This window comes from Cygnus olor, chromosome 2 (genome assembly GCF_009769625.2).
Source record: "Cygnus olor isolate bCygOlo1 chromosome 2, bCygOlo1.pri.v2, whole genome shotgun sequence".
Classification (NCBI taxonomy): domain Eukaryota; kingdom Metazoa; phylum Chordata; class Aves; order Anseriformes; family Anatidae; genus Cygnus; species Cygnus olor.
Genome location: NC_049170.1, coordinates 159874647 through 160011323, shown reverse-complemented (window position 1 = coordinate 160011323; position 136677 = coordinate 159874647). Strand labels below are relative to the sequence as shown.

The window sequence follows — 136677 nt, the reverse complement described above, 5'->3', positions numbered from 1 at the left end:
TGGCTTCGGCTTTGGAGGAAAGGCGAGGAAGCCTATGGTGTCAGGAAACATGGCCAGTGTAGGACCTGCTCATCTCTCATTCCTTCTTTTCATAGCACCCTCTTCTATGCCCGATACGCTCCACTGCAATGATTTCCTCACAGCCACAAAGCCCAGTGTGGCTGGGCCACACCACATAAATGCCATGCAAAGACCTCACTCATGACACCACACCTCAGCCAGCCTTTGGCCACATCATCTACCTGCCCTGCCATGCACCTTTCACAGAAATGCTCCAGCCTCTAATACTCTCACTTTGAAGGTGCCACCAGGACCCAACACCATGTCCTCAACAGGAGGAAATGAACAGGTAGAGTTGTGGGAAGGACAACACACCTCACCTCATTACTTGCCAGGCTTTAGCATGTAAGAGCAGCTCTTGCAAATGCTGTCACGCGCAAAGGCTCTCTCGCCCCGCGGGCACTCAAGGACCAGCATAAAAGCCGGCCCTGCGCCTCTCACACTCACACACTCCTCCCGACGCCTTCTCCCCTGCGCCCAACAAGGTGAGCCTGAACCCCACCCCCTTCCTTCACCCGCCCCAACAGGCCTATCTCTCCATACGCCCTCTGCCCCAGCCTCAGCAGCCCTTCCGCCTCCCCACTGCCATGCTCCGCAAAACCCCAGGCCTCCCCACCCCCTTGGCTTCCCCCAGCACTGCTTCTCACGCCCCCAACACCCTCCGCCTTCCCAACATCCTCTCTTCCAGGGACCCTCCGCACCACAGACATGTCCTGCTACGACATCTGCCGCCCCTGCGGACCCACCCCGCTGGCTAACAGCTGCAACGAGCCCTGTGTCAGGCAGTGCGAGGACTCCCACGTCGCCATCCAGCCTTCCACCGTGGTGGTCACCCTGCCAGGACCCATCCTCAGCTCCTTCCCCCAGAACACTGCCGTTGGATCCTCCGCATCAGCTGCCGTGGGCAGCAACCTCAGCTCCCAGGGAGTGCCCATCTCCTCTGGAGGCTTTGGAGGCTTTGGCCTTGGAGGCCTGGGCTGCTTCTCTGGCAGAAGAGCCTGCTACCCCTGCTAAGGACCCATGCCAACACCCCTGACAGCAGCTAACAGTGCCCTGCAAGCCACTTCATGGACTGAGGATGCTCTCATCTCCGTGCTCTGGGAATATCTTCCGCACAAAATGCATAGCTGCTGATGGTCACTCTGCTTGCACCTCTGACCACGGCCCTTCTGTTTGTGCTCCTTCCTTTTCATGAGTCTTCCTCAATAAAGTTCTAATGCATGCCAGCCTGACACTCCTCCTTTCTTCACTCAACGCTCTTCAGCCAAAGGGACGTGGACAGGCTGCAGAAGCGGGCTCATGTGAACCACATGAGGTTCAACAAGTCCAAGTTCAAGGTGTTGCACCTGGGTCGGGGCAATCCCAGTCAGGAGTACAGACTGGGAGAAGAACTCATTGAGAGCAGCCCTGCAGAGAAGGACTTGGGTTGTTCTGGTGGACCAAAGGCTCGACGGGACCCAGCAGTGCACGCCTGCAGCCCAGAAGGCCAACTGCATCCTGGGCTGCTTCAACAGAGGTGTGACCAGCAGGTCGAGGGACGTGATTGTCCCCCTCTGTTCTGTCCTCGTGAGGCACCACCTTGAGCACCTCCCCTATGAAAGAAGGCTCAGAGAGCTCGGGATGTTCAGCCTGGAGAAGTGCAGGCTCTGCGGAGACTTCCTTGAGACCTTTCAGTACTTAAAGGGGTCTTCTAAAAAAGATGGAGAACGTCTCTTTCCTTGGGTAGATAATGATAGGACAAGGGGGAATGGTCTTCAGCTAAAAGAGGATAGATTTAGACTAGACATTAAAAGGAAATTCTTCACTGTGAGAGGATGAGGCACTGGAACAGGTTGCCAAGAGAAGTTGTGGTTACCCCAGCCCTGGAGGTGTTCAAGGCCAGCCTGGATGAGGCCTTGGCCAACGTGATCTGGTGGGTGGCATCCCTGCCTCTGGCAGGGGGCTGGAGTTAGATGATCCTTAAAGTCCCTTCCAAGGTGAGCCATTCTGTGATTCTATGACGATTCCCACTTCACCCTGTGTAAATACACGGTTCAAGATCAGGTCGAAAAGTGCCACAAGACCTCCCCTAGTGTACTGTTTTTACGTGGCAAGGTTTTGGTAGTGGGGGCTGCAGGGATGGCCTCTGTGAGAAGAATCCAGCAGTTGCCTCATGTTTGATAAGGGCCTCTTTCAGCCATCTACAAAGGGACCTGCCGCTGCCCAGTGCTGAGCCAATAAGCGATGTTTTTTGTGCCTCTGTGATCCTACACCGTCACAACAAACACTATCACAGAGTCATATATGTAGGACGTCAGTCACTTCTCCGTAGAAGATGCTATGTAGGCACACACGGGATATGCTCTCTATAAATCCGTGCTGACTACTCTCCATCCCTTTTCCGTACTTGAGAATACATTCTGGGAGGATTTCCTTCAGAACCTTCCCAGACTCTGATATCAGGCTGCAGTTTCCCAGACATTCCTCCTTCGTCTTTTGAACGTAAGAGTGGGATGAGTCTCTTCCAGTTCTCAGGAACCTCTCCCAGTCGCCATGACTTTTCAAAGATAACTGAGAGTGCTATTTATTGAAACCATATCAGCCAGGACACTCAGCATTTGCAGGTGCAGCCTGTCAGCTCCCAAGGACTCCTGCATAGCCAGCTACACAGCCTCCCCATCATCCTCGTCAACAAGCTCCAGTGGGACAGCCTACAAAACACTCACCTCGGCAGATCAGGGGCTGCACTTGCCATTCCCCAATCCTTGCAATGCAACCATCACCACTGGGGCCTCATGGCCACAGCTACAAGCAGCATGCACACCTCCAGCTCCCCTCTAAAACGTCCATATCGTCTGTCTCTACATTGAACACCACGCACAGAAGTAGGATTCCCCCTTGACACCCACCACAAAGAACAGCCTAAGGGACTCCCACCAAACTGCAGGAGGCCAAAGCCCCGGCTGTCAACATGCTGGCCCCAGAAAAGGGAGCGCTATGGAGTTGCCAACGCAACCCTTTGGGAAGCATGGCAGGACTCCCAACGCACTTAGTCCTGTCAGCCCTAAGACAGGCCTGCGACTACAACATCCTGCGTTGCAAACTCCCCTCCTCTGCCTCTTGACTGCGGCCCCAAGGACAAGACACGGAGCCCACTTGCTCCCACATACAGCCTCTACGTACAAGATGACCACCAAGCCACCAATGTAGCACACCAAACAGGAAAGACAAGGGCTAAAAGAAGGCTCGTGAGTTGGGATGAAGGCATGGAGGGAGTGAATGTGATGCAAGTGGTAGCGCATCACGCCCAGCATACCTGAGAAACCCTGACCAGCCTGCTGGGGATGCCAACAAGGGGGGCCCCCTCCTCGCAACAGAGCCACCGACCACACCTCATGAGTGCCAAACCATGACCTCACTGACAACAATGCACTTCTCCCATGTCATGCATGCATCTTCTACCAGCCCTTTAACGAACCTTCAGGAACTATACCTTTAATACTCTCACTTGAAATGTTCCGCCACTTCCAACATCCTCAACAGGAGGAAATGAAGATGGAGCATTGTGGGGACAACACACCCCACCTCATTACTTGATGGGTTTTGGCATATAAGAGCAGCTCACGCCAAATGCTGTCATGCGCAAAGGCTCTCTCGCCCCGCGGGCACTCGTGGACCAGCATAAAACCGGCCCTGCGCCTCGCACCCTCACACACTCCTCCCGACGCCTTCTCCTCTGCGCCCAACAAGGTGAGCCTGAGCCCCGCTCCCCTCCTTCACCCGCCCCACTGGACCCATCTCTCCATACGCCCTCTGCCCCCAGCCTCAACAGCCCTTCTGCCTCCCCACCGCCATACTCCCCAAAGTCCCACCCTAGGCCTCCCCACTCCCTTGGCCTCCCCCAGCACCGCTCCTCACGCCCCCAACACCCTCCGCCTTCCCAGCACCCTCTCTTCCAGGGACCCTCCACACCACAGACATGTCCTGCTACGACATCTGCCGCCCCTGCGGACCCACCCCGCTGGCTAACAGCTGCAACGAGCCCTGTATCAGGCAGTGCGAGGACTCCCACGTCGCCATCCAGCCTCCCACCGTGGTGGTCACACTGCCAGGACCCATCCTCAGCTCCTTCCCCCAGAACACCGCCGTTGGATCCTCCGCATCAGCTGCCGTGGGCAGCAACCTCAGCTCCCAGGGAGTGCCCATCTCCTCCGGTGGCTTTGGAGGCTTTGGCCTTGGAGGCCTGGGCTGCTTCTCTGGCGGAAGAGCCTGCTACCCCTGCTAAGGACCCACACCAACACCCCTGACTGAAGCCTCCAACTCCATGCAAGCCAGCTCTTCGACTGAGGACGCACCTCCGCGCTCTTCATAGCGCACAGGCTCACCAGCCTCGGCTCTTCTTCTCAGGGCACTCCGCACTCTAGCAGGGAAGGGGGCCAGTCCATGCTGCCTGGAAACATGGCTGATGGATGGCCTACTCCTCTCTCACTTCCTTGTTCTCCTTCCACCGTCTTCCATGTCCAGTACTCTCCACTGCAATGGCTTACTCGCAGCCACAAACCCACCCGGCACCTCCCATGTGCTGATTCTATTGCAGTGCAGGAAGACCTTGGGGCTCTGGGAAAATCTGCTGTACCATGGGACACAGGCTGATGATTGCACTACTTGCACCACAGAACAGGTCCCTTCTACTCTGCACGCCTTTGCACTCTTCTTTTCCACAATAAAGTTCTCGTGCATGTCAGCCTGTGAAGTCTCCTCTTCCTTTCTGCTCCCAACACTCCTTCAACTTCACTCAACATTAAGCAGGGCTCAGCAGGCCGGCAGGGCCCAAGCCTGTTGCTGTTCAAGAAGCAGCTACACAGCACTCTTACATATATCCTGGTTTTTAAACAAGAAGAGTCATAGATTTGACGGACAGACCGCTTAGCAGACAACTAATTGGCTGGATGAGCACATTCAAGGAGTAGCGGCCAACAGTTCGATGCCCAGGTAGATAAAATGGAGGAGTGCTTTCTCTCAGGGGTCTGTCCTGGGACCTGTGTTATTTCACCTCCTTGTCCCTGACATACACAGTGGGATTGAGCGGGCCCTCAGCAAGTTTGCACATGGCACCAAGCTCTGTGGGGGGGGCCGACACCTTAGAGGAAAGGGATGCCATCTGGAAGGACCTTGACAGGCTTGACAGGTGGGCCCAAGCAAACCTCAAGGAGTTCAACAAGGCCGAATGCAAAGTCCTGCATTTGGGTCGAGACAATCCCCAACATGAATACAGCCTGAGGAACAAGTGGATTGAGAGCAGCCCCGCAGAGAATGACTTGGGGGTATTGGTGGAGAAACATCTCAATGTGAGCCAGCGATGTACACTCGCGGCCTAGAAAGCCAGCCGTCTCCTGGGCTGCACCAATAGAAGTCAGCACGCACTGAACTACTCTCTTTCCCATTGGGATTTTCTGGCCACCACCCCTGACAGATACCATCAAGACACTTCAATCAACGTCATAGAATGACGGTTGCGCCTCTGAGATGAGGCTGGATCTTGGGCTCACCAAATCCTCAACCATGGCTCTTTCTCAAAGAGACCCGTACTTCCTCAGCTTCTGAATGGCCATGTCATTGGAGCAATCATCAAAGTCTTTACTAAAGGCAAGGTAAGCAACAATTCCTGCCCTCCCCTTGTCCACCCAGCAGGTCACTTCAACGTAGAAGACACTGAGAAGGCTCATTTGTAGATCTGCTCTTTGTAGATCGATGCTGACTATTCCCCATCTCTTTCTTACCGTTCATGGGCTTGTCAATGCTTTCCAGGAGGATTTCTTTCAAAACGTTCCCAGCGACGGATGACAGAGTGACCAGCCTGCAGTTTCCCAGACCTTCCTTCTCCACCTTGTTGAACATCAGAGTGGGATGAGTCTATTCCAGTCTTCAGGAACCCGGTCACCAAGAACTTTCAAAGAAAGCTGAACGTAGCCTTGTGAAGAAATCAGCCAGGACTCTCAGCATGTGTGGGTGCAACCTGATAGGTCCTGTGCACTTAAGCACATCCAGGGGCACAGCCTCCCCACCTTCCTCAGCAACACGCACTACTCACCTGTTGGACAGCCTGCAAAACACTCACCTTGGCTAATCAGTGGAAGGCCTTGACATTCGCCCACACTTTGGAGTTGCAGACCACATGCCTCCAGTTCCGTCTGAAATGTCCAAATCGTCTTTCAGAAAATCAAACACTGGGCAGAGAAATAGGTTTCTCCCTTGACACAAATGCCAAATATCACCCCCAATAACACAATGGCTCCCAGCTGGCCCTTTCTGACAGTACCTCTTGTCCTCTGCCTTTCGTGAATCTCAGGGCCACTCACGGACCTCACCACCCAGCCCAAAAACTCCCATCAAGCAGAGCGTCAAGCCTTGTGTTTTCTGGTGGCTTCGGCTTTGGAGGAAAGGCGAGGAAGCCTATGGTGTCAGGAAACATGGCCAGTGTAGGACCTACTCATCTCTCATTCCTTCTTTTCATAGCACCCTCTTCTATGCCCGATACGCTCCACTGCAATGATTTCCTCACAGCCACAAAGCCCAGTGTGGCTGGGCCACACCACATAAATGCCATGCAAAGACCTCACTCATGACACCACACCTCAGCCAGCCTTTGGCCACATCATCTACCTGCCCTGCCATGCACCTTTCACAGAAATGCTCCAGCCTCTAATACTCTCACTTTGAAGGTGCCACCAGGACCCAACACCATGTCCTCAACAGCAGGAAATGAAAAGGTCGAGTTCTGGGAAGGACACCACACCCCACTTCATTACTTGCCAGGCTTTGACATGCAAGAGCAGCTCACGCCAAATGCTGTCACGCGCAAAGGCTCTCTCGCCCCGCGGGCACTCAAGGACCAGCATAAAAGCCGGCCCTGCGCCTCTCACACTCACACACTCCTCCCGACGCCTTCTCCCCTGCGCCCAACAAGGTGAGCCTGAACCCCACCCCCTTCCTTCACCCGCCCCAACAGGCCTATCTCTCCATACGCCCTCTGCCCCAGCCTCAGCAGCCCTTCCGCCTCCCCACTGCCATGTTCCGCAAAACCCCAGGCCTCCCCACCCCCTTGGCTTCCCCCAGCACTGCTTCTCATGCCCCCAACACCCTCCGCCTTCCCAACATCCTCTCTTCCAGGGACCCTCCGCACCACAGACATGTCCTGCTACGACATCTGCCGCCCCTGCGGACCCACCCCGCTGGCTAACAGCTGCAACGAGCCCTGTGTCAGGCAGTGCGAGGACTCCCACGTCGCCATCCAGCCTTCCACCGTGGTGGTCACCCTGCCAGGACCCATCCTCAGCTCCTTCCCCCAGAACACTGCCGTTGGATCCTCCGCATCAGCTGCCGTGGGCAGCAACCTCAGCTCCCAGGGAGTGCCCATCTCCTCTGGAGGTTTTGGAGGCTTTGGCCTTGGAGGCCTGGGCTGCTTCTCTGGCAGAAGAGCCTGCTACCCCTGCTAAGGACCCATGCCAACACCCCTGACAGCAGCTAACAGTGCCCTGCAAGCCACTTCATGGACTGAGGATGCTCTCATCTCCGTGCTCTGGGAATATCTTCCGCACAAAATGCATAGCTGCTGATGGTCACTCTGCTTGCACCTCTGACCACGGCCCTTCTGTTTGTGCTCCTTCCTTTTCATGAGTCTTCCTCAATAAAGTTCTAATGCATGCCAGCCTGACACTCCTCCTTTCTTCACTCAACGCTCTTCAGCCAAAGGGACGTGGACAGGCTGCAGAAGCGGGCTCATGTGAACCACATGAGGTTCAACAAGTCCAAGTTCAAGGTGTTGCACCTGGGTCGGGGCAATCCCAGTCAGGAGTACAGACTGGGAGAAGAACTCATTGAGAGCAGCCCTGCAGAGAAGGACTTGGGTTGTTCTGGTGGACCAAAGGCTCGACGGGACCCAGCAGTGCACGCCTGCAGCCCAGAAGGCCAACTGCATCCTGGGCTGCTTCAACAGAGGTGTGACCAGCAGGTCGAGGGACGTGATTGTCCCCCTCTGTTCTGTCCTCGTGAGGCACCACCTTGAGCACCTCCCCTATGAAAGAAGGCTCAGAGAGCTCGGGATGTTCAGCCTGGAGAAGTGCAGGCTCTGCGGAGACTTCCTTGAGACCTTTCAGTACTTAAAGGGGTCTTCTAAAAAAGACGGAGAACGTCTCTTTCCTTGGGTAGATAATGATAGGACAAGGGGGAATGGTCTTCAGCTAAAAGAGGATAGATTTAGACTAGACATTAAAAGGAAATTCTTCACTGTGAGAGGATGAGGCACTGGAACAGGTTGCCAAGAGAAGTTGTGGTTACCCCAGCCCTGGAGGTGTTCAAGGCCAGCCTGGATGAGGCCTTGGCCAACGTGATCTGGTGGGTGGCATCCCTGCCTCTGGCAGGGGGCTGGAGTTAGATGATCCTTAAAGTCCCTTCCAAGGTGAGCCATTCTATGATTCTATGACGATTCCCACTTCACCCTGTGTAAATACACGGTTCAAGATCAGGTCGAAAAGTGCCACAAGACCTCCCCTAGTGTACTGTTTTTACGTGGCAAGGTTTTGGTAGTGGGGGCTGCAGGGATGGCCTCTGTGAGAAGAATCCAGCAGTTGCCTCATGTTTGATAAGGGCCTCTTTCAGCCATCTACAAAGGGACCTGCCGCTGCCCAGTGCTGAGCCAATAAGCGATGCTTTTTGTGCCTCTGTGATCCTACACCGTCACAACAAACACTATCACAGAGTCATATATGTAGGACGTCAGTCACTTCTCCGTAGAAGATGCTATGTAGGCACACACGGGATATGCTCTCTATAAATCCGTGCTGACTACTCTCCATCCCTTTTCCGAACTTGAGAATACATTCTGGGAGGATTTCCTTCAGAACCTTCCCAGACTCTGATATCAGGCTGCAGTTTCCCAGACATTCCTCCTTCGTCTTTTGAACATAAGAGTGGGATGAGTCTCTTCCAGTTCTCAGGAACCTCTCCCAGTCGCCATGACTTTTCAAAGATAACTGAGAGTGCTATTTATTGAAACCATATCAGCCAGGACACTCAGCATTTGCAGGTGCAGCCTGTCAGCTCCCAAGGACTCCTGCATAGCCAGCTACACAGCCTCCCCATCATCCTCGTCAACAAGCTCCAGTGGGACAGCCTACAAAACACTCACCTCGGCAGATCAGGGGCTGCACTTGCCATTCCCCAATCCTTGCAATGCAACCATCACCACTGGGGCCTCATGGCCACAGCTACAAGCAGCATGCACACCTCCAGCTCCCCTCTAAAACGTCCATATCGTCTGTATCTACATTGAACACCACGCACAGAAGTAGGATTCCCCTTGACACCCACCACAAAGAACAGCCTAAGGGACTCCCACCAAACTGCAGGAGGCCAAAGCCCCGGCTGTCAACATGCTGGCCCCAGAAAAGGGAGCGCTATGGAGTTGCCAACGCAACCCTTTGGGAAGCATGGCAGGACTCCCAACGCACTTAGTCCTGTCAGCCCTAAGACAGGCCTGCGACTACAACATCCTGCGTTGCAAACTCCCCTCCTCTGCCTCTTGACTGCGGCCCCAAGGACAAGACACGGAGCCCACTTGCTCCCACATACAGCCTCTACGTACAAGATGACCACCAAGCCACCAATGTAGCACACCAAACAGGAAAGACAAGGGCTAAAAGCAGGCTCGTGAGTTGGGATGAAGGCACGGAGGGAGTGAATGTGATGCAAGTGGTAGCGCATCACGCCCAGCATACCTGAGAAGCCCTGACCAGCCTGCTGGGGATGCCAACAAGGGGGGCCCCCTCCTCGCAACAGAGCCACCGACCACACCTCATGAGTGCCAAACCATGACCTCACTGACAACAATGCACTTCTCCCATGTCATGCATGCATCTTCTACCAGCCCTTTAACGAACCTTCAGGAACTATACCTTTAATGCTCTCACTTGAAATGTTCCGCCACTTCCAACATCCTCAACAGGAGGAAATGAAGATGGAGCATTGTGGGGACAACACACCCCACCTCATTACTTGATGGGTTTTGGCATATAAGAGCAGCTCACGCCAAATGCTGTCATGCGCAAAGGCTCTCTCGCCCCGCGGGCACTCGTGGACCAGCATAAAACCGGCCCTGCGCCTCTCACCCTCACACACTCCTCCCGACGCCTTCTCCTCTGCGCCCAACAAGGTGAGCCTGAGCCCCGCTCCCCTCCTTCACCCGCCCCACTGGACCCATCTCTCCATACGCCCTCTGCCCCCAGCCTCAACAGCCCTTCTGCCTCCCCACCGCCATACTCCCCAAAGTCCCACCCTAGGCCTCCCCACTCCCTTGGCCTCCCCCAGCACCGCTCCTCACGCCCCCAACACCCTCCGCCTTCCCAGCACCCTCTCTTCCAGGGACCCTCCACACCACAGACATGTCCTGCTACGACATCTGCCGCCCCTGCGGACCCACCCCGCTGGCTAACAGCTGCAACGAGCCCTGTGTCAGGCAGTGCGAGGACTCCCACGTCGCCATCCAGCCTCCCACCGTGGTGGTCACACTGCCAGGACCCATCCTCAGCTCCTTCCCCGAGAACACCGCCGTTGGATCCTCTGCATCAGCTGCCGTGGGCAGCAACCTCAGCTCCCAGGGAGTGCCCATCTCCTTCGGTGGCTTTGGAGGCTTTGGCCTTGGAGGCCTGGGCTGCTTCTCTGGCGGAAGAGCCTGCTACCCCTGCTAAGGACCCACACCAACACCCCTGACTGAAGCCTCCAACTCCATGCAAGCCAGCTCTTCGACTGAGGACGCACCTCCGCGCTCTTCATAGCGCACAGGCTCACCAGCCTCGGCTCTTCTTCTCAGGGCACTCCGCACTCTAGCAGGGAAGGGGGCCAGTCCATGCTGCCTGGAAACATGGCTGATGGACGGCCTACTCCTCTCTCACTTCCTTGTTCTCCTTCCACCGTCTTCCATGTCCAGTACTCTCCACTGCAATGGCTTACTCGCAGCCACAAACCCACCCGGCACCTCCCATGTGCTGATTCTATTGCAGTGCAGGAAGACCTTGGGGCTCTGGGAAAATCTGCTGTACCATGGGATGGTACATTGGCTTCGGAGGCCTGGGCTGCTTCAATGGCGGGAAGAGCCTGCTACCCCTGCTAAGGACCCATGCCAACACCCCTGACAGAAGCCTCCAACACCGTGCAAGACAGCTCTCAGACTGAGGACACAAGGACGCACCTCTGCGCTGTTCGTGGCACGCAGGCTCACCAGCCGCGATTTCTCATTCCATGGCACAACAAAGCAAGCCAGCAAGGAAGGGGCCAGCCCATGCTGTCAGGGACACGTGGCCAACATACCTCCTTCTTTCTTCCTCTTTCTCCTTCCATAGCACCACCTTCTACGGCCGCTACTCTCTGCTGCAATGCCTTGCTCACTAGCACAATCCCTCACAAACCTACTAGGGCTGCTCCCACCACAGGGTAGGGAGACCTTGGGGCTCTGGGAAAATCTGCTCTACGCAAGGGACATAGGCTGGTGGTCGCCCTCCAGGCACCTCAGAATGTGCACCTTCCACTTGACGCTCCCTCTTTTTCATGTTTTCCTCAATAAAATCCGCCTGCATCCCATATCCTCAGATGCCTCCTCTTCCTTTCTTCCCCCAGCACTCTTCCAACTTCACCGGACAAAAAGAACAAAAAGCAGGGCGGAACTTGTGATCAGGGCCTAAGCCTGTTGGTGTTCAAGAAGCATTTGGACAACGCTCTTACGTAGCTTCTTGTTACTAAAATGGAAAGACGTGATGGGCCACTCAGCAGATAATGAATTGCCTGCATGGTCACATACCAAGAGTTGTGGTCAACAGCTCGGTGCCCAGGTGGGGACCAGGGAGGAGTGGTGTCCCTCTGGGGTCTCTAGTGAGGCCTGTATTTTTTAGAATCATAGAATATCCTGAATTCGAAGGGACCAACAAGGATCATGACGTCCAACTCCTGGCACCACACAGGTTTATCCAAAGATTTAGATCATATGACTAAGAGCACAGTCCAAACCCTCCTTAAACTCCGACAGGCTTGGTGCTGTGACTACATCCCTGGGGAGCCTGTTCCAGTGCTCAACCTCTCGGTGAAGAACCTTTTCCTGATATCCAGCCCTGAACCTCCCCTGCCTCAGCTTGACACCATTCCTGTGGGTCCTATCGCCGGTCACTAAAGAGAATAGATCGGCACCTGCCCCTCCACTCTCCCTCGTGAGGAAGCTGTAGACTGCGATGAGCTCTCCCCTCAGCCTCCTCTTTTCCAGGCTGAACAGGCCAAGTGACCTCAGCCACTCCTCATACGTCTTCCCCTCTAGGCCCTTCACCATCTTAGTAGCCCTTCTCTGGACACTCTCCACAGTTTCATGTCCTTTTTGTACTGTGGTGCCCAGAACTGCACACAGTACTCGAGGTGAGGCCGCACCAGTGCAGAGTAGAGAGGGACAATCCCTTCCCTTGACCGACTAGAAATGTTGTGCTTGATGCATCCCAGGGTACGGTTGGCCCTCCTGGCTGCCAGGGCACACTGCTGGCTCATATTCAACTTTCTGTCAACCACAACCCCCAGATCCCTCTCTGCGGGGCTGCTCTCCACCGTCTCGTCACCCAGTCTGTACATATAGCTAGGGTTGCCCCTTCCCAGGTGCAGGACCCGGCACTTGCTCTTAAAATCCTTTAGACACGGGTTTGAAGACATATCTGCTGAGTACCCCACCTCGGTTTCATCAGTCCGTTGCAGTCCCTCTCTCTCAAACACAATGCAGAGGTAGCGCTGCTCTTCAGCCCGGGCACCACTTGCTGTAACTTGTGTGCCAGTTCCAGGGACCGCAACCGTGGGCAGCAACAGTGATTGGGCATTGGGCGTTGTGCTGTTTTCCTCCACAGCCTGTTACCCTCCTGGCATGATGCGAGGGGCACATCTGTGATATCAGTGTGGTGTTTTGAAGCTCCTGGGTGGACCATGTGAATGGCAGGACACCCTGGACCTCACACAGCCTCTCCTCCCTCATCCCTCCATGGGCAGAGTTAGCATCCCTCCCTGATACGAGGTTGGTGTTAGCAAGCCAGGGCCAGAAGAGGTGAAGCCCACAAGATGAAGCCAGGAGATGTATAAAGGGACCACACAGACGTGAACAGACCCCACTGGGCTGCATTAGCTCGACAGGTTGGTGGGCACCATTTGGGCTCCTTCTGAACCCCCTCAGCTGGAAGCAGCCATCCCATGGGAGGGTTTTAGACAATGGAGAAAAACGTGTCCCTGTGCTTGCCTCAACAACATGCCCCATCTGCATGTCCCTGCAGCCTCTGGCTGATCCAGAGCCTCCCCTTTCCCAGTGCCTGCAGAACATTTTGACCACCACATGTGACAAATGTGGATAAATTAAACTGGGGTGGAGGCGGGGGAGGGCTGGAGCTGGTAAGAGGGAGTTGACGCTGCGTGGCTTTTGGAAATGTATCTGATGGAAGGGTTGCATTTATTTTTTCATTGCTTTCTCTTGTTCAATCATTTGGGGTTTGAGAGATGTTTCAAGTCTTATACTAGCTTAAAAATATTAAAACATAATAGTCTTCTGTTTCCATGGCAACAGGGACAGCAGGTATTCATGGGTCTGGGATGCTGGCATCCTGCATTCATCAACAAGGTTTAAAAGACAGAACAATTTTCTTCAAGGTTTTCCCAGGAAAGCACCGCGCAGAGAGAAGGGAACCCCCAGCCAAATGCCCAGCCCCAGGGCTGGAGCAGCGAGCCTGGGAGTGCTGCAGCTTACAGGGAGCTGGGGCTCCGGCACTCATTTCCATGCCTCCTGCCCATGTCAGTGACCGTGACTGATGGCCTGGGCACTGGTGGGAGGCAGGGTTCTCTGGGACATCATTCGGGTGCCCCCGTTGCATCCTGCATGCAGCCCTGTTGTGCAAAGCAAGCAAACCTCTGCAAAGCAAGCCTGGCATTCGTCATGGCACGTGGCCTGCACGGCTCCCAGCCAGCTGCTGGCATTGTCACGGGCAGCTGGGCACATCTGAGCCTTCCCAGCCCTGCTCCTCCAGGTGCTGTCTCCCTGCTCTCTCAGGAGGAAAAACAGAAGAGAAGGCAAAGCCTTTCCCTGCTCAGGTATGTTCTCCTTGGAAATTCAAAGGAGCATCCCAGGACTGAGGACTACCCTTCTCCCCAGCAAGGGGGTGGTGCAGGGCATTGCAGCTCCATGGGGGCAGCCACCTCCCTGGGTCCATGCTTGGTGCCAGGACCGTGCAGCATGGATACCATGAGCTGGCAGGTGCCCACTGCCTGAGCTTGGCCACCCTTTACTATGGTTTGTGCAAGCTGCTTGCCAGTGGGATCCAGCGAGCCACATACCTGTGGGACCTGGTCAACCACACACCGCAGGGATCGGGCAAGCCACATTCAATCCCTTCTTCATTAAAGATTCAGAGTTTCCCCTGTGAAGGCATCTTAAGCAAAGAACAAAGCATTGATCATCTATAACACATGCCAGCCACTCTTCACAAAGCTAGGGCACATTTGTGTGATTTACAAGGGCACCTCAGGGCTGTCGGCATCCTTGTGAGCTATCCTCAAATTAAAAGCATGAGCTTGCAAGTTATTCTCTGCTGTTTGCTCTGGAAACGCCGCGGGAATGGGGTCTTAGCTCAAGAGTGGGTGGAAAGGCAGCATCAGAGCTGCCTCTGGACTCTGATCTTCTAAACCCATCGCCAGTGCTCTGTGCAGTGGGCATGGCTAAAAAGTGTAGACATTTCCCTCACATTACAAGGGGCCCCAGGGGGTACAGAGGCATGGTGGGGGTCTGCCTCAAAGGAGCCCGTGAAAAACTCCTTTGGGTCTCCAAGCCTCCTGGAGCAGGACATCGCTGGAGGATCTGCAGGCACCCACCAGGTAGATTGGTGCCTGTCCCACAGAACCCACTGCTTTGGCCACCCCAAGTGATGCTTCAGTTCCAGATGTTCCTCCAGAGGTCCCTCTGCACGAAGCCCGTTGCCTGAGCACAGCACTGGGGCATCAGCAGGACTCCAAGCCCCATCTTCTCTCCTCATGTGGCCCAATCGCTCAGATACAGTACATGCCTGCAGCCTTCCCCTCCCTCCCACCCCTCCTGGGCACATCCTGGGCCGTGTCTCCATGCCACCAGCATGCTGGGTGCTTTACCCGACAGCTCCACGCTCCCCTTCTCCATCACGTAGGATTTCGGTATCCTCAGCCAGGCTGCTTGCCTGCTGTGCCTCGTGCTGTTCAGAGCTCTACCTGCAAGCCCCAGGGATGCACAGATGCATCTGTTCTTGCTCTGTGATACAACTTTTTTATGGAAAAATGAACAAGGTTTTTTTGTAAGTAGAATTCTAAGAACTGTCATTCCCTGGGCACCTGAAGTGTGTTTGATCGTGCTTAAGTGACACTGCAGGGACTGAAAGCACGTTATTTAAGTAATTACAGGAAAGCTTTAAAATTCAGCACAGATTTCACTATTCAAACTGTGTCCAGATATTCACATTTCCGTTGGGTTAAAACGTGCAAGTGACACATGTCTCTCACTGTGACCATGTCCCCAGGCACTTGCTGTTTGCTGCAAAGCTCCAGCATCCGGAGCCACTAAATGTCCTGGTTTCAGTTTGCAAAATACAGATGGATAAAAAGTTGTAAGCATGGATGAATGACTCTGCTATGATCAAAACCCAGAAGGTTACAAGATAGGACCCGAATCTTACTTTTTAGAGAAAAATCCCACTATGTGAGCAGACCCAGAGAGGTATGGCACAGGGCTTTGATTCTGCTCCAGCACTGCAGATCTGGCTTTCTGGAGGCACAGCAGTGCTGGTGGGCAGGGTGCAGAAAACCTCAGCCGCTGGCTGGCCCAAGTCAACATCTTCTTTAATGATCCGGATGACGGGGCAGAGCGTACCCTCAGCAAGGTTGCAGGTGACCCCAAACTGTGCGGAATGGCTGATACACCATGGGGCTGTGCTGCCATCCAGAGGGACCTGGACAGGCTGGAGAAATGGGCTGATGGGAATGTCGTGGGGTTCAGCCAGGAAAAATGGAGGAACAACCCCAGGCACCAGGACATGGCAGGCACCGTGGCATCCTGGAGCTGAGGTCACCCCTGGATGCGGACACGTCCCCTGTCCCCTGCAGAGCGCAGTGGCACAGACTAGCCTGCACTGGGACGAGCGGCTGGGTTAACTGGGGACATGTGCCTTCATGTCACTGGGTCCCCGATCAATGCGGTTCTCCTGGGGGCTGTTCACATGCTGCAGTTAATGCATGGCCGCAGCAGCGAGGGAAGGAAGGGGGCATCCCTGCCCCTGCCGGGTTCTGCTCTGCCATCCCCGGGTTTGGGGGTGGTGTCAGGGGGCTGCTTTCCACCCTCATCTCCAGAAGGTTGGAGACAAAGGTCCTGGTCGACTTTGTGGCCCAAGAATGGGAGAAATGACCCTAAGTGGGAGGAATGACCCTAAATGGGAGGAATGACCCTAAGTGGGAGGAATGACCCTAAATCCTTCTGGCCTTCAATTTTCTTCTCTTTGCGTGGGCGCTTTGGTGCCTGGACCCCTCCGTGTTGCCCAAATGCTGGTGGTGGAGCTACAAGCCAGGGGTGATACCTTCAGGAAGGAGTAGTGGGGGGAACAGGGGGCACCCCTGGGTGCTAAATCCCACGCAGACATCCTGAATGTTCCCACGATGGGCAGGACGTGCAGGAGATGACGTGGGGAGGACTTGTTGGGGACCAGCGTGCTGCTGGGGTGATCCTCCCCCTCTACTCTGCCCTGGAAAGGCCTCACCTGGAGTACTGTGTCCAGTTCTGGGCTCCCTGATACAAAAAAGACAGGGAACTCCTGGAAAGAGTCCAGCGGAGGGCCACAAAGATCATACGGGGCCTAGAGCATCTTCCCTATATGGAAAGGCTGCGAAACCTGGGTCTGTTCAGCCTGGAGAAAGAAGACCGAGAGGGGATCTTATCAATGTGCATAAATACCTGAGGTGTGGGAGACAGAGGGATTGGCCAACCTCTTCTCAGTGGTTTGTGGGGACGGGACAAGGGGCAATGGCCACAAAATGGAGCCCAGGAAGTTCCTCACCAACATGCGAAAGAACTTCTTCACGGTGAGGGTGACGGAGCACTGGGACAGGCTGCCCAGGGAGGTTGTGGAGTCTCCTTCTCTGGAGATATTCAAGGCCCGTCTGGACGCCTACCTGGGCAACCTGTTCTAGGGAACCTGCTTTGGCAGGGGGGTTGGACCCGATGATCTCTGGAGGTCCCTTCCAACCCCTACAATTCTGTAATAAGCTTCTGTAAAGCAACCTGGTAAGCTTCTGTCATGAAATCCCCAGCCTGACAGAGTGGAGAGTGGTGGTATTGTCTTCGTGGACTTCAGCAAGGCTTTGGACACTGTGCCCAAAACATCCTCATGGATGAGGACGAGCAGGCCATGAGGTGGACTGAAAACTGGCTGAAGGGCTGGGCCCAGGGGGGAGGCCAGTGGCACAAAATCTGGTTGGAGTCCCCTGGGGTCAATACTAGGCCCGGTCCTATTTGACATCTTCATGTTGCCCGTCCCTCACCAGCACAGGGGACGCCCCAGGACAGGGAAACATCCCTCACAGGGAAAGAGCTCCCATCACGCCCGCGTTCACAGCAGAAAACCTCCAAAAAGTTGCTGTTCCCTTGGACGGTGTAGCTGTGACTTGCACCACTCACACCTCCAAGGAGGAGAAATCTGGGTTGGGGCCAAACGCGGTGTTCTTGGGTCTTTCCAGAAAGCTTGAGTGACATCGAGCAGTCACGGCCACGGCAGGGAGCGGTAGGTGAGGCACTGGTTCGTTGGGGCACCCCTATGCTGGGGACACCAACATGGACACCAACCTCCAGAGACTCCTGGCGGTGACTTTTGGCCAAATTCCTTCAAATTCGCAAGTCAGGATTTAGATTCAGGCTGGAAACGTCATTTTTGTGGGTGGTTTGGTACCATCCGCTGCTGAAAAACTGAAAGAAACGAGCTGCTTCTCCAAATTCAGCATTTCTTTTATTAATCCTGGAGTGTTTTGGCATGGGGCAAAAGCTGCCCCAAGCTGCCCCCCACCACAGAGGTGGGTGTAGGTCGGGAGGGGCTGTGGGGTTAGGGGGGCACTGGCCCTGTGGGAGGCTATGGGGCACGGGGGGGCCCTGTGATGCACAAATCCCAGGGGACATGGGGCACAGGGTGCTGTGGGGCCTCGGCTTTGTGCTTTTGTGTGCACAACGGCACATGTGCATGTGTGCATGTGGCTTGTGTGTGCACTGGGCAGTGCATATATGTGCAACGGTGCACACTGTGCTTGTGCACGGGTATATATACAGGTATATGTGGTGTGCAAACTCTGCACATATGTGCAACACATATATAGTCCTATGGGTGTGCACATGAACACGCATGTGCAATGTGCACATAGGTGCAATGTGCACATAGGTGCAGTGTGCACACGGTGTGAGATGTGTATATAGTCCTATGGGTGTAATGTGCACACATATGTGCACTGTGCATGTGTGTGCAACAAGTGTATAGACCTATTGGTGTGTACGTGCACACTTACATGTGGTGTGCGCACAGATGCGTGTGTGTGCACCATATACAGTGTCCTATGGGTATGTATGTGCAATGTGCACATATGTGCGTGTGCGCGCACTGCCTGCAATGTGTATATAGCCCTACAGGTGTGTATAAGCACACTTATATGCGGCATGCACGCATGTGTGTGTGTGTACATGTGCTGCGTGCAGTGTGTGTCCGTGCAGTGTGTATGTGTGTGTAAGCGCACATGTGTAAGTGCACATGCGTGTTGTATGTGCACAGTGTGTAAGCCAAGTGTACGTATGTGCTCACGTATGTGCACTGTACAGCGTGTGTGCACCTGTGCGCAGTGTGCTTGCATGTACACACACACATGCACTGTGCCTGTGTGCGTGCGGGCAGTTTTTGAGCTAAAAGAGGGCAGATTTGGGTCAGACGTAAGGAATTTGTTGTTCAGAGGCCGCCCAGGGGAGCTGGGGGTGCCCAAGGCCAGGCTGAGGGGGCTGGGAGCAGGATGGGGGCAGGGCCCCCGGTGCGGGGTCAGAATTGGGCGACTCCCCCCCCAAAAACCCGCTTCCACGTGACTCTCCCTGCACCCCAATCCCGCCCACCCCGCGCGCGGACTACAACTCCCAGCAACCCCCCCGGCCCCCTCCGTTAAAGGGGGGGGGGAGGAGGAAGGCGCGGCTGGAGGCGGAGCCTGGCGAGAAGAGGGGGCGTGGCTTTAGCGCCAGGCCCCGCCCCCCTCGCCGCTCCCTATTGGCTGCGCCGCCGTTGTCGCTGGTGACGGGGGGACGCGGCGGGGCCGCGGCGCGAGCGCCGGCCTCAGTCGGGCGGCGGCGGCGGCGGCGGCGGGGGGAGCGGGGTCCGCGCGCGCGCGCTCCCGCGCGTGGGGGGGGGGTGGGCCGGGATTTTGGGGGGGGTGGGAGGGGGAGGAGGGGGTGCGGGGGCAAGGCCCGGCCATGGGAGCCTGCACCGGGAGCGGGGCCGGGGCCGCCGCCGGGCGGTAGGGCCGCCGGGAACATGGCGGAGAGGTGAGAGCCGGCATCGCGATGGGGGGGGGGGGTGCTTTGGAAATGGTGGGGGGGGGATGGGGGCGTGGGGGGGGGGCGTTTGGGGTCTGGGGGGGGCTGATAAAAGGGGTCCAGACCCCCCCCCCACATGTCCCCGAGGAGGGTCTGAACCCCCCTTTATTCCACCCCCCCCATATATCCACCATAGGGATATTGGGGGGGGCGCCCTTTTGAGGGGCTTTTTGTCCCCCCCCATTTGGGGGGAGGATTGTTGAACCCTCTTTTTTTTTTGGGGGTGGGGGGGGGGTCTGGATGCATGCAGGGGGTACCATTTTATTGGGGGGGGGGGTCCCTGTTCTTGGGGGGGGGGTACAGTGAGAGTTTGGTTGGTAGCCCCCCCCCTTTTGGGTGCATTGGGGGAGAATCCCAGCCCTGCCCCCCATCCTTTTTGGGTCCATGGGGGGGTGGATTCCAGCCCTGCCCCCCCCAAGCCCCCCCTTTTTGGGTCCATGGGGTTGGGAGGGGGGCTCCCAACCCCACCCTGATTTCCGGGGGGGGGGCGTTGGCAAAATGGGGGGGGGCGGATCTTGACCCCACCCTGCTGCTTGGAAGGGTGATGTGGGGCTGGATCCCCCCCCCCCTATTTCTATGCCCTATATGAGGGCTATGTCCCCCCCCCTCCCCCCCGACCTGTGGGGGGTTGGATCCCCCTCCCTGCTCCATATAGGTGTTTTTTTGGTGGGAGGTGGGTGAATTCACCTCCCCTCCATATGGGGTTAAGGGGGGGGGGGGGGTCTGCATCTCACCTCCCCATAGAGGTCATGGGGGGGGGAGCTGGATCCCCCCCCCACCCTGCTCCTAATCTGGGGGGCTGGATCCTTACCCCCCCACACCTTTATTCCCTATGGGGGGGGGGGGGCTGGATCCCCCCCCCCCTTGCTGTTTTTTGGGGGGGAGGATGTTATGGGGGGGGCCACATCCCCACCCCGCTCCCCGCGGGCTGCAGCTGGAGGAGGATTTTTGCAGCGGTGCAAGGTGTGGCACGGCGAGGGGGTGCCTGCACGGGGGGCCGGGGGGGGGCCACGAATACGGGGCTGAGCTGAGGGGGCTGCGTCAGGGCAGGGGGGGGGATCGGGGCGGGGGGGGGGGGGGGGCTCAGAAATGGCCGAGCCAGGGCGTTTGCGCCGGGGCGGGAGGTATTTATTTTCTCGTGCGCGGCGGATCGTGGGTTTTTTATTTATTTTTTTTAATTCCCCCCTCCCCTCCCTTCTCTGCGCTGCTCTGCTGCTTCCCCAGCCCTGCGTTTCCTGGGCTGCGAAAGCTGCAGGATTTTTTTTTTTAATTACTCTTTTTTTATATTTATATATATATATACTATTATATTTTTTTTCTATTTCCTTTGCGATAGCAGCTTAATCAACCCTTGGGTGACCTCTACAGAGAAACCCGCAGCTGCTGCGCGCCGGCACTTCACCTGGCACATGCAGCTGGGTGGGCTTAAAAGGGTGGGGGGAATGACATTAAAATAATAAATATATATAGAATAATGAAATCAGGGAGCTTTTTGTGAGCCCGGAGGCCCCCGAAAGCAGCAGGTGGCTTGGGCAGGGTGCGCCTGGGCCAGTAGCGAGCGAGGTGTGGCCGTGCCGATCCCCGATCCCTCTGCGGCCGCACGGCGATGCGCAGCCTGATCCTTGGACCGGCGCGCTTGCACCTCGCTGGAAACCTTCATGCGGTGCTCGGGGGGGGATTTGGTGCTCGGGGGGATCCAGCAGCCTCGCAGCTCCGTCGCGGTGCCGGGGACGTGGGGTGTTGTCTCCGGCCGCGCCGTGCTGCCTGGCGGATGCCTCTCGCCGCCGCCGCTGCTGCTGCCTCTTCTTCCACGCCGCCGCTGCTTTCTGTGCTCGTTTCGTAATTCAGGAGCCGCGCATCTCCTCGCCATCACCCGGTGGTGTTACCTTCCTCCGCTCAAAGGGGAGCCCGGCCGCCTTGTGTGCCCTCGGGGTGTCCTGGACCCTAAAATCCGTATCTGTCTGCGGTACATGGAGCAGCTTTCGGGTCTAAATTCCTCCTTAGTGCTAACCCCAGCGACTTGAGGTATGCCCACGGGACTCGAGTGGCCCTTGATCTCTCGTGCAGTCCCTTTCCTCCGGTGCCGATGGGGTACGTCCCTCCGAAATCTCTGCCTGCTGCCTTTCCCTCGCCGCCGATCGGGAGGAGCCGAGGGCTCGGCTGTCTGCGACCCAGATGTCTGCCCGTCGCGCTCTTCCAAAGGAGCCAGGGATGGGTTCAAAGGGGTTGTTCAAAGGAGGCTGCGAGCAAGACAGCAAGCCTGGCGGCTTGGGAAGAGGGGGGGGGAGCGAACTCGCCGTCCTGGTGACATTAATATTGCGATATCGAGACGCTCGAGGGGCTCTCGCAGCCGAATTCCCATAATTTATTACTAACTGGGTTTGAGGAGCTTGCAACTAATTCCTGGGAACGCGGTACCTGCCTTAAATTAGGTCATTAACTCCTAATAAGAGAAGCAGAAGTGTCCCGGTCTCTTGGAAGCAGCAGCTCGGAGCAGTGGAGGCTGCCAAAACCATGCCCCGTTTCGCCCAGGGTCTTCCCGATGCCTGCGGCGGTCGGCATGGGGTCGGTGGCTGGTTTGGGGTTGGTTTGGGGGTTTTTGTGTCTGCTTCTCGTGCCGTTGTTGGGGCAGGAGCTGCTTTTCTGTGCTGGTTGCAGCCGTGAAGTGGTTTTTATGGCGAGCCCTGGGCAGCTGCCGAACATAACAGCGGTGCTGGGTGCGATTTCGGCCAGCGTTAACGAATCAAGATGTGTTTGTGCGCGCTAACGAACCTGGCACCGTAAAAGCAGTGAGTGATACGGGTTGTGTTGATTTAAAAAAAAAAAAAAAAAAAAAAAAGGCTGGCTTTTTATTCTGATTTAGAAGTATATCCCTGCTGCCTTGTTCTTCCCAGGCTGTGTCAGGCGTTTCAGAGCTGTCACTGCAGGTTATGACTGAGTGGTGAGGGGAGGCGTCACCGTGGGGCAGGGATACGTGCCATCAAAGGCCAGGCTGGACGGGGCTTTGGGCAGGTGGGTGGCATCCCTGCCCATGGCAAGGGGTGGCACTGGTTGGCCTTCAAGGTCCCCTCCAACCCAAATCACCCTGAAACAGCCCTGCACGCACCTGGGCGGCGCGGTGCAGCTCGTGGTAGGATGGCTTGCTTGTCTGCAGAGCTGCTCTTCTCCCTCTAATATTAAAGGGTGGCGAAATCTGGGACAGTCCCAGCAACCTGTCTGCACGACGCTATCTTTAGAGCTGTGGCTTTCATCAGATGAAAGCTGCGTTATTGCCGGCGGTTGCCGTATCTACAACGCAGCCCTCGACGGGGACTCCGAGTCTCCAAAATCCTCAAGCCGATCCCAGCAGGATAAGGGAGATCCAGGCTGTGCAGGGCACTCCTGATGGACTGAACTTTGCTGAGAAACCCATCTGCCTAGAGGAATGGCATGGCCTTGTTTGCTAACGTAGTTCAGCTTGGACTGTCCGCCGGGTGGAGGAGGCCTGGTGCATCGTGTAGCTCCTCTAACTATGACCCTGGTCTTCTAAAACACTTCTGTGAGCCACGTGGAGCTCCTGGAAGGAGTCGTCTCAACTCGTGTTTACTAGGAACTATCCTGGAGGCTTTGGTGAAGCCACAGTTCGGGACCTGGATCTGAAGGTGACCACTTTGGTCTTGGCCAAGTCCCAGTCCAGCACACCACCAGTTCCTGCCACCACGCGGGGGCTGTTGGCTGCCCAGTGTTCATGGAGTCGGAGTCTTGAGCTATAGCAGCGTGTTGATGTGGGCAACCTCCCCACGAAGTAATTCCTTTAGGTAGTGCTCCAGGAGCAGCTTCCTAAATCCCTGCCCCAGCGGCGTCCTGCGGTGGCTTCGCCTGGTCCTGTTGAGTTGGGTTGGCCGTTGTCTATCGTGGGTCAGTCCGCTCTGACTTGTCCGTCCGCGTGTAGGCTGGTCAAGGTGAAGATCCAGGGCAGGTTGTCGATAGCAGACATCGTGTCTCAGGGGTGGGTATCTCGGTTTCTTGTGCAAGACCGGTCAGGGCAAGGCTCCACGCTCAAACCGTTCTGGCGTTCTGCCTGCTCGTGGTATGAAGACCAAAGACTTGCGGTGTGTTGTTCCTCTTCTGGAAGATGAAAGTTTCAGAAGTTCACCTCTAGTAACTTGTGAATATACATGATTTTTAAAAAGCAGAAGAAAACCACCCGACAACCTCTGACTGAGAACCCACAAACCGAGGCGAAACCACTAAGTACAACAGAGGGCTCCAGCGACTGGGCTGCTTCCAGGAGTAAAATTTCCCCATGAAACAGGGCTGTGAATTCCCTGGGAGCACGGCAGAGGGGCCTGGCTCCAGAGGTGGAGGAGAAATCATCGGGTGCAGGGGTTTTAGGCTTGACCGTAGCCACCGTCGCTGTACAGCAGCGCCCAACCCACGCATTTTTATGGCAGGCTCATGTGAAGGGGTTTGTCCCAGACAATAAATACCAGCGAGAGCTTCGTTTTGGCTGCTGATTGAGATCATTACGATGCCCCCTTCCCTGCAGTGTGTTTTTTAAAAGTAATTTCTTGTTCCCGTCTCCAGCAGCCATGCTCTTCCCTCCTGCATTTTTGCTTCAGTGATTATTTCCTTACATGCTCTAGATAACGCATTGAGCCTAGACCTTTCCTCTTCTTCCTCTGCCTCTCCTCAGAAACATTTCTGCTGTAATACTTTTTCTTCTTCCCCTTTGCAACTAATCCAGGCTGGCTATTTTTAATTCCAGTTGCCAAGAAGCAAGCGAGGGATAAATGTGCTCCAGGTGCCGAGGGGAAGAAGCGGAGCGTTTGCAAGATAGCATCAGCGCCGTGCCCTTTGAGTTGGTTGTCATTCCTCCAAGCGCTCCCAAACCCCCAAAGCTGGTTTTCTCACTTTACCAGTTCCTGGCTAGCAGTGAAGGAACCGCATTGTGCTGGTAAATGGGAGGTGCCGTGCTGCTCAGGTTGCCTACAGCCGTGCCACTCTGGCTATGCCCGGTCTCGTCTGATCTCGGAAGCTGAGCGGGGTCGGGGCTCCTTTGGGAGACCTCCCGGGAGCACCGGGTGCTGTAGGCTAGAATTTATTTGGCAGCTGTCTTGGTCATAATGACCATGAAGCGGTTGAGTTTAAAATTTTCAGTGACAGGAGGAAAACCTGGATATGGGGAGAGCAGGCTTCAGGCTGCTCAGGGAATCAGTAGTAGGGTCCCCTGGGAAACCACTTTTGTAGGCATTCATTGGTGCTGGTCAGTCTTTGAGCACTGCCTCCTAAAAGCACAGGATCAGGCAATTCCCAAATATCAGAAGTCAAGGTGGGGCAGAAGGCTGGCTGGGCTGTCCAGGGATCTTTTTCTGGAGTTTAGGCATAAAAAGAAAGCGTGTGGCTGCTGGAAGCAGGGTCAGGCAGTGTGGAAGGACTACAGGGATGCTGTTCACTTTTGTAGGGAGAAAATTCGTGTGGCCAAAGCCCAATTAAGAATTGAAGCTGGCCAGGTCTGTGGGAGACAATCAGAAGGGCTTTTTGAAATATGTGAACAGAAAAAGGAGGACCAGAGGAAACATAGGTCTGCTACTTGATGGGATGATCACCTCACAGACAAGGACATGGGCAAAGCAGAGACACATAGTCATACGGTCTGAATTTTTGGGTAGATCTGTGTGGGCCAGGAGTTGGACCCGATGATCCTTGCGGGTCCCTTCCAGCTCAGGATATTCTGTGATTGTGCATCCCTCGCTGCTTCCCTGGCCTTATAGGGTCTGGTGATGGTGCTTGTTTTCCTCCTTTGACTGCTCCTGCCCTTTAAGCGTTCCCACAAGCAGCCCTATAAGAGGCACTCTTCTTGGACACCCGGTTCTTAGGGAGCCAAGTACGTCGCTCCGATTTGGTCTGGTTGGCAGGCAACGGGATAACCTCGTCTCTGCTCTTGCAAATGGGGGGAGGAAAAAAAGAAGTTAAAGTATTTTAAAATACTAAACGTGAAGGAGATGCAAACGGGCAGAGCGGGCTCATTAATGTGCCGCGTAGTAACCCAGCAGCGTGATTTAGAGAGCAGAAACCACTGTTCCTGCAGTGAAAGATGTGGAATTTTCTGATTGTTGATTAACATCTCATAAAACTTGCAGCAAATGAGGCCTGAAATGGACTGTCAGAGGGAGAAGGCTTTGCTTATTGTATTTTACAGACGCTGCGATCCTGGAAGGTTTTGTTCCTGGATCGAGCGTTGATTGGGAGTTATGCTGCTGGTAGGGAGCTGAGCTGTTTGACTTCTGGTTAATGTTCGAGTCTGCTCGCCAGTGCCGGCTTTCCAAGGCAGTTGGCTGGGAAGAAAGCCCTTACGGAGGGTGAGAGCAGGGAATCGGGGCGTCATCGGCATCAGGACAGTGGTGTGGAAGGAAGGGTGCTGGGGGCTCGCTGATGTTTGGGCAGCCTCGCATCACTTGGTGCCTACCTTCAAGGTGGCTCGCAGGTGGCTCTGGTCTTCTGTCAGCGCTGTCAATTAATAGTAAAAACCTCATCAAGCGTGGGATAAAAGTGGAGTATTGCATACCACAGCTCAGTGTTTCTGACCTTGTCGTAGTGCTGAGGGTGGGTATGTTCTGCACCAAAGTACGTGTAGTAAGCGTACAAATACTTACACGCTGCGCCCATTCTACGGATGGGAAGGGAGGAGACCAGGATGTGTCCGAGGTGGTGCAGAGCAGCGATGCTGGGGTCTGGGACCTCGGCTCAGGGCTGTGACGGGTCCTGGCTGTGCAGTCATCGTCCTCTTCACCACCAGGGCGTGCAGCACGGTGCTGAGGGGCAGAGCGGTGCGATCCGCGTGGCGCTGCCCCCGTGGAAAGCGAGCCCGGCTGGTCCATTTGTGCTCTTGTCAGCTGCGCGCGGTTCCTGGCCTGCCTCTTCCCGAGGTGATGGCATTTCTCTGTCTGCCTCGTTGCGTTTTTATTGATCTCCCTCTCTGCCCTGCGCTCCGCTTGAATGTAAATGACTTCCACGGGTGACGTGTTTGGAAATCCAAGCTTTTTGCCATCTAGAAATGTTACTTACTCGGCGGATTGGAGCTATAGTATTATGATTTTATTGATCTTCCTGTAGCACTCCTTGCAAGCCTCAGAGCACTTCGCACGAGGCTGGGAGAGATCATTGCATTAGGCAGAGAAGTGCAATCGCTTATTGACTGCAGCGTGGCAGTTTCCATTATGGAGGAGGACGGACAGACAACGCGGTGCGTTCGGGAAGCGGGGGAATTTAGGTTACCGGAGTCAACCCGTGGTTTGTCTGGGATCTTTAGACAAACAGTCTCCCAAAGCCTAAATCCTTCGGAGACTACAAATGGCTTGTGGTCTCTGGATCAGCACCGCGCTGTCCTTGGCAGCGCACTTGGATGCCAACGTGGACTTGAAAGGGAAGATGCTGCTTCTTGAACAGCCCATCTCGCTTCCTCTCAGCGTGCTGGGTTTTTTTTTGGCGTCCATCTGTTAAATTACTCATGGCGAGGAGCGCATCCCAAGCCGGCCGAGCAGCCACCAAGCGCGCGCACACGAGGCTCTGGTGGATGTACGGATGTATCATCAGTTTTATTAGTAATTAAGCTGTCTCTTCAGTGCTTTCTGAGTCCTGTTGCCGCTGTGAAGGTGGATGTCTAGGTGCTGTTGAGTTCTGCTTCGTAAGCTGCTTTGCCCCTAATCTAATGTGAGCATCTGTGAATCCCTGTCCTCTCCCTGGCAGGGACTGGAGGAACCACGGAGCCTTCTCAGTGCGGTTGGTGCACTGCAGTTGCTATGGGCTTAATTAAAAAAAAAAAAAAAAAAGGAAGCAAAACCAAACACAAACGCCTCTGACTCTGGCAGCACTGAGTGTGGTCAGGAACATTTGGGAAGAATTAGAGAAAGCACCAGGCAGAAAATCACTGTTAGTTGAGGGGTGTGCATGCATGCACGCTGGGCGCGTGCGTCTCTGCCCGGAGCAGCAGGCTCTGGGCAACGCGTGCGGTTTTCCTCGGCTTCCCAAAAAGCAGCGGGGTCTGGGTGAAGCTGGAGGAGGCTTTTTGCCCAGGCTGCTGGGCTCTGGTTCCTTGCTTTGCGTCCGCACGACTGAGCACGACCTCTGCTACTCGCTGCTTGGGGTTTGTGAGCTGGGGTTGTGTTTCAGCCCTCACTGGAGGCTGATGCAGGAGATGTGGGCTGCCCGCGGCCCCGGCTGCGCAAAAAAGGAGCGTGCGGGGACAGCGAGAGGGTCCCCAGGCTGCAGGAGCTGCCCTGTGCTGCTGGGAGCCCTCTCCCAGGGGTTCCTGGAAGCTGAAGACCGAAGGAGCGCGCGCTCAGTGTGATTTTCATTTCTGAGGCAGGATGGAGGCCGAGGTCTGAGTGCTTTGAAACCTTTCCCTGGTTCCTGGTGGAACCTGGTTCCTTTTTGCCTTTCTCCTTCACAGCAATGTATCCCGGTGCTTGTTCTGAAGGGCAGCGCTTCCTCTGCCTCTATGCTTCCTAAAATCCCTTCTCTTCAACCATTTGACCCCCCAACCTAGCTCCTGCTCTGGGAAACGAGAGCAGTCACGTCCCAGTGTACCCCCAGCGTGAAAATCGTAGTGCTGGGGTTGAATGAGAGCTGGTGGCAAGGCGCTGAGCCGCTGGATTTGGGAAGCTCCAAGGTCTGGGTCCTTGCTGGGGTGGAGGCTCACACTAATTTGGGGTCTCCTGGGTGGGCGATGTGAGTACCAGTGCTGGGCCTGATCCAGATGTAGCTTGGTGAAATTGAGCCACAGGGTAGCAAAAGTGGAGAGAAAACCAAGAGCTTCCTATGCACCTCGGTTGGAAAAGACTCGCGTTACCCCCCGACACTGCAGAGAGCTTTCAGATCCCCGCTTTCACCTTCTGCACTGCTTTCAAGAGATGCTGTTGAATCTGTCAAAGCTCCCAACAGCACTGCTGTAAAGCTGTAAGGGGAAATTGCAAATGAATACATCAACACCGCTTTCATTTAGAAGCCCTTTCTCTTCCCCTCCTGGTTCTGCATTGCTAACGTCTCCTCAACGTCACCTTGAGCAATCCGCGCTGTTCGGTGCCGTGGGTCAGATGTGGGAAAGGAGGGTGGAGGGGTGTTCAGAAAATACCCACGCCCTCATAGAAAAAAATTTTAAAAACAGCACTTTAGAGAACGACTTTGTATGTTTTCTGTTTTAGACTTTTTTTTTTTAGCAGGAAGCTCTCTAGGTTTTTGTTCAAGGTAAGAAATGTGCCGAGAACTTCAAACCCTGACAAGTGCCTCTGCAGTAATTATTTTTCTGTCAAACTCGAGCTCGCCTAAACAATGCACTTTTCTCCTTCAGCAGGGAGGGAGGCGTGTGGACAGGGGGGTTGTCGCAAGCAGAAGCAGGAATAGGTCCTGTAGGAGCGTGCTCCGAGGGTAGCGAGCAGGGTTTCAAAGCCTCCTGGGTTGAGGAGGTGCAGTGCCTGCCCTCGTCAAAATCTGTTCATTCTAGAGATTCAACAACTTGATTGCTGTAGCTCCTTAAAAACGAAGGGCTTCGTGGCAAGTCCCTGAACCTCAGCATCGCTTCTGCTTCCAGAGCAGACATGCCGTGCTGCTCCTTGTCACCACCGTGGGCTGGGCTCCAAGCTGAGGTTCCGAGCAAGAGCAGCTCCACTTGAGTTGTCTCAATGTCCCAAAGGACGTTCCTGTAGTGGAGGGTGAAAAATCAGTCCCAGGAACAGGGCTGACTGTTCGTTACCTCCAGCAGAGTGCAAATTGGGAGAGGTCTGATGGGGATAAGACCATAGGAGGAACCCAGGGAAACCAGGGCTTGTTTCATCATCTCCACCCCCACCAGGTTGTCTCCTGGGAAGACAATGCCCCAACCAGAGACTAATACAAACCCCGGGCAGAAACCGAGCTCGGTGTGCAGGAGGAACAGGTTGGGCAGCAAAGCCCTCTCTTGTCTGCTGCTCCTCAACGTCGGCAGCCTCTGCTCCAGATCTGTGAGCCGCGGGTTGTATCAGCCTCACCGTGGCTGCCCCGTTTCATGCAGCTGGTGCTGGTAGGCATGCTTCCGAGCATCCCTGCCTGCTAACCGGGATCTGGCGCGAGCTGCTCCAGGAGTGAGTCAAGGGTGGTCGGAAGCAGCTCCAGAGCACGACGGGAAGCGTGGCTGGCGTTTGTGGGCAGTGGCTCTCCGGTTGGGGCTTGGTGCTCTCGTAAACAGGCTTGTTTCTTGCCTGCATATGGATGAGCTTTCCACCAGCTCATGCAGCGCTCCAGGCGCTTTTGTTCCTCAAGCGCGTTTCTTTGGCGAATCAAAGTGCCTTGGAAGCAAGCGGAGGGGCTCTGTGGCCACTGGGATCAAGGTGCCTGTTCTTTTAGCAACAGGGAAAATAGAAAAATTCTGAACGTATACTTCTGGATACTCCTGGCATATGTCTCTCCATCTGCACTTAGAGCACATGGATAATGTAGCTAAAAACACGCTTGCAGATAACACTGTATAAATTTTCTCCCTGTGGTGTGCAAATATCTATAAGGCTTTTAACTAGGGAGCAAGCAATCTCTTTGGGGTGTGGTTTTGCAGAATGCCTCCATCTAAAGCAAGTCTGTTCAGCCACTACAGATAAGTCTTATGTCTCACCGTATAACCGCGTGCTTCAAAGCACACCTACTAGTCAGTGTTGATAAGGCAAACCTGCAGAATGGAGCCATGCTTACTTTGCACTGGTGGATAGCACTGCAAACATGATGCTTAGCTCCCTGTGCAGTCAAACCTTGAAACAAAACCGTCTCATTTTGGCACCCTGGAGTTAGAAGCTACCGGCTAGCTTCAGAGCTGAATGGGTTTCGTTTAAGAGCACTCCCTCCCTGCTTCAGACCCGCTGCTGAAACTTGAATTCCCTCCTTTGTTCCCTTTCAGAGAAATGAAAGATGGAACGTACCCAAATGAGGAAAATTGAGGCTAGAGCAGTGAATTGAATATGCAAGCACTGTGAACAGATGTCCTGGAGCTGGCTTCGTTCTAGAGGACTTGTGAGCTGGCAAAAGGGGCAAGCAGAGGCTAGCGGGGAAGGCTGCAAGCCTTACATCTGCATCTTGATGTAAATAAAGTGTAAATCAGTGACTTGTGTGTCCCTCTCCACTCACGTAACTGTGATATGAAGGCTGGCTTTCTCTTTTCATAGTGCGTTTTGGGCTATTGTAGAAAACGTATAAACCTCAGGTTTATATGCATGTTTTCAGATCCCACCCAAGGCTGGACACTGAGGTGACCATGAGCCAACACTGGGGCCCTGCCCCTAGGAAGGCCGGGGGTGGTCTTGGCTGTGTGGAGCAAAGCATCGCCAGTGGGACTATGGAGGCATCCTGCCCCTGTGCTCGGTGCTGGGGAGCACTGGGCCCCCAGTACCGGTGGGACCTGGGTGTACTGGGGAGAGCCCAGTGCAGGGCCCCGAGGGGAGGCAGGGCCTGGAGCCCCCCTGCCCTGAGGAGAGGCTGCGAGAGCTGGGGCTGCTCGGCCTGGAGAGGAGGAAGCTCCGCGGGAGCTCCCCCATGTCCCTACGGCCCTGCAGGGAGGTGCGAGAGGCCGGGGCCGGGCTCTGCTCGGGGGGCCTGGGCCTGCAGCGGAGGCTGCAGGCCCAGCCTGGAGCCCGGGAGGCTCCCCCTGGCTCTCCAGGCAGCACTGCTGGTTCGGGCGGGTGCCGGAGCCCTGGCACGGGGACCAGGGGCTGGGGGCTTCTCTTTGGGGGCTGCGCACCCTGCTGTAGGTGGCCCTGATGGGGTGGGGGGGACCTGGAGGAGCCCCCAGCCTTGGCCACTCCGAGATTCTGAAGGCCTTCAGCTATAGCATCCACATGGCAGGAAAGCATTTGTCATGTAACTGCTTTCATCTCATCACCAGTCATTCAACTCAGTTTTGCTCGGCTATTGGGATCTTGCCTAGCAGCAGCAGCTTTTTTTAACAAAATGCTGTCTTAGCTCTAGAATATTTTTTTTTTCTGTGATTCTTCAGTGTATTGACAACTGAAGTCAACTCCAAGCTCGGCTTTGAGTGCTGACCTGCGACTCTCGCTGCAGGAGCGGGATTTCTCCTGAAGGCTCCTTGGCTGCCTTCATCTCAAAGATTTGGCCCTGACATTTAGAATAATTGGAGTGTGTTCTAGCTCAGTCTGTGCAGATTGTTTTACAAATAGGGATCAAATGACTTTTAGCCAGAGACCGGTAAGGCTAGAAGCTGTCTGGTAATCTGTTGATTGAAATTGCTGAGAGAGGTATTAATACCACGTTGAGATACCTGGACTGAAATGAATCTCTCCCAGGTGCTTTAGCATGCTCCTCCAGTGTGTTTTTATGGCTATGGCATACAGCTTGCTCCAGTTCCAGTGTGTTGTGGCTAAAACCCTAAAAACTAGCCCTAAAAACCATCCCCTAACCAGGCCTAAACCCTGAAAACCAGCCCCCCCCCGGGTGGGATTTGTGCTGTTGCAAAATTGCATCGTGGAGGCCTTAAAACAGCACCTGCTCTTCGGTGCTCTTCGGTGCTCTTTGGTACCGTCAAGGCCATCCACCAGCCCTGGAGGAAGGAACTCATTCCCTATCCCCTAAAATGGGGGAATAAAGTGGTTTCTGGATAGTGTCAGCTGCCATGTGTGCTAGGTGTGGATTCTCACACCTCTTGCTGGGTCGGTAGGTATGAGGGACCGCTGTGGAATGGCTTCATCGGGGAACCCGGACTGGCATGGAACTGCATCGTCCTGGCGTGAATTCAGGAGGGAGAAGAGCTGAAGTAGGGTCACTTGTGCAGGGTTGGAGCACAAGGTTACTGGCCTAGTACCCCATCTCCTGACTTGTCTTCATCTTCTGTGGTTCTGGGAGTTGATTGTGTAGCACCACGGCTCTGGGTCCACGACTTTACGTAGCTGCAAAGGGTGTGGTGGGTGGTGGCAGAGCTTGGTGGGGACAGGACTCTGGCAGGATGGTGTAAAGGACGGGCTGGCATTTCTGGAGATCCTAGTGTCCCCTTAGAAAACCTCTAGTGCACATCTCAACTCTGCTGGGAGCACATGAACTTAAATGCCTTTGAGGTGACTATCTCCTAATGGTTTAAGTATCTGGGTCTTAAATATCGCTAAGTATCCTTTATTTTCCCATTCCCTAAATGATATCTTAATCCTACAGTTTGCTGAAATATAATTGCCATGCTCTTCTGCGACTACAGGCTCTTGGAAGATCTTTGTCCTGGAGCTATGCAAAGGCTGGCCGTCACTGCTTTCAAGGGGTTGCCTTTGTGGGAGGCAGAGGCATGGCTCCCTGCAGGAGGCAGGAAGCTTCCCCTTCCCTTTCCCCGTCCTCTCCCCCGTCCCTGTCCCCCTCCCCATCCCCTGGACACCAGCTAGCGGCTGCAATGAAGTTACAGACGAGGTGACTTGGCCCATAACACTCAAAGCATCTATTTGCACAGTGGTTGGTGCTCAGAAGTATCCCAGCCATGTCATGAAGCAAGCCCTCTCGCCAGGAAGGCGAAGAGTTGGCTGCTGTCCGACAGGATCCAATTAACTGCAGTGATCAATGGCAATCATTTAAAATCCGCACTCCCTGGATTACAGAACAGTAAGGACATCTGTCCGGAGTAAACTTTAAGGCAAGCCACTTTGTTGGAGCTAGCTTTCTGATGTCACCTTTTAACTTAGTGGGTGTTAGCTTAAAGAACATAGGGCTACGTGAAACTTTAAGCCTGTTTTGACTCAATCCACATCCTTGCTGAGTGACCTATCGACTTCAGGGTCATGTAGTCGTGTTTTCTTTCTAATATATCCCTAGGAGGCACTTAGGCTGGGAATAGAAAGGCACAAATGTCCAAGGGGGCTACAAAACTGCAGAGGTCTGTGAAAGAACAGGGGTCAGCTATTAGAAGATAAAGGGATGAGCAATAAGTGGCTGAAGCCATCGCATGCGCATGGGCAGTAAGGTGTAGGGACAAGGTGGTGCGTCAGGAAGATGTGGGGATGTGGGGGGAGAACCAGCAAGGCTGCGGTGTTAATGCAGAGGGACATAAACTAGCAAGAAGAAAAATGGATGTGAAGGAGGGCGAGGATGCTCCAGGCTACGCATCAGCCTGGTGTGCAGTGAGGGGAACGCGGAGGCTTTTTGATAGTGATAAGGAGCGAAGTGGAGTGCAGGCTCAGGAAGCACGGCGAAGTTCAGAGGGGTTGCAACGAGGACGTGGACAGCACGTCGGTTCCTACATGACTGCTGGGTTCCGAAATGGCGTTTGGGTTTAACCTCTTTGCCTTTACCTCTTCAGTGACTCTCTGCGAGAAGTCATTTGGGTACAATGGTGGAAAGAGAGAACGCGAAGGTATTTCAGCAAAACTTAATTCAGGGAGCATACAGAGAGAATTAACATCTCTTTCTTTTTTTAGCCATTCTTGTCCTGGAAAGTCATGCGATTAGGAATGCCTCCAAGATATTTACTTAGTGCAGAAATGCATGAGTTGAAGAATTGCTGCCCTGGAGATTTGCTGCAAGTGGCAGGATCTAGACTGGACTGGAGAAACTGTGTAAGCAAGAGTCTCTCGGAGTAGTGGCAAATATTGGGGGCAGTAGCAGAAATGTAGGTGTGTAATCCCCCGTCTTGCATCAGCAGGATATACAGCAGGATATACAGCAGAAATGACTGGAGCAAGAATGGCGTATACCTCAGTGGAAGTGCTGTTAAAATTAGAAGGGTGAACAGGAGTGGTGCAGGGGAAAAATATTGAAAAACAAAGTATTCCACGTGTTGCCTTCTGCATCTGGTGTATGCAGACATCTAAGGATGGAGCAGCTTCAGTGAGTAGCTGAAGCTTGAACTCCAACTCCAGTGGCCAGCTCCATTTCCCAAGCGTGCAATACCCAGGGTTCCTCCTCTCTGCTTTGCCTTGCAGAGGGTATTTTGCTAAAGCTGGCTGTATCCCTGGCCCTTTGCTGGCTCTTTCCTCAGAGCTGCTCTTAATGATACAGTTGGTGTTTGAGGATCTCATAGCTCTTGCTGTTCAGTCTACTTCATCGAACCAAAAAATCAAAGGGAGAACTTTGTGCTGGGAGGCAGTGGTGTGGTTCCTCCTAAACAGCTCAGGGAGAAGTAAGCTGTGCGTTAGTGGAAGATGCCAAACAGAAAGGCTTGCCATGCTGGAGAACAGAAAGAGTCTGAGGATGCCACCGAACAGATACAGATGTTCCCAATCTTTCTTGATGAATGGGAGTTTGTATTGTAGGTAAACGCTTGCCTGGAAACATTTTATATGCATTCAAAGCTGAAAGTGAGATTTTTAGAAAGCAAAAAATCCAGCACTAGCGTTCAGTGATCGATGCAGGCTGAAGTTGGGGGGTAAATTTTGAGGGCAGTGTTGAGCAACGTGTGTGTGTATTGAACGCTTGGAAGTGGTGCCCAACTCTGTCCAATGGATTGCTTTTTTTTCCAGCCTTGACTAATGGGTTTGCAAGGATGAACGAGGAGGGGAAAAATAAAGGGCAGTAAAGTGAAGGGAATTTTTTGAAGGTTAAATATCTCTGCTGCTTTAGAAAAGCCATCAGACCTAACCGACAGTGACTGCACCGTCGCAAAGGCAAAATGAATAAAACTTGAACGGACAGACAAAGCAGAGCTCGTTACGTGCCGGGCTCTCCTTGCTGCCTTGGTTGTAGATTCCGATCGATATCGGTGGGGGAGGAAGGTTAAAACAAAGCTCCCCTGATGTTGCTTCTAGCCAAAGCTCTGCACTACTTTCTTCCCTTGGAAGTCTGTTCTCATGAAGACTGAATGCTGCCTTTCATAGCCGAGCTGTTGAGACACTTGGAGTATTTTTGGCTGGGGAAGATAATGAAGTCTTAATGCAGCAATCCATTTGATGCAGGAAATCAAAAGATACAAAGAACTTGAGTTAAAGATCCAAGTGTGGCAGGACACAGAAATAGAAATGACCGTACGGAGGCTCTCATCTCCTCACTGCCTTCTTCCCAGCACTCCTTTTGTTCTAGGAGCTGGGTGGGGAGGTGGCAGGGCAGCTCGAAGTGCATCCCTTAAATAAGAGGAGGGGTGGAAAAGCTTCTGAAGAGCCTCTGTTTAAAAAAATAAAATAAAATCCAGTGGCTTGGTACTTTGAAATTGCTCCTTGTTCTTTTCAGAGCCTAAAGCTTAGAAACTCAGCAGTTTTCCAGGGAGAGGAAAGATGTGCTGGGTGTCTGGCTTGCCGAGGTAGTGACTGTGCTAACATGACACGTGGGGTGGATGAATGGGAGGCATTTAGAAGGTGATGTGCTACTCCCTGCTCTGCAGCACCTCATATTGCTTCGCTGGTGGGATCTGACCCTCGTCCCTTGCCCAGTGCCCGTGCGGTTCGCAGGGGTGAGCCCAGCTTTGCCTTGCCCCGGCTGAGCGACTCATCCACATCAAGGAACTCCTCCCAAAGCTCGTATCAGCTCTTAAATTGGAGGAAGGAGCTCCAGGTTTGCTGTGCCATTGTTCTAGCCCTTTATCCCAGTGTAAGGGATGCCTTTTTCCACCCTCCCCGAGATAAACAGAGCACAGGCGTTGTTAAATGCGGGCTCTTCCAACGGGATCTACCAATTTTGTGTGACTCAACAACTGCCCCCACTCTGTGAGATTCACTTTTGTTCACAAATTTTCCTTTGTTTAAAAAGATGAAAAAGCTTCAAGCTGTAGGGTGAAAATGTTTGGAGCAGATTTTTACGTCCAACTCGAGAACTCTCGTGTCAGAGGAGGAGAAAGAAGAATAATTGAAAATATTGAATATTTCATAAGCCATAGTCCAAGAAAAAATTCTAATGCGGTAATACGATTTGTTTTTTAGAGGGCTCTATTGATTTGTCATTAAAAACTGTCATGTCTGTGTCCATTGTACAAGGATGGGGGAAAAAGAGAATGCTTTATAAATAAATTTCCGAGGACATACGGAGTGCACTCAGAATAATGGCTGGACCATAGCAGAGTCACTTATCTCTCACATCGTGCTTTGGCTGTTAATGGTGTGTAAATTTTATTTCTATTTAAAGTCACTGTGGGACTTAATTTTTCATGTTTCAAGTGCAAAGAGGAAAATGGAGAAGAGGCAGGGTCTCTTTTGGGCCCCTGCTTTAGGAGGCATCCCAGTGGCTGCCTGCCTGTCCCCCACTTCAAATCCCAGCCTTGCCTGATTTTGGGGGAACAAGCACCTTTTTTGTATGTCACACGCTTGCCTCCGTTTATGGCACTCGGTGCTAGTGCCATTTATCAGCCTAATCAGCAATAAATTATAAATGTGCTAGAAAAAAAAAAAAAAACTTAGTAAATTTTATTCCCCCTTCTCCGCTCATCTCGCCTCATTTTAGCTACGATTTACACCATATAGGCGTGGTTTTTAAGAGGGTCGTTGGCTTTGGGACCCGCAGGCAGGCTCCTTCCAGCCCACTGAGGCTGCTCCAAGTCCTCGGTGCCTGCACAGGCTGACTTGAGCCAAGTGGGCACATTGGGCAAAGGGGCTGCCGGCACTAAAGGCATCGCTTACAGCCGTCTGGGAAGTGCTCTCGGCCCCTGTTCAACGTGGCGGGCAGTTTGTGTTCCTCATCCCTTTTGTCGCCTCATCCAGCCGTGGTGATCTCTTCTCAGGGCCAGAGACCTCACCCTCGGTTGAGGTAGGGCTGCTGGAGACTGGGTTTTGGTCCCCAACAGGAGCCTTGCCCTTCTTGTTGGGTTTCCACTCTTCAGCACGAGGGTTTGGGTTCATCTCAAACGCGGTGGTGTTGAGGGTTTGTGCTCTGTGACAGCTCTTTGTGGAAGGATGCCCCTCAGAGGGTGACCCGTGCATCCCCCTCCACGCAGGGACTGAGCCATGTCCCACCTCAGCAACTGGAGAAGCCCGAAAGGAAAGTCTCATCACCCAGCGTAGAGCCGATCCCACAGGAGGACTCTTCATTTGGACGAGGTCTTGGAGGTCTTTTCCAACCCAGATGATCCTATTCATTGATTACCATTGACCTGTCTTGGACAGCAGCGCTGTGGCAGGAAGACCAGGTCTTTTGGTTGTGTTGATGCTTCTGTTTCTGGCTCCTCACCAAGTTTTGGGGTCTCTGGGAACGTGAGCCTCCAGTCGAGCTCTCCTGTTTCCGCAGATGTTCGTACCTGGAGAAGTTGTGCTTAGCTCAAGTTGTTGGTGCTGCTGGCCCTTCTGCTGCCTGGTGGAGGGCAGGTAATGAGATTTGCTGCAAAATGAGTACTCAGTTTAACTTGTAGTCCTGTTTGTGGTGATCTGTTCATTTTGGGGTCTTGAAACGAGTCAACAAAAGGGTCTGAGGACCTGGCCTGGAGGCCCAGGTGGTACGGGACTTGAATGAAAACACAGCAGAGCAGTTGGGCCTCCCAGCTGTACCGTGCCTTCGGAGGGAGTTCTGCTGGATTTCTTCCAGAAGAGCCTTTGAGATCTCCAGAGTTATTCCCTTTTCCTTTGATTGTTGGCTGACAGCACCAATTTTTCATTTTATTGTTTTTCTGAGCAGGACGTTCTTTGATCGCCTCTGCGTTAGATAAACTTCCTCCCCGAGGTCTTAGGACCAAAACCCTGGCTTTTGTGCAGCCAGCGCGAGCTGCGAGCTTGTCCAGAGCAGGTCAGCTGTGGAAACCCAGTGTCTCTGATATTAAATGTTCCCTCTTTCTGCTGAACTAAGCGAGGAGCATGCAGACAGCACTGCGGTACCAGGTCATGAGCATCGTCTGAAACCCACGCCGTGCGAGATGGGCGAAGCAGGTTCCTAATGTCCTGGCAGCAACCACATTTCTCCAGCTCCAGCAAGTACCATGAGAAGATCGCTCTTCCTGCAAGGCTGCCGACTTTCCTCCGAGTGCACGAGCAGTGTCTGGGTGCCGATTTGACTAACTTTCCCACTGCAATGCTTTTGCTCAGGGGAATCAGCGATGAAATGGCAGGTCTGGCTGCTCCTGCAGCCTTATCTTGCCGCCTTGCAGCTCAGGCTCAAGGGACTGGCTTGGCTTTGTAATGCAAAAGCAAGCTCCCAGATTTTTTAGGGTGGCATTACCGGATTAACGGCTTCACCATAAGGCTTGGGCACGCGATAGCTGCTGGTTTAAATAGCGTCTCAGTGAAAGCTGCGCGGCAGCAGCGTGCGCACAGGCTTTCTGTCAGCGACTTTGTGTGCCCGCAGGAGGCTCGCTGGGCTCTTTGAATGGTGCGGCAGGCGGGAGCCTCTCCATTGAGAGTTGCTGTGACTCAGCTGCTGTGCAGGAACCTGCTTCTTGAGTCGCTGCTGCGCCCATCGTCAGGCTAAAAATAGGCGTTCCGTCCAAATTCTCCTGTCATTCTTAAAAAATTCCATTACACGCTGTCCTTTTAACCTGGTTACCTGGTTCTCTGTGGCCGTTTAGAGGGATCCTTTCATTTACTCTGCCCCATTTTCCCTGGCTGTCTCCCTTGCAGGGGTGGCATGGATAGAAGAGAAAATCTTGCTCTCCCACAGGGACAGAAGTCTGATTTGCTCGCATAAAGCATCTCTCTATAATCAAGCCTTCCTGGTTCTTTGTTCTAGGCACGTATTAATGGAAGAGGATGCTGCTATGAATTGCTGAGGGCTCTTACAAAGAACTGGGAAGGTTGAATAAAAAGCTAGCAGGCTCAGAAGCAGGGTTTGATAGCTGGTAGTCCTTTCTTTATCACTGCAGGTAATATGTGGGAGTTGAGACGTGGGTCACTTGTCAGTCCTACGTAATAAAAACAGATCCTAATTGCTGGCAGTCGTTGGGCATGCAATACCAAAATTGCTGTAACAGGTAACAATTTTCTATACTTTCATTCCGGAATGACAGTATAGAACGTGAATCATTCTTGTAATGCTAATTTTCCCTGTTTTTCTCGTCCAGAGCTCCAGATCTGCCAACCTGTCAGCCATGGGTGGGCTGGCTGAAACTCTCCCGACGAATGTCAGCTTCTCCCCTGATTTTGTTCTCCTTTAGGGTGGTGGAGCTTGGCCATCTGCATTTGTTTCAGGGCATCAGCGTTTGGGAATGCCAGGGAAGGTGGGACAGGAACGATTCCACCACAGTGTCAACCTGCTGACTTTAGCAGGAATCCATAGCAGGAAGCTGATCGCTGCCTTTGCTGGGGAGTAGCTCATCACTGCCCAAGTTACTAAAAGTTTTATCTAATGGATCTTCTTTCTGAGACCAGAGGCAAATCCGACTTCTTCTGTGTGTCAACCTGTTCTTCCTTCAAAGAACCAAGTGAACCGGCACCATTGGTGCTACCTTGGGTTTCCTATCTGCCAGCCCAACTTAATTTTCTGCTCTGATGAGCTATCTTTAAATAGTTTAGTAGCCCGGCTTAAAAATCTGCTTTGAGTCCTAAAGACTTGAAACCATCTATTTAAATGTGCCCCTTGCGAAAGGAAGTTCCCGACGTGACCGGTACTGCAGGTATTTCAGTGACTCGCCCGGCTTCGCAGCCCAGCCGTCCCACGGCCGTCTCTCTTGCTGTCTAGCTTCCAGTCTGTGTCTCTAACCACAAATCCCAAAGTTTTGAGTCAGCTCCTCACCTCTGCTGCCTCCAAAATATTTCTCCCCCCACACCTCCTCTTCGCTTGGCTTTCCCACTTGCCGGCACAGCGATCGTTACCTGCTCTGGCGCTGAATAAATAACAATCATACCGACAGCTGTGTGACGGCTGCCAGGGCACCTCCTATTAAATGGTTTAAGACCAAATCCGATTTTACCATGTCTGCCTTAACCAGTCAGCTCTTCTTCCTCCTTTTCTTTACTGTTCTTGTACTATATGGTGTTTTTTTTCCTGATGCACTGCTGTTCGTGCCGGTGTGCTGAAGAATTGCTGCATGCTTGCAGGAGCCTTACTAGTGTGGGGGCATCTGCCTCCAGAGGTGAGAGCAGTGTTGCTGTAGTAGGGATTTAACATGCCCACCAGTTCAGATGAGGACTGGATGCTCGGGGAAGGGGTGGGGGTGTTTGTCAACTTAAATTTCTCACTTTGTTCCATGCACTGACGACACAGGGCATCTCTGTGCTACGCCCCGGAGTAGGTTCAGCCCTGGTCTACGTGTGCCCCCACGTCCCACAGCAGCGGGGCTGTGCTTTTAGCTCTTCTCAGACACATCTGGAAGAGTGTACACATCACCTGCTCACTCAGAAGGCTGGAGACTTGCTGGCTCTCTGGCACCTTTTAGCTGCCTGCACGTTGGTGCTGCACTTGCTCCAGCACATGGGGCTGCCCTGCTGGAGCTGCAGACCCAGGCGTGTGTTCTCCACGGGGAGAAGGGTTAAATCCCCTTTGTCCACACGGTCTCTGCTAACCTGAGTTTTAGCTTTTTCATGTTGAGGCGTAGGCTCCTTCACAGCCCGCTTGTGTGCGTACGGCTGTGGTTTGATGCTGGATCCTGTGGGGTGGACCTGCAGGGGCCTGGGATGCCGCTGTGCTTGGGAACAGGGACTCAGAGCTCTGAGAGAAAACTGATGAAATGAAAATCCCACAAAGCATCTGGGACAAGGCAAGCTGGACAGAGGGTCTGGGAGGTCCGTGGTGTGGGCTCATGCAAGTGTGCATGCATAGCAGTGCGTCAGGCCCGTGTCCGGGTCTCGTGCAGGATGAGTTGAACTTGAAGCTCATGGCGTGTCAGCCATTCCTCTGTGACTGCCCTGGTCCCTGTTCTCAACCCCTTAACCTGCCTGCGGCTTTGTTATCGTGCTTTGATAACATGACCAAACGTAGTAAAGAGAGAGATGGGGGTGTTCAGCCTAGAGAAGGGAAGGCTCAGGGGAGACCTCACAGCAGCCTTCCAGTGCCTAAAGGAGGCTGAGGAAAGTTGGGGAGGGACCCTTTGTCATGGGGTGTGGTGATAGGACAAGGGAGAATGGTTTTAAACTAAAAGAGGGCAGGTTTAGGTTAGATATAAGGAAGAAATTCTTCACTCAGAGGGTGGTGAGGCTCTGGCCCAGGCTGCCCAGAGGAGCTGTGGCTGCCCCATCCCTGGCAATGCCCAAGGCCAGGCTGGATGGGGCTGGGGGCAGCCTGGGCTAGTCGAGGTGTCCCTGCCCATGGCAGGGGGGTTGGAACCAGGTGGGCTTTAAAATCCCTTCCCACCCCGACCATTCTGTGACTCTATGAGAGCTGTCAGGGCTTGCTGCAGCTGTGATGGCCTGGGAGGCCTGGGAAATGTGGTTGGCAGCTTCGTGGGATTTGCCAGAAAAAACCCTCCTGATTGCCCTCTTCTGCCTTTATTTCTCACTTGTGTTCCGTTTCTGCTCTCCTGCCTTTTAGCACCTTTTGCTTCTCCCTTCTCAGCTCCAGCGAAAGCCACACAACCGCCTTCTTCCCTGGGAGGAGAGACGTGGCCTGCTGGCAGAAAGCTGCAGAAACAAGAAAAAAAAAAAAAAGCGAAAATCAAACAACAAGAGCAAAACAAAACCAAAAAAGGCAAAAAAATAAAAATAAGAAAAGATAAGAAGAACCCCCACCCCCTGGCTGCTTTTTTGCAGCTGCTGGGGCCCGGTGGCCCTGCAGGAGCTGTGCTGACTTGAGCTGCTGCTGAGGGCCTTCACAAAATCGCTTCTCTTTGCAGTGCTGGGGCCTCCGCCGCGCTGCTCCGGGAGCAGCCGTGTGGGTTTGCTTCTCCTCCCACCACTTCTGGCTGTTCTCTGCGTGTGCTGTCTTGTATCTCGCTGCAGGTGCCCGAATATTGCTTTCTTAGCTCTTCCTGATGCACTTGGCATGGCTTCTTTCCTTGTGTCCAAGCTGCTGTTTCTGCTCTTCTCTTAGCTTGTTTTTTCTTCACCCGTTGAGCTCACACACAGGCACATTTTGTGTTTTTTTTTTCCCTCTTCTCCTGTCCTCCCACCCCCGTTGGTCTCCCTGCTGCCGTTCCTTCAGCATCTTGCAGGGAAACGATGTTCTCACGCTTCAGAATCCAGTGGGGTCTTTGATGCAGGGCACATATGAGCTTATTTACATCGTCTCGGTACTGCTGGTACCCTGGTGCGTCTTCCCGGCGGCATATTGTTGGGGCAGCTCTGCCGTACCCAATGGGAACGAGCCATCATGCTGAGAGGTTGCTGCTGGCAGCTAATCCCCGTAAGAAACGACATTAATTTCTGGCTGTTTTAGTGGGTGGGGTAAGTCGTTTGACTGATGTGAGCTGTAACCACAGCCAAAATGAAGGTCCGGGGTGTGGGTTTTGCGAAAACACGGTGAAAACATAAGCTATGCTAAGAATGTCCTCTGATCTTCGTTCGAGCCGCAGCAAAATGGCTCTCGGTTGTGTCAAATGTGATTAACTGATAAACCTCAGGCTGCTCTCGCCTCGCTTGCTGGAGCAGCGCCGCGGTGCTGAGCCTTCGGGAGGGCAAAGAGCCTTCAAGGTGGGCATTTGAAGGCTCCACGCACCATGGTGGCAGCACCGTCTGTCAGGGTGGAGGTCTGCAGATCTCTTAAAAGGTGAGCTTTGCACTGCTCCTCTGCTGATACATCCACAGGCTATTTTTTTCACTCATGCATTCAGAGGTCGTTGCTGAATATCCATTTTCCTACCCGTTTGAGTGGTGGCCAATGACCCCTGTCCACGGACATCCGTCGTCTTTGCCTCGGGGCAAAATATTGCTGTAGTCCCTCTGCAGAGAAACATGCCATTTGAGAGGTGTTTTGTGTTTTGAGGGATGGAGCAGGTTGGAGTAGACTTCTATAATTCAGCTCCTCCTAATGCTGTAATCTGAATTTAATGTGGGGAAGGGATGGCTCCGTGCAATGGAGACGGGAGTGCTGCGTGTGCATGGCAGCCGATGGTCTGCTGGGAGACCGACATACATAGGATGGAGTAGGAGGAGACAGATTTTGATGTGGTAGGAAACAAGTAGTGGTGTAGGCTGGTGGGGAGTTGCTTGGAGCCTTGAAGATGGGAAGAACTTAAACACAGTGCAAGAGCCCGCTTTAAGATGAATTACCCATTTGCTTCTGGTATGTTGATGGGCAGCATAGTTTTGTCCTGCTGGTGATCCTCCATATAATTTTGGGAGAGTCTCCAGTGCAACTGCAGGTCTGGAGGGAAGGAATCGTTCCAATCCGGTGCGGAAGGTAACTGGGGGCATTGTTTGGGGTGGGCTCACGTGGGCTTGTGTGTGCAGTCCCACGGTCGGCTGTGTTTCGGGGAGCACAGGGATGGGACCGCGTTCAAGGTCCCCGTGATGTCGTAAGGAAGCTGTGAGATGACTTCTGAGCGTGCCCTCAATGACAGCTGCAGCAGGGCTGCCAGCTCTGAGTAAAGCCAGCTTTATGATCCGGAGCACAGGTATGTTAGAAAGTTAATAATGGATGCTAAGGAGTGCCCTGGCTACCGGCAATTAAACACTGCTAACGATGAAATTTCTCATTACTTCCCTTGTCATTGCGGAGGGACGCTCCTGGTGCAGCCTCCTCATGCTGCGGCCATTTTAAGAGTATCTTCAAATACAGTTATGTCTTTTTTTTTTTTTTTTTTAATTGCTGCATATCTTAAGGAGACAGATTGCTGCCTTCATCTGTCTCCCTGATTAGCTGCCAGGGCTGCGCTGCGTTACAGTAACTTCATTCCTTTTCTTTTCAGCATTCACCTTCCGTACATCACTTTCCTTTATTGAAATACTATTCTGCTGGGTGATTTTGACCATCTAGAAAGGCTTGCTGCTGCAGCCAGGTGCCCAGCATTCTGCTCCCAGGCTGAGCTCATGAAAGCCTTGCAGCGCTCGAGCCCAAAGGTGCCCTGCAAAGCAGCAGGCACCAAGGGGAGCAGCAAGGAGAGTGACGACCTCTGCAAAAGCCTGATTTACAGCAAAGCCTCTGCTTGGTGCTCTTCACCAAAACCTGTTTGTTTTTTTTTTTAATGTGGTTTTCGGAGGTTTCTAAGCGACCCCCTGCAATCATATTTGTTTTGACTTGGCCTGAACCCAGCATCCCCTCTCTTTGGGTTGCCGCCAGCCTGAAGCTGCCTGCTGGCTTGGCATGGATGGAGATGGCCACGCGTACCCTCTGCTTCGGAAAGCCAGCGCAGTGGGTCTATAGACCCCGAGGTCTGTATGGCAATGCTGCTGACACGGGTTCAGACCCCTCTGAGATGCCACGAGAAGCACGGTTGTTGGGGCAGAGCTGCCCTCACCTCGCACGTGCGGGGTGGGGAGCTGCCTTCCAGCAAGCTGGATTCACCAACTGTCCCTCATGGCTTCTGAATCGTTTGCTCTGCTCTAGTCTTTTATGTGATGCTATGCTTTTTTCTTGTTTGATGCACATACTGGGTATAAAAAGTAAAACTGCATGGACAACTGTGTCTTCACAGTCCAAGTTTTTGAGTGCTCACAGTTTAATGTGGCCATTTGGCACGCTGCTTTCCTTCGCTCCTTGTAGCCCGCTGCTCCTCAAGGCTTAAAGGATGAAGATGGAGGAGGAAAACTCATGGGCTGGAGGGCATTTCCTCGACTGCTTTGGGGGGGGATTAGTCTTTTGTATAAGTGATGCAGTTTCACAAGCTCTCCTAATGTTACCTGAAACAGAATGCATACAAAACTGCATGTAATAATTCACATTTGCATAGCTTCTTAGAAAGGCGGCCCAGTCAAAGTGTGAAGTTGTGCAATATTGTTGTTTTTCCACCGGTGAGCAGTAACCATAGTTCAGCCACGGTTCAGAAAGTCATCTTGTGTAATACTGAACTTAGGGAAATGAACAGATAATTTATGCCATTGAGACCATATACTTAAGTCCTCCACTGGCTCTCAACTCAGTTTCTTAAGCAATCTGCTTAAGCGTTTACCATGAGAACTTAAAAGGGAAAAAAAAAAAAAAAATCACGCATGGGATCCTACTTTGTACAGTTGGGTAACTGAGGCACAGGGAGGAAACTGGTATGGCACTCTGTAAAGAGTCATTCTGTTAAGATCAACAGGTTATGCCCTTAAATTCTTGTCCTAGTCTTCTTGTTCTGGTGGCTTTTTCCCCCAAAAGGTGTGTTCTCCCGGCCAGAGGTGGGATCTGGTTTAGGCACCCCTTGCCACCGCTTCTGTTGGGGTTCTGCCTGGAGGTTTCCTCCCCTCGTTGCCGGATGCGGCCCCGCAGCAGCTGGGAGCTTCTGGAGGCACAACCTTAGAGCAAAGGAGCACGGCTGGGGTGCTGGCTTTCTGCTTGAGCACTCGCAAAAAAGTTCGATTTGAATAAAAGCTGCTCTTAAGCTGCAGCAGCAGCGTTTAACTGAGGGCTCCTGTTGAACTTAGTATCTTTTCGGATGAGCTGAATCATGGGAGAGGGGGAAAAGCTAGGTGGTCTCTTGTGCTGGGGGATCGAGGTGCCAAGCTGTCCCATAACCAAACTACTGCCGCTCTTCTTGCTGAGTGTCTCCGCGCTCCAGGTGCGAGGTTGGGAGCAGTGCTTCTGTAGTGGCCCTCAGAGGATTATGTGGGGCTGTTGTGACCCACTGAGGATTATGAGGATGGCCTTGTGGACATCTGAACCGTTGTGCCACCTTTCCCATACCTAAAATGATGCCAGTGGCCAAAGCAGCTTGTCAAGCGTTGATGAGCTCGCGTGTGCCGAGCGAAGTGGAAGAACTGCAATAGGCATCTGACATACTGATGATATTAAACTATTTCTAGCAACTGTCCCCGTCCTGGCATATGACCTAACTCTCAATACATAGCTGTCATGGCAACTGTAAAGGTCAGCATACTTACTAGATAATATTTAAGGTGGGCAGATAATAGTTTTCTGCCTTGGGCAAACAAGCGCCTATTTGTTTTGAAGCTTGGGACAAGAAGTCTGGTCTCACTGTCTGAAGCTTTTCTTGAACCGGTAGGACTCCAGGTGGCCCTGAAAGGAAGGGAGGTTGTTCAGCCCTCCTAATGTAATGCTAATAGATTACTAGAGATAATTAAAATTACTCTTCAGCAGCTTGTAATCATCCCTAGTATTTGTTTGCCTCTTGAGACATGGCAGCTGTGTCGCAAGCCGTGGAGGCCTGGTAGAGAAAGGCCTCCCGGCTGTCCGACGGTGGACTGGGTGCTTGGCCCTGCGGACGCTGGGTCTCGTACGGCCAGGCCGTGCGAGCTTGTTGAGCTTTGATGCTTTCATTCTGCTCCAGAGCAGCACAACCCGTCTCTATCGAGGACCCTGGATGGCAGGCGTCAACCAAAGTGGCACCAGATCCCCCAACATCCATGGAGAGCCTGGGTTTTGGTGGTAACTCTTTTGCCTTAGCGATGGCCAATGATACTGGTAGAGCTGGGAGGGACGGCGCAGTTGTGAGCAGGTGGTAATGGATGGGAGGCTGGGAACACTGGAGTTTGGTGATTTTCCTTGTTGTGCACAGGTACTGAACATGTCGAGTCACTTGGAGACACTTCCTCTTGATTGCAGACATCAGAGGCTACCAAACAGTTTGGGTTTTGGTTTGTTTGTTTTTTCTTTCTTTGAAGATCCTAGAATCACAGAATGGCTTGGGTTGGAAGGGACCTTAAAGAACATCAAATTCCAACCCCTCTGCCATGGGCAAGGACACTTTCCACTAGATCAGGTTGCTCAAAGCCCCATCCAACCTGGCTTTGAGCACTGCCAGCGATAGGGCATCCACAGCTTCTCTGGGCAACCTGTGCCAGTGCCTCACCACCCTCTGAGTAAAGAAATTCTTCCTTATATCTAACCTAAATCTACCCTCCTTCAGTTTAAAACCAGCAGATGATAGATACCAGCATGAGTGATGATACAATCTTGGCACGCTGGAAGTTCTGATCTCCTTGACCTGGTTGTCCAAAAGCTGCAGCCTCAAGATATCTGTAGGCCAACCTGCAGAGACTGGCAGGCAAGGAGCAGTCCGTGTGCTTGCGTTACTGTTTGTGTAGGAAGCAGTAAATCTACTGGGACCTGATCCAGAGTCATGGAAGAGTCAGCCGTCAAAACTTGTTAATGTTCCAGCGAGGCAGCGTAAGGAGGGGCTTCTGGGGATGAAGGTAGACAGAAGAGCAGTCGTCTTCCTTCCTCTGTTTGTTGGCTTGATGTGACCCTGGGAAATTCATGTCTCAGAACTGGTAAAGTCTCTCTGTTGTTACTGAAGTAAAGGCTGAGAACGCCTTTGCTGATTCTTCCGGCAGTGGCGGAAGTCTTCATCATGGACTTCTGCATCATGATGGGTTGTCCTTGATTTTAGGGAAAAACCCCAGCACTGAAGCCAATGCCGTGCTCAGAACACCTGAATGGGTTGAGTGCTCTCATCCCTCAAGTCCAGAAATTGTGCCTGTTTCAGTCCTACACAAATGGAAAGAACTTCTCCCGGTGCCCGCCTTATTATGTGCTGAACCAAATATAAAATCTATTTTTATTAAATAGAATTAGCAGACTAATGCCCTAATTAAGAAGGGTTTACAATAATCTCTACTCTCAGAATAAGTGGAGTCGTGGTATCCCTCCTGCCTGTGGACTGGGCTGTTCTCCCCTCCCTGCTTTCGGGAGGTTTTGTAATGCGGCTTTTGTAATACTGTTTTGTGAAGCACTTGTCTCCTTCTGACTAAGAGTTTGCTTGCAAATCCGTCCCTCCCAGAGGATGACAGAGAAAAGGGCTGGTGGAGTGTGGCGGAGTCACTTTTGTTGACTTCTAAGTTAATATATCTTAAGTATTTTGTTTTGGCTTCTCTGATTAGCTTTTTGTTTATTGTAGGTGAAGTGAACTGCACTTTACCAAGCTAAAATTACCACCTTCACCCGGAATAATTCAGTTGCATCTGGGAAGTGGTCAGGGAATTTTCAGAAGCTGCACGACAAGATATTATTGTTGTAGAATGAGCAGGCTCCCCGCACGAAATTCATGAATGTAAACTTTAACATTTTCACTGCTCTCCTACGCCTTCCCGGAACGAAGCACACAAGTGGGTTTCCTGCCCTGTCAACCTTTGGAGATGAATATTCCCTTTATCGTGCTGCCTTTCATCCCCTATGACGTATGTCCCACAGAGTGATGTCCCAGAAGCTTAAACATTGCAGGATAACAAATGAATGTTGTGAGGACTGGAACGAAGGTGGGTGTCCTAATGGGGAGACTCGCAGCGCTGAAAACCTGCCAGCATCCCTCTCGGCAGTGCTGGGGCTTCTCATGGGGGGCTGGCGACTCGGTAGGAGCCCGGCTTTCTGCAAAGAAGGCTGAGAGCAGTTGCTTTGAAGGGGGTCGGGAATATGAGGCTGCTCTTCTAATGTGCTTGAGCTATTCTTCATTAGTGAAGGAGCATCTAGTTTTTCAGAGACCAGTTCTTGCTTTGAGGAACTCATGTCTCCACCAGAAAAAAATAGCCCAACATCTTGGACAGAAGGACAGGTTTTATGACTAGCCCTGCGAGAAGAGTTAAGCAACGAGATCTTCATGAACATGTTGTCCCAGACGTGCGAGGAAGGGAAGGAAACTTAAGCTGCTTTTCTAGAAAGATGAGCATGAATCACTTGGGTCTCTGTCCCCTGTGAGTAATACTGTAAATCTGTGGTACTTGCAATAATGCTTTCACAACCCACCCATGCCATACTGTGTGCACATACACTGCTGTAGAGTAGCATCTCTTAGCTGCGCCTCCAGTTGGGTGAACTGAAGTGTTGATGTCCCCGTGTGCTTTCTAAAAATACATGCACGCTTTCCTATGTGTGGTATTAGCATAGTTAAACTCTTGTCACTGGCGTCACGGTTTTACAAGGAGCCAAGCGGGCACAGCTGAAGGAACATAATTGAAAAAGGATTTGTCATCTACAAGCTGTCATGGTTCCCGTGACCTGCTATGCAGGAAGGAAGCTCTTCAGGTTGGCAATTTGCTTTATGGTCACAAACATAGGTAGGGGTGGGTCACTACCGAGAATTTTGGGGTTTGGTGGTTTCCTTGCATGATGCTCCCCCTGTACAGACAACCCAGTGGAGTAAAGGTATCTGGACCACAGGGAATACTAGTTATAATACTTAATACTACGAGTTCATCTTGCTCATTTTCTGAAGGACCTCTTCAACTGAAAGAATTATTTTGGTTGTTCCTCTCGTACTAGCAGAACATGTAAAGCTGATATCAGGGACTTTGAGAAGCAGCACATTAGGGGAAAAGAAACTGACCTTGTTTGTTACAGAGGAAAGGTGCGGGCAAAGGGTGCATTCCTGTGGAGAAAGGCCACTGATGGCATCCGTCTGGAGCAGCAAAGTCATCTCTGGCTTTTCTGAACAAAGGGAAACCTCCTTTTCACCCCCGCAGGCTCGTGGCGATGCTCAGTACCAACAATCTTGTTGAGTGGGCCTAGGTAAAGCCTGGGTGGTGAAAGCATCGTGCACTTTCCAGAGTGCGCTTTTCCTGCCCCGATCTCAGTCCTCTGGTGGTTGTAAATTCACCTTTGCAAATTATTCTTGAAAGCCAAAATCTGCTCTCTTCACTTGCCAACAGATTTTCTGGCCTTATATGCCCTGAGGTAGAAAGTTTGCTTGCAAACCCTGCTTTTAACATGTGTTGGGCTGTGCATCTGTGAGGCAGTCGTACCATCAGCGTGGAATAGCAGAAAGTGTCCTGCGTCTTTGTGTTGTCCTTCCTTTTCCATGTCAGTCCTCTGAAGCGGTGCTGGAAGGAGACCGGGTGCTTTGCAGTGAAGTGCCAGGATGGCGTACTGGGGCCACACGGCCGATATTTAAGGCCAGCAAGCAGGAAGGATCTTCCAGAGAGGCAGGGGAGACCTCGGGAATGGAGACCAGTCTCAGCCCTGGCATCAGTAACCCCTCCTGCTGCTGGTCCACACCCTGAGCACGAGCAGAGCCGCCTGGCCTTGGTTTTAGTGGCTAAACCCCGCTTTGGGGTATTTGCTGCCAGGAGTTCAGCTCATGCGTTCTCTGGCACTTAGACATAGTAGTATTTGAAAAGAATCTAATAGATTTCTTTACCCAATGATCCATGTATCCTAGACTCCTAGACGCTGGGTGGTACCTCTGCGATTTGCTGGTAGGAACAGCCGGGTGATAATACTCCCTGCTGCTGAGCTCTGTCTGCCCTATCCGTCAGCCTTGCTACCGGCGGCCTCGGCTGGCTGCGAGTCGGTGTGTGCCTGCATCAGATTCAGCCTGAAAACTGATGTGGTCATCTCCTCTTTGTGCAATGGCTGGCATTTTACTGGCTTCTCCTTCCCATGTTCACACATGGCAATGTTGGTCTAAAGGGGTGAAGAGGCTGGTGCAGAACCAAGGGATGTGGCCGTCCTGCTGGGAGAGGTAGAGGCTTTGGGCACATAGCAGTTGGGATCGGTTCCAAGGCCACCCGATATTTCTTGGAGTCACTTTGTTTGAACCCGAGTGAGAACAGGTCATGTACTTGCCCCAGGGTGCTCGGACTCAGTTCGGCAGCTTCAGGAGGCAAAACCAAGAGCAGAGCAGGAGGAATTTGGGAGCATCAACCAACTGGGGGCACCTTCTCGCTGCCGGCGGGCTTGGGTGCAGCAGGAGAGCAGCGTTCCGCTCCAATCCCTCCCCATGCATACTGGTGTTTAAACAGAGGCCTGAATTAGTGTATCACAAAATACAGACATGGTGCCAAGCAGCAGTAAGTCCAGCCCCGCGGTACAGCTTCCTTTCAGATTAGTGGCGTTTCCCAGCTGACGGAGACAGGACCATGCCGACTTCTTAAGTGTTTACTGGTGCCGCGGTGATTAATGGTGGTGGGGCTGGGAGGGAGGAGACAAAAGGCACTCCCTGAGCATTGGATTCCTTGTCCTCTCTCCGTTTCAGTTGTTCCAGCCAAAAGGTTAAGTGGAGATCAAAACAAATAGGAAACTTCAGCTCGGAAGCCGTGTTCCTGGAGTGTCTTTTCAGACACTCTGGGAGCCGCTGTAGAAAGGTTAAAATTTGCAGCTCAAATGTTAGCTGTGATCTCGCTTGAGTGAGCGTCTGAAAATACATCTCGAGTCTTGGTTCGCAAAATGAAAGCTTCGAAGTCTTTCTCCCATTAGAGACCAGAAGGCAGCAGGGCTGAAGGGCACAGAAGCAGAAACTTGTGGACGTCCAAGATATTGCCTCACCCCGTCGGAATGGCTTGTCACGCAGCCTGGACCGCAGAACATGTTGTGGTGGATTAAACAAGAGGGTCATTGAAAGAATGGGTGCTCAGTCAGATGTTTGCAGGCATCTTGACAATAGTCCTTTCATTTCCCGTGCCCAAGATCAAATCAAAAATCGAGGGCAGCTCGGCACCGAGGGAGGCAGGCGGTGGTGGACGTAGTGGCAGCCTCGGGTTGGAGCCTGTCAGTGGAGTCAGTGTCCCAGAAGGAGATGAAAGGTGGTGGCTGGAGGCTGTGTCTGACCTGCAGACCTGCACTGGAAAAGGGAATAAATATCTCAAATCTGTCAGAAGTGTGAGATGGAGACTGGAAGAAAGGAAAGCCAGCTCCAACTTCAGTTACCTTTGCCAGGGTTGGGGAAAAGTGTTATGTGGGTTGGATTTCTGAGACCCTTAAATGCTGTTATTTGTATCAATGTTTGGTTTGTGCCAGGTCCAGTCTTGGATTTTCATAGCCCATTTCACTTCTTGAGTTTGTTCCAGCTTTTGTTTTTCTGTGAAAGGGGTGCCACGTAATCAGCAGCTTGCTCCTTCCCATGAGCCTAGCCATCTCGCCCCAAGGGTCTGTCTGCATGGTGCTTTGGAGCTTAAGGTGTGAAGATGGACTTGAGATGTGAAGTCCAGTAATCCCTGTCTGGTGCTCATCAGCAGAAGGTGCTCTCACACCATTCAGAGAGGCTGTGGAGCCTCCATCCTTGGAGGTGTTCAGAGCCCAGCTGGACACAGTCCTGAGCAGCCTGCTCTGAGCGGGACGAGGCCATCTCCAGAGGGTCCCTGCCAGCCTCAGCTCTTTGGTGATTCCATGAAAAAGCCCTTCTAGGGTGCAGGACTCAACTTGTAGGGTACACAAAGTCTTCAAACTGATCTGGTCCAACTGGGTTGGGCCACCTATAGAGAAGTTGGGTGTTGGAGGGGAATGTGATGTCTGGGGACTTGGGAGGTGGTGGACGGTGAATGCAGAGCTGCTTGAAGCCCCACAGCCCTGGCACGGGGACACCTTGCACGAGTTAGCAGGAGAGGTGCTTGGCAGGGGTGAGAAGAGGTACGGAGCGGATTTCGAAACCATTGTTGCCGCAGGAGGGTGTGGGGATGGATCGCATCAGGGGGCTCTGAGTGGGTTTTTGAGTTTGGTGACAGTGGAGACAGGATATCTGCTCCAACCTCACAGCGACGGGGGCGTACAAGGGGATAGGGGTGGTGGCCAAGCCTTGCTTAAACAGCATCAGAAAAAGTTTGGGGCAGGGGGCGTTTGCATCCCGGAGCTCCGGTTGCTTCTCCTGTCTGGTGGGGTGCTCAGAGGGTCTGTGCTTATGCTAACGTCTCATACCAGGAAATGGAACAGCATTCGGGGAGATTTCTTCGAGGCATTTCATAAATGCATACAATGATGCTCTTTAAGCTCATCTTGTGGCCTTTTCTTCCCGATCTGGCATCAGGTTTTCTTCCAGCGGTCCCCACCAGCGGCCTGATGACCACAGCAGTGATGAGCACGCATACCACCAGGCACGCCGCATTGGGCTGCCTTTCTTCAGGCCCTCGTTACGGGCTTGGTGCTGCCCCTGCATGCGGGAGATGCAGCTGCTGGTTGTCTTCTCCAGGGGAAGCGGGTCGCCAGGCACCTCGCAAAGTCCCTCGTGCCTTTCAGGGGGAAGTAACGCTTTTATCGCGCTCTCCGAGAGCTGCTTGTAATTTCTTATGGCTAGCTGTGAGATAAAGTGGTCTCTAATCTCAGCAGCTAATACCCAACAAAATTGAAAGCTGCCAAGGTAAAATGAAATAATTGCAAAAAGGGCTAGCCATAAAAAATGAAGTTAGCTTTAAAAGAAGAAAATTATTTACGCTGCATTCAGCTGCTGAGCAGGAAGAACAGAGTTAATGGATCTCACCACTTCTGTGGCCGCGTTACGTTTCCATTTTTTGTTGGAGATTTAGCAATAGATTTTTCACAGTTGCTTAATCCTATTGCTCACCTGATTATTCTGTATTCAAACACTATGTGTTCCTCACCTGATTACTCTGTATTTCAGCACTATTCTATATTGCTCACCTGATTATTCTCTATTCAAACACTGTTCTGTGTTGCTCACCTGATTTTTCTATATTCCAACACCGTTGTGTGTTGCTCACCCGATTATTTTATATTCAAACACAATTCTATATTGCTCACCCTATTATTCTCTATTCAAACACTGCTCTGTGTTGCTCACCTGATTATTCTATATTCCAACACCATTGTGTGTTGCTCACCCGATTATTTTATATTCAAACACAATTCTATATTGCTCACCCTATTATTCTCTATTCAAACACTGCTCTGTGTTGCTCAAGTGATTATTCTATATTCAAACACTATTTTACATTCAAACAGTTTAATATTCAAACACTATCCTACATTTCTTACCCAATTCTATATTCAAACATAAAAACTGCCCGAACGAACAAAAAAAAAAGCCTCATTTACAAGATCTAAATTTGGGTCCTGGAGCATTTTGACCCCATCACGTGGCAGCGTTTTTTCCCTTTTTGAGACCTGGCTGCCGTGTCGTTGGCCGTGCCGAGAGACCCAAGGTCCTTGTGCGCTGCCAGGCACATCCATGGCAGGACTGCCAGCGATTCAGCCACCAGCACGTGTGATGCAGGTCGGGGAGAGCACGCACTGGGCTCTTGGGGTGAGGAGCACAGCGCTGCCTCGCTTTCCTCTTGCAGGGGTGAAGATGCTGCAGCGCCGAAGGAGCGATTGCTTAGGAATGCTCGGGGTAATTTTAAGTTCGCAGCGAGTGCTGGTGCATAACTCACAGTTGATTATTTAAGTTGTACTGTTTAATCCAAGCCCCATTTCCTGTTAATTCCTTGGAGCCCTCTTGCCATTCCTGGCATCATGGCAGGGTGGAAAAAATGTTTTTGGGTTCCTCACTGACCACGGAGAGGAGCAGCCGCTCGTCCCGCAGGGCTGCTCAGTGCTCGTGCCAGGCAGCCTGGGCTGCTGATTGTGGCTTGGCCCCAACGGGATCAACATCCCAGGGGCTGCCCGGTCCCTCTCTCCTCATCCCTGGCCCAGACAGCAGATCAAAACATGCCTAAAAGAGGAGCTCTAAGCCTAAATGCAGAGCTGCTGTCCGAAGCACCTTTTTCAACGGCTGATACTGGAGACTCCTGAAATTATCTATAACCAGAACAAAATAGTTCAGTTGGAAAGGACCCACGAGTACCGCAATCTAGGACTTTCGATGTGTTTTTGGTTTTAAAGATGCAACTCTTCTTTAAGACGTGGGGAGGGCTTCTGTGCCCAGAAGCACATGGTCTCGGCCCTGGTATATTTGATCAAAAAGATGCGGCTTTGCAGAGCGAGAGTGGCGAGGCTTATGGGGACTAACAAAACATCAAAGGTGTAGCTACTGGAAAGAAAGATGAATCATTAGTAACTGGAATTGATTTACGACAGGATGGAGCTCTTGTCAAAAACACCTAAAATTCAGATGGAGATCAGTCATTTTAGAAACAGAATGTGGTCCCAGTACGCTCGTGTGTCAGAGAAGGCGATTCTTCTGGCTGCATTTGAATATAAAAGACTCAAAAGGTGTTCAGAAACAATGGCTCTGCTGTGGCTGTTACTCATAACCTTTGCAATTCATAAAAGTCTCTTCTCTTTGTATAGAGAATTCATCCAGTGTCCTTTGCTGTTGTCTCTAGCCCGTATGGATGTCTCAAAGCTCAGCCATGGTGGCCGTGGCCATCCTATACCGCTAACGTCTCTAATCTGGACTGCTATTGTCTTCTAAGCAGAAAAGTGGTTCAAAGTGAATGTTTGTTCCCAAAGTATGGGGCTGTGCGTAATCCCCTCTGGGGTCTGTCAGTGCTTCTGCAAAGCATGGTCTGATGCAGGGGTCACTGCCTTCTGCACAGCTACCTTCTACTGCTGCGGTCAGCCTCCTGGAAATCTTGTCCAATACTGAGTTCCAGAAACCTGAGCAATGGAAGTCCATTTCCAGGCCAGGTTGGTGCACTCAGTATTGACCTTTGAAAGCCTGTGTGGAACTCAAGGGATCCTCAAAAGATTCCAGGTACCAAGGATCGCTTCAGAGGATGACTCGGTTGCCTCATCAGGTCCAGTGTCCTAATCTGAGGTGCTCTAGTCCTAAAAGGGAAAAGAAAATTAGCGCTGAAGAACCCGTTTAAGTGTTTCCTTGAAGCGTGCTCAGCTCATAGTGGGGATATGATGCCAACGTGGGCAACAACGCAAGTGGCTCGGAGGCAGGAGATCTTTGGGGTTACTGGCGAAGTACATTGTGGAGCTGCAGGTGGTAGAGCTGGGATGTTACTGCCTGCCCCAGGAGTGATCTGAATTATTATTCATAATAATCTGAATTATTATTCATAATATTCAGTGGAAGGTAGTTGCTGTCAGCTGTGTCAGCGATGAATGTGTCCAGGGATGGAGCATGTCTAGGAGCAGGGAGCTCCTGCTCGAAAGAACTTACGGCTGAAATAGAGAGGGTCGAGAAAGCAGAGATAAACCAAGCGGAATGATTCACATAACCGTGGCAGCTATTGTGCTCTCTGGGACGCCTGCCGTGGTAAATCTACCTGGAGGGAGAAGAAGTGACAGGGGAGAAGGGGACTCATGTGGCAGAAGCAGCCTAATCAAAGCAGCAGGCAGTTCTCCAAAGCCAAAGGCGAGGTTCTGGGGGCTGCTCCAACTGGCTGCAGTTTCTGGGTGGCTTTTGGCATTTCAGAAAGCTCTGCGATAGCGGGTGAGACAGCTGTGAGGGCACGCGCAGCTGAGCATGTCTGCTGGGAGCAGAGGGATAAAGCTGGGCTTGGGGCTGGGAACGTGCAGGACTATGGCCTGCAAGCTTGTGGCAGCATGTGCTGGCTGGAAAAGCATTGAGGATTTCTCTCTCCACGTCACATCAAAAATCAAGTTTTGGAAGAAAGCTCCCAAGCACTTCATGTGGAAACTCAAATCCAGCTCTGCTTTTCCTTTCCAATGGCCGGCCTACAAGCTCGTGCCTCATCAACCGCATCAAAGATGCTGATTCCCTTTCCTGCTGCTTTTCTGTTTCCTAAATGAGCCTGCCGCAGGGTCCTGACTTTCAGTTGCTGATCTGCATTCTGCCTTTCTCTGGCTTTAATCCGAAAGGCCCCATCAGCTCCGTGCAACCTCAGGGTGCTGGGATTCGGTGCTGTACTTATGAGGAAGCTACCATGAGGTGTGGGCACCTGGAGATCACACAAAGACCATGCTAAAGCCTCGGATGGGGACCCAGAGCTGGGCTTAGCTGCAGAAGATGTCCTGTTCCTAAACCCATTGGTGGCCTCGCCAGCACGGAGGTCACTGTCACCTGAAAGCCACAGCTCAGCCATAAAAATGTGGTTCAAGAGAAGAGGTTCAACATGGAGGTTCGTGAAAGCGCGGGAACTGCATATTTTCCCAAATCTTCACTCGCTGAAATGAGAGCACTGGTGGAGGTTTTCTCTGTGCATGCTTTCAAATGTTGCTTCTGGGCGTTCTCCTATGGATCTCTGGCATGGGTGTCTTGATGTCTTGTATAAATAGACTTGGACGAGTTGTTACTGGAGCTTCCAGTTCCCACACTGATTCTTATCAAGGAAGATTAGTTCCCAGCCAAAGCTGTTTTTTTCTTTCTTTCAAGGGATTTATCGCATCAAAACAAGTCTGTGGCTTGCTGCAGTGCTGAAACCGCCACACTTACGTCCTCGGACTGGTAACGACCTGCTGAGCCACCAGAAAATGGGACGGGGTTGCTGTAGCCTCCTGGTTAGGGCTGGAATCAGGACCAGGTTCCTGTCTGGCAGCTTTGGGAGCAGATAATCACCCGTCTGCACCAGGGCTGAGACCATGCCCCGGCGCTTCCATTTTGTGTCCCTGCCTTCAGAGCTCGTTGGGCAGCCGATGGCCCGGTGGCATCGACTGTTTGCGGGCACGCTGCGATACGGCCAGCTCATCTGCTGGGCAAAGCAGGCGGTGCTGCTTGAGAGGTGCCCACCCTGCTCTGTGGCTGGAATTAAGTTCATTTAAGGATTAGGTGATTGCAGTATGTTTCTAATTGCCCTGCCGGAGCAAAGCCAGAGAAAGAAATCAGGATATCGTGAACCCTCCATGTAGATTTGGCTCCCCGATAGCATCCAGGCTGCTCAAGCAGCTGCCTGCGAGTGGAGGTGTGTTGTCAAAGTGCTGCTGAGATTGTCCAGCAGTAGCAGGGCACCGCCTCAGATGCTGGCTGCTTCCCTTGAACCCCAAGATGAACCCAAAGCACCCAGTGTTGCATTTAGGAAGACTTCTGCTTGCTCAGCTGGTGCAGGGCTCCGAGCTGCTGGCTGGCTTCCTTAATCGAGGGGGGACCAGCTCGTTTCCTCCTCCTTTACGTCATGTCATGAAGCCGTGCCTTGCCTAGTATCCAGAAACAGCAAGTGGTGGGGGAAAAAAATAACTGCATGTGTATTCATGGCCCTGCTGTTGGGAGCCGCCGGCCCTGCCACCAGGGGCTGAGCTGGGCTCGCTCGGTTGCAGGATGGGCAGCTCACCCCAAAAACCTTGGGGTTCCTCAGACCCAAGTTCCCTCTTGGCTTCCTCTCAAACCCAACGTCTTTCAGCTCTTTCTCCTTCAGATTCCTCGTGCTCAGCATAGAGTACGCGTTTAGTTCCTGTTGCTAAATCGGAAATGAAAAGATGGAACTGCTAAAGTCGGCAGTGGGGAAGCTAGCCCCCATGCCATGGGAGCGTGATGTGGTTCTGCATAATGAGACTTGAAAGATGCACTCGCTGACGCTGTTACGGGTGTTAATAAAAGATTGTTTTCCTCGGGGGCTACACCATCTGTGAACACATTTCTGTGCTAAGAACTTTTGCAGAGGAAGATGCTCTACAACCTCCAGAGCCTGGAGTACGTCACGTAAAGGGCATATACAAAATCTTCTCCATTTGGGTGGCCTGGCTCGTTCTGACCTCTCCACTTCTGATTCTGCCTTGTAAATATTAGCTAAGAGGGAAGAAGCTGTTCGGGACAGCTCTCACTTGTCTTTCATGGTTGACACCAAGGATATAAGTGGGTTCGAGAACAAACCATGTATGTGTTGGTTTAGGCATGCTGGATTTATTGGGGGAAAGCCCATGGACTCTGCTAGAGACTAGTCTGAGACTTCTGAAAAAAATGCTGATGTTCTTCACGTGGATTGGATCTGGGCTGAACACTCTTAAGAACCTTTCTTTCCTTCGTTAAAATCACTGTATGAAAGATTTGAGGGCATTTCTGACCCTTTCTTTGATCCAGTGAGTCTGAGCAGCTGGGCTGGATGAGGAAACTCGAGCCATCAGCAAGTCAGGTCTTTGGTAGTGGAGAGCATCTCAACATTGATAACCAGAGTCTCTTGTCAAAAGCTTTGTCTGTTTTTCCTGGGGTTTGCTGATGAGCAAATCAGTGTGTTGCTTTGGTTCCAAGTGGTAAATTCCATTTTTTTTCTTATTAATCTGTGACTTCGGGTGGACTTTTCTAGTAGCAGTCTGTTGTACCTGCGATGGCTGTACCTGGAGAGTGGAGGGAAGTTGGGCGTATCTCTGACCCAAATCTGTGCTCGCTGCTTTGGGTCTGAAGGCATAGGCTACGCAGCCAATATCTTCCCTGGCAATCGAGCAGCTGGATGAAATACTTTTAAGTGATCTAAATGAATGAGTAGACCGGGGGAAGGTCAGGAGGACTCAGGTGCAGACTCAGCTGTGCTTAAATATTTTAGTCTATAACTAAGTGGATTGGCATTGTGACCCCAAACATCTAGTAAGTATTGATAGAAACGAAACACCAGACTTTCGATTTATTGCCGATCTTGGTCTCGTGTCGTTTCTACAAGAGTGCCAAACACTGAGATTTCCAGTGTTGGATTCACCAGGGGTGGACATACCCTGTGGCTGGACAAGAACATTCCTCCCTCTCCTCCACCAGCACTCTCTTGTCTGTTGACACTGATTTTCCTGTGGCAATATGGAAGGCTAAATTGGGGAGAAAATTGCTTCTGCTTTGCGATAGCTCGTTCAGAGACTTGGACCCTTGTGCTCTGTCTTCTGTGAAACCTTGCTGTGTAGGGCTTCTCCATAACGCACCGAGGGTGAGATGTGGGCTGCCAGAGCCGAGGTGAGGGGAGTCCAGAGCTGGCTCCTCTGCCTCGCTTTGTGCAGGTGCTAACTGGAGGGTCTTGGGGAATTTATTGAAGACCACGTAAAGGTGTGAATCTGGGCTCTTTGTTCCTCTGGTGCCGAGGGTGCTGCAATGACTTGAGTTCTTCCTCCTTTTAAAGCAGCCAGAAAACAGAGGGGAAGCACATTTTGTTATCTCCCATTACAGGTGAAGGCGGATCGAGTTTCTGTTAACAAAGGGGAGCACTACAGGTGTTCTCCAGCAAGATTAAATGTGGCTTTGCTTACAAAACTGAAGCAGAGGATGTGTGGACATTGTCAATTATGAACTGCTCTCCACTGGCAGTGTTTTTGCTCCCTACTTTACTTGCTGCTGTCACGATATCTGAACCTGCAGATAGGAAACTGGGTATGCACTCGGATGGAGCAAGTTTCTGATGTGTGAGCTGTAACTGGAACCGTGGCACGCAGGTTTGTGTGCTTGCTGAGTGCGCTGTGGGGCAGCTGAGCCAGCACGTTAACTCCTGGAGCAATTTGTTTTCTCTATTCCTATGCAAAGCACCGAGGTCCACCTGAGCAGGGAAGGACCTGGTACCTTGGGGAGCTCTCTGGAGGTGGCCTTGGCTTATCTAAGGGAGCTGGAAATGGCCTAGGGCTGGTGCTTATGGTTATAGCCAGCTTTGAGAGCCCATCCTGATGTCTGCCACGAGGAGCCCACAGCTGACGTATGCAGACCTTGGTGACTCAATCTCAAAACTCAGTAGTTTGCTCTAAGGACCCTTCTATCAGCTGTGACCTTCACGTGTGTCTTACCATCGCGCAGATTTCATTTAGCATCCGTGCCTTGAAATAACTTCACAACTGCAGCACGTCCCACCTAATCCCTCCTTTTCCTGGCACTGTGATGCTCGCGTGGAGGTGGGGAAGAAGTGACCCCATCCGGGTTATCTGTACAAATGATATCGGGGCCAGTAATAACATGTTACTTTTATTATACCTATATATATTATTTATACTTATATTACTTATATTTGCTAATAGCAATATTGAGATGTGGCTTTGGCATACCGATAGGTCCCATGAGTGATGCAGTGCCCCCCGATTGTGAAGGGGAAGGGAGGAGGCAACCGGTGCAGCACTGCGTGGGAATGGGCTCACGTTGTGCGCGGGTACAAACACCGGGACTTAAACAAGAGCCCGCTGTTCTCCTGGGGGAATCTGGCTTCTTGTAGTCAAATGCCTACTGGGAAACTGGTTTCCTCCAGTAAACTAATCATGCAGTGCAGTCCTTGCCTTGAGAACAGTAAGCGGCTAGGGAGATGTGGGTCCTGTTGTCTCTCACTCTCACATGCCCGGAGAGCTGAAATAAAAGATCAGGAAATTGCAAAGTGCTGACCCCGTCCTGCACAGCGCTGAATGTTTTTGGTGTCTGCATGGCTTGAGCTTCCGGGGTGAAGGATGGCACTTCAAAATGAATAAGACTAAATAGCAAGGCAGAACATGGCCATTCAGTGCAAATTTAGCACTGTTTGTCAAACTGTAAGTCAGCTGTCTGCGGCTAATTACAGAGATGTCAGGGAGTTTTGAATTTGTCAGCTGAATTCAAGATTGTAGAACATTGCTTGTAAAATGTCTCTATTAAAAAGCAACAAATTCCTCAAAGAACAGCATATTTATTTGTGGGTTCTCTGGGGCTCTGGCCCATACTATTGTTCTGGCAGCTGTACAATGAGCTGATGGAAGGAGATGGAAAAGGTAAACGAGGCAGCAGCGGTCCCTGGGCTAGGCAAAAAAATGAGTTGGACTTGATGATCCTTGTGGGTCCCTTCCAACTCTGGGTGTTTGAGAACTGGGAATGGGTCAGCTCTCCAATTCACTGGAGCGTGGCCGCTGTGACTGGTCCCAGTCCCCCTGCAGGTGGGTGGCAGTGTGCTGTGCCTCCTCCTGCGGTGCTGAACTGCTCTTCGGAAGGATAAAAGCACCACGCCGGGTCCGGGTGGTGTGAGGGGCTCTGCTTGGAGCAGATAATCTCCGAGACCTTGCTCTGCCTTGCTTTGAACACTTGTCAGGAGGGAAGGGGTGCCCAGGTCTTAGCTCACAAATGGTTCATTCTCAGTTCTGTGTCTGCCTGAGTCATAGAATAATTAGGGTTGGAAAAGACCTCCAAGATCATCTGGTCCAACCATCACCCCACCACCAATATTACTCATTAAACCACGTCCCTAAGCACCACATCCAACCTTTCCTTGAACATCCCCAGGGACGGTGACGCCACCACCTCCCTGGGCAACCCGTCCCAATGCCTGACTGCTCTTTCTGAGAAGAAATGTCTCCTAAATTCCAACCTAAACCTCCCCTGGCACAACTTGAGGCCATTCCCTCAGGTCCTGTCACTAGTTATCTGCAAGAAGAGGCCGACCCCAAGCTACCCACACCTTCCTTTCAGGTGGTTGTAGAGAGTCCTCGCAGCCCTGGTTGGTTCAAGGCCATCCAGGCTCGGGGTGGCCAAGGTTGAGGTCAGGACACCATGAAGGCTGTAGCCTTTAGCCGAGTGGGACAGGATGGAAATACAAGGGGGGCATTTGACCTTTCCTGGATGGCTGGAGAATCTGGACAACCTGTCCTTGCTTCACTTCATTCATCAGCCAAGGCTGTGTCCCTCAGCTGTGGTGCTCCTCATTTCAGCACGTGGGCACTCTGCAGCACAGAGACTCTGGGCTGTTTTCCGACCTTTGGCTAGAGAGGGTTTTATGACAGTCTCTCCTAGGCTTCTGTGCCACAGAGGGTATTGTTGGTTTACAGATGAATAAACTGTGGCAAACAAACGGAGAGCATCTTTCCATTGCAAAGCTCAGGCGGTAAAGCTATCCCCAAAGCAACTCTCCTGTGTCCGTTACTCCTTAGCAATTAGTAGGTACCGGTAGAGAATTAAATCCGCTGCAGTAGGTGTTGACGAAGCTACGGTGAGAGTCTTTGCCCCAGAGCTTTCCTGTTTTCCAAGGACGAAGGGTGAATGTGAGTCAGAGCTGGATGCCCAAATCCTCTCGTTTGCTCCCCCCGGAACTGTCAGAGCACATCAGGAAGATGTTCAGCACCGTGAACCAATGTAGCCACAAGAGCACGAATCAGAATCACAGAATTGTAGGGGTTGGAAGGGACCTCCAGAGATCATCGGGTCCAACCCCCCTGCCAAAGCAGGTTCCCTAGAGCAGGTTGCCCAGGTAGGCGTCCAGACGGGCCTTGAATATCTCCAGAGAAGGAGACTCCACAACCTCCCTGGGTAGCCTGTCCCAGTGCTCCGTCACCCTCACCGTGAAGAAGTTCTTTCGCATGTTGGTGAGGAACTTCCTGGGCTCCATTTTGTGGCCGTTGCCCCTTGTCCTGTCCCCACAAACCACTGAGAAGAGGTTGGCCATATCCCTCTGTCTCCCACACCTCAGGTTTTTGTAAACATTGATAAGATCCCCCCTCAGTCTTCTCTTCTCAGGGCTGAACAGACCCAGGTCTCTCAGTCTTTCCTCATAGGGAAGATGCTCCAGGCCCCATATGATCTTCGTGGCCCTCCGCTGGACTCTCTCCTGGAGATCCCTGTCCTTTTTGTATCAGGGAGCCCAAAACTGGACACGGTGCTCCAGGTAAACGAACCAGACGCCGTCCTCCAAAGCAAAGCCAGGCTGTGAGATCCTTCTGTGGGCACTGGGCCTTTGGCCACCCAAGGCCCTGTGGCTTTGACCCAGCCCCGAAGCCAAATGCCATAGCGACGTGGGACCAAACAGCCTTTTTTGAAGGGACAGAAGCCCTTTCGTAGGACCGGTGGAGGGCTTAAGCACTTGGTGTGTGGGACAGGGGGGTGGTGGGACTCGCACGCTGCAAGCCTTGGCCAATGCGTCTGGTGGCAGATGAGACAGAGGAGAAGCGGCATCTCTGTGCTGTGAGCTCTGCTTTTGGCCAAAGAGCAGCAGGCCCTCGTGAAGTTCTGCATTGGGGTGAAGCATTGGAAGTGCCCAGTGGGGTCCTGTTGTGGTTTAGCCCGGCTGGCAGCCAAACACCACACAGCCGTTCGCTCACCCTCCCCCCTCCCTCTCCAGGATGGGGGAGAGAAACGGGAAAGTGAAGTCTGTGAGTTGAGATAAAGACAGTTTATTAAGACAGGGAAAAGAATAACAACAACAATAATAATAATAATAATAATAGTATTAATAGTAATAATGTGTACGAAATAAGTGATGCACAATGCAATTGCTCACCACCCGTTGACCGATGCCCAGCCTATCCCCGAGCAGCTGGCCCCCCCCCCTCCACCCCGGCTAGCCACCCCTATATATTGTTCAGCATGATGTCAGATGGTATGGAATACCCCTTTGGCCAGTTTGGGTCAGCTGTCCTGGGTCTGTCCCCTCCCAGCTCCTGCTGCATCCCTAGCCTGCTCGCTAGCAGGACAGAGCGAGAAGCTGAAAAGTCCTTGGCTTGGTGTAAGCACTGCTCTACAACAATTAAAACATCAGCATGTTATCAGCGCTCTTCTCATTCTAATCCAAAACATAGCACCCTGCCAGCTACTAGGAGGAAAATTAACTCTGTCCTACCTGAAACCAGGACAGGTCCCCATCCCCAGGGATATTTAAGAGACATCTGGATATGGCCCTAAGGGATGTGGTTTAGTGATGGAACTCAGTAGGCCATGCTGATGGTTGGACTTGACGATCTTGAAGGCCTTTGCCAGCCTAGATGATTCTGTGACTGTTGTGGTAGGAACAATCAGTCCTTGTTTTGCACAAATTCATCACTTCTCTTAGTTGTGATGCTTCTTTTTCCACCTGTGCTTCCTCTCAGTGTCTGGGGAAGGAGCAGAAAGGAGCAGCCTCCAGGTTTGTCTCCCTTTTCTTACCCTGGGGCACTCCTCTGTGCTCGTGCCCTTTTTGTGGTGGCTGCATAAGGAGGCGATCTGTATTGCACTTGAGGCACCCTTGAAGGCATCTGGACACTTCTGCTAGTTTGGGATGTGGAAGGCTGTGATGAGAGGCCATGAGCATGAGGCTGATGAGCGTGATTAAAGCCTGAGACCTCTAGCTGAACAGACGTCCACTTCCCTCTATGTTTGTGCCACGTTGGCTCGTAGACATCCACCCGCCTTCACTGCTGGTTGCGTTGGCCCTTTTCTACAGGAGCCCTCTCCTTGCCTACAGCCTGGCAACTGTCAGAGCCCAATGCGAAGTTTGTTTGATTAGGCTCTTGGCAAATTGATAGAGGGATCGAGGATTACAGGAACAGCACTGATAACTAGCTCTCAAGCTGTCCCCCTGGTGCTCCATTAATGGCTTTGTGGAATTCCCATCTCTCTAATGCCTCACATTTGGGTTGTCTTAAATCATTAAAAAGAAAAAAGAGTGCCTGCTCTCCGCGCTCCTGCCAAGTAGGTCAGTGTTTTCCCAGTTGTGCCGTTTGGGAAATGGAGACATTATTCAGAGCGACTTTCTCCAAGTTGCTTGGTGAGTTGAAGATAGGGCTGGAAGCACAATAATAGTTTCAAGCATTAGTTCAGCCCTAGTCCTCAAGAGAAAATAAGTCACTTGGCCTAATCAAAGCCAGATTAAAATAAATCTCAGTGAAACCTGGCAAAATAAACGGCGTATTCCTGAATTCTGCCGTGTAGGAGAAGCGATCTGGAAGATGGAAGGGGTGGGCAATTGGTGCTGCATAAAATGTGACAAACTCACCTCCTTGCGATGTCAGTGTTAAAAATGCCACCTGATGCTTCCCGTAGGAAGAAATGAGCCCAAAAAGCGTTCTGGTTGTGCTACTACAGGGTGCTGTTGCTGATTTTTATTTTGTTTTTTATTTTTTTTTCCTGATCATAATAATAATTATTAAAAAAAAAAACAAAACACCAAGGCAGAAGCATCACCATGGTGTCTGTGAATCAAGCCAGGCTCAGAAGAGTTGGCTGCTATTCAGCTGCTCTTTACACAACTCATAGGACAGTGGCATGCAGGTAATGATTAAAATGCATTGAGTTTTGAAAGGAGAAGGTTGGTTCATGTGACAGTGGGTTGGTGTCAGTCCGGCTGTCCTTCAGCCCAGTGGGGACAGAGTAGGGGTAAGGTGAGGTGGAGAGTTGTCCTGGCATGGGAATGGGGAAAACACAGTGGCTTTTTGAGTTGCGATGTGTCCAACCCCTGCCTGCCTCTGGCTCGAAAGAATAAAAGCCACAGAGACCCTGCTTGAGCAGATCCGAAGCCATCAGTAGAAAATAGCTCATTTATGAAATGGGCACTTCTCGCTGGGAGAATCGTTACATTCAGAATCCATCCTCCATTATAATTTTATTTTAATATGGAACTACTCAGGATGAGTTGTTACTCAGGACATTTTTAGGCAGAAGATGACATTAGGGAAAAGAATACGGAGCATGAAAAATGGATTATACAGTGTCATTCTGTGGCTACTTGCCTGAGATATTAATTATGTAGGATTGATTTTAAGCTCAGATCTTGTGTTGATTAATCCATGGCTATCCAGGTCTTCTCCCAACACCGAGTGCTTGGACAGAACAGGATTTTGCCGTGCCCGCAGTTAGGCTCCTGGCTGGCAGGAGGACTTCGCCTAGTGTCAGGTCTCCTGTTCTCTTCCTTTTGCAATCAGAGCCCATTTTTTCATCCTTTGCAAGCCATCTGCTGCAGCTGCGAGCTCAAAACTAATATACAGTAAGGTCAGGCTTGCCTTTTTTTTAATTTCCTTTTTTTTTTTTTTTTTCCCTGAAATAAGGCGGGTCTCAGGCAGGCACTGTTGTCTGAAAGCATCAGGATTAGAGCTTGGTTCGTGTACGGGAAATAACTCACGCGGCTGCTGGCCCGCTCTCCTCCTGTTTATAATTGCTCTGTTGAACGGACTTGGAAGTGGGGAAGCTGCAAACTTTCTGAAAAGAAAAGAATATAACAAAAAAAAAAAAAAAGCAACCCCTTGTTTCCCATCCCAGCATCACGTCTTCAGGAGCCCAGCTAATTAAGCTCCTCCGAACAAGCCGCCTGGCCTCGGCAAGCGGCTCCTCGTTGGTTCCCTCCGCTGCCGAGCGCCGGGGGAGGCCGGGCGAGGAGGGCAGAGCCTTCGCCTTCACCCACCCACGCTGCTCCCCGGGGCAGGGCGCGCTGCCAGCCCCTCTGCCGGCAGCCCGCAAGCTCCGCGGGGAGGCACACAGCGACGCGCCGAGCGCCGGCTCCGCCGAGCGCCCCGCGTTAGACCCTGAAGGCGGATGTGCCGTCGTGGCCCACGAGGAAGAAGAGGCAGCCCCGAAGGCTCGTCTCCCGTGCCGTGCCTTCCGGCCCGGAGGGATGCTGCGGGATGGCAGAGGAGGGGACGACGGGACGGCTCTTTGGAAGGAGGTGGGCATCGGGCTGGTAAACGTGGCTTCGCTTTGCTGGGCAGAGAGTGTTGGGGAAGCTGCTTCGAAGCTGAAGCGTCCCACGAACGTGATTTTTCTTTTGCTTTGCCCGGCCTCGGTTGTGCTTCTGGATGTGAAAGCCCAGAGAATAAAACGCCCCGCTGCAACCTGTCCTCTTGTGTTTGCGCTGCCCAACGGCTGCAGGAGCGACCTGGTGCCAAGTGGGGCCAGGATTCAGGGGCTTCCCCGCTCGGAGCTGGCAGCGGCTGAGCGCCTGGAGCTGCCTGTGCCAAGGCTTTGGGGACGGGGAGGGAGGGGAAGCCCCGGGGTCTTCCCCCTGGGCAGATGGAGACCTGTCAGCCGTTTTGGCAGCGGGCGGCGAGGGGCTTCTGGGCTGAGCCACTTAACTGCTGGAGAGCTGAAGGTGCCTGCTGTCTCTGGTTCTCCATTTTCCATGGGCTTCTTCGGAGTTTCGTAGGTGCTGGGTTTGTTTTCTGCGCTGAAAGCCAAGCAGCAGAATGTCGCACACTCCTCCGTACGCCTTGCTCCCCATAAATGCTCGTGCTCACGTGGCCAGCCCTCGCATACAGCCGCTACCCGGCGGCAAAGGCCAGCTGTAAGCAGTGCTAAAGGACTATTGAGAGCAAGCGCTCGCTGGCAGGGAGGCAGCCTTGCTCTTAATTGCTCTTTTCCACCCTCGCTTGCTGTGACCGCATGGAAGCGCTCAGAGGGCTGCCAGGAACACTGCCGCCTCTGTTCCCCGCGCAGACGGCGGCCGCGGTGCCCCCAGCCCGATGGCGCACGGGACGGTGCCGGAGGCACCGCGCTGCCAGAGCCCAGCACGCGTGATCTGCACGGCCCCGGCCAGCAGCAGCAAGCGCTGCCCCGGGTCCTCGCCGGCATTTGCTAATTTCTTCTAATTGAGCGAGCCTTCGTCTCGTATCCGGGCCCTCACGCCACAGGGCTGCGCGTGCATTGCTGCCTGGGATCCTTTGCTTGGGACCGAGATGTTTTCCCGGTGAGCTGCTGCACTGCAGAGCTCGGGGAATGATCTTTTTGTGCTCTGATTTCGGAGTCGATGCTTTTTTGTACTCTAATCAAGAGGGTTTTGATGCTGTAATTAAAGACATGGGCTTAATGGGCATTCTGTGGGATGTAAATTTGTCGAAAAATACAAGTCAAACTTTTGAGACCAAAGCGCTTTTGTGCTTACTTGGTCTATTGTAATTAGGGGTGTGGTGCTTAAGGAATATTAATTAGTCCCACGGGTGAGGTTGGGGAGCCAGAAAAATGCCGCCTCCGCCCCTGCTCCCCGGTGGGAGTTTGGGGGTGGCAAGAGCAGGAGCTGCGCATGGGAGGCAGTGAGAGGCAGGGAGCGAAATTCCACCTCCTTTAAAATAAACAACAATAATAATATCATAAAAAAACTCCTCTGGGAGCCGGGCGCACCTTCCTTGGGTAGCTGGCTCTGCCAGGCGAGTTCAAACCACCCCCGTCCTTCCCCCGGGGGTAGCAGTTGCCTCTCGAATTGCGACAGATCTGTAGCCGGGGCTGGGAAGGGGGCGGTCAGGTGCCTGGAAAACAGCTTGGGGGGCTGGCTCCAAATATCCCCAGCCATGGATGGGGATGGGACAGGACCCCAAAAACATGTGGGTGAGCCCCTCTGCTTGCGTGAGAACCGGTGCCGAGCGAGCCGCTGGCTCCGTCCCTGGCACACGGGGCGAGAGGCTCCGTGGCTGCGTCCCGGAGGCGTCTCGCTATCCTTAGGGTATCCAAATGATGGATTAATTACCCTGCTAGTCCCTGGGAATCCCAACAGGCTTCCTGACGATGGGAAACAGGGCAGGGACTGAGCGGTGGTTGCGTAGGCATGGGAGGCAGAGGGCTGGTGGAATTTGGTGGCCGACCCGGTGTGCGGTGCCGGCACGCTCTCCTGCGTCGGGCTGGGCTTCAAGGAGGGCGGTTGGAACAGGAAAATGTCGCAGCCTTCTCTTCCCAAGCCTTAAAAACAATTAAAGACAGCCCGGCCTGGGAGAGAAATAGCCGTAGTAATTACAGGGGTAAAGGCAGTGATGAAGGAGAAGGGAGAAATGATAGGACGGAGTTATCAATTAGATAGTGACTCAGGAGAGCCGCGCGGCAGAGGGAGAAATTGCTGACGAGGAGCTAGCTTCGTGGCTTCCTGGCGTGTCCAAAGCTTGTTCTCAGCCGCAGTGCGGGCCCATTATCTGATGCCAAGGATGTACTCGTTGGTCAGGCAGGAGAGCTCAGCTTCCTCCCAGTATCATTTAAGCTGGTGGTGTTTGGAAAAGGGAAACAGAAGGCAAAGTTTGGATGACTTAATGAAAATGTCAGTAACTTTTGGCAAATAACGGTAGGAATCAGACCTCCAGACCATCATTTTTGCAGTGAGTCTTGGAAATTGAGGGAATCAGATCTAGATAAAAGTCAGTAATGTGCTGATGTATTAAAAGGCCAGGCAGAAGGGTCTGGGTGGCTGCTCTGGCAACCTGGTGCTTGGCTGGCAGGGGACACTCATAAAGAGCAGTCAGGCATTGGGACGGGTTGCCCGGGGAGGTGGTCGAGTCACCATCCCTGGGGGTGTTCAAGGACAGGTTGGACGTGGTGCCTAGGGACATGGTTTAGTGGGTGACATTGGTGGTAGGGGGATGTTTGGACCAGATGATCTTGGAGGGCTTTCCAGCCCTAATGATTCTGTGATTTATTGGTACCACATCGTCCATTAGCAGGAGATTGAGTATGGGTCGCATTGGCGCCAGCGATTTGGCATCTATCGGGGAAGCTGATCTGATATTGTTATAATGATGAGGATTGAAGTGGCAAATAATCAAGGGAACAAAGTGGACCTGGCTTACTTGGTGAGCTGTCCCTGCCGGTGGCAGGACCTGGGGACCCGGTGGGGACATCTCTTGACTTTATGCCTTGTAGGGCACACAGGTTGCTGGCACTGAGGTACCCATGGCTAATGGGTGCCCAGTGCCCACGGCTCTCAGCTCAGCTGAGACAAACAATCGCATCCAAGTATTGAGGCTAGAGTATTTGAACTAGAAATTGGGCTCAAATTCCTTTGGATGGAGGCCAGGTGAGCAAATTCTAACATAGAAGAAATACTTCCCTAGGAAAAGCCCTTTAAGCTGCAGAATTTCTGTTTTGAAGTTGAAACTAGTTCTAGGAAGTGTGAGGGCCTGCGTTATACAAAAAGTCAGAGGAAGATAAGTTCTGAGTTGTAGCACGAGATCACTTTTTAAAATATTGATTTCTCTGGCAGCTGCTAGCTGTTTTCCTTCGAGATCTGGGTAACCCAGTTTCTTCTCCTGCAGTGTCGGGAGGAATGAGACAGACTTGAGTCTGGTACTGGGCATGGCACCGCAACACGCAGGATTCGTTCGCTGTAGCACTTGAGGAGCAGAGTCCCAGAACGGTTGAAGCTGGAGGCACCTCTGGGGTCATCTGGTCCCCCGCCCCATCAGGACCCCCCATCTGGTGCCCAGCCCCACGTCCAGGTGGGTTCCCCAAGGAGGAGCCCCCAGCACCTCCCTGGTCCCAGTGCCAGGGCTCCAGCACTCATACCATGAGGGCTGGCGTGCCTGGAGCGATGCAGCAAGTTGGGGGAACCCCAGCACTCGGGCATTGTCTTTCTGTTTGGGTGCACTGACTTCCCAAGGCTCTGGGGACAGATTTGGCTTTGTGTAGGTGGGACAAAGTGCCCTGAGAACCTCTAGAGCTGCAGAAAGCAGCATCGAACAGAATGAAAGAAATTCTTCACTGTAAGGGTGGCAAGGCACTGGTACAGGCTGCCCAGAGGAGCTGCGGATGCCCCAGCCCTGGAGGTGTTCAAGACCAGGCTGGATGGGGTTTTGGGCAACTTTTGGGGATTTTGGCCTGGTGGGAGTTGTCCCTGCGTATGGCAGGGGGTTGGAAATTGGTGGGCTTTGAGGTCCGTTCCAACCCATCTGTGGATCTGCCAGCATCTCCTCCAGAAGTTCTGGTTTGTGTCCGTCCTCTGACACGTGCAGTGCCCACCCAGAACATGCAGCCTGGGGGGTGAATAATCTGAAAAGCCCCAAATGACTCCTTGGGAGGCTTGGAGACAGGTTTGTTCTCAAGCATACTTGATTACTGCCGCCTTAGCTGCATCTCCATAAAAATGCTGCTCTGCAGTGAGCTGTGGTACCGGGTGAGACGCGTTTTCTCCCCAAGGCGAGAACCCCTTGGGTCCGGGCAGCTGCAGGACCTTCGTGGGAAGGGTTTGTGCTCTCTTCCTGCCAAGAGACCCTGGCAAAAATGCTTCAACACCCTTGGGTACTGGAAGCTGCTTCGAACCCTGGGCTCTGCATCCCTGCTGCAGATAGCGGTGGGTCACACAGGAGTGCGAGCACCGCCAGCCTCCACTCCCTACTGCAGGCACTTGCTGCCCCCTGACATAACCAGGAGGAATTCAACACTTTGTGATAATAAACGTGCACACCCTGAGGATGCACAAGTGCTGCAAGCGTAGGTCTGCCGGTGTTTTGGGTTAATTTGGGAGGATGTGTGGCGTGCCGGGACTGGACGCCGAGGTGGCCAGGCTTCCCGGGGCAGTGCCGCTGGGAGGCGCCGGGCCAGGTCTCGGTGCGCTGCCCGCCTTCCTCTGCAGCGGCTGAACCACAAAGCGCAGAGGGGAGCGGGGATTAAAAGGAAGCAATTTGCATGCAGTTGCGTAACGAAGTTGCAGGAGGCTGGGGAATGGAACAGCATCGAGAGACCGCGACACGATGCGGTATCCCGTGATCCAAAGGCTCCAGAGGTGGCTGTGGAGGAGCTGGCTGCAGTAACTCGCTGCCACACCATATCACTCGGAGGCTCCTTCCCAAGACAGGTCGGGCTTTCCACAGCCCCTTACCCCTGGTGCTTCTTTGGGTGGCTCAGGGCTTGGGAACCTCTGAGCACAGCCTTGGCAGCCTCGCCAGGCCCCTTACCTGAACATGAGCATGAAAAATGCTCCGTTAGGAGGTGGGACAGTTCCTTCCATTCCCTTTCTGCCAGGGAGAAATGGCTTTTCATATCAAGTAGGAAATTGCTTGTATCAGTTTGCATCCCTGTGCAGCAGATACTTTTTTCCCCCATCATTTATTCAAACCGCTCGTTCTCCATCCTCTATGTGTGGCTCTGTGGCAGCTGCGGTGGTTGGATGCAGTTATTTTTGCAGCACAATTAAAGTAAGCACACCTTCAGCTACCGTTGCCTTGCATGTCGTCGTGTCACTACTTTTTTTCTCCCCAAGTTGGAATTCTCCAGGGGAAACGTATAAAGTCTGCCGTGCACCTGGGGCAGCTCAGTCTAGCTCACGGTGCTGCCGGATCGTGCACGGCTCGCGTGTGCTCCCAGTCGTGCTTCTGGGCACTGGGGGTTAGGTGCAGGGATGCGGTGCTCAGACACTACCACCCAACGGCAGATTTGTGCCATCTGGGCCAAGGCAGGTCCACATGCACCCAAACCAGAGGCACTAGCCAAAAAATTGGGCACAGCAGCCAAGAAGAGCTGCCTTCCCATGGGATGTCTGTAAAAGGTGCTGCAGGGAAGGGCATGGCAGGGATACGGGACTGATTTCCCAGTGAGGAGCCCGAGGTAAAACTCGGTCTGGGACTCTGTTCTGTGCTGTGTTAGAGAGATCCTTCCGAAATGTCCTTGTGTGGCGGTGTGCAGCGCTGCTGTGCGACTGCAGAAGAGCTGAACTCAAACGGGAAGGCCAGGGGGAATAAATGGGGCATAAATGGTGGGGGAAGTGTTGCGAGGCAGCGCGAGGAGGCGGCAGGACCTGGTCCTGGTAAGATACGGCGCCTGCGTGAAGCAGTGAAGACTGAAGCCAGGTTTCCTGCTTGGTTTTTGTCACTCCCCATCTGTGCAATGCTAAAGGAAAGGTGGATGGGAAGTTCCAGCCTCCAGCTGGACCGGAGGCTCCCCCTAGACCCCAGACAGCACTTTTGGGCCGGGAGGGTGCCGGAGCCTTGGCACCGGGACCAGGGGCTGGGGGCTCCTCCTGGGGGATCCCCGAACCCACCTGGGGTGGGGCTGGGAATGGCTGGGGGGGTCTGGTGGGGTGGGGGAGACACAGAGGTGCCTCCAACCTCCGCCATTCTCTGATCCTGCAATCTGCACCTGAGTCCTGCTGGCTCTTTGCATGCACGTGGGGTCAGACCATGGAGTGACCCCGACCAGGAGGCGAGCAGCGTTTGGGAGTGCCCCAGTGAGGGGTGCTGGGAGTCTTTTGGGGGTCTTCCCCCCCCCCACGCCATGTGCTTCAGGATCCTTCACCAGCAAGCACAAAGCCAGTGCTGGAGTGTTTTTGAGCGACATGCTCCCTCTGGAAATGAAGCCCACACGCTCCGTCCGTCGCCGCCATGCAGCACCTCACCAGGCTCGGTCTGCTCCCAGCCGCAGCAGATGAACCTCGCCGTTCCGCCGTGCTCCTCCTGTTGTCTCTGCGAGGACCGAGCCCAGTTGTCGGTGGCCAGGGAATGTTGGCAGCAGCCTTCGGGAGGCTTCCCGCAGCCTCGCGACGTGCAGATGCTGCAGGAGGAGCATTCCTCTGCCTCCCCGCCCCGGGCTGCTATGCTTTGCGTTGGGATGAACCCAGCCACCCGGAGAAGTAGGTTAAATACCAGGAATCCGAGCATAGCTCGGCTCAAGTCGCACTATCGGAGCAATTTATCTGGCTAATTTTAGCAAAATGTGTTATTAAGTGGATTAAGGTAATTAAACATTGTTATCATTAATGGCTGACATGATAACGTGCCCTGCCACGGGGCCGCTCTTATCTGAAACCTCGCAGTAGGAAAGCCAGGCCCACCAAGGATGATGACAGCCATCATTCAGGTAGCATGACACGTTTTTAGCCCTTTAGTGGTTTTAGGTTTAGGTTTTGTATTTCGTAAGTGTGTGCCTTTAATTAAAGTCTTTTACAGAGTGGGGTTTTTTTGTTGTTTTTTTTTTAAATGCTGCTCACCAAGTGCTGCAGACCCCGTCCGGGAAGCAGGCAGCATCTCCCAGATGCCAGCCACCACCGAAGCAAGCTGAGGGCCGTTCTCGTACGAGGGCAGCCAGCAGGAGCACGAGGAGCCCCAGGATGCATTATCAGGGCAGGACTCACTGCCACGCATGGCACTGGTAGCGGTGGCTCTGATTTTCAGGGCTGCAGGCATCAGCTTCAGTCTGGAGCGTATGGAGAGGGCCTGTCCATGCTTTGGCAGGGGGTTTGGACCCAACGATCTCTTGGGGTCCCTTCCAACCCCTACAATTCTGTGGTTCTGTGCCCAGCAGCAAGCAGGGCTGGCAGCACGCTGAATGCCCTGAACAGCTCCAGCTCCATGCAGAAGCTGCAAGGTTCAAGGCCCTTTTGCCTCTGTTTCTGTGCCGAATTAGCGCGCGGCGCTCTTTTCTTTCCGTGCGTGGCTGTAGCTCTCCCGGAACCTGGGGGAGGAGGAGAACAAAGCGAGGCGCCCGCAGTCTGTCATTTTGGAGGCAGCGTGTGGCTGTCGACAAATCGGCGCGGTGCACGGCCCACCTTCGGGCCCCGGAGGAGGGGATTTAATGGCAGGTTTCTGCACTGTTCCCTGGCTGGAAATAACGTGGCCAGGCCTCCAGAGCGTGTTGGTCCCTGGAACTGCCAAGTGCTGAATGCTTCTACGTGCCCTGTTGGATCAGTTCAGGCCACCCTGCTGAACAGGACGAAGGTGAAACCTCCACAGATGGCTCTGGGCTGCTCTGCTGGCTGGGAGCAGCAGAGCCGTAATCCCCCAAATGGGGTTTTTACCCAGAAAGTGCTCAGTGGAATGGGAAGGAAGGCGTAGCGTAGGCCCGAGGCTGGAGCCGCTCGCCTTCTGTCGGGCATCCCACATGCTGCAGCGCTTGGAGCAGAAAAGCGACGAGGTTTTGGGGCGAGATCTCAGAGTTTTGGCTTCTGCAGGGAGCGCCAGGCTCTGAAAAACGCCAAATCTTGGAGCTTTGCCCCTGCACCAGCGCTGCAGCCAGGTAATCACGGGCACACCATCCCGGCCACCAAGGAGTCAGCGTGGCAGAGAGCCTCGGCCTTGTTGCAGGGTGTCATGTTAATGGCAGCCTTTGGTGAGAAGTGGGCTTCACGGAGTGGGGAAGGGGCCAGGAGCAGATCTAGCTGCCGCCTTCCCCTCTGTGATGGAGAGAAGAGAGCACCAGGCTCGCCCGTAGATGCAGCACGGGAAGGGTGAGAGGCAATGCACGGCTGCACCGTGGTGGGGCCTTGTGGTGGGGTCTCATGGAGGGATCACCCAAGTGTGGTCTCATGGTGGGACCTCATGGTGGGGCCTCGTGGTGGGACCTCATGGTGGGGCCTCGTGGTGGGGCCTCGTGGTGGGATCACCCAAGAATGGTCGCCTGGAGCGTCTCTGAGACCCCCATTTGCAAAGATTTCAGCACTGGACCGAAAAAGGCCCTGAGCAGGATCACTTCAAGGACACCTGTGCCCAAGGGAGGAAGGGAGGGCGGCCCCGGTGACCTCCAGAGATCTTCCAGCCTCCAATGTTGTGAAGCAGGGCAAGGAGACGTCGGGCTGTGGCTCCTGTGCTGGACGCTTTCCATCTCCCACCCAGACCAAGGACTGAGCGCTTGAGAGGCGTTTGTTCCTGTCCCTCGGGGGGTTATTTATTTATTTATCTACTGATTTCTCGGAAGATGCACGTGATTCTCCCAGTAACCCTAGTTCCAGAACACTTGCTGCATCCTCATCTCAAATTTCCTCCTCCTTTTCCTTGCGCTGGCGGGGACTTGGAAGTTTCCTTCCCCTCGCATAAAGGGACCTCCTGCTGCCTCGGGGCTCCGGGAACCCCTTGCAATACAAATCTGAGATGTGTAGAGGGGAGGCCAAGCTTGTAGGGCCGTCCGGAATCCGCTGCTGCTGCCAGCGGAGGCTCTGGAGGCAGCAAATGCTCTCGCACCTGCCAAGTCACTCTCGGGGGACGTTATTCACTTTGCTTTGGGGTTTTGCCCTCTGTGCAGCTTTCCTTCTGCAGAGCTCGTGCCAAGGACGGGCAGAGCATTTTACTTCACCCCACTGATGCCATTTGTGTATAAATGTAGCCCTTGTAGGTGACAAGTTGTTCACTGACATCCCTGCTTTCTCTCTCAAGGTAAAATGCCCAAGTTACAGTCCCAGACTGACCGAAAAAAAAATTGCTTTTATTTCTGGCATTCCATTTTTTAAGTTTCAAGGTTGGTTAGCCCTGTCTTGCCTCTGTTCGCTTTCTCCTTAAGGTCAGCTGCTTTTCCCCCGGGAGAGCAGGGGCAGAAAGCAATTTTGCTCACGGGCTTCGCTGCATGCGCCTCGTAAAAAATGACTTTGTCGTCGCACCCAAGGGCACTTGTGGGAAGTCTTCGGCTCTGCTGGGGCGCGTTTTGGTAGCGTGCCTTGTAGAGCAGCGCCGGGATTTTGTGCCAGGCTGAGGGATGGTTTAAAAAAAACATGGAAAACCTGGTGCAGAAGGGCAGCCTTGCTGCTGACCATGTGGTAGAAGTAATGCAATAGTTATCCATTGATACGATCAGTTATTTCCTCACGTGGGAGCTTTGTCATATGGCATGAGAAGGTGTGCATGCCAGAGGTAGGGATCCAGGACTTCTTAGTTTCCTTTTTTTCTTCCAAACAGGTAAATTTTAAGTTGAACTGCTTTTCTTACGTGCTGTTACCGTATCAGAAATAACAAATCTGATTTCGAGCAGGAACACGCGGTGTCGTTGACTCTGCCCAGTGCCCGCCTTCCCTCCTGTAGACACCCCAGAGTCCTGGGATGGCTGAGGTTGGAGGCGCCTCTGGGCCCCTTTACGTAAACCTAGCACTGGAAATGCAAAGCATCCGCAGCCCCTGCGGGGCAGGATTGGTCCCTTGGGAGACAAGGGGTTGGGGTCATGCTGGGGGCTCTGCGGGAGGAGGGGGCTGGGACCCATCGGGCTGCTGGAGGGCAGCGTTTGGGGAGCTGGGGGGGGGGATTTGCTCCTTTATCTCCCTTCTGAGTTGCACTGGCAGATTGAATGGCAGATTTCGCACCAACTGTGCCGAGCGATCGGATCCCGCGCCCGGGCACGCGGCGTGCTACCGGAGGGATTTGTCATAGCGCGGCATATGGCCGGGTGTCGGTGCGGGCAGCAGGCGTTTCCCCTCTGTTCTCGGCCCGCTCCACTTGCCCGGCTGGGCTCGGAGGAGCAATGCAGGCGTTTTGCTTTCCTCTGCATGTCCTGGTGGGTGGGGGGCAGCAGGAACCCACCCAGTGCGCGGCTGGAAACTCGCTCTTGGATTTCTGCAAAGGGTGGAGGGGTTTGTGCTATGTCCACCTGCCTGCAGCAGGCTTCCTGCTGCTCTGCCAAGGGATTTTTTTTCATTTTGGCTTGTTTTTTTGTGTTTTTTTTTTTGTGTGTGTGTGTGTGTTTTTTTGTGTGCTTTGGTTTTTTTTTTCTAAATGAGATTGCTGTCTAGATTTCTGTCCGGGGCTAGCATCTCGGTGCTTTGAAGCAACGAGCGCTTTGTGTCTTACAGCGTTATCTGCAGGTCCTACAAATGCCACCCCATCGCCGTTGGGAAGAGGGGGAGGACGGCTTCCAAGTGTCCTCTTCCTCCCAGCGCAGCACCGAGAGGTTATCTGATATTTCGGTGGGAGCCGGCACTTGCTGGCAATCTCCCCATGCTGCGGGGAAAGGTCATCTTGTCTTACAGCCTCTAATTGCTCCCAGCATCCCGGGGATTTTTCGGGCTGAGCTCCACGTCAGCAGGACGTGCAGCAACCAAAAGGGTTAAATGGGGTCTGCACTGCCTGTTTCCCCCCCCTCGCCCCCAGCCCAGCCACGATGGGAAATGAAACCGCGTCCGGAGCCAGACAGGTGGCCGCTTTTGGCCCCAAAACGGGGCACATCACCTGCTCAGGAGCAGCTGCCGCTGCAGGGCTCGTGCGTGGCTTAGAGCAGGGTCCTAGGCAGAAATGCCCCCAGCGCTGCGCTCGCCTGGCCCCCACTATTTCCTAAATATTTCGGAGGCCAAAAGCGCAGCGCGTGCTTTCAGCAACTGGCATTCATGCTTCAAGGCTCTGCTACAGCGACCTTCTCTACGGCTCTACAGTGAAGGCAGCAAGTGCTGTTCCCCAGGGACTGTTCCCCCGGCATCATCCAGTGTCTTCCTCTCCTCCCCACGATGCCTGCATGAAGCACATGGGATAGGGCCAGCTCGGCACGGGGACCACAAATCAAATCCATCAGGGTGCGTATTTAGGGGCTTCCACTCCCCACTCGGGTCGTCCCCATCCGGGCTTCACCTCGTTTGCTTTCTGAAGCCGTAAATTAAGTCCTTGTCCCTCAAGATTAGGTCGGCTTGAAGTCACAGCTGCATCGAAACAAGGTTTTTACTTACTCAAGGAGTCAAAAAATAAAAAAATGAAACAGCAGTCGGCGCGAGGAGCGCCCCGCACACTTGGCTAGGAGGGCTGGGATTCGGCAGCTGCGACCGCTCTGGAATCCGCGCCTGCTCCGCTCCCTCGCCGCCCCGCCAGCACGGGGCCAGCTGCCAGACTGAGAGCTCTTCCCCTGCCCATAATTCTGCTTTTTTTTTTTCCCTAGAAGTTGATTTTCCCCTAAAAGCAGTCAGTCCCCCTTCAGGATGCTGATGCACGGACTCGGATGTGCTCATTTTCCAGCGCTGGGAATTGAGGCGATGGCTCCTGGGATTCGGAGAATTCCCTTCCTGCAGAGGTTTTGGGAGCAGGGGAAGTTTCTTGCTCCTGATTTTTGTGGGATTGTGACAGGTTCTTGCTTGTTCATGGGCTTCCTGCAGATAGCGTAAAGTTCAAAGCATTCCTCTCAGTGTTTCACACTTCCAATATTGCAGGGAGATTATTACTATTAATAACACATTAATCATCTTTCCTCTGAAGATTTCAGTTGGAAAAGCAAAATAAGATTATTATTTTTTAAGCAGCATCAGAGCCAGCACTAGCAAGTCCCCGTGCTCGGGTGATCTTCTTCAGTCGGTTTAATTTTTAGAAACTTCAGCACTGAAAATTCGGGTTTGTGAGCACAACGCTGATACCGGAGCTGTGCTAATGTCTAGACCCGACTCGGGGCGGCGCGTATGGCGTGCACTCGCGGTGCCAGCAGAGACGAAGCTGCCGCCCGTCCCCAGAGACCCATCCCCACGGTGCAGCCATCTGCTGCGCTGCCTGCAGGAGCTGCAGCTTCCCCCCTTGGTCCCTGGGGGAGAGACACCCTAAACCCCGGTTCTGCTTGGGCCAAATCCGTCCCATGTCCCCGGCGGAGCTGCGTGGATGATGTGTGAGATGTCTTGCTTGCAGGAGAAGGTCTGGTTTGGCTGGAAACACACATGGAGATTGAAATAAAACCGTGCTGGATCCTTCTGGCTGGGGGCTCCTCCTTGGAGATCCCCAAACCGGCCTGGACGTGGGGCTGGGCACCAGCTGGGGGGGACCCTGATGGGGCAGGGGGGACCTGGAGGAGTCTCCAACCTCTGCCGCCCTCGCTTTCGGTGCATGACCCGAGCCACCTCCGGAGAGCACGCTGACTGCACCCCTGGGTGCCCGGGCAGGCACCGTGCATGTCCCAGCTCTCTGCTCTCCTCACCCCTTCCTGTGGGGCCTGTGTCTGCTCTTCCCCCTTCTTGCTTATGGCCTGGCACCCTCGGCCGGCTCAGCGTCCCGCACGGAGCTCCCCAGCCCTCAGCAAGGCAACGACTCAGGTTCTTCTGCACCCTTCTGCTGTTTCCTTCCAGCAAAACCTCCTGGGGGCTGCTGTCCTCCAAACCTCGACCCCCCCAACCCAGCTGGGCAGACAAGGAAGTTTTCGGAGAGAGGCTCCCATAACCTCCAGCTAAAGGCCGAGCAGCTTTACAAAGCCTGAGGTCAGCCCAGCGCGTTCGCGGCTTTCACGCGGACGCTTGATTCATCTCCGCCTGTTCGTGTTATCAGCTTTCTGGCAGCTTTCTCCACTTTCGGGGGGGGGGGTTTAAAGGAGATAATGCATAGCCCAGGCTCGCGCTGTGAAGTTCGGATTGGGAGCATCCGCCCTCGCCAGAGGTCGAACTTGCCCTGATAAGAGGGGAGGACATCGGAGCTGCCCGATCCTCTTTCCAAAGCCGCCCTTTGAAGCCAGTGCCGCGTCCCCGCATCATCTAGGCCAGAAGCGATGCAATGACACCAAAATCATCAGCACAAAATGGGCGGTGGGGGGGGTCCGAGAGCTCCGTACCTCTGCCTAGACCTCCCCGGGACGGGGAACCACCCGAGTTGGGCCTTGCGGTCCCAGAGGCCCTCTCCAACAAGACGAATTTGGTGAAATTCAGGGGGCGAAGCAGGATCTCGCCGTGCCGGCCGCGGCTGGGTGTCCTATTTCACAGCCGCCCCCGGGCTCATCCTCCTCGAGCTCCTCGCATTCTCTTTTGAACCCGTTTGTGTTTTTTGGCTCCGCCACTGAATACATTCCACGGTTTAATTGCGTGCTATGAAAAGTAATTTCCTTTAGTTGTCTCTTAAACCCCCTGCCAGATAACTGCGGAACGACCGACAAAACGCATCCTGAGAAAATGAACAAAGAGCTCCCGGTCCCCTTCTCGGCGGTGCCGGCGCCTTTCTGCCTTTGGGGACAGTGCCGTCCCCTCCTGGTGCTCACCCCACATCCACCCTAGATGCGAGCTCTTCCCCGTGGGGCTGCCCTGTGGGGCTGCCCATGTCTTGCCCCATCCTTGCCGGGCGTTTCTGACCCTTGGGCCACCTTCCCAACCCGTGACAGCGTGGGGATTCCTCCAGGGCCCCGATGGGCTCTAAGCAAGTTACAACGAGGCCCTGAACTCAAGACTGGAAACCATCTCCCTGCTGTTCATTCCGTGGAGTTTTCAAGCTTTTTTTTTTTTTTTTCCCTGACATCTCAGTTTGACGTAGCTTATTAATTCAGCTTTATGCCCGACAAAGAAAGACTTCAGTGCGGGAACGCCCCCCCCTGTTTGAACCAAGTCCTCCTCCTCTGGCTTTATTTCTGGTTGCTTTCTTTTTCCCTGTTTATCCATCAGCCGTTCCCCTAGCCCGACATGCACACACCAGTTCCTGGTGGATTCCTTTATTGAAGCCTTAATTTTCTTTTACCATCTCCATTTTAGCTTAGTTTCTATGGGAACGGGGAAAAGATAGAAATGGAAGCTTCCTGCTCCCATCTCCCCACCGGGCCACGCGTTTGGCATCGCGTGCAGCCTCGGAGGGAGGCTGAAGGCCAGGAGGCCGCGGGGCTTCATCTCGCAGCCTGGTGCTGGGCGGCGAGGTGAGCTCAGGATGAGGGACAGGACACGGTGGCGGCGTTACGTCCCACTTTGCCAGCACTCGGGAAAACAGCAAAAACAAGGGGCTGCCTCTGGTCCCGTGGTGTCTCTCGCCCCGGATCCTGATTGCTTCCACCCATGGTGGAAGCTGGAGAGCATCGGGTGTCTCCGGCAGGTCTCAGCTCCCGGGCATCCCTGGCAGAGCCAGCTCACGGTGGGGACGTGGTGGCACGTTCGGCAGTCACTGTTTGCCTCGAGGGATGGAGACATGCATCCTTCGTGGTCACCATTTGCCTCGATGGACAAGGCGGGCCGTGGGCCTCGGCAGCTGCACTCCAACGAGCTGGGCTTTGCTCCTCGCACATCCTACAAGCTGCTCCTCAGAGCTCGCCCATGACTAAGGAAGATGGATTTCGTTTTCCTGGCCCTTTGTTGCTTGAGCAGATCTCGTAAAGAGGCAAAGGCTCATGCAAAGTCTCTCCGGTTCCCATAGTGATTGTAACATCAGTATTTAAAAGCGGCGTTCCAGGTGATCCTGATAGCTTTCTCCAGCTATCAGAGAGGGAAGGAGCCAGCAGGAGCCGTGGCAGAGAGCCGGGAGGCTCAGCCCTATGCAAAATCACTCCAGCACGGCTCAGCTCCCCATCAGGCGGGCTGGGAGCAAGCGGCCCCGGCGCTTTCTCAGGGCGCGTTCCAAGCGAACCGCCCTCAGCGGCGGCACATCTGCCTCCGATGTGCAGCCGGGGCCGGGAATCACTCGGGGGGGTGCGATTTAGATTGCAAATTACCTCCGAGTTGCAAATCCGTGCCGTCCCGCCTCGTGCTGTCAGCTGCCAAATTCCCTTGAGAAGACTTTTCGGTTTTCCGTGCGAGCGCCGGAGCTGTCGTCAGGCTTCGAGCAGCAACAGGGGTGGCTGGGGAAGGGGCTTGAGGTGCCTCCGAGCACCCCCCTGCAGCAGGAAAAGGACCCTCAATGCTCTTAATATCATCGAACAAGTGATCTAGGATGGAAAAGACCTCCAAGATCATCATCATCAGGTCCAGCCATCAGCCTGACTCGCCGAGGCCCACCACTAAACCCCGTCTCCCCTGGCACATGGTGCAGCAGGCCAGTGTTGAGGAGGAAAAGTTCTGCTTGTTGAAGTTTTAAATGTTATTCTGTTGAACTGAAAATATTTTTTCCCAGGCTGACTTGCTGGGGGGCATCTCATGGAGCCACAAGGAGCTTGGAGGGGTTGGCATGGGAAGGAGCATTACCCACGGTGTCCCACAGCTCGAGGAACGCCTCGAGCCCTCTTCTTTGGACAAATCGCCCCCAAAAATCTGTAGGTAGAGGGGATGGAGAGCACGTGGGTTCAGGACTCACTGTGCCACACTCAGCAGGAAGAGAAATTTCCCTGGGAATGCAAATTTGTGAAAAGTGTCCCATGTGGATCTTTTTTTGTGGCACTAAGGGACATGGTTTGGTGATGGGACGCGGTAGGTCAGGTCGATGGTTGCACTTGGGGACCTTCACAGAATCACAGAGCGGCTGAGTTTGGAGGCACCCCCGTGTCTGCCCGGTCCCCCCTGCCCCATCAGGGCCCCCCCAGCTGCTGCCCAACCCCATGTCCAGGTGGGTTTGGGGATCCCAGCACCTCCCCCGCACTGCTCGAAGCCCCCTCGGACGCTGAAGGCTGGGTGGGTGTTGGGGATGTGTCACGGCAAGGCTCAGCGCTCCGTGGTCTGGGCACTGGCTCCCTCCCAGCAGCAAGCAGTAACTGGGGACATTTCGGTCTGGGTGCCCACGAGATGCAGGGTGACAGCAGGAAGGGCACGATGCCCCCAGGAGCCTGCAGCTCCCGGAGAACACGGTGCCAAACTGCCCTGCCGGCCCCAGGACATGCCCGCACACACAGCGGAGCTCATGTCTGGCTCTACACCCAGCCTGGCTTCCGATCTAATAAACATAACGTGGCCAAGGCGAGCCTTGAGTGGAACAGGCTCTGACACCCGCACGAGAGGCGTGCTCCGTGTTTTCCCCTGGAGCTCTCCGTCTGGTCGGGATGGATTTGGTAAGCGGCAGGGAGCGGAGAGACCAAACACTGCGAGCGTCTTCAGCTCTTATTCCTCTGAGTCCTGCTCGCAGTGGTCTGCCAGGAGGGTGGGCAAGACCTGCCCTGGTTGGCACAGCCTTCATGCAACAGAATGGACAGATCGGTGATAGCATGACCACGTTTGGCCACGATTACCGACGGTGCGGTTACTTGGCGATTGCACCTGCTCCCCTTTAGGAGCCCCTGAGCATCCCCGAGCATCCCCATCCTCATGGTGGCCTCCAACATTCAACAGCAGCCTGAAGGAGCTCTGCGTCCATCACATCCTTGCCACCCGTCTTGGTTCTTCTCTGCTTCTCCCGGTTTCTTAAATTCGCTTGAAATTCCCAGAACCTTGCTTTCCTGGTTTTCTTCCGTGGGTCCTTTCCATCCTAGATACTGGGGTAGATCACAAATGGCTCTTTGTGTAAAAAAAACATGGTTTGGATGCTGCGAGCAGTCAGCACCCACTTGAGGCTGCATGCAAAAAGTTGGAAGTGTCTTTGGTTTATGGATTATGGCCAGAGGACTGAAACTCAGTTGGGGTTTTTCGGGATCCATCCCCGAGGTGCCAAAGCTGGGAGTTTCCGAGAGTTTCTGCATAACTGATTTATGGTTATAAGGATGTATGGTTATATGGGAGCCCAAGCTTGTGGTGCGCTGCAAATTACCCAGCAAATGGTCGGCTGCGCATCTCCTGTGGTTGGTTTTGGGGGTTTTTATCAGTCTGTATCCATTTGGGATCGCTCCACCCTCGGCACTCACCGCACAGTGCCACGTAACCGGAGAGCGAGGGCAGAGCCGAGCGTGCGAGCTCGGCGCGTCCCTACAGATGGGAGAGCAGCTTCGTCAGGGGAAATCAGAGCTCAGGGTCCGACCTGATACTCCAGCAGCTCCTGGCTTTGGTCCGGGAGTGTATAAATACCCTGAGCCCTGCAGCTCACGGGGATCTGGGCAGAAATCCAGACCGCTGCCTGCTAGGCACGGGCTGTGTCCGGGGACAGAGCAGGCAAGGAGCTCTGCTCTCCTTGGACGTGCCGGCACCCGCGGCCATTTCAGCAAGGGGCAAAGTGCTGACGAGGCAGGGACTGAGCTCTGCAGCCACCTTAGGAAATAATAAACTAATAAGCCCTGATATCAAAGTGAATCGGCCATGCCTCAGCCGAAGCCTTTGCTCGTCCCCTCCAAACAAGAACCAGCCAGCAGGAGCCTGGGTGAGCAAGCAGGGGCCATCTGCGGGGAGCGCTGTGCTCCATCCGTAGGGTGCTGAGAGCTGGGGAGCTGCCAGGAAGGTGCCACAAGGACCAGGCAGGATGAGACACTGCAAGACAGTCAGCAGAAATTAATGAGCATCCGTCCTGGGGCAGCTCCCGCGGCCACCTCGGGGCCTCGAGCAGGGTCTTGAGCCTGGTGGCTCAGAAGAGAGCAACAAAAGTTCCTTTGGACAGGACTTGGCAGGGGAGCAGAGCGGGGCCGGCAGCGGCGAGGCTCTCCCACTGGCTGCTGTGTTGGCGATTTCAGACACCCATAAGGCTTCGGTGGCCTCATTAGCACGGAAATCAATAAAACCCTGGGTTTCACGTAGGCTACTCCGAAGGCATCGCTGGCCAGGCTGACAGAGGAGCGCGTTTTTGCACCAGGAGCTTCCTCCCCGCCACGCTCGGCACTTTCCCAGCTTGCATCCCGAGGCTGCACAGCACTGGGAGGGGGGTGAACAGGGGGGTCCGGGTGGGGGGGATGTAGCAATTCGGGTCCAAGCATCCTCTGAACAGGGGCCAGCTCCGGGGCCCTCCCTGCACTGCCACCTCCCAGGCTCGGTGCTGTAAGGACTGGAAGAAGTTGCAGGAACAGGCGCAGCTTCAGTCCCAGACATGCAAATATTTTGGACTCCTACCAAAAAAATCCAGTTACAGCCTCCATCGTGCACGGATCCAAAGCTCAGAATTAAATCAGAGCTGCCCTGTGCCCTGGTGCAGAAGCTCACTCTGTTGGTGCTTTCTTGAGCCTGGTTTCATAGCACCAGCACTGCGATTGCTGCCCAGAAGCCAGCGATGTCACCCCAACACCGGTGTTCCTTTTCCTCCCTGCCCCATGAGTGACGACAGCAGCTTTGCAGGGACCTGGAGTTATTTTTTGGGTTCGCCCAGGGACCGTCCGTCACCATGGTCAACATCAGCAGGATGCAGGGGGACTGGGATCGAGGTTTCCTGGCGTTTTGGGGCTGATCGAGGTTTCCTGGTGTTTTGGGGCTGCTGACCCCGAAGTTTGGTAACCCCATCCCATTCAAAGCATTTTTGCTCTAGCAAGATGCGCTGCGTGGCCAACCCCGATTTTTTCCATCTCCCTCTGCCAGGCCGCTTAGTGAGGAAGTGTTGCACCTTTCAGGTTAATGATGTCTTTTCATAAAAATATTCATTGGCACTGAAACCACCGGTGTGGGAACAAGCCCTCGCTCCAAGTGCTTTGATATTCTGCTATCTGCTGTCTGCCCGCAGCTGGTGCTGCGTTACTGCTGACACTCGGCAGTTCTCTGTCCACGCTGCTCTGGCGCTCATCAGCCAGGGCTTTCTAAGGTTTGGCACTGAGGAACTGTCTCTGGTGGCTGAAACAATTTTTAAGTAAAGCAAATTTTAAGTAAAACACATTTGAAGTAAAACACATTTTAAGTGAAGCAAATTTTAAGCAAAGCATTCCTGCAGAATGCCATGTGCGTAACGAACCCAATTGTGCTGCTCGGAGGTAGAGAATCAAAGCACCATGGCATAGGTTATTATTTTTATTTATTTGTTTATTTTAAGGGTGGGAATGAGGTGGGAATGGTCTCCTCAGCAGAACTGCATAGATTTGGGTTCCCGGTCATATTTTGATCACAGCAGTGATCTCTGTGGGGTGAGATGGGGTGATGACAGGAGCAGGGCACTTCAGGGAGCCCTCACTCTGCTGGGGCAGGCTGGGGTCAGCTCTCCAAAACCACTGCAAGGGCTGGGGACTGTGTTGGGTGTGCTGGTGCTGTTGGCCTGAAGCATCGTGTCCGTGTAGAGTTGGCACTTCTGGATGTAGTTGGGCGCTTTCGGGTGTAGTTGGGTGCTTTGGGGTGTAGTTGGGTGCTTCTGCCTGTAGTTGGGTGCTTCTGTGTGTAGTTGGGTGCTTCTGGGTGTAGTTGGGCACTTCTGAGTGTAGTTGGGTGCTTTGGGGTGTAGTTGGGCACTTCTGGGTGTAATTGGGTGCTTCTGGGTGTAGCTGGGTGCTTTGGGTTGTAGTTGGGCACTTCTGGGGGTAGTTGGGCGCTTCTGGGTGTAGTTGGGCACTTCAGAGTATAGTTGGGCACTTTGGGTTGTAGTTGCACGATTCAGGATGTAGTTGGGCACTTCAGGGTGTAATTGGGTGCTTCGGGTTGTAGTTGAGTGCTTCAGGGTGTAGTTGGGCACTTTGGGTTGTAGTTGGGTGCTTTGGGTTGTAGTTGGGTGCTTCTTTGTGTAGTTGGATGCTTCTGGGTGCAGTTGGGTGCTTCTGGATGTAGTTGGGTGCTTTGGGGTGTAGTTTGCTCCTTCTCGGGGTCTGTTAATGGGTGGCGAGCAGCCTGCTGCATGGCAGGCGAGCATCCCCGGCACCAAGCAGTCACCTGGGGGCTGCCAGGAAAATGTCACTTTAAGTGGAGTCTGCTTGGAAATGGGCTGATTTAAGAGGAACGGCCCCTCCGGCTCCTTCCCCCTCTTGCCATGGGTCGCTTCCTTCTCCATGAGACACGCGCACAGCATCGACCCGGTCTCCTGACCCCGTTGTGCTCTGGTACAGAAAGATGCTGGCTCAGCTGTTTTTCCCCTCGTAACTGCAATTATCAATAAATCCCATGTCATTTTAAGTGTGAAATACGTTGGAATTTAAGCTACTCGTAATTGGATTGGCTCGGCGCGTAATTGCCACGGTGTCACGAGCTTTCCGGCACGCGTCGTGGCATCGCCCCATCCCTAGGGAAGTACAGGGTGAGCATCCTCGCCTGAAATGGCAAGAGGAGGCTGCCGTGGCTCGAAGATTCGTTGGTTCTTGTGGCCTTCTGAAAAACGTTACCGAGCTGAAATGAGCCCAGGGTTCACCTCAGCTGGCTCTGTGCTCTCAGAAATTGAACCTGTGCATCAGTCAGGCTCCATTTCGGGTCAGCACAGGGAGTTAGGGCTTTGGGGTGAGTCCCCGGGCTTTTCGGAGCCTTCCCAGTGGGTCTGAGGGTCCCCAAGCCTCTTTCCCTGCAATGCACCACTTATAAACTCCTCTAAGCCAACAGCAGGCAGGTCTGCGCTCCCGTGGGCTATACCCGATGGGCTGGCAGCCGACTTCCCTGCTCCACGGCACGGAGGATTTGGGTGGATTTGGTAAATAACGGTGGTGATTCCAGGCTGAGCCTGTGCCTGGCACCCAGACGAGTTGTGCTGCACCCGTACCCGTGATCCCACCGCCGTCGTGCCGTACCGGCACCTCAGCAATGCCCCAGTACTCAGTGGGTTTAGCCCTGAAATTTGCACTTCTGGGGAAAAATCACAACGTGGGAGGATTTTTGCAAAGCTCAAGACAGGATCCAGAAGAATTCAGGCTGGTGCTGGAGCCCTGTCCCCACGTCCTGTGGATTTCTTCTCCAAACCTGCCATTGCACCCAAGCTCCCCGGTCCACAGCTGTGCCTGGCAGCCCCCCCGGGACCGTGGATATTGTCCTGCGCTTGGGCAGGGGAATTGCGATCACAAAACCACAGGGGCAGAGAATCAAGGTTGGGGGCTCCTCTGGGTGCCCCCCACCCCATCAGGGCCCCGCCAACTGGTGCCCAGCCCCACGTCCAGGCAGGTTCGGAGATCTCCAAGGAGACCCCACGACCCCTCTTTTCTTTTGGGGCGCTGCCGGGATTTATGGCTTACGGCCCCACTGCTTTGCTGGTGCTGCTGGGCCAGAGCAGGGCTTCATCTTCAAGCCACGTGGGGTTCCTCATGTGTCCCCACGATGGTTTGGAGCTCTGGCCTCCCGTTTCACCGCGGGCTCACTGCTCCTGTCCAGGTGCACGCACGGGTTGTCCAGTGCTGATGTCAATCCGAGGCCAAAATCCCAGAAATGAGAAGTGCTGCACCATGCCAGGACCCAAATTAAAGTGTTCAGTGGAGACCTGGACAAAATGTTGGACTCCACAAAGCTGGAAGTGGCCTCCAGCTTTACGGTGGCGCTGCACCGAGGCTGCGCACGAGGCTGCAGCCTTCTCACAACCTCCTTCCTTCACAGCACTCAGACTGGCGAACGTAGATGAGCACAAATCCCACGTAAGGACTTTTCATTAATAAGGACATCCCCTTTATCTTTTTACTTAAGCCCACAAAAAAAGGAAGAGTTTGAATAAAACATGGCTGGCTGTAAGCCTCAGCATCCTCTGGATTAGCAAAAGGTGATTCCTGCAGTACTTGGGGTAATCTGAAAAGTTGGTGATTACAAGTTAATTAAATCTGCTTTCATGTTTCTGCACCCAAGCCCCACTTTGCCATTTAAACACCCCACTTTGAGCACATTCAGCTCATGGTGTGGGGCACAGAGTGGTGGCAGGATGCCTGCACTGTGTTTTCTGCTCCGTATTTTGGTGAGGAGCCCTGTAACCCAAGCAGGGGCCCAACGCAAGACCCGCTCCTCCTTTAACAGAGGTGGGCAGGGTCGGGTCTGTTGGGTCCCTCTGGTTCAGGCACTGAGGCAGCTCCTGGTTTTCACCGGCATGCATCACGGTGTGGTGGGGCGCTTACTGAAGTTGGGACTTGTGCCGGAGGTGGGAAGTGGTGCAGAGGTGGGATGTGGTGCAGAAGTGGGATGTGGTCCAGAGGTGGGATGCGCACTGGAGGTGGGATAACGCTCCAGAGATGGGATGTGGTCCAGAAATGGGAAGTGGTCCAGATGTAGGATGCACACTGGAGGTAGGATAATGCTCTAGAGGTGAGATAACGCTCCAGAGGTGGGATGTGCGCTGCAGAGCCGTGCCGTATGTGGCCATGTGTCTTGCAGTCGGGATGCAGAGCAGGGATCCCAGCAGAACAACACAGGAGCTTGTGCCTCCGCCTTGGCACTGCCAAATCTGGCCATGGGCACCTGCGTGGCTGCTCTGGCAGGGCTGGAGCCAACATCCATGAGCTTTCCGTGGGGGAACGCTGCCGGGCTTGGCTGGTTCTGAGGCGCTCATCTCCGAATGGTGTGAGACGAGGAGGGCAAAGCCACAAGCTGGGGCAAAAGCTGGGGTGCCGTAACATTTCGGCTGGTTCATGGATCAGCTGAACTCCCCTGGGAGGTGAAAACCAGGGGCCCGGTGTGTAGCCCTTTGCAAATAAACACCTCGTTAGCGTTAATAGCGCCGTGAGCACTGGTGCTGGGAGCACGCTGACGCCTCCCTCTCTCTCCTTGCTCTCCTTCAGGCTGGAATGGGTGGAAATCATCGAGCCTCGGACGCGGGAGCGCATGTACGCCAACCTCATCACGGGGGAGTGCGTGTGGGACCCACCGGCCGGCGTGCGCATCAAGCGCACCAATGAGAACCAGTGGTGGGAGCTCTTCGACCCCAACACCTCCCGCTTCTACTACTACAATGCCACCACGCAGCGGACGGTGTGGCACCGGCCGCAGAACTGCGACATCATCCCCCTGGCCAAGCTGCAGACCCTGAAGCAGAACACGGAGTCGCCGCGAGCCTCCACGGAGAACAGCCCCGGCAGGAGCAGCAATGTCAGCAGGGAGGGCAGCACCAGCTCCTCCCTGGAACAGGAGCTGGAGGGCAGCGAGAAGGTGCCGGAGCAGACGAGGTCGAGCCGGCAGTCGACCCAGTACACCGTGGTGAAGGAGGAAACGGAAAGGTGAGGGCTGCCGGCGATGGGTCAGTGTAGTGCCGCGGGCACGACGCGGGGTTGGGTGCCGGTGCTCAGCACTGTGGAGGGGCAGAGAGCAGGGTCCTGGTCCTGCAGCGGGGAGATAATTCATCAGGCAGCTCCCCTGGCAAGGTCACTGATGCCTCTGTGGTTTACAGTTTGCTCATCCATCAAGCAGTCACTGGAGGAAGAGGTACAGGCACCCGTGGGAGCTGCTCTTCCTCATTAGCGTTGGCTTAGGTGTTCTTTCCTACGGGCAAAATAACTCCCTGGCCTCCAAAACGTGGTGGTGCAGGTTTAAAAGCTTTTTCCCTGTGTGTTCTTCCTCCCCGTGTCTCCCCAGCGCGGTCCCTGCTGCTCCCCTGGGCCTGCGGGTTGGGTTCCTGGTGCAAAGGGGAAGCTGCAGCCCGAGCAGGGAGCTGTGCTTGGTGCCTGAGGTCCAGCCGTGCACGGATGTGCACATCGCAGCGAGACGTTGCTGCTCTGCCTGCTCTGTCTCACGCCCTTACAGCCTGCGGGCTGCAAATCAGGCGGCTCGTCGCTTAACACATTTTTATTCTCTTAAACATCACCCCTCCAAACGTGACCTGCCCATCCTGCTCTCCATCAGTCAGCACGCTGGCACGAGCGAGCCAGCAGCAGCAGGATCCGTCCTCGCGATGCATTTTGCTCCCTCCCTGCTCGCCCGCAGAGCTGGGACAGGGGCCGAGCACACGTCTCCTGACCCCCCATCCCCTCCTTGCACCGACCCCCAGCTCCACTCCACTGCCCCCGTCCCCATCACCCAGTTCCTCCTCCTCCATCTGTCTCGACGCCGTGCAGCTGCAGGTGCTTGCTGAAGACATTCACAATTTATTCTCTGCATCCTTTGCACGAGCTGCACTCGGGGTGGATTTTCCAGCTCCCTGGTGGGCACCCTTCTGGCAAACGAGCTCCTCGGTGCATCGGAGCAGAGTCCAGCTCCCAGCCCCGTGGGAGCCTTGTTTTCTCTTTCATTGTTTCAGACGTTGGACTAGATCATGTTAGAGGTCTTTTCCAACCTAAAAGATTCTATGATTCTATGATTTTCTATTTTTTTTAAGCCGCCCATCGCTAAGACCTCTCCAGGCCTCGTGGCTGCTCCAGGAGCATCCTGAGGTCCTTGGTGCACAGTCACCCCCCATGAAGGGTTACAGGCGATGAGACATTTTGGGGTGTTTTTTCATCTTCCTGCGGACCATGCACACCGTCAGGGGCTTCCAGGGGAAGAAGGAAGCTCCGGCCTCGGCGGCACCATGGATTTGTCACCTCCCTGCGTGCTGCTCGCTGGACTGCAGAAGCCAGGGCGAGTGGCTCAAATCGCTCATCCCACGCGTTCCAGCTCCTCCTCCAGGGCTTCAGCTGTGCGGGGGCATCACGGGGTGCACGGGTGGGAGGAGGACACCGGGGAGCTCGGATCGAGAGGCTTAACCCGCGAGGACCTTCTGCCGCCGCGCCGCGTGGGAGCCGCTGCGTAAACCCGTCCAGGGCAGAAGCCACCTCCTGCCTCAGGGGAGATAAAAATAAATTTATGAAAAAATATCAGGTGCCACTCGAGGGAGCAAATATTGCTGTGCTGTGGGCAATTTCCAGCTGGAGGTGACGTGTTGGTCCCGTTGGGGGTTCAGTCCGTGCCACATCTGGCTCGGGGAAGGGGCGACGCCACGGGCTGAGCCCATGGGGTGCATTTTCAGCAGGGCACCAGGCAAACTGGTTAAAAACACCTGGGTTTGGGTGCTTCTGCGGCTGTCAGAGAAGCCCAGGATGCTGGGCAGGGAGTTTGCTCCGCGGCCGGGGACTTTCCTCGTCAGGAGCTGAGATTTTGATGAGGGAGGGGTGTTTGGCTGCCGACCTGCGGGAAATCCCCTGGGACACCAATGTTCCGACTCCAGAAGTGGCCGGCGCTCCTGGGCCAGGGGTGGATAAAGCCAAACACGAGCTGTGCAAATTAAAAATGGATTTTGGATCATGGTGATGGCAGCTGCGAAGGGCAGCGCCAGCTCAGGCGTTTGTGCCTCGAGCTTCTCAGCGCCCGGGGCCCCTCCGCGTTCTGTTGTTGTTTGTGACCTCGAGCAGCTTGCAGCCACAAGACACAAAAATGTGTGTTTGTGTGCAATGTGCTCATTTTGTGCCCATCTGAGCCCTAAAACGTAGGAGAGCTGCGTCAGGCATGGAGCGTTGCAGCTCCAGGGGCTGGAGATGTGCAGACTCTTGCAGAAGGCAGCAGTGAGTCCTGAGCCTCTTCATACCAGGGGCATAAATAGGACCTCTGTCATGATGTAAATGGTTAAAATAAATGCTTAAAATGCTTAAATAAATGGATAAAGGTGAGAATACTCATCTTCCATTCTTCAAAGATGAGTACAGTGACATTTAGGTTTCTAGATAGCTAACTACTTAGAGCAGGCTTAGCATCATCTTCCATAAATATTTTTTTTCTTTGCCTTGTTGGTGCTGTTTTCTTCTCAACGGGCAGCCAGCTCCCTGGCTTTGAGCACCAAGGTGCCTCCCACCACGACTGTGCTGCTGGCTGGTGTTTGAGCGGTGTCTCCTGTTTTCTGGAGGAATCGGGGTGGTGGACAGGACAAGGGTCATGGTGGAGGCTGCCCCAAGACCCTTCTTTGCAAAGTAAAGGGGAACGAGCTGCGGTGCTAACGATGCTGGGTCTGGCATCGCTTGGTGTGCCGGAGGGGACAACTGGGGATGCTTCGTTTGCAAAGGAGGAAACAAGGAGATGGTTTGTGGGACTGGGGAGGGGTGAAAGTGGGTTTTTGTGGGGTGAGTTGAGTGCGTGCCTTTGCTCAGAGACAGGGCTGAAGTCTCCTACTGGGAGAATTAACAAAGGATGCTTCTCCAGTACTTGGCTTTGCCTCTCATAGGAGAGCCAAGGTTGGAAGGGAGCTCTGGAGGTCACCTGCCTGAATCCTCTGCTCAAAGTTTCATAGCATTGAGTCTTAGACTCATTTCAACAAGGTTTCCCTCCCGAACTCCTCTGGTCTTACAGCGAGGAGCAAGGCTCGAGCAGCTGATCTCAAGGAGCCATCGAGGCTGGGAAAGGCCCTCGGGACTATCAGGTCCAACCTCCAACCCAACCTGCTGGGTCCCAGCCCTACACCACGTCCCTTAGCGCCCGTCCCATCACACCTTGTGCTTGGAGGAGCCCCATGGATGGGGGATTTGGGAACAGGAGCCTCTGGTTTGCCCAGAGGCCACAGTGGCCACCGGGTCCTCAGTGCGGCCAACACGGTCTTCAGGGTCTCGACGGCAGGTTTGTCTGGGTGGTCAGCAGAAGTAGAGTGCTTCCCGGCAGGAATTCCGGCTTGCCCGAGATGTTGCGTTTGCTTCCTTAAAATGGGAACTTTCTCTACAAAGCAGGACGTGGCGGCTCTGAAATACTGACTGGCTTTGTGTCGGGTCACTGGGTTTCGGCACGCTGCGCCTCGGTCCAGCAGGGCCCCAGGACCCACAGGGTGGCTCCCAAGGCCCTAGGGGAGACTGATGAGCAGAGGCACCTTGTCTGAGCCGCCTGGGGAGCTTTCCCTGGACCCCACACAGGAATGGGTATGTCTTCACCCGAATCCCACCTGCTCCATAATGCACCTGCGTTATTTCCCAGGACTTGCCCTTTTCTCACAGGTTTTCCCCCCAGTTCTGAAGCCTGCCTTGTGAGATCCCAAAGACCTTCCTCCCCGACCTCTTGCCTCCAGCAACAGCATGAAGCACGGAAGGCAGAGTGAGCTCTCCCCAGTGTGCCCAGGGCTCTCCCCAGTACACCCAGGGCTCTCCCCAGTACACCCAGGGCTCTCCCCAGTGTGCCCAGGGCTCGCTGGTGCTGGGACCCAGCCTTGGTGTAGGGTCAGGAGGGGTTGCAGGGTTGTAGGATGGGCTTTCTGCTTAAAAACCAGAATTGGCTGAGGCCGTGTGCCGTGTCTGCTCCCAGCCTGGACCCTGGCGGGGAAGGCTTCCCGCAGGAGCCCTGCTCTGAGTTGAGCAGGAAACGCTCTGCTCCTCCTCGCCTCCTCCACCTGCTGGTGTCAGGGGATTTCTGCTCCCGAGGTCTGGAAAACTGCAGGCAGCCGAGGTGGCCTCCCCTCCACGTCCGCTGCAGAGGAGCCCGTGCTGACCCAGAACATGTCCTCTGTGCACGTTCATCCAAAAATGAACATCTCCGTGCTGCCAAAACCCCATTCCCATGGGTTAAGTCCATCCAGGGGCTGCACTACAGCGTGTAGCATGCCAGGGGCTGGGGGCTGCTGCGATGAAATGCTGGGGTCTCGGTTGGCCCTACAGAGTCGCATCTCCCTTCCCACCCCAAAAGGATGCTCCAGGATCCCACCCCAAAACGTGACCTCCTCCGGGACCTCATTCCCCCAGCAGGGCCCGAGGCACCGGAATGGGGATGCTGCCAGCCCGCGGAAGGGAATGCTCAAGGAAATTGCAGTTTTTTCAGCAAACAGGGCTAAAATTGAGATTTTCTCTTTTTGTTTTCTCTCCTCTTGCTTATTGCCTCAGCTCTGTGGCACCCGATGAACGCCATGGGCTCCACGGGGAGATGTTTGCGGGGTGAAGACTGGGGTTTAACCCCCTTCCTCGTGCTGTTTTCAAATATTTGGGGGAAAAATGTCCACATCTGGCATTTCCTTGGGGCAAAGCACTCTGGGGCAAATTGGGGCAAAGCTCTCTGTCCATGTCCTGCTGATTTTTTGTGTTCTTTCTGCACGACGGGCTCGGGGATTAGCTGGGTATCTGTCCAATGTGTGCGCAGGGCGTCCGGCCCAGCGTGCGGTTTACATAACAGCAAAGAAAAACATCTTTTCCCCTTTTTTTTTTTTTAGATGCAGCGGCTGTAATTAAGTGTATGAAGCCTTGCGGTCCAGCGATTAGAGCAGAGGATTAGGCGCTGAGATTTCATTTCTATTCCTGGCTTTGCCACCGAGCTGTGCTATTTCGGGCACGTCACTTTCCCTTGTTTTAAAAATAAAAGCAGCACTCGGAGCCGCTGGGAAGCGGTGCCACCTCCTGTTCCAGGGGGGAGAAGGAAAAAAAAAAAAAAACATGATTAGACATTTTCTTTAGATCTGCTGGAGGTGCAGTCCCCTCTTCCTGGTGCTTTGGGTGTGAGGTGTGGGTTAGTTAGACCAGGGAGGGGCTGGGGGCTCCTCCTGGGGGCTCCCCAAACCCACCTGGCTGTGGGGTTGGGCACAGCTGGGGGGTCCCGGTGGCGCAGGGGGGGACCAGGAGGAGCCTCCGACCTCCTCCACTGCCCGAATCCATCAGTGGCAGGTTTGTCTCCGTGGATCCTGTTGGCAATTCATCAGACGGGGCTTGGGCAGGAGCTGGGGTGGGGGGCGCATGGGGACAGGAGCCGGAGGGGGAGCTCCTCTGGAGCCACTTGAAGTTGATTTTTCCCCTAATTAAGCAGTTTTATTCCCTTGGTAAGGCTCAGGAGTAGCTGTCGGGCTGCGGGCACCCTCCAGGTCCTTGGGTCTGTGGTGGGGATGCGGCGGCACCGTGTGCCAGCCACGGGTAGCGGGGCTGGGTGGACCCAAGGATGCTGCCACGCGTCATGCTGAGAAGGAGGAGGCTGTTCCCTGGGCACGAAGGTGCTGCAAGCCCTGAAGAAGACCAGCTCGTTGGGAAACCACACACACTGCTTACCTGCAGGGGTCCCCTCAGCATGGATGGGCTGCAGCAGCTCCGGGTTTCCTCCTGCAGGGCTGGAAGGGGCACAGGCTCCTTGGGAGCTGCAGCCTCCCAAAAAAAAATTGCCCAAATTTGGGGTAATCCCAAATCCCAAAAAATCTCTGCCAGGGCTTTTGGCCTCATCAGTGCGAGCTCGAATGCAACCACAGCCATTGGAGTAAGCCTGCTGAGAAGACAGACGTCGCCCTGCGTGGGCTGCTAAAACCAGCGCATTCTGCACCTCCCCAGCCCCTCGGAGCCCTGCACGGGCACTGCCGGCGTTTGGGCAGGATGAGAAGGAGGAAAAAGCCCCAATTTTGCCGTTTCTTTCATGGTAAGGAGGTGCTGCTGCGCTCCATGGGTTTGTGCAAGGAGTTTGTGCAATGGGTTGTGCAATGGCTGCTGCAGCAGTAGTTCCAGTTGCATGAACTGTTTAATAGATACTGGGCACCCTCCAATTAACACACTACAATTACAAGCCCACTTCTCCTAGCCCCGTGGCACTCTGACCAGAGGTCTGTTGCGAAACGGCATTGCTGAAACCGCCCGTCCCTGGCTGGCAGGGCGCTGGGTCCCGTCCAGGCTCGGTTTGGGCTGCTGGAGGCAGGGGTGCTGGACAGCTTCCAGTGGCATTGCCTGCAGCGAGTGGGTGCGATGGCTCCGGTGGGATTCGGACCTGCAGCATCAGCAGGGCTGAGTGGGTCCCCAGCGCCCCGAAAGTCCCCTCAAGCACCAAGGAGGCTGAAACCACCTGGCAGCGTTGCGAGGACCCTGATCTAGAGCGAAGTCACTTGTTAAAGTGTCTTCCACCTCTGGAAGGTGGGAATTGTCCTGGTTCTTGCTCTGCCCCATTTGCAGTGGATATGTCGCTGACCCTGCAGAACCTCGCTCAGCACCCGCATGGGGATGGCACAGCTGGTGACAACGTGGTCCCCTCTCCACCACTCTGCCATTCACTGCCCTGCCCTCTGGGGTCACCTAGGTTGGAAAAGACCTTCAAGATCCCCAAGTCCAACCATCGGCTTGACCTATGGCGTCCCATGGCTAAACCACCTCCTCGCCTTGAGTCCATCTGGAGCTGCAGCTGGATGGGGACAGCAGCACGGGGACAGCAGCACGGGGACAGCAGGACGGGGACAGCAGGACACCCTCCCTTGTTGGCATGCTGCTGCACTGCCTCCTCCGAGAGGAGCCGAATGGTGCAGGGGGGAGCATTAAGAGCAGAGCCACTCGCTCTGATTTCAGCACACACGAACGAGAGCTGCTGGAAGCGTGGAGCTGGCGGGAGGGCTCCAGGCAGGCTTGCCAGGTTGTTAGTATTTAAGCAGCAGCATTGTTCGGTCCCTGCTGGCCTGGCTTCCATGGGCAGCAGTGCGTGGAGCACTTGTCCCCTACGAACCGCTCTCCAAGGTTTTTAGCCCGCACCTTAAGAGCTGTGCTGAGCACAGGTCAGACCGACACGGGGCACAGTGCTTTCGGCAATACCCGCCTCTGTCCGGTGACTCAGAGCTCGCTTCTGCTCTCACACAGCCTCCCCACTGCTGTGTGAGCAAAAAAAAAGAGAAGGGCTTTGCTGAGGGGGCTTCACAGACCGGCACCAGCCTGACCTGGGCTTGGGCACAGGGAGGCGCGTGCGGGCACTGGTCTCGGTACCCTCGTGGGGATGATCAAAGACCCTTGGTTACTCCAGAAGATCAAACAGCCTCTCTTTGTCTGGAGAGGTCGTGGGGGTCTCCTCCTTGGAGAGCTTCAGAAGCCGCCTGGACTTGGTGGTCCTGGGTGACCCAGCTGCAGTGGCCCTGCTTGAGGAGAAGGCTTGGACCGGACGGACCTGGAGGAGCCTCCAGCCTCAGCCATTCCCTGAGCCCCCTCTGGAGTTATCATGGGTGAAACAAAACTTCATGGTTTGATGTCTGTGAGCTTCAGCTTCCCTCCTCCGTGCCTCAGCACCTTCGTGCTCCCGAGCTGCCCGCCTGGCGTAAGCCCACCACCGCTCACCTTTCTCCTGAACGTTCCCAGATTTTCTCCTGCTGTGGCATGGTGTTTCTTTCCAATGGGAGCAAGACCTCAGCTTTAGAAGCGCAGGTCCACTTCCTTGGTCTCGGCAGCATACGTGCTGTCACCTCGTGTCATCTCTTTGTTGGGAATAATGCGTGTGACCTTCGCGACAGCAGCAGAGGGGTGAATTTTCAGCTCCTGGGAGACGCAGAAGAGCAGAGGGAGCGTCTCAGATGCTCCACCGCTGCCCGCAGCCCACCCCTGCAGCCTGTAACTCGCGGCATTGTGGATGGATTCGATATCTGCCTTCAGTCCCCTTGGCAGCTCAGTAGCAAGAGCTGATTGCTGCGATAACGAACTCAGACTCATCAGCAACACCGCACCGACTGTACTCCGGGGCTGCTCTGCCGGTGGGATGGGGCCGAAGATCCAGGAGATCTCCAGGAGATCTTGATCTCAGCACCTTGCCGGGCATTTCTGGACCATGAGCTTGCTTAGAGCATGGATGGCGTGTCAGCAAGACCCTGCCTGGGGTTTTAATCCATTTATTGCAGAGGAGGAGATGGCAGCTTCCAAAAACTTTCTTTAAAGATTTCGAGGTGTTAGGGGTGCCAAGTCAGCATGCTGAGCTGTTTCATCTCTCCAGCCCCATGGGCTGTCCTGGCTCCTGGGCACCTCGTGGGGCTCCATTTGTGGTGCAGAAGCTCTGGAACGCTCTGTTATTGTAGGTATATGGAAGAACAAAGGCGGTGCTGTGCCGTGTGCTCTGCTCAAAACACCAAGCCGGGAGCAGCCAGTGCCGATGGCAAACCTCTCCTTCTTCATCCTCAGCTGCTTCATCCGTGTTTGGAATCCAGGCGTGAACAAGCTCCATCACCTACAAGCTCACACACCCTCACCTTGCGCCTCCATCCGGCACCACCAGAAGCACGAAAGCTGCATAACCGTGGCTGCTGGGGCAGCCTCTGCAGTATTTGCAGGACCTTTGCTCCGAGTGGTTGGAAACCAGCTGGAATTCGTGCGCGGCTCCTCAGACCTCCTGGCAGGTGGGCACGAGTAGAAATGCAAGCCTGGGGAGCCCGGGTCCCATCCCCACCTTGCTCCTGGAGTCCTGGTCAGGACAGAAGGTTTGCCCTGAGATGCAAGGAAACACTTGGTGCCCTTTATTTGCAAGTACCTGGAAAAATGTAAGGCTGGAAGGGACAGCTGATGATCAGGTGATTTTTTGCGTAATTTTTTTTGGAAGGGAAGGGACGAGGTGAGGGATGCAGCGGGTGGCAGGCGTTTGGAATGTGTTGCTGTGGGAGGTGGATAGTGCTGCGCTTTCAGGAAGGGATTAAACAAATCCCAGGCAACCAGTCCATAGACATTTCTGAAGTGGGTTCCTTGGAGGACACCTCCCTGCTGATGACCCTAACGCAGGGACCAGGTGCTGGGGGGCACCTTGGGACTGCAGGCGGTGACCAAGGTCGCAAGGTCTCCATAAACAGCTTACCTCACCGCCACCACTTGAAGCTGAGCACTGGGCTGGAGGCAGCGTGGCGTGGGCCCAGGAGGACTTCTCGTGTCTTATAGACCTTTCCAGAAGGTCCATAGAGTGCAGGAAGCAGGGCAAGTTGAGAACTTTCTGTGTAAGGAAACTAGGGTGGTCCTGAGGTCTGGGGTTCCTGAGGAAACCTGGAGAAATGTCAGTTTGCTCTGAGGGTCTTCCCCTTAGAATCATAGAACAGAACCATGGAACAGAACCACATAGGTTGGAAAAGGCCTCTGAGATCAAGTCCAACTGCTCACCTGGCATTACCATGTCTACCACTAAACCACGTCCATGTCCTTGCTCAGCTTCAATTCCCAGTTCATGCGTTCAGGAGTTGGAATTTTCATGCTTTTCAGGAGTTGGACCCGATGATGCTTGTGGGTCCCTTGGCACATTCTGTGATTCTAAGAACTTGCCTGAAGGTCTTCTTGAACTTGAACTTCCTTGAGGTCTTCTTGACCTTGAAATTCTTTGAGGTCTTCTGGACCTTGAAATTCCATGAGGTCTTTTGGACCTTGAACTTCCTTAAGGTCTTCTTGACCTTGAACTTCCTTGAGGTCTTATGGACCTTGAGTTTCTTTGAGGTCTTCTGGACCTAGAGCTTCCATGAGGTCTTCTTGACCGTGAGCTTCCTGGAGGTCTTCTCCCAACAACCACTGCCATAAAACTCAGGTATTTTTTCTGCAGTTCTTTGGGAAGCTTCCTGAGCATCGGTCCCCTTCCATCAAACCTACCGAGGCTCTGCCCACTGTGGAGGAGCTACTGCAGTCATGGATCTGGGTACAGCATGATAAGCAAGAGCTGGAGCCTTTCTCTTGAGAAGAGGCTGAGTGTCACGAAAGAGGAGGCGTGTGCCTTCACATGCGTTGTAGAGGGAAAAGGGATTAAGCAATTCAACACAGTCATAATTTCAGGGCTCAGAAGTCTCATTAAAATTAGCTTCGACAGAAGCTTAATTTTATTGCCACTTACTTGAATAAATTCTTTGAGGTCTATCCTATTAGGAAGATTTGTTTTCTTCTCCTGAAACCAACATCTGATCTGAATTTTATTAACGCAAGCGCCTTAATGTGTACGTAGGGTTCGTTAATGCGGCAGCTTAGAAAACTGCTCAGAAGGAAGTTATTTCTCCAGATGTTTGCTGTTACGTTCTGATGCGGATCAAATGTCTAATAATTTGCATGGCGCACGAGTTGCTGCGTGTTTTGCAAATGAGCCTGATGATTTGCACATCCCTCAGCAGAGATAAGGCAAAAAGACCTTTCCTGTGCTCCCCGAGCAAATACCGGCCATAAGTAGGAGCAATATTGGAACGCGTTGCCCTTTGACAAAGACTAATAACATGGCTAACGACCACGGGAGGGGCACGGCGTGCACATGAGAATGCTGGGGAAGCCCGAACCCCAGGGGAGTGAGGACCAAGAGCTGGGTCTGGGTTGCAGGAGAGGCTTTAAGCCGGTGCTGGTCCAGAAAGCAGGGTGTGATTCGATGTCCCACATCTCCACGTGTTCTTCTCCGTGTTCCTCAAGTGAACACACTCAGGGAAGGTGTCTCGGGGAGTAGGTTTGTAGCTGCTGGTGCCGCCACCTTCCCATCTTCTGCCCAGTGCTCTGCAGGCTCCGCTGTGCCCCCAGGCACCAGAACAACCAGCTGCAATGTGGTAAATGAAAATGTGCCCAAAAAAGGCTTTTTCTGTCACTCGCCCCTTCCCCCTGCGTTGGCTTTGGCCAATGGAGCAGCAGAGCTATTAGTGGGAGGAGTGGGACCGATGTTGGTGAATATCCATAACCCCTGCCCTCTGCACAGGACTGGTGTAAATAACCAAAGCTGAAGATCTTCTCCTTTGAGCACATTAAGTAGATATCCATGTCCTGGATGAAATCGAGGCATGCTAGGCAGGGTGGGATGCCAAGTGCTGGATGCTGTGACCCATCCCTAAGGCACAGAAGGGATGGGAAACGCGCAGGATGCAGCGGATGCTCGTGTGGAGTGAGGGTGATGCAGCGAGTCAGGATGAAGGGCTGCCCTGAGAAGGGAATGAGGGCAGGACAAGGCCAGGAGATGGTTTGGATCCATCCAGCTGTTCTTATAAGTAAGGGGGAATGGGGTGTTGGCACGGTGAATGAAGCTGGAGACCACAGCTTTGGAGGGCTTGGTCATCACGTTGGATTCAATGGTCCTTGTAGGTCCCTTCCAACTGAACCAAACCATCCCATCCCATCCCATCCCCATCCCATCCCATCCCATCCCATCCCCATCCCATCCCCATCCCCATCCCATCCCATCCCATCCCCATCCCATCCCCATCCCATCCCATCCCATCCCATCCCATCCCATCCCATCCCATCCCATCCCATCCCACTCGACTCGACTCCTATTCTATTCTATTCTATTCTATTCTATTCTATTCTATTCTATTCTATTCTATTCTATTCTATTCTATTCTATTCTATTCTATTCTATTCTATTCTATCCTATTCTATCCTATCCTATCCTATCCTATCCTATCCTATCCTATCCTATTCCATCATCTGTTAAACACCTGATTAATGACTCATGATGCCAGGAGGTGGGCACAGAGCCCAGCCCGATGGGGTGCCCATCTCTGTGGATGGGCTTCATGGATCCTAAGTCTTCGCTGATCCTAAAGGAAATGAGACGTTAATAAGGGCACGTGCGTGTCGCAGTCACTGTTGTAACCCCTTGTTCACCATTACTGTATTGCAGTTCGCCGCCCTCCGGAGTGTTTGAGAAAGAATATGACATTTATCGGGATTACAATGCGGAAGGCCAACTCCTCCACTACAGGTAGCCGAAATTTCCCTCCTGTACCGGGGTTCGGGTCCGAAACGTGGCCTCCGCGGCGAGGCGTGGGCATGGGCAGCCTGTGGGGAAGGGGCTGCAGATGTCTTCTGGTTCTCCTCCCCATCTCCTTCCCGCCACTTGCTGTAGTTTTAGCTTTATGACCACCCTTAATAAGGGATTAATTCTGGATTTATTTTGGTGGTTCTTTGGAGCAGGAACGCCGCGTTCCCTTTCTGTAGCTCAGTGCCGTCCGTGCTGCTCTCTGAGCACTGGAGCACGGCCCGGCTGCTTCAGAATTTCATAAAACAGTGTTTCAATATTTGCTTTTCATTCCTGTGGATGAGGAAGGCATTTCAGGCAGGCAAAGGAGAAGTCATGGGGTCTAACCACTGCAGGGCTGGGGATGCAGGCGGGACCCCCCTGGTCTGTCCCAGTGCATCCCATCGCAGCAGGCGATGTCTCGGATGGCTCTCGGCACTGGAACCACATTTAGGCTCCTTTCTGGGATTTGTACATGGGTATGGGCACACATTTCACCTATTTCTTGCTTGTAAGATGGGTGTCAGCATTCTCCTTCTCGGATCGGGATCGGGATTTCAAGTGATCGCTGTGCTGAGGAAACTGCCCCCTGGCTTCCCTGGATTTACGCTGATGGTGGGGACATGGAGCGCTCGTGGGGACACGGAGCAGTGGCAGGGACGTGGAGTGGTGGCAGGGACACAGAACTGTAGCAGGGACATGGAGTGGTGACGGGAACGTGGAGCAATAGAGGGGTGACAGGGACACGGAGCAGTGACGGGGACACGGAGTGGTGATGGGGCCACGGAGCAGGACAGAGCTGTGGTGCCGGATTGATGCCGCAGGCAGGGACAGGACCCGATGTACATTCTGGGGACAGCACCCCCACCGTCAGTGCCATCCCCGGCAGCAGCTGCCCCTGCCCTCTCCCCATCAATTAAAAGAGGAAATTTCACCGCCGTCGGTGCACGCAGCCCTGTTTGTACCAGCGCCTGCCTCGCTGCAGGGGACGCCTCCATCTCCCGACCTCAGCCTGGAAAAATCCCACAGACGGCCCTGCCCCCCCCAGCTGCAGCCAGGAAGCTAATTAGCAGCTTTGGCTAATTAGCTGAGAGTGGGCTTCCTTCTGGAGGAGCCGGTCTCAAGTGCCCCCTGCCTGCGGGGAGGTGGGAGGAGGGCTGATGCAGCCTCGGGGGGGCTCCTGGCCCGAGCCCCTCCTGCGGGCTCCAAAACCAGTGTCGGGACTCAGCACCCCGGGGTGCGTGGATCCGCTTGGGTGGGAGCAGGAGCTGAAATCCCCGGCTGGCTGCAGCAACATGTTGCCAGCTCACCGGGACACAACGCGGCTCCCCGCCGCGCTGCTCCTCGAGGAAATGTCACCGCTGCTCCCCGCCTTCTGCTGCGAGCTCCTCTTCACGGCGAAGGCTTCTCTGCCCCCAAAATGGGGGATTTTGGGGTCTCAGAGCCCGCTCCTGCGAGGGAAAACTCCGCGCTATTGAAGGGGGGTGAGGGACAGAAGGTTCGTTATCTCCTCGCCGTGGCTTGGCTTCCGCTGCTGCTAATTGGATGCCACAGGAGACGGGAAGCCGGCAGCGCTCGGGCAGCGGACGGGGGAAATATTGCACAGAGAAATTGGGTTCTACAGCTCTGAAGTTAAAAGCACGGTCGAAAAAGAGACGCGACGGTGCCCAAATGTTGCAGCCTCCTCCTTTCATTAAGGAGAAGGCTTGTCAGGGCTTTGTGCTCAGCCCAAGGCAAACTCTCCCTTGTTTTAATTTAACTTCTTCGGAGGTATTTTGGCAGGGAGCTTCGTGCTTGCTTTCCTCGCAGGCATCAAAGCTCCAGCAGTATTTTAGGCAGGGAACGAAGCCCCGGGAGACCTCGGACACCCTTCAAGTGAGCCCTGCAGTCGGCAGATGGGCTGGAGGCTGGGCCAAAGCCAGCGCTGGTGAGCGCGGGCGGCGAGATGAGCCCGTCCCCGCCTGTTCCTGGCCCCCGACCGGCGCTGACACCCCTCTGGGCGCCGTTCCTGCTGCTTCTCCCCGTCGCAGGGATGCACCACCCCGTGCCAGGCAAAGCTGAGCGCCGAGGCGAGAACAAGAGCCGTGTGCGCAGCAGGCGAGGCGAGGAGGAGGACACGGAGAGGCCGGGAGGCTCGGAAACGCACGGCGAAGCCCAGGCGGAGGAGGCAAAACGCTGTTCGTGCTCCCTAGGCTTGCAGAGCCCTCGAATTTCGGGTGCCCTGCGCAGAGCCTTGCTGGACGGCGGGCGCTGGCCTCACCAGGTCCAAAGCGCCCTGGGATCGCAGCTCTGCCAAAATGCCCGCACCAATTGCAGGGACCCAAGTCACCGCCCTTCTACATGCCGTAAGCAGCGAGCGGGCATTTGAGATCTCCAGTAGGATCTGAGCTCCAGGATATTTTGTAAGTGTAACTCTGTGTTTGCACGTCCTTGGGCACTTGCAGATAAGGAGCACCAAAGTCTTAAGGCCGGGGATTTTAGCCTGTCTTCCCATGGCTTTGTTTTGGTATCAACTGGCAAAGCACGCAGTGTCCTGGTGGCTCTGCAGAGGCCGGGAGGTGCCACCTGCCCCGCAGGGACAAGGGGGTTCCAGGCACACGTGGTGGGAGATGGGGAGAGGTGGGGACCCAATGGGGGTCTCATTGGGAAGATCTCCAAAGGGAACAACCCCGTGCGGGCACAGCGAGCCGCCTCGAGCACCGCTGAGGACAGTTCTGCCCAGGCGCACCCTCCGCTGGATGTGAACACCGCCACGCACAAACCACGCAGGAAACTGATCTATGTGAATTACTGCAAGTTAAGGGCTTTTTTTCCCCCGAGAGGCGAAAAGGCGCTTAATTCTCGAGCTAAATTACAGTCCTCACCTGGCAAAGTCTGAATAACACCGGCATGAGCAAATGCAGCATGAAGAAATGTACATGTTCAGGTCAGTTTTGCTTTTACGTGCTGCAGGACAGAAATGTGGCAGGTTTGGTGCACTGCCCGGTGTTGCCTTCCTGCTGTGGGCAGCATTTGGGGAAACGCCGCCGGTGCCAGTGGCTGCAGGGCAGGTCTGCCTGCAGCTCAGTGCCGAGCCGACGGGGAAGGTCGGCGGTGCTGCTTCACCTCTCAATCCTCCTTTGCTTGCAGCGAGGTGAAAGCCGGGACGTCGCTGCTACAGCAGCCCTCCTGCGGTCCATGCTGGTGTTCCCTGGTGCAGCGCTGATTTAACGTCGCTGCCGTCTGATTTCACATAAATTGGTTTCTCTGGTAGAAGGTTAGAGGATTTGGGGGGCATTTTGCAATGGGATTGCGCATGGGGTCGTAAGTGCGGCCGTGCTGGTGCTGTCCTTCAAGGGAAGGGGAGCGAAGGGGAACCGGGACGAGCAGAAACACTCAGATTTTCTGGAGAAGCTGCAATGCCGATGGGTGGCCCTGGCCATGGGCATTGGTTATGGCACGATTCATGGAGCAGAGCCGTGCCTGTGGGAGCGGGCTGCCTGCACCAAAAACAGGCACAGAAAATGGCAAAATCCTGCGTGGAGCTGGGCTGGTCCCCATGCTGGCTTCTCCTCTCCATCAGGATCATTTCCACTTATCGCAGTAACTGAGCCGCTCGTGGGCACGGCAGCTGCAGCGATTTAGCCACAAAAAGCCCTTTCTGAACGTTCCTTTTACAGGCAGAAAATTAAATTTAGCCCGTAGTGATGCTTTCTAGTGCTCAGCAATAACCCCGGACGGCGCGGTGGAGCTCTCGGGTTATTGCTCGCTGTTACTTACTGCTCTGATTTACAGCTCTGCCTCGGCTGGGTGATGTGACGCGCCGCTCCGTGGTCTGCTCGGTGAGGTTTTATTCCTACCCACTGCTTCCAGGAGCGTGCTGCTGCTGAAATAGGAACAGGGGCTGCAAATATGGGAGATAGGAGAGGCTTTCACCCGGCTCTGGTTGCGGTGCCTGTGGGACGGAGGCGGGTTGGATGTATCGGGGCAGTTTTGGAGGCTCCCCTCTGCACAGAGCACCCCCGGGGGGCTGTCCCTGTCCAGGGACAGTCCTGCACTTCGGCGGCACCTCTGGTGCTGCAGTGCTGCTGGGGATGGCTCAGGTCTGACCATGTTTGACCTGCCCAGGCACATCGGGTCTGCTCCAAAAGCAGGTTTCTCCGTTATGAGCTGCGTCTTTAGCAGAGGTTTCAACCCCAAAGGCACCGGGACGCACAGCGGCGATGCTGGGGGTGAGGAGCCGAGCAGGGCTCTGTCTCGTTCCCACTAGCCATGACGATGGCTGTGACTCGGTGTGGTGTAACAGGGGGCTCCTGAAAGCCCCAGCTGGCACCAGGCTCTCTGAGACCCTCGGCTGGGACCCCATCTGTGCTGGCTGCAATCCAGCTTGAAGGCTGCAAGTTGAAGACTGTGGAGACGCCATCAGATGAAAGCAGGGCAGGGACTGAGAGAAGATGCTCAGTGTGCCGAGTCTCCATCCAAAACATAGAGCCCCCTGCCCATTGGGTACGTGCCAGCACTTAATGGGACAGCTGGCACCGGAGGCATCGGAAGGAGCCAGGATGGGTCCCACACATCCCTTAGGGGCTGAGCAGGAGCATCCCAGTCCCGGGGACATCAGTGCCAAGGCACGCGGGGCACCAGAGGCACCAGAAGTTGCCTTTGGGGCTGGGGCAGTGTAGACTCATCTGAGGCCAAAACCCAAGCACAGCTGAAACTTTGCTCCACCATTTGCCACTTGGTTTTTGATACTTTTTGGGAGGTCCAAACTGATGCCCCCCTGCTGTAGGTGCCCCAGGACAGGGAGATTCAGCTAGGAAGGTCCTAGGCTTCGTGCTCGTGCCAGGAGCATCCTGTTGAATCCCCAACAGCCTTGCCCTGGCTGCTCAGCTCCCTGCAGCGTGGTCCCAAGGAGTTAATCACGCACAGCCAACATTATCCTGAGACTATAATTATTTCTGCTGGTGAATTATTAATGAAGAGGAGAAAACTCTTCATTTCATTGCAAATTGCAATTAGGACCGAAACGCAGAGCCTGGGGAATGCCGGGGCCGGGCGACCCAGCGGCAGGGGTACCAGCCCCCAGGATGCCGCTGCTGCCAGGGGAGGCAGACGATGGCATTGCGGAGAGCAAGGCCACACATGTGAGACCCCAGTCCTAAAAACACTCCCAAATTCACCACCTTGCTGATGTCATTTCCATTCAAGGGAAAAGAATGAGTTTGAAGGTCTCAGCATGTCATCTGCTGCCTGGACCAAGGGGTTCGGGCCCTGGTGGTGTGGGCGTTGGGTTTCCAGTGCTTGGCATTGGAGTAGGGGTAGGGGTAGGGTAAGGGTAAGGGTAAAGGTAAAGGTAAGGATTAGGGTTGGCACGTCAACATCCTTGGCACGTTGGCCAACAGCCAGATGCCGTAGGACGTGACGCATCGAGAGGCTTTCAGCGTGAGCATCATGAGCAGGGTGCTGTTCTTGCTCTAGGAGCCCAGCGGGGCACAGCACCAGTCTAAAATGCCCCCAGATTGCCCCAGTGCAGCGGTGCTCTGCTCTGGTGCTGCCAGGGGATGCCCCCAGGAGATGCCCCGTGGTTTCGGGGTATGAGGACACTGGTGGCACACGCAGGGGTTAACGCGCTCGGTGCTCCCCATTATGAAACCCATGGGTTCAGGTGGTTTTGTCCTTCCTGGAGCTTCTTCGTGCCCGGTGCCCCCTGCAGCCCTATGCCGTTTTTTCAGAGTTTCAGTGGAAAACTTCAGGGGGTGAGGCTGGGGTTTGTTGGCAGGGAGGACCCACCGAAGGGATGGGGCTGGGTGGGGATGAAGAGGACAACACCTAAGCAGGGGGCTGGAGCTGAGGGCAGAGAAGCAGGGGGGCACTGGGAAGCTGAGGAGCGGGTCGGGTGGAGGAGATGGGATGGGGCTGCGAGGAGGGGACATCCATCCATGGTGTGCACAGCTCTGGGACAGGGGCCGTGCACTGTGCTCCGGGCTGTCCGAGATGTCTGGGCAGCATCACAGTGGCACTGGGGTGGCTGTCCCCTCGCCCCCCCCACTGCAGACACCTGCCTCACCCCCTGACCGCTGTTTCTGTCCCTGCAGGACGTCCTCCCTGCGATGGAACGCCGGCACCAAGGAGCGGATGCTGATCAAAGTGACCGACCGCGAGCCCAGCTTCCTCATGCACCAGGGCAACGGCTACGCGCCCGACAGCCAGCCGGGCACCCGCTCGCGCCGCCCCTCGGGGGGCCAGCAGTCGCCCAACCTGCAGACCTTCACCCCCGAGGCCGACAACTCCGTCTTCTTCCCGGAGAGGAAGCCCTCGCCCTTCTTGAAGAGGGCTGAGCACGTGGGCAGCTGCTCGCCGCTGCTCGGCCGGGGCGACTCCTTCTGCTCCCCGCTGCAGACGCAGCACCGCAAGCACTCGAGCGAGTCGCAGCCCTCCTCGCCCCGCTACGCCTACGAGCCGCCGCTCTACGAGGAGCCCCCCATGGAGTACCAGGCGCCCATCTACGACGAGCCCCCCGTGGACATGCAGTACGAAGCCAGCGGGAGCTACAAGGCCGGCTCGCCCCAGAAGTCACCCATCCGCAAGCCTCACCCCTTCCTGCAGTCGCCCAAGCAGGGCTCCAACTCGCCCTACCAGCAGCTGGTGCTCACCAAGCAGAAGTGTCCCGACAGGTTCATGAGCCTGGAGTACAGCCCCGCGGGCAAGGAGTATGTCCGGCAGCTGGTCTACGTCGAGCAGTCGGGCTCCAGCCCCAAGATGAAGACGGGGCTGCGCCACAAGTACTCGCCCAACCCCATCGGCGGCTCCTACTCGCTGCAGCACAGCCCCTGCCTGCTCCGTGACCAGCGCCTGGACGTCAAATCGGGCGACTACAGCAGCATGGAGGGACCCGACTTCTGCCCCGGGCAGCCGGCGGGCCAGGCGGCCCCGGGTGAGGACTCCATGTCGTGGTCCAGCCAGCAGGACACCATGTCCTCCACCGGCTACTCGCCCTCCACCAGGAAGAGGAAAAGCCGCAAGCCCTCGCTGCCCCACGAGCCCAACGCCTCCTCCACAGATGGCTCGGGGGACCGGGAGGCGCTCGGCGAGCAGCCGGCGGGCGAGGATCGGGCCGTACCGGCGCGCTCCCAGATGAACCGGACAGAGAGCAAGGCGGCGGAGGCGGAGGCGGCGCGGGGCTTCCCCGAGCCCTTCCTGGCACAGGCGCGCCTGGCGTGGGAGGCGCAGCAGGCTCACTACCACATGAAGCAGCGGAGCAGCTGGGATTCCCAAAAGGACGGCTCGGGCTACGAGAGCGACGGCGCGCTGCCCTTGCCCATGCCGGGCCCGGTGGTGCGAGCCTTCAGCGAGGACGAGGCGCTGGCCCAGCAGGACAACAAGCACTGGAAGAGGAACACCTTCGAGAAGCTGGGCTTCCCCCAGATCCTGCTGGAGAAGAGCGTCTCCGTGCAGACCAACCTGGCCTCCCCCGAGCCCTACCTGCACCCATCTCAGGTAACGACCCGGGGGTGTCCCTGGTGTTCTGGGGGTGTCCCTGGTGTTCTGGGGCGTCCCCACGCGTCCCACGGACCCTCACGCACGCGTGCGCACCGTGCAGCATCCCTTGGGTGCCACTGCAGGCTTGGCAGGCCAACCCATGAACGGTGTCCCCACCATGCTCCTGGTTAAATAAAGCTTGTTCTCAATATAAAGCAAGTTTAAACCCCATTTTCCATCTCAGATCCAGCAGGACGTGCCCGCAGGTGACACCACAGCTTGGTATCTCCAACACGGGCACGGGTGCTTCAAACACAGTAGCCGTGGCTCTGCGCCATGCGTGGCTTCAGGAGCTGCTTCTCCTCCCTCGGTCCAGCTCAGCAGGAGCCAGCTCTGGAGCCCATCCCCAGCTGTGTCTGGTCGAAGATAACACCGGACCCTGCCCGTGGCACTCCGAGGGAGGCAGCAACTCTTGGGGTGCCCAAAATGCCCCCTTCTGGTCCTGGTCGGGCTGGAGGAGATGCAGCCAGCAGGGACGTCCACTCTGCGGGCACCACAAACAAACAGCCCGTTTCTGGTCCCTCGGCCTGCTTCAGGTTTCCAGCAGCTCCTGTGCCAGAAACCAGGGTTTGGTCAGCAATTTCTTCGGGGCCGTAGCAGCTGAGATGAGGCAGAACCCAGGGTAGTTTAAGTGAAAAATTAAGTAAGTAAATTGCCCTTCTTAATTAGAACATAATTACCTGACTCCTTATGGTGCTTGACTTCCCCTCGGCTGTGCGACGGTGCTGGGCAGCTGCCCCCTTGGGACCTGGAGGGTCCTGTCCCCTGATGGGACCCGGAGAACTTTCTGGAAGGTGGAGCTGGTTCTCAGCTGCCGGGCACGGAGCTTGGAGATAGCGAGGTGTCTGGAAAACGTTGGTTGCCCATGGGGACGTTGAAGGCATCGCGCCCACAGGTAGCAGAAGGAACTTCTCCGTGTGCATGTGTCCCCAAGCACTCTGCGCCGCAGGAGGTGGTTGGGACCCAAAGTTGGGCTTGGGATACCCGTGTCACAGGAGGAATATCCACAGCCAGGTTACCAACACTGAGCACCTGAGGTTTCCTAGGTTTCCTGCACCAGGGATGCAGTGGCGTGCTCCCTTCTGCCCTCGTGTTCCTGTCCCCATCTCCGGGACACGCTGTCCAGCAAGGACAGATTTCTCCTCCAGCTCCCAACAGCTGCTTTTCTCCTCAACCCCCTGAATTTTTCCTCCCTTTTGCATTGGGAGTGCCCCTCGCCCACAAGAGTGAATTTATTTCTACGTCACATCTGTCGCTGTAAGCTCACCTGTACCCGCACCGTCCCCTGGCTGACCTCAAAGGCTAGTGCGGGCGGTTGGAGATGCTGGCACCCAGGATTTGTCCATAACTGGAGCAGAACCATGATGGGAGGAAAGGCTTGGCAGTCCCCCTGCTCCTCGAGCTGCTGTGACGGTCCTGCCGTGGGCGCGGTGGCAGGAGGACCCATAGCAGGACCTGCCAGGGGGTCACAGCCAACTGCTGTTGGTGCCCAACTGCTCAGCCCCATGCTGCAGTTCCAGGCTCTGGCTTCTCCCAGCTTCCCCCAGCTGTGCTAATTAGCTGGAGTTAATTGGATTAAACTGGATATAGGGAAGAAATTGTTCACACTGAGGGTGGTGAGATGCTGGGACAGGTTGCTGATGCCCCAAACCCTGGGCCAGTACTGGTTCCAGTAGCAGAAAGACGCTGGTCTGCAGGAGGACCCAAGCCAGCACCTCTCTGCTATGCCCAGATCCTCGCTGGCTGGGTGCTGTGTGAGGCTAAATCCCAGGCACCCACGTCCTTCTGCACGTGGAATGTGAGGGAAAAAAAAATCTTTCTGCTGATGCTTTGTAGGGTCCCACCTGCTCCTGGTGCCCACGAGAATGTGTCTGGCTCCCAAAGTCATTTGTCCCCAGCCTGGACGTGATGCTGGGCCACCAGCCTCCTCCTGGGCTTGGGGACACCAGAAAGCCGTGCATGAAGGTGGCTCTGTGGACACGGGGTTACTGGGGGGGCTGGCCACCATCGTCTGCTGTCCACGGTGGGTCGGGGCGCACCGCTAATAACCGTGCCCTGTCCGGCTGTTCTCTCCTAGTCAGAAGACCTCGGCGCCTGCGCCCAGTTCGAGAGCAGCAGGCAGACCAGGAACATGATGCCCAGCGCCAGCTGCGTCTTCCCCACCTTCAACCTGCGGAAGCCCTCCTCAGAGACGGACATTGAGAACTGGGCCTCCAAGCACTTCAACAAGCACACGCAGGGGCTCTTCCGGAGGAAGGTGTCCATCGCCAACATGCTGGCCTGGAGCAGCGAGTCCATCAAGAAGCCCATGATCATGACCAACGACCGCAATGTCAAGAAGGAGGCGTGCGAGATATTTAAACTGATTCAGATGTACATGGGGGACCGGCGGGCCAAGACGGACCAACTCAACGTGGCCTTGGAGATCGCCACGAAGGGCTGGAGCATGCAGGGCCTGCGAGACGAGCTCTACATCCAGCTGTGCCGGCAGACCACCGAGAACTTCCGATACGAGAGCCTGGCCCGGGGCTGGGAGCTCATGGCCATTTGTTTGGCCTTTTTCCCCCCTACTCCCAAATTCCATTCCTATCTAGAAGGATATATTTACAGGCACATGGATCCGGTGAATGACACCAAAGGTAAGAGACAAACTACCGCCGGTGGCGTTAGCCCCCGCTGATGTCACACCCCATTCCTTGTGTTTGTTTTTCCTCTCCCCGTCGCATTCATGCACTTTGTGTCCTTGATGAAACACGGTTGAGAAACTCGGCGATAGCACACCAGGAGGCGTGGTGGCTGCGGGGCTGGCGTTAGCACCAACCCTCTCCCCGGCACACAGCAACCCAGCACAAGGCCCGGCACAAAGTGAGCTTGGATACCTCTGCTCACAGTGCAGGCTCGGCCGCCCCTGCTGCTGCCGGCAGTGCTGGGTGGGGATGAGCAAGGGGTGCCATCATTCTGCGTGGCCCCATGCTCTAGTTTCACATTCCCTTTCCACAAATTGGAGCTCGAGGGGCTCTGGGATGGCTGCATGCTGAAGATCCAGTGAATCCATCTCCTTGTAAGCGGCAGCAGAGACTCAAGAGCGGTTACAAACGAATCACAGACTCGCAGAATGGTTGAGGTTAGAAGGGACCTCTGGGTCCATCTGGCCCAGCCCCTGCTCAAGCAGGGACACCCAGAGCAGGGTGCCCAGGAGGGAGGAGCCCCCAGCCCCTGGTCCCGGTGCCAGGGCTCCGGCACCCGCCCGGAGCCACCTCCCCCTGGGGGCCAGGGGGAGCCTCCCGGGCTCCAGGCTGGGCCCGCAGCCTCCGCTGCTGGCCCTGGGCACCCCTGAGTAGAGCCCGGCCCCGGCCTCTCGCACCTCCCTGCAGGGCCGCAGGGACATGGGGGAGCTTTCCTGGAGCCTCCTCCTCTCCAGGCCGAGCAGCCCCAGCTCTCGCAGCCTCTCCTCATGGCAGGGGGGCTCCAGGCCCTGCCGCCCCTCGGGGCCCTGTGCTGGGCTCTCCTCAATACACCCAGGGCTCTCCAATATACACCCAGGGCTCTCCAATATACGCCCATGGCTCACTGGTATGGGGGCCCAGTGCTCACCCCATTTTCAATCCACCTCACTGCCTGGTCATCGAGCCCATCCTTCAACAGCTTCTCTATAAAAACCTGAACTGAAAAATGCCAGGCAGACAGACAACATCCACATCTGTCTCCACGACGAGCCCCGGCCCCTCGGGGCACCGCACTGGGCCAGCAGGTGACAAAGCCCCCTGGGGGGCACGGCACGGGGCCTGTGGCCACCACCAGCACCCGCAGCAGAGGCACCAAGCTCACTTCGCCCCGCGCCACGCGCTGGCTTTGCTGTGCCGCCAAGCAGAGATGCTGCCTGTGCCCACACTGCGTGTTGGCCCCACACTGCCCCGCACACACCACTCTGCGCCGGTGACTGCGGTGCTGCCGAACACGCCCTCGGCCTGCCGGGGTGCTCGACGGAGCTCTTGGTAGTGGGCAGGCTTGAAAGGCCCCTGCCTGTCCAGCCATTTTGTTTTGTTCCATTTTTATTCACTTTGCGTTATTTCATTGTTAGTTTGGTTCCTTTTTTTTTTAGGTTTTATTTCAATTTTTTTTTAATTTTCTATTTTCCTCCATGTTTTGTATTTGTTTTATGTTTTTATATTTATTTTTATATTATATTTTTATATTTTTATTTTATTTTATTTCATTTTGTTTGATTTTTATTTATTCTTATTTGTTTTTAATTGTATTTCATGTTATTTTGTTTTTACATTTGCATATTTTATATATTTTTATTTTTATTTATTTTATTGTATTTATTTTTGCTTTTTTCTATTTTTTTAATTTTATTTTTGTTCTATATTTCATTCCATTTTATATTTCATTTTGTTTTATTTTATTTTGTTCCATTCTGTTGTCTTCATCGCTTTGTTTGTTTCCCAGTGACACAGCACATTAAAGAGGTCCTGGAAAGGAACAGTAAGAAGAAATCCAAATTGAGAAAGAAACCCAAGCCCTATATCGAAGAGCATGATGGTAGGGGTCGTGTCACCGCTCGCTTGGGGCCCCCCTCTCTTGGCCCTCGTAGCAAAGCTGCTGCTTTTCGGCTTTCACACCCCACTCCCCAGCTCCCCCGGGCTCTGCTCGCTGCGTAGGTGCTTGGAGGGGCTGCGCTGCACGGGGAGTGGGGAGGAAGGGGCTCGGGGACCCCCCCGAGTGGCCGGGAGTCCCGAGTCTGCTCTTTGATGGTTGGACTTGATGGTCGACTGATGATCTTTGTTGACGGTTGGACTTGATCAATTGGTGCTCTTCACTGATGGTTGGACCTGATCATCAGTTGATGATCTTCATTGGTGGTTGGACTTGATGGTCAGCTGATGATCTCAGTTGATGGCTGGACTTGATGACCAACTGATGATCTTCACCAGCAGTTGGACTTAATGATCAGTTGGCGATCTTCATTGACAGTTGGACTTGATCAATTGGTTATCCTCATTGACAGTAGGACTTGACCAATTTGATGAAGTTGGTGATCTTCACCAATGGTTGGGCTTGATGACCAGTTGATGATCTCAGTTGATGGTTGGACTACATGATCAATTGGTGATCTTCATTGATGGTTGGACTTGATGACCTTGGTGATCATTGACGGTAGGACTTGATGATCAGTCGATGATCTCAGTTGGTGGTTGGACTTGATCAACTGATGATCTTAACCGATGGTTGGACTTGATGATCTTAAGGGTCTTTTCCAACTTAAATGATTCTATGATCCTAATTTGGTGCACTGCAGGGCTGGCACCCCAAAGCTGGAGGAGGGAGCCCACTGTCCCATGACCAGCCTTCCATCCCTGCTCACCTCGGGGTGATGCAGGGTCCCTGGGCAGGGCTGTCCCTGGGGAGCAGTGCTTTGCACCCCATGGGCACGGCGCAGAAGGGGCTGAAGGTGATGGCCACGGGGACCTGCAGGGACCAGCGCGTCCCATCCTTCCTTCTGGTGCTGGCCAAAGCAGTCCCCAGTGGGCACAGGCGTCACCATGCAATGGCTTGTGCCGGCATCACTACATCTTGGTGCCATCGCAACAGGCATCAGGGCAGGGGGGAACGCCCCGGTCCCCACACATGGGGGGGCTCCAGAAAACCCCAGAGCCTTTGGCAGCAGCATCAGGGACAGAAGCAAACGATGACCTCAGTTTGGGTTTAATCACAACATTTTTGGGGGTGTCAGGATGGTGGAGGGGTAGCAATGCCATCAGGCTGCCAACAAGGAGCTGACCACAGAATCCTCTGAAAGAGCATTTTGTTCCCTGCTTTGCACAAATATATAAAAAAAATACATAAAGTAATAAATATATAAAATAAGAATAATAAAAAATAAATTTAAAATATTTTTTAAAAAGGGATTTTGCCCGGAGGAGGAAACAGAAGGAGGCAGCGTATTACCTCCCCTGTCCTCATCCATGTGGATGCCCAGTTAAATCCCCAGAGGCTGACCGCTGGGGATGGACCGGAGCCAGGCAGGGCAGTGGGGATGCTCAGGCTGCAGAGCGCTCCATTTTCTCTCTTGTTAATAGCTCATTAGCGCCCAGCAAGACATCAGGTCAGGTGCCAGTGGTCCTTGAGCCGGTTGTACCCCTTCCTCACACAGCTGCAGAGAATGATTAAGAAGGATCCAGTTTGTTTTGCTCTTGGATCAGGGAAAGTTTGGAAAACGGGGCTGTGCCTGCATCCCCGCCTGCATCTGGACCCGAAGCCATGGTCCCGCTGCTGATCCAGTGGGGTCACTGGTGGCAGCAGGGCTGGTCGGCTCCTGCTCTTTGGAGCCGCACCGAAACCAAAGCTTCTGTCCTGGACACGTTGCTCCCAGGATGTCCCCAGAGCAGGGCCGTCCCATCCCACTGCTCTGTGTCCACCTCGAGAGGACCCCCCCGGGTGATGGGGACAGAGATGGAGCCACCACTCCCAGTGATGCTGCGGTGGTGGCCCCCAGTGACCCCCGGGGCAGGCAGGGGACATCCTCACGGAGCCAGTCCCCTCGCCCGGTGGCTCCCCGACGTCCTCCTGATGGCGCTCTGCTCTCTCTTGCAGGGGTGGCCATCAGCACGTATGCCAAGTACTGCTACAACAAGCTGCAGAAGGCAGCCCTGACCGGAGCCAAGAAGGTACCGTCGTGCCCCGCAGACGTGTTCCTGCCCGCCAGAGTGGCACCGTGGTGGGGATGGGGGCAAGCGGCACCAGAGACAGGGAAGGACGGTGCCCATGGGTCCCCAAAATTCCATGGGGGAAAGGCGTGGGACAGGCGCATCGCTGTGAAGCAAATGTGGCCACGATCCAGGGCCCGGAGCAGAGCAGTGACTCCAGGAGTGGACGTGTGGCTCCTTCAGTTCTCGGCTCTGCCCAGAGGGGAGGCGCGGGGCCAGATCCAGTTTTGGGGGGGTCCCAGCATTGGGAGGGCTGGAGCAGGTTGTGTTTCTGCTCTTCTGTGTCCCACCGTGCACACATCTGTTGCTCTATGTCCTCGCTGCATCTTGTCACGGAGATATCTGCTGCGTCCATCTCTTCTGCATCCCACCATGCTCATGTTTTAAGTCCTCCTCCCCCTCTGCATCCTGCTGTGCATGTCCTCTGTGTCCATCTCCTCCTCTGCATCCTACCACGCACACATTCTCTGCGTCCTTTTCCACTTCTGCATCCCACCACACTCACGTTCTCTGTGTCCGTCCCTTCTGCATCCCACCACACACAGGGCTCAAGGTCTGCAGGTTCCTCCCAGATAAGACTCAAAGGTCCATGTGGTGGGACTGGCACAGAGCAGGAGCCCCCATGCCCATCTCACGTCCCCTGGCCAAGCACCACATTCAGGGACAATGACCACACAGTGGCTGCTCTGTCTCCTGCAGGGCCTGAAGAAGCCAAACATCGAGGAGATCCGCCACGCCAAGAACGCTGTCTTCAACCCTTCCATGTTCGGGAGCTCCCTGCAGGACATCATCGCCATGCAGAAGGAGCGCTACCCCGACCGGCAGCTGCCCTGGGTGCAGACACGCCTCTCCGAGGAGGTTCTGGCGCTCAACGGGGACCAGACCGAGGGCATCTTCAGGTACAGCCCCGTGTCACATGCGGTGGGGTCGTCACCACCCCACAGGTGCCCTTCTCCTCCCTTGGGGTGAGGAGCAGCCCCCCAAGCTTCTCCTTGCTCCAACCCACGGATTGTCTTCACGGGGATTTGAAGAGTGAGCCCTTTCCCTGATGCCCACCGTGGTCTTGCTAGGGGCTCGGGCTCTGGTGGGGAGAGGAGGGGTTGTCCCCACATGGGACACCAGCTCCACAGTGCCCATGACGCTTGTCCTCCGTGCAGGGTCCCCGGGGACATCGATGAGGTCAACGCGCTCAAGCTGCAGGTAGATCAGTGGAAGATCCCCACGGGCTTGGAGGACCCCCACGTTCCCGGTAGGGGCTGGGTGGGTGCGGGGGCGTGGGGTGGGAGCTGAGCTGCAGCCCCATGTCTCATGGCTGCCCTCGGCCCACAGCGTCCCTGCTCAAGCTGTGGTACCGGGAGCTGGAGGAGCCGCTGATCCCCCACGAGTTCTACGAGCAGTGCATCACCCACTACGAGAACCCCGAGGCAGCCATCGCTGTCGTCCACTCGCTGCCCAGGATCAACAAAATGGTGCTGTGCTACCTCATCCGCTTCCTACAGGTAAGGACGGGGTCCCACCACTCCCACAGAGCCATCCCCAGCCCCGCTGCTGGTTTTGGGGTGCTGGCGCATGGTTTTGGGCTCCCCAACTCACACAAGGGTCTCCCGTCTCATCCAAGGAGCTGGTTCCACTCTCACCACCGTGCTCCTCTTCCCCAGGTGTTCGTGCAGCCGGCCAATGTGGCTGTCACCAAGATGGACGTCAATAACCTGGCCATGGTGATGGCCCCCAACTGCCTGCGCTGCCAGTCGGACGACCCGCGGATCATCTTCGAGAACACCCGCAAGGAGATGTCCTTCATCCGGGTGCTCATCCAGCACCTCGACACCAGCTTCATGGAGGGCGTCCTATAGCAGCACGTGGGGCGAAGCCACCACCCGATCCCACCGCCACCCCGTCCACCCCGACCCAACGTGGCCGAGGAGCACAAGCTGGGCCCCCTGCTCACTCCCAATGCTCCGGCCACCTCACTGCCCACCTCCCTGCCGGACATTTTGGGGGGTCCTGGACTCGCAGCACCCACCCAGGAGCACCCCAGGGTGGCGTGGCTGTCACGGGTGGTGTGGGAGGCCGTGGGCGTGGGCGCAGGTTTCAGTGGGGACCGGGTGACGGCGTTGGGGACGAGCGGGTCCCGGTTCAGCAATAACCTGTGTCCGTGGGGTCTGGCACGGCCACCGCTGTGGACCAGGTGACAGCAGAGTGGGGCAGGAAACACGACGCACGCCTGGAGCAGGTGGCACTTTGAGGACAGGAGGAACAAACATCCCATGGACATGTGCCACGTCCCTGCGGATGCTGGGGGCCTCTGGGTGGCTTAGCCCCGTCGTTGCCCACCCAGGGGTGTGGGGGAGCTGGGCAGGCTGGTCTTGTCCCGTCCTGGTGCCCATCCCTCGGAGCAGCACTGGGGAGCACAACCCATCAGTGCCACCAGGCCTTGAAGGACCCATCTCACTACCAACAGGCTCTGAAGGACCCATCTCACCACCACCAGGCTCTGAAGGACCCATCTCACCACCATCAGCACCACCAGGCCCTGAAGGACCCATTTCACCACCACCGGGCTCTGAAGGACCATCTCACCACCACTGGGCTCTGAAGGACCATCTCACCACCACCGGGCTCTGAAGGACCCATCTCACCACCACCAGGCCCTGAAGGACACATCTCATCACCCCTCATTGCTGCCAGGCTCCGAAGGACCCATCTCACCACTACCAGGCTCTGAGGGACCCATCTCACCGCACCACCCAGCCCTTAGGGACCAATCTCACCAGGTGTCAGTGCCACCAGACCCTGAAGGATCCATCTCACCACCCATCACCACCACTAGGTCCTGAAGGACCCATCTCACCACCACCAGGCCCTGAAGGAACCATCTCACCACCCCTCAGCACTGCCTAGTCCCAAAGGACCTGTCTCAGCACCCACCACGTCCCCTTGGCCCTGCTGGATTCATCACGGTACCCATCATCTACACTCGGCCCCAGAGGACCCATCTTGACCCCAGACACCTCTGCACCCATCATCTCCTCCTGGTACTGAGGGGAAGAGGTGTGAGGAGCAGCTGAGGTCCCTTGGTTTGTTCAGCCCAGAGCAGAGCGGGCCGAGGGGAGGCCTCATGGCGGCCTGCAGCTCCCTCACGAGGGAAGCGGAGGGGCAGGCGCTGAGCTCTGCTCTCTGGGGACAGCGACAGGACCGGAGGGACCGGCATGGAGCTGGGACAGGGGAGGGTCAGGCTGGGTGTGAGGGAAAGGTTCTTCACCCAGAGGTGGTCGAGCACTGGGACAGGCTCCCCAGGGACGTGGTTAGGGCACCGAGCCTGAAGGAGGTCAAGGAGCGTTTGGACATGGTCTGGTTTTTGGGTGGTCCTGTGTGGAGCCAGGAGGTGGACTCGATTATGGGTCCCTTCCAATGCAGGATATTCTGTGATTCTGTGATCTTGGCGCCCATCACCTCCTCCTGGTCCCTCCGTACCCCACCTTGGCACCCATCAGCTCCTCCTGGTCCTTCCCACCCCATCTTGGTGCCCACGATCTCCTCCTGGTCCTTCCAGATCCATCTCAGCGCCTGTCAGCCGCTCCTGGCCCTGCCTGGCACATCCTGGCATCCAAAATCCCCTGGTCCATCTGGCCCCATCTTGGCACCTGACGTCTCTGCTGGCCCTGCCTTGGAGCCCATCTCCTGGTCCTTATGGACCCATCTTGGCACCCATCAGTTCCTCCTGGTCCTTCTGGAACCATCTTGGCACCCACGATCTCTTCCTGGTCCTTCTGGACCCAACTTGGCACCCGTCAGCTCCTCCTGGTCCTTCTGGACCCATCTTGGACCCCACCACCTCTGGTCCTTCTGGACCCATCTCAGCACCCATCAGCTCCTCCTGGTCCCACAAACCCCACCCCGGTGCCCACCACCTCCTCCCAGTTTGCCCCCCCGGCCACCACCGCCTGTCCCCGAGGACCCCCCAACGCGTCCCCCCAGGGCCACCACGGCGTCGCCAGCGAGCAAGTGCCTTCTGCTCCATCCGGCGACCACCTTGTGGGGGGGGGGGGGGGACGACACGCATTTCGGGGGGGGGAGGGGGCCCAGGCCAGTCAGAGTGTATAGAGCTATAAAGAGAGATATTACATAGAAACGTTTGCTAACGAGATAGTTTTAATTGCAGATGCTATTTTATCGCCGCCGCCCGCCCCTCCTCCTCGCCCCGGGGGCCACCGCGTTGTCCCCAGCTGGGGGCAGCAGGGGCGGCGGCGGGGACCCCCCCCCCCCAGCTCGGACAGAAGTTGTACAGAGATTTTTGTAAGCGGCCACGGTCCCCCGGGTTTGGGCACCCGGATTTTGTTCTCATTGTTGTAAACTCTTTAATTTTATTTTATTTTATTTTATTTTGTTTTGTTTTGTTTTATTTGTTGAGTTTTTTTCCCCACTGGATTTTATATATTGATTTTCTCTTTCTTTTTTTTTCCCCCTTTTTTTCCCCCTTTTTTCCCCTGGATTTTATATATTGATTTTCTCTTTCTTTTTTTTTTCCCCTTTTTTTTCCCCCCCCCTTCTTTTTATCCCCTTCCCCCCCCCCCCCCCCTTTTTTTTTTTTTCTTTTCAGCGCTGCGTTTTTAATTTATTACGGTGAAAACACTAAAAAAAAAAAAAAAAAGAGAGGAACAAAACCCAAACCACTCCCAGCCCCGAGGGGGGCTGCGGGCGCGGAGGGGAGTGGTGGGGACGAGCGGGGGCCCCCCCCCCCCCGCCCCGTGCCACTCGTTACCCGAGGAACTCTGTAATTACGCCGCATGGACATGTAGAGGCGACTCCATGTTGTGTGAATAAAGCTACGTATGGACACGGCCTCTCCTCTGCCCCGTTCACTCTGGAGCAGATCAATGGCCCGGCCTGGGAACGGGGTGCCCCAGAGCAGGACTGCCTGGTGACCCTATAGGGGCTATAGGGCTGCCATATAGGGGTGGGTGCCCGCGAGGATGTATAGGGCCCCGTACAGCCCTATAGAGGGGGGTGGAAGATGGGCCTGTGCTATACAGCCTCTGTAGGGTGTGCAGAGGTGTATGTGGTGTCATCCCCTCCAACCCCACAGGATCTATAGGGTGTGTATAGGAGTGGGGGGGGGACAGGGAGGGTGTGGGTGTATATAGGGGTGTATACAGGGGTCATAGGGGGCCCTACTGGTGTATAAAGGGGAGTGCAGAAGGGTGTGGGTGTACATAGGGGCACAAGGGAGTGTGGGGCATATATAGGGGGCACTGGGTGTGTGCATGGGTGTCTATAGGGGTCACCAGGGGTGTGTGGGTGAATATAAGGGTCACTTTGGGGGGGAGTATGGGTGTCCATAGGGTGCATGGGTGTGTATGGGTGTCTACAGGGTGTGTGCATGGGTGTCTATAGGGCACACAGGGCTGTGTCAGTGTATATAGGAAGCACAGGACGGGTATGGGTGTACATAGGAGTGTGTATGGTGTATACAGGGGTCACAGGGTGTGTGTATGGGTGACTGTGGGGGTGCCCAGGGGGTGTATGGCTGCTTGTAGGGGGCATAGTGGGGATGTACACATATCTATAGGGGTGCCCAAGGACTGCACATGTGTCTATAAGGGGCACACAGGGGATGTACATGTATCTATAGGGGTGCCTAGGGGGTGTATAGGTACCTATAGGGGCACATAAGGGCTGTGTGGGTATCCATAGGGGTGCCCAGGGGGTGTAGGGGATATAGGGGCAGGGGATATAGTAGGGGCATGTAGGGGATATACACATATCTATAGGGGTGCCCAGGGGGAGTATGGGTGCCTATTGGGGGCACACAGGGGATGTATATGTATCTATAGGGGTGCCTAGGGGACGTATGGATGCCTGTAGGGGCACATAGGGGATGTGTGGCTATCCATAGGGGTGGCCAGGGAGTGTATGGGTGCCTATAGGGGCACATAAGGGCTGTGCGGGTATCCATAGGGGTGCCCAGGGGGTGTAGGGGATATAGGGGCAGGGGATATAGTAGGGGCATGTAGGGGATATACACATATCTATAGGGGTGCCCAGGGGGAGTATGGGTGCCTATTGGGGGCACACAGGGGATGTATATGTATCTATAGGGGTGCCTAGGGGACGTATGGATGCCTGTAGGGGCACATAGGGGATGTGTGGCTATCCATAGGGGTGGCCAGGGAGTGTATGGGTGCCTATAGGGGCACATAAGGGCTGTGCGGGTATCCATAGGGGTGCCCAGGGGGTGTAGGGGATATAGGGGCAGGAGATATAGTAGGGGCATGTAGGGGATATACACATATCTATAGGGGTGCCCAGGGGGAGTATGGGTGCCTATTGGGGGCACACAGGGGATGTATATGTATCTATAGGGGTGCCTAGGGGACGTATGGATGCCTGTAGGGGCACATAGGGGATGTGTGGCTATCCATAGGGGTGGCCAGGGAGTGTATGGGTGCCTATAGGGGCACATAGGGCACGTACATGTATCTATAGGTGTCCCCAGCAGGTGTATGGGTCTCTATAGCAGTATGTAGGGGATGTACGTGTATCTATAGGGGTGCCCAGGGGGTGTATGTGTGTCTTTAGGGGGCATGTAGGGGATGTACATGTATCTATAGGTGTGCCGAGCAGGTGTATGGCTGCCTATAGAGGCACGTAGATGTGTGGATATCCATAGGGGTGCCCAGGGGGGTGTATGGGTGTCTATAGGGGCACTTAGGGGAGGTACATGTATCTATAGGGGTACCCAAGGACTGCACAGGTGTCTATAAGGGGCACACAGGGGATGTACATGTATCTATAGGGGTGCCTAGGGGGTGCATGGGTGTGTATAGGGGTACATAGGGGGTGTGCACATACCCATAGGGGTGCCCAGGGGGTGCATGGGTGCATACAGGGGGCACACAGGACATGTACATGTATCTATAGGTGTGCCCAGCAGGTGTATGGGTGTCTATAGGGGCACATAGGGGATATACGCATATCTATAGGGGTGCCTAGGGGGTGTACGGGTGCCTGTAGGGGGCAAAAAGGACATATACACATATCTATAGGTGTGCCCAGCAGGTGTATGGGTGCCTATAGAGGGCACACAGGGCATGCACACGTATCTATAGGCATGCCTAGCAGGTGTATGGCTGTCTACAGGGGCACGTAGGGGATATACGCTTATCTATAGGGGTGCCCCGTGGATGTATGGCTGCCTATAGGGGCACATAGGGTGCGTATGGGAATCTATAGGGGTGCGCAGGGACTTCCTGGTTGACCACGGGGTGCCCGGAGCCCCGCACTGTCCCTACAGGCTCCCTATGGGCTCCCTATAGGCTCCCTCTGGGCTCCGTTTCCCCTCCGGTCCCTTTTCCGGTGCCGGACCCGGAAGCTCGGGGCACTTCCGTTTCCGGTGTCCGCCGCGGTGCCCGTCCGGCCGGCGCCATGCGCCCGGGGCTGCTGCGGGCCGCGGCCTGCGGGTACCGGCAGGGGCAGCGCCCCGAGCCCGGCACCAGGGAGTACTTCTACTACATCGACCACCGCGGGCAGGTGGGGAACGGGGGGGCTGGGGGGGTCGGGGGGGAAACGGGGGGGCTGGGGGGAGTGAGGGAAACGGGGGGGGGTTGGGGGGAATGGGGGGGCTGAGGGAAATTGGGGGGGAATGCGGGGGGGTGGGGGAATAGGGGGGCCGGGGGGAATTGGGGGGGGGGCTGGGGGGAAAGGGGGGGGAATGGGGGGAGTGGGGAAAATGGGGGGCTAAGGGGAAATTGGGGGAATGGTGGGGATGGGGGGGCTGAGGGAAATTGGGGGGAATTGGGGGGCCAGGGGGAATTGGGGGGGGCTGGGGGGAAAGGGGGGGTGTTGGGGGAAAGTGAGGGGAATGGGGGGGGTTGGGGGGAATGGGGGGAGTGGGGAAAATGGGGGGCTAAGGGGAAATTGGGGGAATGGGGGGGGATGGGGGGGCTGAGGGAAATTGGGGGGAATTGGGGGGCCAGGGGGAATTGGGGGGTGTTGGGGGAAAGTGAGGGGAATGGGGGGGGGGGGGGTTGGGGGAATTGGGGGGGAGTGGGGATAATGGGGGGAACGGAGGGGGCAGAGGGAAACTGGGGGGGGCTGAGGGAAATTGGGGGGGGCTGAGGGAAATTGGGGGGCCAGAGGGAATTGGGGTCTGGGGGGAAAGGGGGGTGTTGGGGGGAGTGAGGGAAATGGGAATAATAGGGGGGAATGGGGGGGTAGAGGGAAATTGGGGGGGAATGCGGGGGGTTGGGGGAATTGGGGGGTCTGGGGGAATAGAGGGGGCTGGGGGGAAAGGGGGGGCGTTGGGGGGGGTGAGGGGAATGGGGGGGTTGGGGGGAATGGGGGGAGTGGGGAAAATGGGGGGCTAAGGGGAAATTAGGGGAATGGGGGGGATGGGGGGGGCTGAGGGAAATTGGGGGGGCCATGGGGAACTGGGGGGGCGTTGGGGGGAAGTGAAGGAAATGGGGGAAATGGGGGGGGTTGGGGGAATGGGGGGAAATGGGGATAATGGGATGGAGGGAGCTGAGGGAAATTGGGGGGGCTGAGGGAAACTGGGGGGGCCAGGGGGAATTGGGAGGCCAGGGGGAATTGGAGGGGCTGAGGAGAAAGGGGGGGGGGGGGGCGTTGGAGGGGACTGAGGAAAACGGGGGAAATGGGAGGGGTGGGGAGACTGGGGTGAAAGGGGGAGACGGGGAAATGGGGGGACCGGGGGGAGATTGGGGGAATGGGGGGGAGTGGGGGGCTGGGGGCAATTGGGGGGATGTTGGGGGGGAACCGAGGGAAATGGGGGAAACGGGGGGGTGGGGGGAGATTGTGGGGATTGAGGGAAACGGGGGGGAAAGGGGGAAACTGGGGGGACTGGGGGAAACTGGGGGGACTGGGGGAAACTGGGGAGAATTTGGGGGAACCAGGGGTAGTGGGGGGGAACCAAAGGGCCTGGGGGAAATGGGGGGGCCTGGGGGGGGGACCCTGGGGAACCCGACGGCCCCGTGGGGGCTGAGCGGGACCCCAGCCGCCCACCGGAGCCGTGGCGGTGCCGCAGCTCTTCCTGGATGACGCCAAGGTGAAGAACTTCATCACCTGCTTCAAAGGTGGGCACGGGGGGCGGGACGGCGTCGGTGAACCGCTAATTAACGAGCCCTGACGCTAATGGTGTCGGTTAATCGCTAATTAACGCACCCTGACGCTAACGCCATTGGTTAACCGCTAAGTAATGCACCCTGACACTAACGCCGTCGGTTAATCGGTAATTAACGCACCCTGACGGTAATGCCGTTGGTTAATCGCTAAGTAACGCGCCCCTGATGCTAATGCTGTTGGTTAATGGCTAATTAACGCACCCCGACGCTAACAGCATCGGTTAATCGGTAATTAACGCACCCTGACGCTAACGCCATTGGCTAACCGCTAACGAACGCACCCTGACGGTAACGCCGTTGGTTAATCGGTAATTAACGAGCTCTGACGCTCACGACCGCCCGCAGACGAGCGCTTCCTCACCTTCTTCTTCGAGCGCCTGCGGCCCAACCGCAGCGGGCGCTACGAGGCCGCCTTCCCCTACGTCTCGCCCTGCGGCCGCGAGCGCAACTTCGTGCGCTGCGAGGACCGGCCCGTGGTCTTCACCCGCCTGCTGCCCGCCGCCAACGACGCCGACGCCGAGCCCCCGCTGCTCTCCTACTGCGGCGGCGGCCGGCGCCTGGCCGTGCCCTTCGAGCCGCCGCGCCTGGCCCTGCTGCCCGACAACGGGCGCCTCTACCACCCGGCGCCCGCCCGCGCCGGCGGCGTGGGGCTGGTGGGCTCGGCGCTGGCCGCCGAATGGAGCCAGGCCTTCGAGTACGGCGAGGGGGCCGGGCGGCCGCCCACCCACTTCGCCTGGCGGGGCCGGCGCTACGAGCTCAGCCACGAGCTGCTGCCGCTGCTCCGCCGCGGGGCCCCGGGGGAGCTGGGGGGTTGCAGGGATGCCCAAGGGCTCGGGGATGTGGTCGGGGGGTGAGCGGGGTGGCCACGGGGTGCCCAAAGCCCCCCCAGGACGTGGGGCGGGGGTGATTGGGATCCCGGTGTACCCGTCGTCCTTGAGTCTGTGGGGTGGGGGTGATGGGGATAAGTCCGTGGGGCGGGGGTGATTGGGATCCCGGTGTCCCTAGCGTCCCTGAGCCCATGGGGTGGGGGTGATGGGGACCCCCCCCCTCCCTCCCCGATGTCCCCCGTGCCCCCCCCGGTGTGTGAACAAGGAGCTGAATCCGCGCTGAGGCTGCATCTGTGTCGTCACTTGGGGCTGGGGCACCGGGACGGAGCTGTCCCCCCCCACACACACACCCCGTGTCCTCCCCCTGTCCCAAGGGGGTTCCACGTGTGTCCCCGTCCTGTCCCCAGAGGGGCGGGGGGTGGCACTGCCACCGGGTCCCCGTGTCCCCAGCCACCGGTGTCCCCAAGCCATGACCGGGGACACCGGGACACCGTCAGTGCGGGGGACAAGGACATGCGGTGCTGGGCTGGGGGGGGGGACAGGGGGACAGCGCGTGTGACACACGGCAGCACCCCGGTGGTGTCCCCCCCCCCCCCCAGTCCCACGGCACCGGGACACCCCATGGCCCCGGTGGCTGCGGTGTCCCCGGTGTCCCCAGCCCCGTGGTGGCGGGGAAGGGACCGAGGGGGGGGGCAAATGAGGATGGGTTTTGGGGGGGGGGGGGGCGGTGGCAGGTTTGGGATGTCCTCCCCTGCAGGTTTGGGGGTGTCCCCTGGAGGTTTGCGTTTTCCCCCAAAATATTTGGGGTGTCACAGGTTTGGGGTGTCCCGCCCAAATTTGGGGTGTGTCCCCCCCAAAACTGGGGTGTCCGTAGCAGGATTGGGGTATGTCGTCCCGTCCCCCCCCCCCAGGTTTTTGGGTGTCCCATTTAGGTTTTAGGTGTCCCCTCCCAATTTGGGGTGTCCCCCCTCCAGGTTTGGGATGTCACCCCCCCAGGTTTGGGGCGTCCCCCCCAAAATTGGGGTGTCCGTAGCAGGATTAGGGTGTGTCCCCCCCCCAGGTTTGGGGGATGCCCCCCCAGTTTGGGGTGCCCCCCCCCCCGTTTTGGGGTTCCCCCCACGTTTGGGGTTTCCCCAGCAGATTTGGGGTGTCCCCCCCCCAAATTCAGGCTGCCCCCCCCCCCCATGCCCTGGGTGCCCCCCCAATTCCTCCAGCCCCCACCCGCCGCCAGGGGGCGCTCGCTTCCCCCGCCCCCCCCCCGGTGGCGTTCTGCCCCCCCCAGCCCCAACTCGCTGCTCCCCCGCCCGTGACGTCACGGGGCGGGGCCGGAAGTGGCGGCGGGGAGGGTGACGGCCGGTACCGACGGGGGGGGGGGGGGCACAGGGTAGGGGGGGGCGAACCGGGAGGGGGAGGGGAGGGGGGAAGGGAAAGGGGGGACCTACTGGGGGGAGGGGGGCCCGATCCGGGGGGTGGGGGGCGGGGGGGGTCCCCATGGTTGGGGGGTGGCCGGGGGTCGGGTCAGGACCCCCCTGATGGCGCTGCCCCCCCCCAGGGCCCGGGGACAGCCCCCGGAGGCCGCCATGGCCCACAGAAGGAAACGGCGGCGGCGCGAGAGCAGTGACGGAGAGGGCACGGGGGACGGAGGTGGCAGCAGTGACAGAGGCGGCGGCGGTGAGGGCAGCGACGGAGGTCACAGCAGCAACAGAGTTGGCACCAGCGACGGAGTTGGCACCGGTGACAGAGGTGACAGCAGTGACAGAGGAGACAGCAGTCACACCAGTGATAGAGGTGACATCAGTGACAGAAGTGGCACCAGTGACAGAGTTGGCACCGGTGACAGAAGCAACAGCAATGACAGAGGAGGCAGCAGTCACACCAGTGATAGAGGTGACACCAGTGACAGAAGCAACACCGGTGACAGAAGGGGCACCAGCAACAGAGGTGATGGCAGTGACCCAGGCTATACCAGCAACAGAGGTGGCAGCAACAACAGAGGTCACAGCAGTGACAGAAGTGACAGCAGTGACAGCAGTGACGCGGGCACCTTCCCCTTCAGCCGCCTGCCGCAGGACTGCCAGCTCCACGTCTTCTCCTTCCTCTCACCGGAGGAGAAGTGCGGGGCCGCGCTGGTGTGCGGCGCCTGGAGCCGCCTCATGCGCTCGCCCCGCCTCTGGCGCGTGGCCGACTTCACCGGCGCCCCGGCGGCGCTGGCCGAGGCCGAGGACGACTCCGGCGCCGCCTTCGCGCGCTGGCAGGGCTGGGTGCGGCGCTACGCCTTCCACCTGGCCGCCCGCCGCGCCAGCCCGCGCCTGCTGCGCGCCAGCTTCGACCTGGGCGACCGCGAGGCCGGCTGGGCCGAGTTCCTGCGGGGCTTCCTGGAGAGCGTGCGCTGCGGCGAGCTGCGCGAGCTGGAGCTCGACTGGACCCTCAGCCCCCTGCAGCCCCCCGGCCCCCGCCCGCCCGGCGCCGCCAAGCTGGAGCAGCTGAGCCACTTCCAGGCGCTGCTGGAGCTGCTGAGCCGCAAAGCGCCGGGGCTGGCCCGCGCCAAGCTGCCCTTCGACTGGTCGCGGCGCTCGGTGGCCGCCCTCGCCCGCTTCCAGCACCTGCAGACGCTGGAGCTGCGCTACTTCTGGGGCTTCCGCGGCGTGCGGCCCGAGGCGCTGCGCGAGCTGGCGGCCGCCCTGCCCCGCCTCAAGACGCTGGTGCTGCACCTGCTGGTGCCGGTGCAGGACCTGGGCACCTCGTACGCGCTGGAGTCGCGCTCGCTGGAGGTGCTGGACGTCTGGCGCTGCCGCGGGCTGGTCTTCAGCCGCCTGGAGCTGCCGGCGCTGCGGGCGCTGCGGGTCAGGAAGAGGACGCGGGGCCTGATCCTGCAGCGGCGCGCCAGGCTGGCGCTGCAGAGCCGCTGGCGCTGCCTCTACGCGCTGCTGCGCGCCGGCGCGCCCGGCCTGCGCCTGCTCAACAACCGCGCGCTGCTGCCGCACTGGCGCGAGCGGCCCTACGACGAGCTGGAGGCCATGCTGCGGCGCGCCTGCTACTGCCCCCGGCACGCCGACACCTGGCTGCTCTAGCGCCAGAGCCTGGTGGCCAGCAGCAAACCAAGGTGGCCACCAGCACCTCATGGTGGCCATCACCACCCCATGGTGGCCACCAGCACCCCAAGGTGGCCACCAGCACCCCAAGGTGGCCGCCACTCTCCAACAGTGACTGCCACATGCGCAAATGCGCCCACGTTGTGACCGACCTATGGTGGCCTCCACCACCCAAAGGTGACCAGGACTACCTAGTGGCCATCGTCACGTCGTGGCGGTGGCCATCACCACGCCATCATGGCCATCACCCCCCCAGTGGTGACCATCACCACCTGTGGTGGCCATCACCCCCTCCCACGGTGGTTGTCACCACCCATGGTGGCCACCACCCCCCTGGTGGCCCCACGGTGGCCCTGCGCTGCCACCCACCATCCCCGGGGGTGTCGCGGTGTTTCGGGGCACCGCAGAGCCCTTTGAGCAGCGGGCGCTCCTCCCGGCCACGCATGTGAGGTCGGGGGCAGCAGGAGCGCTGCGACAGCCCACAGGGACACGGCCCGAAACCGGTGACACGGTGACAGCGCGGGGACGGCGCGGGTGGGAACGGGGAGGCTGCAGGAGCCCGGCCTCCATCACCAGACGGACAACAGCCATTAAAGACACCGATTTATACAGCGCTCCCGTGCTCCTGCCGCCCGCCCGCCCTACAGCGCGAAGTAGTCGAGGGCGCCGTGGCGGCTCAGGCTCGTGGTCCACACGGCCTCGTCCCGGCCGGCGCCGCGCAGCATCTGCTGCAGCTCCTCCTGCAGCGCCTCCGAGCGCTCCTCGTCCTCCGGGACGTCGTCGCCGTTGTCCTCGTCGCCGCAGAGATCCACGGGGCGCGGGTAGACGACGAGGCGCAGGGCGGCGAGCGGCGCCGTGCCCGCCGCCAGCGCCTTCACCCCCCGCCAGGTCAGGGGGTTGCCGAAAACGCCCAGGTAGCCCAGGCGGGCGCAGCGGCGGAGCGCTGGCAGCAGGGCATCGAGGTGGGCGTCCGCCAGGCGGCACTCCATGGCGTCCAGGTGGCGCAGGGCGCCCGAGGCCGTCGCCAAAAGCTGGAGGAAGGGCGGCAGGAGGTCCTCGGAGAGGTTGTTGCCGCTCAGGTCGAGCTTCTTCAGCGCGGGCGCGTGGGGGCTCTGGACGAGGTAAGCGAGGTCCCCGGGGAGGAGGTGGCAGAAGGGCAGCTCCAGGCTCTCCAGCGGGCACTGCAAGGCGCTGCGGGGGGAAGCACGGAGGCTGTGAGGGCTCCGGAGGCGGCGAGCGGAGGCCGGGCGTCGCGCGGGGCCAGGAACCGCCGGTACTGGCTGGTGGTACTGGCCATGGTCTCGAATTTTGGGTAGACCTGGTCTAAAATTTTGGGTAGACCTGTGCGCATGGTCTAAAATTTTGGGTAGACCCGTGCGGTGCCAGGAGTTGGACTTGATGATCCTTGTGGGTCCCTCCCAACTCGGGATATTCTAGGATCCTACGATTCTACTCACCCTGCGGGGCGTGTACTCACCCCAGGAGCTGCCGCAGCCGCCCCGAGAGGCGGCAGGAGCCCAGGTTCAGCTCCCGCAGGCGCTGCAGGCGGCCGAGCCCCTCCGCCAGGCGCCGCAGCCCGTCCTCCGCCCCCGGCCGCCGCGCGTCCACGTTGCTGTAGGGCAGCCTCAAGCTCACCAGGTCGGGGAAGCGCTCGAGGCGCGGCACCACCTCGGCCAAGCCCGGCAGCCCCAGGTTGTTGAAGCGCAGGTCGACGCGGCGCAGCCCGGCCGGCTCCAGCGCCTCCAGCAAGGCCAGCGTGGCGCCCAGGGACAGCTCCTCGGCGTGGAAGTCGCGGCAGCGCAGGCGCAGCGCCCCGCCGGCGCGCAGGGCGGCGCGCAGGATGGGTCCCGAGGTGCTGTTGACGAAGAGGTCGACGCGCACCTCCACCGAGCGCGGTGGCGGCGACGAGCCCGGCGAGCCCTCGAGCCGCTCGGCGTCGTGCTGGTCATCGCGGCGCTGCGACGCCTCCAGGCAGGCCTTGGCCAGCAGCACCGTCCCCGACCAGAGGCTGAGGCTGTCGGGGCCCTGCTCAGCACCATCCTGCAGGCCCGTCATGTCCAGCACCCGCAGGCACGGCCTGGCGCTGCGGGGACGAGGCAGCGGGGCAGGGTTCGGGGCGGAACCTAGCCCCCCCACCCCCCCAAAAAAAGGGACACCCCCCAACCCAGACACCCCCCCCCAAAATGCCCCCCCCCCAAAACCAGCCCCATAATGAGCCCCTGAGCCCCCCCCCTAAAACAAAGACCCCCCCCCAAAAGGGGCACCCCCGAACCCAGACTCCCATAATGAGACCCCCAACCTAGCCCCCCCCAAAGGGACCCCCCCAAAAAATAGGGGCACTCTCCCCCAAAAAGGGGCATCCCCCAACCCAGACACCCCCCAAACGGACCCTCCCCAAACCCAGACCCCCACAACCAGCCCCATAATGAGCCCCCCGAGCCCCTTCCCCCCCCCCCCCAAAGAAGACCCCCCAAAAGTGGCACCCCCAAACCCAGGCACCCCATAACGAAACCCCAGCACCACCGGGGCAGGGGAACCGGGGACCAAAAATCCCACAGTGCCACCAGCCCCCACCAAACACCGGCGTCCCGGGTGGGATACGGGGACGGCAAACCACGGGTGACCCCTTGGGGGGCTACCACGTGCACGAAGCAACCCCAGTCCCGATCGCAATCCCAGTCGTGACCCTGACCCTGACCCTGATCCCGACCCCGATCCCGACCCCAACCTCGATCCTGACCCCGATCCCAACCCCAACCTCGATCCCGATCCCAATCCCAAACCCAACCCCGATCCCAAACCCAATCCTGATCCCAAACCCAATCCTGACCCCAACCTCGATCCCAACCCCGATCCCGACCTCGATCCCGACCCCAACCCCACCTGGCGTCGCGGCGGAGGCCGGCGGTGACGGCGAGGAGCAGGGCCTGCACGCACAGCTTGCCGGGCGGCCGGCGGGCGCGGCGCAGACGGCGCGGGAGGCGCAGGACCGGGTAGGGCCAGGAGCGCACCAGGTCCCGCAGCAGCGGCGCCCGCTGCTCGGCCAAGGCGGCCTCGAGCAGCGCCGGGTACAGCTCGGCCGGCAGCAGCGGCAGCGCGCGGCGGGCGCCGGCGGCGTGGCCGGCCAGGCGGCGGGCGCAGAGGTGGACGAGGGAGGAGACCGGGGGCATGGCTGCGGGGTCGGGGGCGGCAGCGGGACCCCCGACGGGTTCAAGGCTCGTTGGGGTGCTGGGGGGGCCCCCCCCCCCCCCCCCGAAGCGAGGTGCCTGTGGGGTGGGGTCAGCGTGGGGTCGCCGCAGTGCTGCCCCGTGGGGGGAACCCCCAAATGGGCACCCGCAGGTGGGACCCCAAATCTGACCCCCCCCCCCAAAAGGCAGCGCCCCTCAGCCAGACCCCCGGTGGGGGGCACCCCATGGCGCCCCCTGGCCCAGACCCTATAGCAGGACCCCCCCCACAGCGGCACCCACATAGCAGGACCCCCCCCCAATGGGACCCCCAACCTCTACCCGCCCCAAACCAGCACCAATGGCACCCGGTACCCCCCCAAAAGGTCACCCCATGGCACCCCCCTAACCCTGATACCCCCCCCCCATTTGTCCCCATAGGATCCCCAACCCTGCCCCCCCCAAAGGGGCACCCCCTAACCCAGACCCCCATAACGAGACCCCCCAACCTAGCCCCCCCAAAAAATGGACCCCCCCGAAGGGACCCCCCCAAAAAAAGAACACCCCCCAACCAAGACACCCCCAAAAGGGCCCCCCCTAACCCAGGCCCCCCCTAACCCTGACCAGACCCCCCCAAAAGGGGCACCCCCAAACCCAGACCCCCACAAATGGCCCCATAACGAGACCCCCTCCCCCAAAAAGACCCCCCCCCAAATGGGCACCCCCGACCCCAGGCACCCCATAACGAAACACCAGCCCTCACCCCCCCCCCCCCCCCCCCCCAAAGAAATGACCCCCCCAAGGGGCGCCCCCTCCCCCAGCGCCCTCCTCACCCGCCTCTGTCCTGGCCCCGCCGCACTTCCGCGCGTGCGCGCTGAGGCCCCGCCCCGCCCCGCACCAATCACCAACAAGGGGAGTGACAGGATCACGCCCCATTGCTCGGAGCGACCGAGCCTATTGGCTAGCTCTGCTGCCCGTCATCTTCCCAGCGTTTCTATTGGGTGAGAGCACCGAGAGGGGACGTCAAGCTATGAGGCGGCCTCAAGGAGGGGCGGGGCCACGCCTCGTTGCTAGGAGAAACCGCGGAGGCGCGGCTGTCCATTGGCTGGCGTGGCTGCCCGTCACCTTTCCGGCGCTGCTATTGGGCGAGAGCGGCGAGAGCGGGAAGCTCGAGCTGGGCGGGAAGCGCTGAAGGGACGGGGTCGGTCCTGAGGGGACGGGGCCAGTGTTGGGGGCCCGGGGCCGGTCCTGAGGGGCCGGGACCCCCGCGATCCCCCCCATGGAGCGGCTCCAGGCGGTGAAGGCGCTGCTGAAGCGCTGGGAGGCGGCGTTCGCGCAGCAGCACGGCCGCAGGCCCGGCACGGTGCGGCCTGAAGGGGGGGGGTGGGGAGAAAGGCTCCGTGAGGGGGTCTCGAGCCCCCAAACTGCGGCTTTTTAGCCCCAAAAACGGCCCCGTGATGCGGCGCTTCCCCCGCAGGGCGACGTGGAGGCGGCGCCGGAGGACGTGAGGCGTGAGTGGGGGCGGGGTGGGGTTAATTAGCGGCTGCTAATTGTGGGGGAGGGGGGGGGCCCGGGCCTGGCTGGGTCTGGAGGGAAATTGGGGGGCTTTGAGGAAATTGGGGGGGTTTTGGGGGAATTGGGGAGTCTGGGGGGGAAATTGGGGGTGGGTTGGGGGGAATTGGGGGGGTCTGGGAGGGATTTGGAGAGGAGGGTCGGAGGGAACTGGGAGGTTTTGGGGGTGTTGGGGGGCTTTGGGGAAGTTTGGGGGGGTTTGGGGGGAATTGAGGGTTTTGGGGGGGGGTGGGAAAATTGGGGGAGGTTTTGGGGGAATTGGGGGAGGTTTGGGGGGCAACTGGGTGGGGTTCGGGGCTGCAGGGCGCCTCACGCAGCCCCCGCCGCCTCCTTAGGGCTGTACCGGGAGTACCGGGCGCTGAAGCACCATGGGGAGCTCGCCCCGTGCCCGCCGGCTGAGGGGAGCCCGGCCACGGAGCAGGTACGGGGCTGGGCCCTGTCCCCTTGGGGGGGTCCCCATTGCGTCCCTCACCACCCCAATGGAGCACCCTCGGTCCCAAAATCATCGATTATTAGGGTCGGAAGAGCCCTCCAAGCTCACCCGGCCCAACCATCCCCCTATTAACAACGCCACCCCCAACCCACGTCCCCAAGCACCGCGTCCAACCTCTCCTCGCGCACCCCCTGGGACGGTGACGCCACCACCCCCCTGTACACCCCGTCCCCACGCCTCTTTGTGACAAAAAACGTCTCCTGGTGGCTTCTTCTCTCCCTTCAGGACTCCGGCTGCTGGGGCACGCACCTCAACCGCCAGCCCAAGGCCCCCAAATCGAGCGCCACCAACCAGCCCGTGCCGGCGGCGTCGGCGCAGCACTTCGGGAGGAAGCTAAAAGCCAACCTGGGCGCTGCCATAAAGGTCAGGGTGGGGGGCTGCTCCCCGATGTGGGCGCTTCTGGAGGGGCACGGAACCCATTTCCTAGGATTTTTAAGCCCTGCGGGGTCAGAGAACCAAAAACCCCTCGTTGCTTCCCCCAGGAGAGGCTGCCGGTGCCCAGGAGGACGCTGGCTCCCCGTCCCAAACCCGTCCCGCAGCAGGAGCGTGGTGCCACGTCCCCGGTGCCGTCCCCGCCGGGTGACGCGGATGGCAGCGAGCCCCCCGAGCTCCTCCTCCCCGCCGCCGTGCGCGCCCTGGCCCCGCTCGTCCTGGCCGAGGGGCCGAGGCCTCGCCCGCAGGGCAACAAGTTCCAGCGGCTGCGGCAGACGGTGGCGAGGAGGCTGAGCTCCCTCGACGCCGCCTGGCTGCGGCGCTGCCAGGGCGAGCCCGGCCCCGAGGAGCCGCCCGATCGGGGTGCTGAGCCTCGGGGTGCTGAGCCTCAGGGGGTGGAAGGGGAAAACGTCGCCCCTGCGGGGATCCGCTCCCTGCCGCAGGAGCCTGAGGTGTCGGAAGGAGCTCGGGGCGAGCTGGCGGAGACTGAGGGGGGCGAACGGCCGGCCGGGCACGGCGGTGACACCGCAGCGGGGCCGCGGGGTGCCGACGGTGGCCGCGCGCCCGAGGAGCTCCCCGGTGGCACCGGGGGCGCAAAGAAGGTCGGAGGGAAGAGGCGGCGCAGGGACAGCGGGGCAGGAGGCAGCGAGCAGCCGGCGCGAAAGCAGCCGAGGAAAAAAGCGCCGGCGGCAGCGCCGACGCCCCCCGAAAACCTCCTGGGAGACATCGAGGAGGTGGAGGAGAAGCTGAGACCCCCCTGCAGAGCCGCTCCTGCCAGGTGGGTGCCGGAGGGTGCTGAGTCCTCTTCCCTCGGCGCGTTTTGGGGCGACTCGCTCCGACGCGGCGCGCGCGGTCCCTGGAGACATGCCCGGGGCCGGGGCGGTGTCGCCTCACGCCTGAGCGCGCGGGGAAAAGAAGCCGAGAGGTTTTCCTCTCGCCGCGCTGACAACGAGCCGCGCCCGCCTTCATCTCTCCTTGATTTAAATCAGTTGTGGTTTTGGGGGTTTTTTTTTTGTTTTTTTTTTTTTTTCCT

The 136677-nt window shown here is 55.9% G+C and overlaps 8 protein-coding genes and 1 pseudogene across 15 annotated transcripts in view; 8 read left to right on the top strand and 1 right to left on the bottom strand.

The window, feature by feature from the left end:
* The first annotated feature begins 482 nt into the window (after positions 1-482).
* On the top strand, positions 483-1191 carry LOC121065055 (feather keratin 1-like). Its single transcript, XM_040547488.1, has 2 exons — positions 483-545; positions 749-1191. Exon 2 carries the CDS (start codon positions 769-771, stop codon positions 1072-1074), a length of 306 nt encoding a protein of 101 aa, XP_040403422.1. The 5' UTR covers positions 483-545; positions 749-768; the 3' UTR covers positions 1075-1191.
* Positions 1192-3668: 2477 nt separating this feature from the next.
* Positions 3669-4783, top strand: LOC121065054 (feather keratin 1-like). The gene is made up of 2 exons (XM_040547487.1): positions 3669-3789; positions 3999-4783. The coding sequence occupies exons 1-2, from the start codon at positions 3678-3680 to the stop codon at positions 4322-4324; spliced, it is 438 nt and encodes a 145-aa protein (XP_040403421.1). The 5' UTR covers positions 3669-3677; the 3' UTR covers positions 4325-4783.
* Positions 4784-6863: 2080 nt separating this feature from the next.
* Positions 6864-7653, top strand: LOC121065052 (annotated as a pseudogene).
* A 2557-nt stretch (positions 7654-10210) lies between these two features.
* Positions 10211-11133, top strand: LOC121065057 (feather keratin 2-like). Its single transcript, XM_040547489.1, has 2 exons — positions 10211-10249; positions 10459-11133. The coding sequence occupies exon 2, from the start codon at positions 10479-10481 to the stop codon at positions 10782-10784; it is 306 nt and encodes a 101-aa protein (XP_040403423.1). The 5' UTR covers positions 10211-10249; positions 10459-10478; the 3' UTR covers positions 10785-11133.
* An 8454-nt stretch (positions 11134-19587) lies between these two features.
* Positions 19588-119351, top strand: ARHGAP39 (Rho GTPase activating protein 39). 5 transcript variants are annotated; one of them, XM_040547476.1, is made up of 11 exons: positions 19588-19672; positions 90177-90611; positions 102583-102663; positions 108774-110175; positions 112295-112856; positions 114670-114762; positions 116815-116888; positions 117627-117826; positions 118085-118176; positions 118257-118426; positions 118586-119351. In XM_040547476.1, exons 1-11 carry the CDS (start codon positions 19662-19664, stop codon positions 118778-118780), a joined length of 3315 nt encoding a protein of 1104 aa, XP_040403410.1. In that variant the 5' UTR covers positions 19588-19661; the 3' UTR covers positions 118781-119351. The 5 variants fall into 5 exon arrangements, with proteins under 5 accessions (XP_040403410.1, XP_040403411.1, XP_040403412.1 ...); XM_040547477.1 differs by lacking the exon at positions 19588-19672 and adding an exon at positions 21211-21386; XM_040547475.1 differs by lacking the exon at positions 19588-19672 and adding an exon at positions 66907-67344.
* A 4949-nt stretch (positions 119352-124300) lies between these two features.
* Positions 124301-127169, top strand: C2H8orf82 (chromosome 2 C8orf82 homolog). The gene is made up of 3 exons (XM_040547484.1): positions 124301-124457; positions 125968-126016; positions 126410-127169. The coding sequence occupies exons 1-3, from the start codon at positions 124353-124355 to the stop codon at positions 126916-126918; spliced, it is 663 nt and encodes a 220-aa protein (XP_040403418.1). The 5' UTR covers positions 124301-124352; the 3' UTR covers positions 126919-127169.
* A 1034-nt stretch (positions 127170-128203) lies between these two features.
* Positions 128204-130594, top strand: LOC121065049. Of its 3 annotated transcripts, XR_005816873.1 has the most exons (3): positions 128361-128841; positions 128887-130041; positions 130148-130594. XR_005816873.1 is itself a non-coding variant. In XM_040547483.1 (2 exons), exon 2 carries the CDS (start codon positions 128472-128474, stop codon positions 129960-129962), a length of 1491 nt encoding a protein of 496 aa, XP_040403417.1. In that variant the 5' UTR covers positions 128204-128247; positions 128444-128471; the 3' UTR covers positions 129963-130594. The 3 variants fall into 3 exon arrangements, 1 of the variants encoding a protein (XP_040403417.1); XM_040547483.1 differs by adding an exon at positions 128204-128247 and having other exon boundaries at positions 128444-130594; XR_005816872.1 differs by having other exon boundaries at positions 128363-130041.
* LRRC14 (leucine rich repeat containing 14) lies at positions 130290-134022 on the bottom strand. 2 transcript variants are annotated; one of them, XM_040547480.1, is made up of 4 exons: positions 133981-134022; positions 132867-133249; positions 131619-132066; positions 130290-131174 (listed from the first exon to the last, which is right to left on the bottom strand). In XM_040547480.1, exons 2-4 carry the CDS (start codon positions 133151-133153, stop codon positions 130290-130292), a joined length of 1620 nt encoding a protein of 539 aa, XP_040403414.1. In that variant the 5' UTR covers positions 133154-133249; positions 133981-134022. The 2 variants fall into 2 exon arrangements, with proteins under 2 accessions (XP_040403414.1, XP_040403415.1); XM_040547481.1 differs by having other exon boundaries at positions 130574-131174; positions 131461-132066; positions 133981-134018.
* Positions 134023-134203: 181 nt separating this feature from the next.
* The window catches only part of RECQL4 (RecQ like helicase 4), an 8369-nt gene continuing 5895 nt past the window's right edge, over positions 134204-136677 (top strand). The window contains exons 1-5 of the mRNA XM_040547485.1: positions 134204-134510; positions 134625-134658; positions 135055-135140; positions 135438-135575; positions 135695-136422. Of these exons, the coding sequence (XP_040403419.1) occupies positions 134427-134510; positions 134625-134658; positions 135055-135140; positions 135438-135575; positions 135695-136422 (1070 nt within the window). The 5' untranslated portion in view covers positions 134204-134426. The remainder of the gene's footprint in view (positions 134511-134624; positions 134659-135054; positions 135141-135437; positions 135576-135694; positions 136423-136677) is intronic.

Bases quoted from the DNA above. Each gene is read 5' to 3' on its own strand.
- LOC121065055 (XM_040547488.1), top strand. From the start codon at position 769: ATGTCCTGCTACGACATCTGCCGCCCCTGCGGACCCACCCCGCTGGCT.
- LOC121065054 (XM_040547487.1), top strand. From the start codon at position 3,678: ATGCGCAAAGGCTCTCTCGCCCCGCGGGCACTCGTGGACCAGCATAAA. The intron at 3,790-3,998 runs GTGAGCCTGAGC...CCTCTCTTCCAG, and splicing joins TCTCCTCTGCGCCCAACAAG to GGACCCTCCACACCACAGAC.
- LOC121065057 (XM_040547489.1), top strand. From the start codon at position 10,479: ATGTCCTGCTACGACATCTGCCGCCCCTGCGGACCCACCCCGCTGGCT.
- ARHGAP39 (XM_040547475.1), top strand. From the start codon at position 67,304: ATGGCAGAGGAGGGGACGACGGGACGGCTCTTTGGAAGGAG. The intron at 117,827-118,084 runs GTACAGCCCCGT...TCCTCCGTGCAG, and splicing joins CAGACCGAGGGCATCTTCAG to GGTCCCCGGGGACATCGATG. The intron at 118,427-118,585 runs GTAAGGACGGGG...CCTCTTCCCCAG, and splicing joins ACCTCATCCGCTTCCTACAG to GTGTTCGTGCAGCCGGCCAA.
- C2H8orf82 (XM_040547484.1), top strand. From the start codon at position 124,353: ATGCGCCCGGGGCTGCTGCGGGCCGCGGCCTGCGGGTACCGGCAGGGG. The intron at 124,458-125,967 runs GTGGGGAACGGG...GCGGTGCCGCAG, and splicing joins ACATCGACCACCGCGGGCAG to CTCTTCCTGGATGACGCCAA. The intron at 126,017-126,409 runs GTGGGCACGGGG...GACCGCCCGCAG, and splicing joins CTTCATCACCTGCTTCAAAG to ACGAGCGCTTCCTCACCTTC.
- LOC121065049 (XM_040547483.1), top strand. From the start codon at position 128,472: ATGGCCCACAGAAGGAAACGGCGGCGGCGCGAGAGCAGTGACGGAGAG.
- LRRC14 (XM_040547480.1), bottom strand. From the start codon at position 133,153: ATGCCCCCGGTCTCCTCCCTCGTCCACCTCTGCGCCCGCCGCCTGGCC. The intron at 132,067-132,866 runs GTGGGGTTGGGG...TCGTCCCCGCAG, and splicing joins GGCCTCCGCCGCGACGCCAG to CGCCAGGCCGTGCCTGCGGG. The intron at 131,175-131,618 runs GTGAGCTTGAGG...TTCCCCCCGCAG, and splicing joins TCGAGCGCTTCCCCGACCTG to CGCCTTGCAGTGCCCGCTGG.